Source organism: Chiloscyllium plagiosum, unplaced genomic scaffold (genome assembly GCF_037043375.1).
Source record: "Chiloscyllium plagiosum isolate Xiang-an unplaced genomic scaffold, Cpla_swu_hap1 HiC_scaffold_35, whole genome shotgun sequence".
In the NCBI taxonomy this organism is placed as follows: domain Eukaryota; kingdom Metazoa; phylum Chordata; class Chondrichthyes; order Orectolobiformes; family Hemiscylliidae; genus Chiloscyllium; species Chiloscyllium plagiosum.
This window is the reverse complement of record NW_028270173.1, coordinates 54,690,864-54,829,115: the sequence shown is the minus strand read 5'-3', so window position 1 is coordinate 54,829,115 and position 138,252 is coordinate 54,690,864. Positions and strand designations below refer to the sequence as shown.

Here is a 138,252-nt window from a genome sequence, read left to right as displayed (position 1 = left end):
GTGAATCTTCTTATCTGTATGTAACCAGAATGGAATGTGTTTTTTAGCCTTGCTCTGCTGTTCACATGAATGTTTATATCTGGAAAAGAGTATATCAGCTGGAAAAGTCTCCAGTTCGGTGAGTCTGCTCCGGGGTTACGTTTAACCGCCGAGCGTGGGTTGTTGGCAACCGCTCTACGAGAACTGACGGCTCCCAGTTCCGGTAACATGTAGAGTGAGTATAAGCCAGACCCAGGAGTCTGCTCCGGGGTTACGTTTAACCGCTGAGCGTGGGTTGTTGGCAACCGCTCTACGAGAATTGACGGCTCCCAGTTCCGGTAACATGTAGAGTGAGTATAAGCCAGACCCGGGAGTCTGCTCCGGGGTTACGTTTAACCGCCGAGCGTGGGTTGTTGGCAACCGCTCTACGAGAACTGACGGCTCCCAGTTCCGGTAACATGTAGAGTGAGTATAAGCCAGACCCGGGAGTCTGCTCCGGGGTTACGTTTAACCGCCGAGCGTGGGTTGTTGGCAACCGCTCTACGAGAACTGACGGCTCCCAGTTCCGGTAACATGTAGAGTGAGTATAAGCCAGACCCGTTGTAAGTATGAGACCTGGTTGTGGCGACGCTGCGGGGAATAAAATGCTCATATTCTAGCAGACTCGCCTCTTGGTCGTTTGTTCTGTGTCAGACTACTCTCCTACGAACCTGACCTTGAGAATTTTTTAAAACATTTTGGCGCTGCGAGCAGGGTCAATCGCAATTGAGGAGAGATTTTGATACAGAACAATGTTTTGGAAAAAGACTAAGAAACCAGAAGAACAAACTGTGGAGGTCCCGACCGTCCCGGGATGGCATGGATGTGGGCATGTACGTGGCAGTTTATTTGAGAAATGGTGGGGGGCGACCGGAGGAACCCCAGGGTCGCTGCTGTCCACCCTTGAGAGGATCCCAGTCCTGCCGAAGAACCCCTTGCCTGGGGTACAGCGGAGGATGTGGGCATGTCCAAAAAGCTGAAGCGGAGTTAACAGAATTGAATGGGATTGAACTGAACTGAACTGAGTGGAACTGAAGTGAATCAAATTGAACGGAACAAAATGGAACTGAGCTAAATTGAATTGAAATGGACGGAACTGAATTGAACACAATTGAATTGAACTGAACAGACCTGAACTGAGCTGAATTGAACTACACTGAATTGACTGAACTGAAATTAACTGAAACGAATTGAACTGAATTAAGCATAATGTAACACATGTATTGGGCCAAGCAGTGGAATGTGGTGAAAGGGTTAAAAATTATGTCCCAATACATGTGTGAATCTAACCGGAATGGAGGTGTTGCTTAGTCCCGTGTGAATCTTATTACACACCTCCCCGTGTGAATCTTCTTATCTGTATGTAACCAGAATGGAATGTGTTTTTTAGCCTTGCTCTGCTGTTCACATGAATGTTTATATCTGGAAAAGAGTATATCAGCTGGAAAAGTCTCCAGTTCGGTGAGTCTGCTCCGGGGTTACGTTTAACCGCCGAGCGTGGGTTGTTGGCAACCGCTCTACGAGAACTGACGGCTCCCAGTTCCGGTAACATGTAGAGTGAGTATAAGCCAGACCCAGGAGTCTGCTCCGGGGTTACGTTTAACCGCCGAGCGTGGGTTGTTGGCAACCGCTCTACGAGAATTGACGGCTCCCAGTTCCGGTAACATGTAGAGTGAGTATAAGCCAGACCCGGGAGTCTGCTCCGGGGTTACGTTTAACCGCCGAGCGTGGGTTGTTGGCAACCGCTCTACGAGAACTGACGGCTCCCAGTTCCGGTAACATGTAGAGTGAGTATAAGCCAGACCCGTTGTAAGTATGAGGCCTGGTTGTGGCGACGCTGCGGGGAATAAAATGCTCATATTCTAGCAGACTCGCCTCTTGGTCGTTTGTTCTGTGTCAGACTACTCTCCTACGAACCTGACCTTGAGAATTTTTTAAAACACCACCTCAGTGCTGTCCCTAGATTTCCACTGTCTTTCTCTCCCTTCCATGTCACCTTCTCCTGCTATTGCTGAAGGCATCTCACTGACATAACAATGTAGGAACACAAGAAGTGGGAATGGGACTGACCAATTGAACCCCTTGATTGAATATGACCAAGGCTGAACTTATCTTGACTTCAACTCCACTTTGCTGCCCACTCTCCATATCCCTTCAACCCATCACTAATTAAACATCTGTCTATCTCCTGCTCAACTTTAATCAATGTCCTGGCATCCACCACATCTGTCCACATTCAACAGAGATTTGCCTGCACTTCCACACACTACTGTGTCCGTTGCTCCCGATGCGGTCTCCTTTACATTGGGGAGACAGAATGCCAATTTGTGGAACGTTTCATGGAATATCTCTGGGATACCTGCACCAAACAACCCCTCCACCCTGTGGTCAACCACTTCAACTCCCCCTCCCACTCCCGCAAGGATTTGCAAGTCCTGGGTCTCCTCCACCACCAAATTCTGGCCACCCGACGCCTGGAGGCAGAATGCCTCATCTTCTGCCTTGGGACCCTCCAACCACACGGAATCAATGTTGATTTCACCAGTTTCCTTAATTCCCCTCCAATTCCAGATCCAACTTTCCAACTCGGCACCTCCCTCTTGAACTATCGTACCTGTCCATCTTCCTTCCCAACTATCCGTTCCACCCTCCACTCTGTCACCGTCACCCTCCCCTTCATCGACCTATTGCATTCCCAGCTGCCTTCCCTTCCACCCTCACCCACTCTCCCATTTATCTCTCAGACCCCTTGGGCACCCCCTCTCATTGCTGTTGAAGATCTTATGCTCGAAACGTTGACTCTCCTGCTCCTCGGATGCTGCCTGACCAGCTGTACTTTTCCATTACCACACTCTCGACTCTGATCTCCAGCATCTGCAGTCCTCACTTTTTCCTGCTGCCAGATCTGCTGAGTTTCTCCATCCAGACCCCGATGTTTGCAGCAGATTTCCAGCACACACTGTATTCGACATTACTTTTCCCAGGTCTCGGACCTCAGTGGTATTTCGAAACAGGGGCTCGGAAAAATTGCTTAAGTGAAGGAAAATGCAGAAGTGGCATTCATGGGGAGGTAATAAATGGCAGAGAGAAAATCGTACGTGTGGAGAGAATTGCAAGTAAGTGTAGGAATTATGTAGGATAGGGACAATCACTTGGCAGTTACTGCGGTATGGAACAATGTGAAAGGGGGGAAGTGATGATTGGAAGGGCTATCTGTGGGGTGAGTGAACGAAAGCTCAATAAACATGGGACTGCCCAGAGCAAAATGGCAGAAGTTCTCTCAAGGATTATCCCTCTGCTGGACAAATACAAAATCGTCTTCTCTGTGGATTGGAAACCAGGGGAGGGGTGGGGAGGTGGTGGGTGGGATAGAGAGAAAGAAAGAGAGAGACAGGATCCACCAATTTTGGCATCATCCGCAAACTTACTAACCATATCTCCTGAATTCACATCCACATCATTGATATAAATGATGAAAAACCATGACCTAAATGAGCAGTAGGGCAACATCTACAGGCTGAATGGTCTACTCCTGTTGCTACCTTGTGAGGGGAGCATTGTAACTGTGCAGGCAGCTGGGGTGAATATCTTCCTTCATGCTGGAAAACGGTCAGCTCCAGTCACTGTCAGCTCCACAGACCGCAGCAGATGGACCACTGCCTCCCTCTGCTGGAGTAGCCCCTACACTGCACATAACGGCCAGTTGAAGTTCCAGCACAAAAACAAGTGAAAAGCCCTTCCTCATGAAGAGTTTATGCCTGAAACGTCGACTCTCCTGCCCCTCGGATGCTGCCTGACTGGCTGTACTTTTCCAGCACCACACTCTTCAACTCTGACTCTCCAGCATCTGCAGTCCTCACATTCTCCTACGTTATTATCAGTACACCTCACAAACCTGCTCCTGTTGTGATTACCACCTCTCATCCCCAGGGAACACAGGGACAGCAGACCATTTAGCCCGCCATTTAATGTAGCCATGGCTGATTGAACAGTTCCCATTTACTCGCACTATCGCCATAGTCCCTTTTACCAACGATACCTAAAACTCTAAACTTTAAAGACAGCTAATTCCTGATTTCTTAGGATTCAAATTCCAGCATCTGTCGCAATGGGATTCGAACCTGCGCCTCAGAACATCTCCTGAGCTGTGGTTTGTACCAATATCCCATCGCCTCCCCAACAAGCCACGCTCTTTTTCCCTTTTATGTCACGAATGGATCAAACTTTCTGTCAAAATGATGGATGGAGACTGCTTCAAACGTTCCATTCTGTGGGGAATTCCCTACCTGCAACACGACGTGGAAACAAATCCTCCAAAGTTCCATGCTCATTCCCATGCAACAATTGTAAGTGTTTCCTCTGGAGTTATCCGAAAAACAGGAATGGTTTCTGCATGCCCACTTCTTCAAATTCCTTCCCAAAGTTAAAGATGCCCATTTGTTGTCCCCAACACTCCACAGTATAAAGTCCGAGATTGACATCATATCCTCGCTGTGGCAGCTCCTTAACCTGAATCAATGATATGGAAACATGGGTGGTACGGTGGCTCAGTGGTTAGCACTGCAGCCTCACGGCACCAGGATCCAGTTTCGGTTCCACCCTCGAGCAACTGTCTGTGTGGAGCTTGCACATTCTCCCCGTGTCCAATAGTGTGTAGGTTAGGGTGGATTGGCCATGGGAAATGCAGGGTTATAGGGTAGGGGGTGGGTCTGGTTGGGATGCTCCCTGGAGGGTCAGTATGGACTCGATGGGCCTAATGACCTGCTTCCACACTGTAGGGACTCGATGGTTTCTGTGCAATATTTCCCACATTTTCTCAAATGATGTCTATTTAATATGAAGATTGGGGATCCCCACTGGCAAAACACGCAATGCTGACACGAGAAACAGCACAAGTGGTTTGGATCTGGAATACATTGCTGCAGAGCACACAGGAGGCTCAATCAGTTGTGGCCTTCTGAGGAGAATTGATTAACTATCTGATTTAGAAATAGGGAAATCCTGTCTTACAGAGAGCTCTTCCTGGGATGTAAGCACTCTCTCGATTCTCTTATTCCCCAAGTGTCATCGATGCACATTGGCACATTTTGACCTGGCTACAGAATTGGCTATTTGCCAAGAAACACCGAGTGGATATAAGGGCTTCTTTTTCAGGTCGGTGACCTGTAACCAATGGGGTTCTCCAGAGGTCAGTGCTGGGACTACAAGTGTTTCTATTAACCACTTGGAGGAAGGAAGGGGATGTACCATCACCAAACTTACAGACAACATAAAAATGGGTGGAAAGGCAGACAGTTTATGGAGGGAACTGAAAGAACTTTGGATGCTGAAAATCATAAACAAAACACCAATTGCTGGTTTCATCCCACCATCAGACTGACCATGGACTACTCCTTAGTAGCTGTCTCATTCTTCGACACATGCATCTCCATCAAGGATGTGGACCTCAGTATTCCACTCTCCCCAAACCCACAGATAATCTCGTAATGCTACAATTCTCCAGCTTCCACCCACAACATATTAAAACAGCCATCCCCTATGGACAAGCCCTACACATTCACAGGATCTGTTCAGATGAGGAGGAACATGACGGACACCTGAAGGTGCTCAAGGATGTTCGTAAAAGAACAGGGTTCGATGATCAACTCATCGACTGCCAGCTCCGATGTGCCACAGCGAGAACCCGTAATGGCCTCCTCAGGAGACAGATACGAGCTGCAACCAACAGTATCCTTTGTTGTTCAGTACTTCCTGAAAAATGACACCATGTTCTTCACAGCTTGCAACATGTTATCGATGAGGATGAGCATCTCGCCAAGACCTTCCCTATGCCTCCAGTTCTCACCTTAAAACAACCACCAGACCTTAAACAGACTGCCCAGCCTTCAGGACAACATCGACCACAACACTGTACACCCCTATCATGGGAACCCTGCAGGACATATCAGAGTGTGGACACGGATACCACCATTACACGTGGGGACACCACCACCATGTACTGGCTGTATCCCAATCTTTGTCTCGGCCAGCGCTGTCTACCTCATACGCTGCAGGCAAGGATGCCCCGAGGTATGGTTCATTGGTGAGACCAAGCAGACGCTACAACAACAGATGACACCACACAGCAATCACCAGGCAGGGGTGTTCCCTCCCAGTTGGGGAACACTTCAGCAGTCAGGGAAATTTGGCCTCAGATCATCGGGTGACCATCCTCCAATGGGACTTTGGGATATACAACAACTCAGAATGGCCGAGCAGAGGCTGATAACCAAGTTCAGTATCCATGGGGATGGCCTCAACTGGGACCTTGGGTTCATGTCACACTACAGGTGACCCCACTACACTACACACTCTCCCTCACACACAAGCACACATACATACACACTCTTACATACTCACACAGTCACTCAGACCCTCTCTCAGACACACTCTCTCTCTCATACACACAAACATACACCTCCCACACTCACACATATTCACCAAGCTTTCACACATGCAAACACACTCTCTCACTTTCACTAACACTCACCTACTCACATGCACATACCAACTCTCTCTCTCTCTCTCTCTCTCAAACATATGCACACACATATTAGTCGATGGGGTGAAGTTATATCGGTAGTATTATATTTGCAGATACATTCTATTTTGCTCAAAAAATGCACAATCTGCAGGCAGTCAATACATGTATGTTTTGTAAATTTCATGTTGGAAATAGAATCAAAGCCCTTCTTCAGGAAAGGTTGGGACATAGACAGACTCTAACCTCACACCTTTAATGCATTGTCTGAGCTGAATTATCACCATTTGTTATGAAACCTGAAGTTATCTTTTTTTATAATCAATTATAATTGCAGAATTGCAGAAGTAACATTAATTTACCTATATCCCACAAATTTCCCCTTTTTCTTTCTTTACCATTTGTTATCTTCTGCATTTTTCTTTTAAGCATCGCCCCCGAAATTCGCAAGCATCATTCCGGAAATTTCATCCAACTTGGTCTCACTCATCTCCTCAATATTTAGTTGATAAAGTTCTTCTGTCTGATTTCCTTTTAGGGGAATCTGTTTCATCAAGGCTGTCTCAATCAGTCTTTGGGTGAGCCCTCGTGTACAGGGTACGATACAACAGCCAATGGCCACCAATACCCCAACTACTACTATCAGGAAAGTAAGGATGGAAACTACCACCCCCTTCCATTTTCCAAACCAGGATACAAGTCATCCCGTGAGAGATGTGTCTACTCCTGAATTCTCAGCCAGTTCCTCTGCTAAGGTAGTCAATCCCCTTAAGGCCCGAGTAATTGAACCATCAGATGCAGTGTTATCAGGAATAAAGGTACAACAGCTTCCTCCTAACATCACACACACTCCCTTTTTCTGCTAAAATCATATCAAGGCCATTCTGTTTTCCCATGCCATCTTACTTGTCGCATCAAGCTGTTCTGATATTCCTTTAACCGCATCTCTTGTATAATTTATAAATCACTGTTGATTATAGAAAATGTAATTTATCCAGTCTACATTTTTATTAATTGTTACCCACCAAAAGAGAGCTGACTCAAAGCCTGCTGCAATCTGGTTACGAGCCTTGAATTCATCAGGTACCCCCCTAGGGACTCCTACCGAATCGAGATAAATCCTGTCATCGAAAGAAGTGTCTAACAGTGATCTCTTATCCCTTCCCTTTTTCCCTATGATCTTTTCCTTCTCAAATGCCAGGGTAAATGGAATTGCCAATTGTACAATTGCACATATCCCTCTCCAATCCGGAGGGAGGGTGGGTCTCAATATTTTGCTTCCACAGTACCACCACAGATCCGCTCGGGGAACCTTTAGTGCTGAGTAGTTCCCTCCTTTCTCCGTTTTGGTAACATTTTTAATCTCTGTACACAATTTCAGCTCCCCCAAATCTGTAGACTGACTCGTCTACACACACATGACGTGTGATTTCCAACTGCGGCGGAAAATGTGGGGGGAGCTTGTACATCTTTCTTCTCCAAGGCAGGGAACATCAGAGATAGGGAGGTACAATTCCTATCATTCCATGCAGTCGCATCCTGGTACAGGGCTATCATACATTTCATGCCCTTCCTGTCTCGTTTCCACCCGAGCGGAAAGGGAACCACCTGGGCCACTGGCCGACCGGAGGCACTTGCATAGCAATTGCTTTTGTTCAGACTTTTTACAGTATACTTTCCCCATTCAACCCAGGCATTTGCATCCCCATACCCAGTCTCTATCTCGATGGTCTGCTTCAAATCCTTTACCTCTATAATTTTTACTACTTTAGGATCAGCGGGAGGGGTGAAAGGTTGTATCTAATTATCCAGTAATTCCGCCCGTTTTCCCTGTCCTATGCTAATTCGAAAACAACAGCCCACAGAATTCTTCCCGTGTGCTTTCATTTCGATCCCAAATGTTTCATTTAATTGTATCTCATCGGTGTGTGTCTCCCCCCCCCCCCAAATTGCTTCATGCCATGTGGTTTTCTTTATTGTCAGGTATATTGGGTTACACTTTTTATCGGGACAATCGCGAGCTGGTTGGAAGGGGGTCCGGTGTACTGTGACGAGACCATTATACCAAGTACCATCCCCAAGGCCATCCCCATAGGACTTAAGATGTATCTCTGAGCAGCAGTACTGTCTCTGATTATCTACATCCCCACAATTTACTCAGCTGCATGCATCAGCGTCTATTACTTGTGGATTATCAGACTCAGGAACCATTAATAATACATATGAAAAGGATATTTGACAAAATCTCAATACTAAGAGGGCTAACATCATAACTCTAAGCATTCCCAGTGCTTTAAACATCATGCTGAAGCACAAAATGACTTAATATGCAATCCTACAGAAATAATCCCCGCACTCGTGTCGCCACTGTATAATCAGTTACTCAAAGTCTCTTTAGTCTGAGTTTCAGCGGGTCTTGCGTTGATTCGGCTGTCCAGACTTCTTCCTCAATTGGAGATTCCACTGGCCCTTTGATCCGAGTGTAGTGAGTCCAGCCTTTCTCCGCCGTCCTTATTGCCATTTCGGAAGTCAAAAGAGCCTGGTACGCCCCTTCCCAGTCCGGCTGCAATTTAGTCTCTGTCCATGATTTTACTAAGACCCAATCTCCCGGCTGGATGGGATGAACGGTGAATTCAAGGGGTGGAGTCTGTGCCAATAAACCCTGTTTCCTGAGGAAAGACAAAGAGGAGGACAAGCCCAGTATATACTTCTTTAAGAACAAATCTTTAGTTTCGGGAATTGGCAATTCTCCATTCGTTCCCAAATAAGGTAATCCAAATAAGATTTCATAGGGGGATAGTCCCAAATCTTTCCTTGGGGCTGTTTGTACTCGCAAAAGAGCTATAGGTAAACATTTGGTCCAAGGGAGTCTGGTTTCTATTATCAATTTAGAGAGCTGTCGTTTGAGTGTTTGGTTCATTCTCTCAACTCTTCCTGATGATGGCGGGTGCCATGGAGTATGGAATTCCCAGGAGATTCCCAACCCTCTCATTGCCCCCTGTAACACTTTAGAGATAAAATGAGTTCCTTGGTCGGAATCTATACGGTGTACTAGCCCATATCGGGGAATTATGTGCTCCGATATTGTTTTAGACACCCCACTCGCAGTTGGCAGTAGCTAGGGGGTATGCCTCAACCCAACCAGATAGATGATCTACTATGACCAACATATATTTTAGTCTCCCTACCCTGGGTAACTCAGTATAATCTAACTTGTATATCTGGAAGGGTCTCAATCCCGGGTCTCTTCCTCCCGGGGTCTGTTTTCTCAAGACTTTCTTATTTACCTTTCTGCATATTATACATCCCTCACATATTTGTTTAGCAATGGTATATATCCCTTTACATCCATATTCCCTAAGAACTAAATCACACATTGCTTGTACTTCCCAGTGACTGCCTTGGTGTAGGACAGCCATAATCTCTCGCATCATCATTTTGTTTAACATTTCCCTTCCATCAGGTAACATCCAATGCCCATCTGCTGTTTTTGCCGCCCCTAAATCTTTCAATTCTTTTTTTTCTCTTTCAGTAAATATAGGAGCTTCCCGAGGACCTGGGACAGTAGGTATTAGGGAATGAATCACCACTTCTTGTGGGTTCAGGGCTGCTTCCCTAGCTACTTCATTGGCTAGTCTATTTCCCCTAACCTCTGGTTCATTTCCTTTCTGATGACCATTTACATGCACTACTGCTATTTCTCGGGGGAGTAATAGGGACTCCAAGACCCATTTAATCAATTCTTCATGTACTAATTCCTTCCCCCGGCTGTTGATCAGTCCTCTTTCCTGCCATATCTTTCCGAAAGTGTGCACAACACCAAAGGCATATTTAGAGTCAGTGTATACAGTTGCCTCTTTATTGTCTAATGCCCTAAGGGCTCTTTCCAATGCATAGAGTTTGCAGGTCTGAGCTGACCACCCATTTGGCAACCTTCCAGCCTCCACCACACTACCTTTCGTCCCATCTACGACTGCATGCCCATTATGTCGTCTCTCTTCAGTCACCCGGGATGATCCGTCTATAAAAAGTCTAGCCCCTGCATGAAATGGAACATCTCTCAGGTCCATGCGGACCTTAGTTTGGTATTCTATAATGTCAAGGCAGTTGTGCCCTGGATTCTGAGGAGAGTCTCCTTCCCCTTTCCAAAGAAAGGCAGCTGGATTTAAACAATTGTCCGTGACCAACACTAGATCATCTTTTTCTATTAATATTGCCTCATATTTCAAAATCCGCGAGTCTGTAAACCATCGCCCAGCTTTTTGGTTTAGGATCGTTCTCACTTGGTGTGGGGTGCTTACTATTAGGGCACCCCCAAATGTAAGCTTTCTGCTTTCCTCCACCAACAGTGCAGTGGCAGCCACAGCCTGCACACACTCAGGCCTCCCCCGGGATACTGGATCCAATAGCTTCGAAAGATATGCTACTGGCTGTTTCATCCCTCCCCACCTCTGGGTTAATACTCCCAAAGCCGCTCCCTTATCCACAGTAGCAAAGAGGTGGAAAGGTTTATCTAGGGAAGGTAAGGCTAACACGGGGGCATGGATCAGATCTCTTTTGAGTTTCTCAACTAGTTCTTTTTCCTCATCGTCCCAACTTAGACATTTTGGTTCCTCCTCCAATAGTTTGAGATATAATTTCCTAGTCTTCTGAGCATAGGAATCTATCCACAATCTGCAATATCCCGTTAGACCCAAACATTTACGTAACTCTCATTCAGTCCTGGGCAGCGACATCCCCACTATTCCCTCTATCCGCTCCGGGCTTATCTTTCGCTTTCCCTCACTAACTAAATGTCCCAAGTACTTCACTTCTTGCTCCACATATTGTAGTTTGTTTTTAGATACTCGCAGGCCCTGCTGACCCAGGAAATTCAATAATTTGTTAGTAGCTTCTACTACTCTTTCTCTTCTTTTTCCTGTTACTAAGAGGTCGTCTACATACTGCAACAGGGTAGTCCCCTTGGGGCTGCTAAATTTCTCTAATATTTGTTCTAACATCTGTCCAAATAAATTCGGGGATTCCGTAAACCCCTGGGGGAGCACAGTCCACCGGTATTGCTGTTTCCGTCAAGGGACAAGCCCAAAAGGCATCCTTTAAATCTATCACACTAAACCATTTGTGGTCATGAGGGATCTTACTCAATAACGTGTAGGGGTTTGGCACCACTGGGTGCCTGATCTGTACTATTCGATTTAATGTTTTCAAATCCTGCACCAATCGATAAGTTCCATCAGATTTCCGTACTGGTAGAATTGGGGTATTATAAGGAGACATACATGGCTCCAACAGTCCATCTCTAATCAGTCCCTCAATTACTGGCTGCAGTCCTCGTTTACCTTCTATGGAAATGGGATATTGTCGCTCACAGACAATGTCTCCTTTCCTTTTTAAATTTACTTCAAGGAGAGGGATCTGTAGTCCTCCACGATTCCCTTCCCGAGCCTCTCTCTCCATATCCTCTGTCAACATTGCCATTTGTACAACTAATTCTTTTTCCTGAATTCCAATCTCCAGTCCTAAGAGGATAATTAAGTCTCTACCTAGTAAGTTACTTCCTATATCGGGGATATACAACATTTCCCCTGTGACCCTGTCCTTAGGACCTTCTATCATCATAGGTTCAAATACTGGGACAGTAAATCCCTCCCCTTTCACCCCAGAAACAGTAATTGACCGTGTCGACATTTCTACGTTCATTGGTTTAAAATTCAGCGATGACCGTGCTGCCCCCGTATCTCCTAGGAAGACTACCTCTTCCCTATAGGGTCCCACCTTCAGGTTTATCAAGGGTTCCTGGTGGGCCCCCGAGGGCAGGAACCCCTGACACCCCTATTCTTCATCAAAATTAAAGATTGTAAGTTGCTTTTATTCGCGTTGACATCAAATTCGGACGAGTGTTTGAAAACAAAGTTGGAACTTTCCCTCCTCTTTTTCCGCGAATCAGGAGGCAGCCTGAAGGAAACAGGGGCGGTGCACGTCCTTTTAAGGGTTAGATGCAGATAAGCAGCGCAGGCACAGCCGTGGGTGGTATTTGAGTAAAACGGGAGTCCTGGAGACATTCGGTGATCCATTTGAAGAATGAAGCTGATCGACAGGCAGGGCAGGTTGAGGAAGTGAATGTTCGATGTTGCAAAAGTGAGTGAGTGTGAGAGTGAGAGGGAGCGGCTGTTGTGGGGTGTGAGCGAGTGTGAGTGCTCAGTTTTCAATGTGACCCACCTTCCAACCATTGCTTCGGCCTTTTGGCTCGGAATATGTGTAGTTCCTGAGGACCAGAGGAAGAGATTCTGCTTGAGTGCTGTCGGTTCGACGCAGCAGACGTGTGCTGGTGGGGGAGAAACCAAGGGGATCGTGTTGCGAGTCGTCGGAGCTGCTGGAGGCCATTGCTGGATTGTGATTGGATGTTGGAGGATAGTTTGTTTGTGCTGACCTGCTCTTGGTAGATTTTTTTTTAATTCCAAAAATATACTTTATTCATAAATAATTTGATGGTCTGCACAATTGGTCATGCCATACGTATGTAAACATTTCCATACAGAGATCAAAACTTATCATTTTTTGATCATATGCCCATATAATTAGCTGAGGCGTCAGCAGAGCCCAAATGACTGCATGGGTCCCCTGTTCTTCGTTAGGCAGGCAGTGGGTCCAGGACTATGTGTTGAGGGACGCGCTGAAGCTTGGGGCAGCTGCCGCCAAGGCGCGGTGGGGAAAGACCACCATGTAACATCTGCCTGCCTAAAGAAGAGCAGCTGGCCCATGCAGTCATTTGGGCTCTGCTGACGCCTCAGCTAAAAATGTAATCGTACAGACCTGTAAATAGGAATGATTACTCTGTTTCGGTATGCAAACAAATGGAATGTTGACATATGTATGGCATGTCCAGTTGTACAGACCATCAAAGTATTTTATGAATAAAGTATATTTTTGAAATAAAAAAAAGAAAGGCTGTCTGTGATCCTGAACAATGGAAACACCACAGACCCTGCTCAGTAGAAACTGTGGTCAACGAATTGTCTGTCTTTGCACTAATCCTGCTCCCCATTTGTCTCACTGTTATACTGCACCTCACCTCCAGTTAATTTATTTCAGGCTTGAAGATAATCTGCACACCAGACAGGAAACTGTTCAATCCCCACCCTCTTTAACTGGAAACGAAGATCACTCCACCTTCCCCAGAGAGCTCCAGGATGCTGATGTGCTTCTGTGTGCACTCACTCAGGAACTGAACACCAGTTCATTGTTGGCACCTTCTCTGTCGCATTGGAAACGATGACCCTTTCAAGAAGACAGATCCAAAGACACACAAACCTCTGTGTGAGGATAAAACCTCAGCTCATCTCTGTTTTAAATGATTGACCCTGTATCTTTAAACAGTAACAAGTCGGTAGAGATTTGCCCATCAGAGGAAACACTCTCTCCACATCTCCTTGCAAAGACCCCTCAGGAACTTTTATGGTTCAGTTGAGTGCCCTCTTCTAAAATACAGCAGATGCAACTATGGCCTGGTCACCATTTCAACATGAGACAATCCATAAATACCAAAAGAACTGTGGATGCTCGAATTCAGAAACAAAAAAAATTACTGGGAAAAGTTCAGCAGGTCTGGCAACATCTGTCTAGAGAAATCAGATTCAAGTTTCAGGGACAGTGACTGTCTTCAGATCTGATGGTAGCTGGGGAAAGCTTGGTTTCAGGCCATTCCATGTCTTAGTCTATTACACCTTCACTGAACTCCTTCCAACACATTTACATCATTCACTCAACAACACAACCAATACTCTACACAAAACTACTGGTGTAGTTCCTTCTAAATGCCTTATAAAACTAACGTGACTGTTACCCAGTTGTGGGGGAATCTCTGCAGTGGGTGGAGACACCAGCGGTTTCACAGAAGCGTCACCTTCTGGTTTAACTTCATTTGTTATGAAAGAAGAAAAGTATCAGACCCTCCTGTGTATTTGGTGATGGGTAATGATGCAGAGTTGTTTAGGGGGCTTAACGTGAAGGTGTTCCTCGGCATCAGTGACCAGAGTACAATAAAATTGACCCTGCAGTTTGAGAAGGAGATTGACTCAGGTGTAATTTTATTATGATTGAGTAAAGACAACTACAAAGACATGAGGGAGGAGCTGGCCACAGTTGATTGGAAGTGGAGACTTGCAGGAATGACAGTGGCGGGAGGTTCTGTGTGGAATATGAAAGGTACAGGAGACATTCATGCTAAGAAAAGGAGAAACATAATACAGGAAGAACGAGGTAACCATGGCTGACAAGAGAAGTCAGAGTCAGCTTAAATGTAAAAGAAAACACACAATGTGGTGAAGGAAAAACAAAGGATTGGGAAGACCTTCGAAACCTGCAAAGGACAACTAAAAAGTAGTAGGAGGGAGAGAAGATGAAATATGATGTTTGTCCAGCTGGTAATGAGAAAGATGATGGCAAGAGTTTTTTTAGGTCCATGAAGGATAAGGGAGAGGCAAGAGTCGACATTCGACCATTAGCAATGAGGCTGGAGAAGTAGCAATTGAGAACAAAGAAATGGTAGAAGAACTGAATCGATACATTGCTTCAGTCTTCATGGTGGAAGACCCCTGCAGCATTCCAGAACTTCAAGAGATCCAGGGAGCAGAGTAACAAGAAGATACTAGGGAAGCTCAAGGGTCTGAAGATGGAGAAACCTTCCAGACCAGATGGACTGTAGCCCAGAGTTTTGAAGAAGACAGCTGAGGATATTGTGGAAGCAGTAGCAGTGATCCTTTAGGACTCACTGGAGTCAGAGAGAGTCCTACAGGACTGGAAAAAGACCCATGTAACACCCTTTAAGAGGGAATAGAGGCATGTGGCCGCAAATTATAGGCTGGTTAGCCTGACTTCCATCATTGGTTCATTTAAGAGTCCATTTTTAAGAATGAGATATCAAAATACAGGGTACAATTGGGTTGAGTCAGCATATCTTCATCAAGGGGCATTCATGTCTGACAAATCTGTTTGAATTCTTTGAGGAGATAATGAGCAAGTTAGACAAAGGAGAGCCAGTGGATGTGATCTAAATGTACTTGTTAGAAATTGGTAAAAACTGCCTCAGACTTTCATCCTTAGTTGGAGTTGAAATCAGTCTCTGATTGTTTCAATGACGGAATGCCTTGTGTTAATAGGTATTTGGATGTGGAGTAAATCTACGATCAGAGGCAGATGAGGATTATTTACTGTGGGCAGTGATGTTTCCATTTGTAGATTGCAACAGTCTGACCTTCCACAGCAAGTGCTACTGTTATCTCAGAGATTCAGCTGTGGGGTTTCAAAACATTTTACTTTCATTTGTTCAGTTGCAGTTCTTCCCCACAATCAAACTGTTTCTGAGAATTGCTGAAGTTTTGTTTTTACTCACATCATGTTTCATTTAGGGAAATGGGAGGTGCTACATTTTCGAAAGGCCACTTAATGGTAAGCTCCTGGGGAGTGCTGCTGAGCAAAGTGACCTTGTTGTGCAGGTTCCTTGAAAATAGAGTCCCGAGTAGATAGGATAGTAAAGAAGGTGTTAGGTATGCTTTCCTTTATTGGTCAGAGCATTGAGTATATACGTTGGGCTGTCATGTTGTGGCTGTACAGGATATTGGTTCACCCACTTTTGGAATACTGCATTCAATTCCAGGCTCCCTGCTATGGGAAGGATCTTGTGAATCTTGTAAAGGTTCAGAAAAGATTTATAAGGATGTTGCCAGGGGTTTGATGGTTTGAGCATGAGGGAGAGGTTGAATAAGGTACGGCTGTTTTCCCTAGAGCATCATAAGCTGATGGGTGACCTTACAAATGCTCATAAAAACATGAGGGACAGGGTGAACAGTCAAAATCTTTTCCCTGGGGTGAAGGGAGTCCAAAACTAGAGGGTATAGGTTTAAGGTGAGAAGGGAAAGGCTTAACCTGGACCTAAGGGGCGAGGTGGTCACACTGAGCATGAAATCAGCTGCCAGAGGAAGTGTTGGATACTGGTACAATTACAGCATTTAAAAGGCATCTGGATGGGTGTAAGAATAGGAAGAGTTGGGTGGAATATGAATGAAATGCTGCCAGATGGTCGGCATGGACGAGTTGGACGGAAGGGTCTGTTTCCATGGAGTACAGCTCCATGACTCTGTGTCTCTGTCTCATAGTAGGGACCATGGTGATGATAATATCATTGAACTAATTCTGCTGAAATCCTGGATAATTCTCTGGGACATAGGTTCAATATACACATTTAATCAAAATTCAATTCAATTAAATAAAAACAGGCATTGAACCTCCGTGTCAGAATGGTGACCATGATTCTGAGCACTGACTGTGGGAAAATCATCTCTTTATTCACGAGCTTTCTTTAAGGAAGAAAATCTGCCATCCTCACATGGTCTGGCCTACATGGGACTCCCGAGCCACAGAGGTTGTTGACTTTGAAGTGTCCTCTGAGATGGTCACTCAGTTAAGGGCAATTATGGACAACAAATACGTGTCTTGCCTGTGACACTCATATCCAAGAGAACATCAAGATTCTCCGAATACTGTAATGAGTACGGTCCAAACATGCCCAAAATTTGATATAAGGAATGAAATTGGGCAATGCTGGGGGGGAATCAATTAATCAGTGGAAACAGAAACTGATGAGTTGGGGATGTTTGTGGAGTCTCCTTCTCTCATCTTCCAGAGTAAAGAAAACGTCATCTCAGGCTTCCATTGGAAATCCTGACACAACACCCACACTGGGGAATTCCCCGGGAAGGTTGAATTGCGATGGGCTGATTTACTCTGTAACTTCAAGCTGATCATGTGGCTGATCTCAAAGTGGAGCTGAGGCCTCAGTCTGATCAGCCATGTTCGTATCCAATAACAGGATGGTACCAGTGGCTGAATGGCCTCCTCCTGCTTCTCTCCTAGTCTGGGCCCAGCCTGGAATTCCTGATTGGAAAATCCCAGAGGAAATAGACAGTATCATTGGGTCAGTAAAAGCTTCCCAGAAAGTGGTGCCACTGCTTGGAAGATATGGTGCCTCCACAATCCCTGCCATTAAACACTCGCCCACAGCGACTGATCAGGACAACATTCAAGGGAGAAATAGGAAGATACCCACTGGAACTTCCTGAAAGTGGGAATGCACTGACTGTGTGGTAACTGCCCGTGTGGTAACTGCCCAGGAGACTGAATATCGGAGGGTCATTACCAACCATCTGGAACCTTCGATAAAGGTCTCTAACTCTCCGGGAGATGTGGGGACTCTAGAGGGTTCAGACTGACTTACCTTGACAGTGAGCCAGGAAAGGACAGAGCGAGTTAAACCAGCTCCAACTGCTGACTAGATACAAAACTGACTGTCACCAAACACTCACATAGAATTCCTATCACTAACACTGACCACACCCCTTCACTCTCACCCTCCCCATAACTGAACACTCTCCCAATTACTCACACCATCCCCTTGGAACTCACTGTGTCTAAATGCATGTCCCCAGGTGTCAGCAAATATGGCCTTTCCAGGATTTACCTTGTTCTAAATTTCCAAACTCTCAGAGACAGCTCCTGAGAGAAGGTAAGGCTGCAAAGCAATGTGGGTGTCAGTAAATACTGTCTTGGAGATATTCTACACAGCAGGCAGGAAACTGTTCAATCTCCACCCCCTTTAATCAGAATCTATGATCACTCCACACGCTAGCACAGATGTGAGTGTGCTCACTCAGAAACTCAGCACCAGGTCTTCATCACCTCCTTCTCTGCAGCTTTGAAATCAATGGGATTTTCACTCATCCCCTGGAAAATTTCTTCCATCTCTAAGAATCCTTGACTTATAAATATCCAAGGGTCTGTTTCCAGGAGAGTGCAGACCCTGTAAAATACACCTACAGCTGGTTTGGAACCGATAAATCACTTAGCAGCATCTAAATCAGAACCAATCAAAATGCACATCTGATTCAATGGTCACCCGGGTCTGATAGAATCTGATACTGGCCCCAACTGTATGAGTGATTGTAGATCCAGTCTTTAACAACACTTGCTCTGGAATCCAACCCTTAAGTTTGAATAAGACCCCAGCCAGGCTGAAAATCTATCCCGGGGAACCCTGGTGAATTGTGGGTGCATCTTTGGTTCCAGTCTCTTATGAGAAGCAGCTGGTTTACTTCCCAGTGGTTAAAGTAAAAGGATCAGGCCCAAGCCTGATGGACCAAAGCTGATTGAGAATGAGTCAATTTGATTGGCTGAACATTTTTTAATGAGAAAATGGTGCTTGAGTGAAATCCTAATTAAATACCCAGAAGGCTTTCAGGAAGGTCTGGGGACTGTCAAAGGAGCCAAGGCCACCTTGCATGTTGACTGAGAAGCAATCCCATGATTCTGCAAGGTCGATCCAGTGCCATTTGCTCCACATGCAAAAGTAGGAGCAGGAATCAGGCTGCGAGAAAGTGAAGGGTTCATCAAACCAGTGCAGTTTGCTGAAGGGGCAGCACTAATCGTACCGATTGTGAAGCCTAACTGGTTGGTTCACCTTTTTGGGGATTTCAAACAAATGGGAAACCACTTTTCGCAGCTGGATATATAACAAATCCCATGCACAGAAGACTTATATGCAAAACCAATGTGGGATGTCCTTCACAAAGACAGACATGAGCCATGTGTACCTGCAGTTGTGTTTAGACAAGAATTCCAAGAAATATGCTCCAATTAATCCTCATAAGGGTTTGCACCAATATATAATACTGTCTTTCGGGGTACCATCAGCCTGTGCCATTTTCCAGTGGACAATGGCAAATATTTTACAAGGTGTGCTCCACCTCACACCTATCTGCATTACCCGATAATAACCTGGGAAGAACTATAAAGAGCATTGAGAGAACTTGGACATGGTGCTTTAATGTTTCTCCAAGGGGACTGTGTACCTTACGAGGGAAACATATGTGTTCGAGGCACCCCAAGCGACATACCTGAGCTACAGAGCCAACAAGACCAGGTTACACCCAGTTGGAAGATAAAGTGAGGATGACCAAACGCTCCCCAGCTTCCATGTCTGTACTGGAGCTTGGGTCACTTCATTATTTAGCAATTGATTGCTGATTTGAATAACACTAATAATTCCTGTATTATATATTTCTTCATTCGATTTTTTTTCTTCAATCCTAGCTTTCTATAAAATTTGCAGAATTATTTTTCCTGGTTTGACTGCAATAGACAAATACCAAAGCTATGTTTCTGTGAGAAATATGGAATGCTCTTTTTTCAGCTATACTTCCATTGAATTATTTAAATTATTCTTTCACTTCACCTGAGCATTTGCACCCTATTTCAAACCAAAACTAAAACTGAGCTCAAAAACAAACTGCCTCTGGCTGGTGTGTGTCGCTGGCATAATCATTTCCCGACTTAATGCAATGTGAATTCTGAGGCTGGGACTCAGCGTGTGTACACACACATACGTGCTCAAATACACCATGCTCCTCTTCCTCCTCCGACCACAAAGCACTGTGCACACAATGGGCTGGATGAGGATGAAAACCCAGCGTAAAGCCCCCTGTTTCCGACCCCTGCTTTTCTCTGCACTCTGCAGAGGCCAGCTCAGAGTGTACACCATCACAGGCAATGTTAAGTCAGTGTTAGTGAAGCCCAGTTCCTTCACTCAGACCAATCGCCTCTCCTCCCCTGATGTCCCAGATGTGGGATCTAGTCTGTCCACTTCTCACTTTGTTTCTTAAATAAAAAGACAAAGATTTTAATAGTTATCTCAAATGCAGGTCTCTTGTTTTTTTCTTAATGTTTCATCTTTTCCAGGTCATCAATTTGTTGCTGTAACATTTTTGCTCAGCAAGCTGCTGGGTTTCTTCATGCCGAACTTTATTTGAAATAAATTGTTTATTGCTCATCCAGCCAAGATCTGAAGCTGCTGCCCACGGGGAGTAAAAGGTTCTCAAAAGGCCTGATTGCTTTTTGGAGGGTGGAAAAGGTCATTTTGCCCCAGTGGAAATGAGAAGTGTTGACAATGCTCTGCATATCTACTACAATCTCTGCAGGGAGAAACACCAGTCCGTGACCCTTTTTCAGAACAAGAGGATGTCCTGGGCCTCAAATGTTGGCTCAGTTTCTCTCTCTACAGAGAAACTGTAGAGTTAAAAATCACACAACACCAGGTTATTTGGAGGCACAGTTGGATGGAAATGTGGTGTTGTGTGACTTCTAACTTTGTACAAACCAGTCCAACACCAACACCTCCAAATCATCTGTCCGCAGATGCTGTCTGAACTGCCGAAAATTCTCAGCATTTTCTGTTCATATTCCAGATTTCCAGCATCTGCAATACTGAGCTGAACTATTATATGCTCCAGTAGCATTTATAAATTTGGTTAGTTCAAGTTAAAAATGGGAAAATATTTCTCACTCAACGCAGAGTGCAATCTTTCTGTTAACAAAACCCTCTTTGGTCAAGGAAAGTAGCACATTGTTGCCAGGGAAGTTGCCAAGTTCCACTCCTTTCGATATGACAGTGGGATATTGTGTAAGAGCAAGTTCAAAGAAGCAGAGCTGGTTGCCTAAACAAATGGACAAGTTCTGTCTGTCTGACAAAGCAGTGGTTGCAAAGTGGGCCATGCTTAAATCTGAGCTTTCAAAGTGTTTTAAAAATCGAGGAATGAAATGCAAGAGGCAAAAGTTTTGCGAAATGCAAGTAAAACATTGCAACTCCAACTCTTTAACTGTGGATGAATATTCTGAGTTCCGAAAGGATTTGAAGGAAGGATTAAAGAGTGGGATGAGGGTGTTGGATGTAAGGAGCTCACAAATAGGGCATCACCAAGGTGTTTGATCCCTCTCCCTGGACATGGAGCCTGGATTTCATAGCTGGGATTGAATTTGGTTTTTGTGAGCCACAGAATAAGAGGGGACAATGAAAGTGGAATTTCTGACAAATCTGACCTTATCAAATGTCTGGTTTGTCCTCTTGATCATTACAGTCAGAATCACCTTTGCTGTGTTTGCATGTTGGTTCACCAGGTCGGTGACATAATTCCAGAAATGCACATTGAAATACTCTGCAATGAATTGGAGATGTTCTGATGGGTTTTACAGTCACAAGAACCTATTGAAACTCTGTTGACCATTGCAAAATTTCAAACCATAGGAAAATCTTTAATACCTGAGACTATTATGTACAGCAAAGTGAGTAAGTTTAGTATCTGTAAAGGAAACAATTAAAGGAGCTGGTTGATAAATATTAAAATAAGCATTACAACAATGTACTGGGTTCCATCAATCATAAAAATGCAAAAAACACCTGGAATATCACCTCTGCAAGAAATTACTCTGAAAATCACTTTAATGCTGAAAGATGCAATTAAAGAGACAGACTAATAAACATTTACCCCAAAAACCACCTGATCAAAGTGAGGCTCATCCACACATTGACTCTCTCCAATAATCCACCAATTTATCACACTCTTAGAATCCTGTCTGACATTTGAGGCAGAATCAGATTCAACTGGGTCAGGATTAACTGCTGCAGCCTCTCTGAGCAGGGAGTAAACACAGAATCAGTGTCACTCAGACACTCGATGGAGTCAATATGCACACTGGGGAGAGGCTGGGACACAATCCAGGGATTGGATTGTTCAACAGAAGATCACTGACCAGAATAGGAACCTGGGATATAGCTGGAATGTTATTAACCTGGAACAGTGACTGGAATATACCCGATCAATTATTAACCTGGAACAATACCTGGGACACATCCAGTACATCACTGACCTGAAATAGTAACCTGGTACACATCGAGACTATCACTAATTTGGAACATTAGCCTGACATACACCTGATCTATCACTGATCCAGAAAGTAACCTGAGACCCTGGATTACTTGTCAATAACATTACTTTACCCCATTGTCCCCCGTACCTCTGGTGTGGAACAGGAACCTCGGTTAATCTTGATATTGCACCCAGGATTGTACTTTTCTGATTTGAACCATTTCTCATTCGCTTTGTGTTCTCTGATCTCTTTAGGCATCCTACTATTGGGAGACCTGGAGCGTCAGGTTGGCTGTATAACAGGCGGCTGATCAAACATCCCCCATTTCAAACTCTCACCAAGAGATCACATTCACCCCAGAAACACACACACACTTTCACACACACAAACACACACATTCTCTCACACACAGCCACATACTCTCACACTCACGCGCACACACACTCTTACACACACACAGCCACACACTCTCACACACGCACACACAAACACACACACTCTCTCACACACACACACACAGCCACACACTCTCACACTCATGCACACACACAAAACCTCACACTCTCACACTGACGCACACACACTCTCTCACACACACTCACACACACAGCCACACATTCTCACACTCTCACACTCTTGCACACACACAGCCACACACTCACGTGCGCACACACACACAAACACACACACACAAAACCACACTCACACTAACACACACACGCGCACACACACACGCACACACTCTCACACTCACACACACACTCTCATGTACACAGGCACACACACATACACACACACACTCATGCACACACACACACACTCACACATGCACACATACAGCCACACACTCACACATGCACACACACAGCCACACGCATACACACGCACACCCACACTCACACACACAGCTGCACTCACTCACTCACATACACACACAGAGCCACACACATGCTCTCTCTCTCTCACACACACAGTGCCCCCCACACACACACAGCCCGACGCACGCACACATATCCATACACACACACATACCCATGCACGCACGCACACGTGCGCACACACACACATGCACACACACACACACACACACGCATACACAATTTTTTGGCAAGTTCCACCTTTGCCCTGTACAGGACAATGTTGGAGAGATTATCTGGGGAACGGGGTTCAGGTCCACCCCTGCGTAGAACTCCAGGGAAGTTGTGTGGGGAGAGAGAGGGAGGGAGAGAGAGAGAGAGGGCAGGCGGTCAGTCATTTGGAGACTGCGCCTGGGCTCCCATCGATGTCCAGGACTGTTCTTGGCAGCGTTTCAGTAGGCCGAGTTCATTTTTAATCATTGTAAACAGAAGACAAGATCAGGGTTGAAACACTTCTTTGATGTAAGGTTTCTTTCGGGACCTTGAGATCTTCTTCGGATAATCTGAAATGTGGATAATTGATATTCGCATGATTGAGGTTCCTCCGTAGAAGATTACCCAGGCGTGCCCTATTCACAAAAAGCAGGACAAGTCTAACGTGGCCAAATGCTGACCCATCAGTCTACACTTCATCATCAGCAAAGTGATAGAAGGAATGCTATTGAGTGAATTCCTCACTGATGTTTGGTTTGGGTTCCACGAGTGACATTCAGTCCCCGATCTCATTACAGCCTTGGTTCAAGCATGGATAATAGATTGGAACTCAGGAGGTGAGCACGACTACACTTGATATCAAGACAGCAAGAGCAAACTTGGAGTCAATAGGAATCAGGGAAATCTCTCCACTGATTGGAGTAATATCTACCCTGGGTCTACAGCTCCAGCCAGCAGCTTCATTAATGACTGTCCTCCCGCCAAAAGGTCAGGGCTGGGAATGGTCACTGACAAGTGACCAATGTTCAGCACCATTCACAACATCTCAGGTACTGACACAGACCATATACAGCAAGACCTACGTGGGAGCCTGGTTGAGAAGGTAAGGTATGATAAGAATAACAATAATAAGGTTGAAGATCTGAGATGCCTCAAGAGGGGCCTCTTGGTTCGAGATCGGTCAAAAGAATCGACAAATGCGGTCTATTCAAAAAGCAAGGGTCATTAGTTTATTGAATTAAGGTACCCTGACGTAATTCTGTCCAGCAACACAGAGATTGAAGCTTCTGTGTTCCTTGGTGAAGCTGCACAATTACATTTGAAAATTACACATTATTTTTTTAAATAATAGTACAGCATAAATCACAAAAAAGACCAATCACATATCATGAGGTGACATGATTTACAGCAAGTTAATCCAATGATATTTCCTGGGAAAGAGTTCTTCGTTACAAAAATGTCCAATCAACTGTGATATGGTGATGTGATTGAAGACAGGCTAATCCAATGGTATTTTCTTTAAGAAGGAGATCTTATTTATGTAAATTGTCATGCCATGTATCAGTTCAAGGTTAGTTAATTGTGTCATTATTGTTCTTATGAAAACTCTATTGTCCTCTTATCTTTGAACTGCAACATAATTCTGCAAATCAGCAGTATGTTCAGCAGTATGGTTCACAGGCCATTTTATAGTATTCTTTTAAATCAAGAAACCATTTTGATGTGATAAAAATCTACATATTTTTGTTGCTTAAATGCAAATTTTAGATCCTCAGGGTAAGGGAAGCTACAGGGCAAATTGGAGCCAAAAGTGGACTTGGCTTTGTGACAGGAAGTAAATGATTGGTAAAAAAGTTTGATGATTGGATTTGTGTATGAAGCTTGTGTTCAGCAGTGCACTGCAGGGTTCAGTGCTGGCCCTTTGCTACACATAGCGTACATTAATGATTTGCAAATGTATACGTACGTTACTTCACATGTCAATGTGAGACACCCAACCTCCAGTCAGTGACTGTAAACTACAGCTTTGTACAGGCAGTTAAGTGTTAGCGAAAATTACACCAAACTTTATTAAATCATTTGTTTTATTGATAAGGTCAGAAGTCACATGACACTAGGTTGTAATCCAACAGGTTTACTTGAATCGCAAGGTTTTGGAGAGCTACTCCTTCATCAGATCAAGGCAGGTGACGTTTTATTCATAAACAGATGATAGCTGATTAAACTTTTACAGTTTCAAAGCAAATCACTTGATGAAATACAATTCTCCATGGAATATGGAAACACTTGTTGAAAATCTTGTTGACAGTCATGTACACTTTTTTTGTAGAGGAAATTCAGAATAAAACCTTAGAATTAAGTATTGGCTATTATTGAATGCAAGCAACAGCATCTGAAATAATTATTTGAAGAAAAAAATTCTGAATCAATGAAATGGTACCACATAATTATAACAAAAGTTGACCACAAATGTAACTGTCATGTTTAACTCATCTGCCTCTTGCTGAAGCAGTCCTTGTGTTCATTCTTGGTCCATTACAGGAAAAGGGCAAACAACTAATTTGCTCGAAACCAACAAGTGTCGAAGTGTTCCAGGCTGCATGAAAGAACCATCTCACGTGCTAGAGAACCAAGCTAAATGGCACATATTACACAGAAAAAATCCCATCTTTGCAAGTTTAAGAGTTGATTGTTTCGAACATTTGAGAAACAAACAAAACCAGAATACATTGTTTGGTGGCAGTGAGTATCTATGACCAAGCCGAAACCACTTTAAATTAACAATACCACTGGTTTGGAAAATCAACCCACATTCGTGCCAGAAGGAAAGCATCTTGAATTGTACAGAAATGAAAAAACAGAAACATGGGCTGACAGAATGATGAATGTACTGCTGGAGCTCACAATTAATTAGGAAGCTGATTATATCTTAGAGGCATTCGAAACATTTAAACCAAAGCACAAACTGCCATTCAGTGGCTTCCTGAAAGGCACTAGCAACAGTGAGAGAGCCGAGATGCTTCCTTGACTTGATTCAATACACAAGCACCTTCATATTAAATGTGTCAGAACACACAGCAAACCTGTGGGAGGTGTTGTATGCTAAATGTCAGAGCTGCCTGACAGAAGTGCAAAGAAATTTCAGAAGGTAATATGCAAGTAGTTCTGTCTATTATACAACAACAGAAAGAAAACTGTCCCTCTCCAAATAGATGCTTATACCAAGGAGATAGGGAGAGATACAAGGGGGAAAGACAACAGCATTGACATCCAAAGCTCCATCCTCAGATACTCCAAAAGAAAGGAACACTTTCATGGGCCTAAGAATTTCCATGTTGATGTCCCTGTCAGGAAGGTCATCGTGGAGAGTGATGAATGAAGCAAACCCACAAAAAAGCAGCTGCAAGATGCCTGATGTTATTCTTGAGGTCTCAGAGTGACAATTCCAATCTGAAAGACAAGGCCAGGAATAGAAATGGAGCTGGCACATACCTGGTTCTCAGTTGTTGCTACAGGTGAAAGATGGACTAGAAAATCAATGTGGAAAGACTCATCACTTTGTGAAGGTGACGCTGCCCTGAACCTGAATCAGATTAGAATCAGATTAGAGATGAGATCGACAAAGTCAAGGAGTTACAGATGGTTCGTGAGCAAGAGATCCAGAGATCACCTGGTCAGGTCCAGCAATCACAGCCAGCAGTACAGCTGCAGCATGGTGACTCAGTGGTTAGCACTGCTGCTTCACAGCGCCACGGTCTCACGTTCGATTCCAGCCTCAGGCAACTGCATGGAGCTTGCACATTCTCCCGGTGTCTGCGTGGGTTTCCTCTGGGTGCTCCAGTTTCCTCCCATAATCCAAAGATGTGCATGTTAGGCGAATTGGCCATGCTAAATTGTCCATAATGTTCAGGGATCTAGAGGGTAGGTACATTAATCAGGGGTAAATGTAGGGGAATGAGTCTGGGTGGGTTACTCTCTGGAGGGTCAGTATCGACTTGTGGGCTGAAGGGCCTGCTTCCACACTCCAGGGATTTTAATTCTTAAAAAAATGACAGCTCAGTGAAAAATGGGGTTCCCACTGACTGGATCCAGAATAATTGCGCCCAACACAATACATGAAGATCACTTGGAATGGAGAAGTGGAAGCTCAGAGTCATAAAGTTGTGTACTGGACAGGCATCTACAAAGACATTGAAAATATAGTGTCTCCATGCAATGTATACCAGGACGAGAAAAACAGCCAATAGAAAGAGAGGATGATAGCTGCTGACGTACCATCCAGATCATGGCACGTTTGTTCACACACAATCAAGAATCAGAGCTCATTATTCAGGATGGCTACTTCAAGTTTAACCCTTTGATGGAATAGGTATAAGACTCACAGCAATGATCTCAGTAAAACAATTTTAGGGGCTTGCTGAGCAAGGGATCGCTGAAAGATTAATATCAGAGAATGATATCCAATTCCCAATCACAAAGTTGAAGGATTTCACTGAATAGTATGGGTTCAACATCATTTCCTTCACATCAAGATGTGCCCAGATCATCAACAGAATCCCCTGTGAAATGCTGAGACAAAGGGAGACCCAAACTTGACCTTATGCTCACTTTGATCCACACCCCTCAAAACTTACATAGAGCCAAGGGGAGGTGATGGCCCATTGGTATTATCACTAGACTGTTAATCTGACAACCCAGGCAATGCTGTGGGGACCCAGGTTCAAATCCCATCTTGGCAGTTGGTGGGATTTGAAATCAATAAATATTTGAAATTAAGAGTCTAATGATGACCATGAATCAATTGTCAATTGGCAGAAAAACATCTGGTTCGCTAATGTCTTTACAGAAGGAATCTGCCATCCTTGCCTGGTCTGGCCTCCATTTGACCCTGGACCCACACCAATATGGTTGACTCCTAATGCTCTCTGGGCAATTAGGGCTGGGCAATAAATGTAGACCTAGCTAGAGACATCCTCATCCTGTGATTGAAAATAAGCCAACTGTGGAGTTGTTGAATGGAAGATGGTGTAAGATCACTCTTTAATCTAACTACATTCTCCAGGTGACCAGGAGGAAGATGGACAACAATTCACTGGAGTAGAAGAAAGAGGAGGTTTACATTTAAACAAATATGCTCAAACTGAGCTGCGCTGTTTCTGGAAAAACTATACTTATACAGGGACCAGTCACAAATGCCTGGAGTTAAGCAAAACTGTCACTAATGCTGAGGTAGCAAGGTCATGCAAAATGTTGAGTGAAATTAGTGAGCAAATAAGAAAAGACTGAGTCCATATTCAACCTCCACCAGAGCTGGGAACATGGAAAAGACCATCAACAATCCCAGAAATGTCACTATCCAGGGAGTGAAGATGAACAGGATCACCAGAAAGAACATAGCATTAGCAATAGTGAGCACAATTCTGAACAACATGGAAACTTGGAGCAGGACGTGTCCATTCTGCCCTTCCAGCCTGCTGTACTATTCAATATTATCATGGCTGAACATTTATTGCAATGTCGCATTCCCACTTTTTCCTTTCGGTGCCTTTAAAAAGTGGGAATGTATCTCCATGCACAATAATACCTGGGCAACATCCCAGCATCTCATCACTGAGAGCAACAAAAGCCAAATCTCCAAGTTGGAGACACAATGAGGTACCTCAGCGATACCATTCATTTCCAAATATCAACTGACAGTCTTCCTTCGTTTGGAAATGGTAATGACTGGAATTGGTCACACTGGGACTCCTGTTGTGAGCAGAGATTCCAGGAGCTGATCTTTGACTGAATTTAACTAAATTGTTGAAACTGAGGTGAAATGGAATATCTTGTTTTTAATCTTTCAGACACTCAGCATCATGGATTAGGTCCTCATTGAGGGTACTGGTCATCTGTGACTGTCACTGGGGTTGGGATGTTGTTATGAGCCCACAGGAAGCAGTTTGGCCTCGACTGTGTCTTTATTCAATTGACTGTAAGGTGGATCCTACGATAAGAGCCTCATGGTAGAGGTCACATGACAATGGAAAGCCTGGAGGTACATGATCACAGCATTACTTCTGTACTTCCCAAAGAGATGCTCACTCTAACATCTTTGCTGAAATTGGAAAGAATCGAATCAAAATCTGCAGTAAGTAGCTGGAAGTAGATGGATTGTGGGTAGATAGATTGCAGGTAGCTGCCTGCATCTGACAAATAAAAATCCTCTTAATGCAGTGATGTAAATGTGAAGCAGAGCACATTCTCTGCCTCTGGATCCAACACTGCTCATTTCAAATCAATCCTTGATCAAAAGATGGGATGAATATGTTTTATCCTCATGCCCTGCTGTAGTCCCAGTCTACCAGTTGCATCCTTTTGGATGAGACCAGCTTGATCAGTAGTGCTGCTGCCCAGTCAGTCTTGGTAGTGTACATTGAAATGTCCCACCCAAAATACGTTAAATGCCCCTGCCATACTCAATGTTTTCACCAAATGCTGTTCATTAACTGGCGGGGGGGATGGGGGGGGGGGGAGGGTGTGGGGGATGAGGGGGGAAGGATGGTGCATGGTAGGGCCACTAGACCACCCACCCACCAAGATGAACCCAATGCAAACCTACAACTACAGCTGTCAACAGGTAACCACATTCCAGCCACAGGTTTCAGACTCCAAGCAGTCAAAACCCACAGGGGAATTCAAGATTTTGAATGGACTTACAATAGACATTGAGAGGTTGTTTCAACTGGATGGGAAATCTAGAACATGGGGAGAGAGTTTCTGGAACAGAGAACAATCATTTAGGACAGCAATGATTGTTAATTTGTTCACTGAAAGCGTTCGGCATCTTTGAAATTCTTGACCACCGAGGTCTGTGGATGAGACATCACTGAATACATTTAAGATTGACATACAGATATTTGAGTTCCTCTGAGAATTGCATGATCTGGGGAGTGAACAGGAAAGTTTAATTAAAGCTGATCACATTGAATGGCATTGTTGGTTTGATAGGCTTTATATTCTTCTCCTAATGTTATTTCTCATTTTTCAATGTCAATAACTGAAGCATTTTCAAACCACCATTGCCTGTTACAATATTACCAGAGATCTGCCAAAGAACATCTCACTTTCCAAACAGGAGAAAGCACAGAACACAATATGAAGTGAATCAATAACTGCTTCTGGTTTGGTTACAGCTGGATGGAATTGGGTAAGTCAGTGAAGAGGAATTAGGAATATTTTATTGGAGAGGAATTCTTTTGTTCACAGAGGGAACAACTGAAACAACTGAATGACATCATTTACTAATTAGACATTTCATTACTGACATCATTTATTCCAGCCCGAGATGTGAATTATTTTAAAGATGGGAACCAATTGAACATGCCAGAAATCTTCCCATTCAATCTTTCCCAAAGTCCTTTCTTTGCGGCTTTGCCTTTGTATTCGGTTGGTAACAGCTCCTCGTTCCTGGCTATTTTTGCCATGATCTCAGCCTGTTGTTTGACTGTATTCAGTGACTGGATCCTCTCCCTGAACCCAGGCTTTGCCTCCTCTTTCTCAGATTGAATCAGCAGATCAATATATTCTGGGGTTGACAATGGGTTTGGTCTGAGAGCTATTTCCTCAAGTCTTAAAATGCACTGAGACGATGTTTCAATCAACTCCAACACTACATCCTGCACATCCTCTAACTCCTGCTGAAGTTTCTTCATGATTTTCTGTTGTGTCATCTTTTCACCAGATGCTTTCTCATACTTTTCCTTCAGCTCTGCGTATGTTTTTTTCTCCTTTTTGGTTTCATATTTAAATCTGTACTTTTGGTTGAAATGAACAGACCAGATACATTTACCTGGACAGACTGTGCAGTATCCATGCTTGTTCATTGCTGCACATCCTATTTTACCATCATCATTAGGAATGGCACAGGGATAGTGACAGGTGATGAAGCATTTCTGACAGTTGGTTATGTAATTACCGCTCCCACTGATATCGATCTTCACTGGAACTGTGCTTTCTACCTCATACTCAAAATCTTTATTGGCTTCCAGATCGAGCTGATGTTGGTTCAAAGCTTGTTGTGTCTTCCTGATCTCCTCCAGTTTGGTCAAACCCATTTGGATTTGTGGCTGTAATCCCTCTATCGCAGCCTCCAGCTGCTGACGCTCCCTCAGGACCTCCTTTGTCAAACGTAAGCTCTTTGTTTCCATTTTGCTCAGAGCTGAAAAGAATTTCCTCATACTGTTTGATCCCATCTTCCAGAACATTGCATCAAAGGTATCGCTATCTTCCTCCTCCTCACTGCTATCATCAGGGCCCCTCTTGTTGACAGAGTTACCAGGAGTTGGTCTTTGAGCAAATATGGCTGAATTGTTGAACTTGAAGTGAACTGGGAAACCTTTTTTATCTTTGGGACACGGTACCTCAGCAACATTGATGGCCTCCAGAACAGGGGGAACCTGCCCATCAGCGAATGTCACCAGGATTCGGATGTTCTCTGCAATATCTTTACCAAAAATGGAAAGAATTGAATCAAAGACATATTTCTGTGTCGGGGTCAGACGAGCCAAAGAGGCCTGAGCAACAAAACACACGGCATCGATCTGATCGACACCACCTGGGGAAGTGAAGAACTCTCGGATCTGATCAGTGAGCAATTTATCTCGGGTTATCCCCCTGGTGTCTCCGAATCCTGGAGTGTCGATGATAGTGAGAGAGTAATCAATCTGGAATCCTGCTCGATAGTGCAGTTCATAGGCAGTGATTGATGATGTCTGACTTTCAGCCTGGGATCTTCCTGTCCCTTCATTGATTAATTTGTATCTGAAGTTGTCCTCCCATCCCACACCCAGGATGTAGTTGACCATCCCATTGATGAGGGTTGTTTTTCCTGCTCCTGTTGCTCCAAGAACCATGATTGTCCTCACACTGTGTTTTCCAGTGGGTTTTCCAAAGGAGCATTTTATATGGTGTCCAGCCTCATCAAATACCTTCTTCTGTAAGGGCAGTGTGTAAATGGGAGGGTTCCCCCTGGCTGTTAATGTACATTCTCTGAGAAGTTTCACAGCCAGTCTCTTTGGCTGATTCTCTGTTTGTATTAAACCCTCCTCACTTGGTTCACTCGAACCTCCTTCTCCACAATCATTCTCTGTGTTGGAGGGAACTGCCTTTCCTTCTCTCAATCCTGTCCTGTCCTGACCATTATCAATGTTAGCTCCACTCTCAATCCCTGCAGAAAGAACAAGTCAGAATATATTAATATGGACATGAACATGGTGAATGAGAAAGGAGAAAAATGCAGATCAGCTAAGATAGTTTCCATGTGTTATATTTATGCTTTACCTGTCCCAACATTCATCAATGACAAAAACACTTGGAGCGGATCACATTGATTTTACAGAGATTAATAAAGTATCATATGGTGTGGATCATATGATCTAATAGTGTTTATTGATCTACTGTTAGTTGGATTGTTACCTGAGATCAGACAGTCAGATCGGTCATCACCCAATCGGAAAGCACAGTCCCGAGCTGCCTGTCGTTTCCCCTCTGTATGTCTGTGACTCATTGTTCCACACGATCCAATCCAGTCTCACCGGTAATTGAAGATCACAGCTTGATATCTGTCACACAGAGTCATAAAAACTCAAACCAGAGCTTAGACTTTCACAAACCATTGAGAACATACTGTACAGGTGCATAACAGCCTGATGTGGGACTGCACTACCCAGGACTGCAGGAAACTACTGAGGGTGGTATACCCACTCCAGACCATCATGGAAGCCAACCTTCCATCCATGGACAACATTTACACAGCTCACTGTCGTGGAAAGGCTGTCAACCATCATCAAAAGGTCAAGATTAGAGTAATGCTGGTCAGCAGGTCAGGCAGCATCCGAGGAGCAGGAAAATCAATGTTCCGGGCAAAAGCCTTTCATTCCTAGTGAGGGGATTTTGCCCGAAATGTCGATTTTCCTGCTCCTCGGATGCTGCCTGACCTGCGGTGTTTTTCCAACACCATGCTGATCTTGACTCTAATCTCCAGCATCTGCAGTACTCACTTTCGCCTACATCATCAAAGACCACTCCCCCCTTCCACCCTGGCAATGCTCTCCTACAACCTCTTCCATTTGGCAGAACATGCAGAAGCCTGAACCATGCACCAGCAGGTTCAAGAACAGCTTCTTCCCAGCCGTTATCAGACCGATGAATGGATGCCTTCGCCTCCAATAATCCTGACCTTGCTCACGTCACTCTCACTTCGGGCACGTCCTGTGTAATGTAACCTGTACACCTCGATCTCAGTCTTTTTTCATCTATTCATCCTTGCTTACTGTGATCTGCTGGTAATGCTCATTCCTGATGAAGGACTTATGCCCGAAATGTCAATTCTCCTGCTCCTCAGATGCTGCCTGACCTGCTGTACTTTTCCAGCACTACACTCTCGACTCTAATCTCCAACATCTGCAATCCTCACTTTCTCCTTGTGTTGCTCCTAAACGAAGTTTTTCACTCTGCCTTGGTACAGAGACAATCAATTGATCAGTCAATCAAACCAGGAGCAACATGCCATATGGCCCATGTCCTGTCCCTGAGTCAGATTGCCAATCACGTTCAGACCCAAGACTGTAATAGCAAAGGACAGGATGCTAAGTTGTTTAAAATGAAATGAAAAGAAGCAGCTCCTTGAACAGAGCAAGATTAATGTCATACCAAGACAGAGACTGCAGCATGAAAGATAAAGGACAGATTCACAACCAAGTCATCATGGTATCAACACCACACATGGTGCAAACTGTTGCTGCTGGGAGAATATGAAATATGTTGTATCCATTGACAGTCTGTGCAGGATCAATTGATTGTCTGTGTTGTATCCACCTTCATATTGACGATACCCTCCATCATGTAATATGGCACAGCAACATGGAATGGAATAGTCTTCTGGCAAATCTGACAACTTAAACCTGGGCTCCCTGAGGAGGTGTGAGCCAATAGCAGCAGCTGAACCATACACAACCACAATCTGTGAGCTCATGGCCCCCCTGAACCAGAGTAATAACCCTGGTGTACTGAGCAATGTAGGAGGGCTTGCCATGAGCAACACCAGGAATACACAGATGGGAGGTGTCAACCTGGGGAGGCAATGATACAGGAGAACTGACATGCTAAACAGCTTGAGACAGAGCTAAGTGATCCCATAACCAACAGATCAAATCTAAACTCCCATCACATCCAGTTGTAAATGCTGGTGGACAAACAGAAAACCAACAGTCAGAGGAGGAGGAGGCAGAAATACCCAGACCCTGACTGAATGGTCACCCACAGGCCCTGGTTAATGCTCAGGGACACAGATCAGAATTTCAGCATTGCAGCTGGCAGAATTCCAATGTAATTCAGAAACCAGGAATGATTAGTGAATGGAATACGAGGCCACTCAGCCCTTTGCACTTGCTCCACCATTCAATAAGATCAGGGTTGGTCTGATTTTAACCTCCGCTCGACATTCCTGCATATCCCCAATAATCTTTCATCCCCATCATCATCAGGCACCTATCTCGCTTTGCATGCAAAATATTTCAAGGTTCTGCATCCACTGCTGTTTGAGGAAGGGAGTTACAAACACTCACGCCCCTCTGAAGGAAATAAGTGCTTTGTTTTAAACAATGACACCCAGTTCTCGATTCTCCCACAAGAGAAAACATCCTTTCAACGTCCCTCCAGTCAAATTCCTGCTGTATTTGCATTTTCATTACATTATTTCTGACTCTTCTAGACTTCCAAGGGTTAGGATTAGCCTGTCTAGCCTTTCCCATAAGGCAATCCACTCATTCCAGGTATTGGTCTGGTAAACCTTCTCTAAGCTGCTTCCAACATTAACATGAATGGCAAGTACAGTGATCAGCATTGTACACAGTACTCGAGATACAGTCTTACCATTGCCCTGTATAACTGAAGCACAGCCTCCCAACTCCTCACAATCAACTGCAACATTCTAATAGTTTTCCTGATTACTTGTTGTTCCTGCACATTAACATACGGGGATTCATGCAAAGTTAAAAACCACACAACACTAGGTTATAGTCAGAGTTTGCAGTAGAGTAATGTGCTGCGGTGCCTATCCTTGATCAAGATGCATGTATCCAAAAAGAGACAGTTGCTAACGAGTAATCCATGGTGAGTTTGATGGTGATATGAAACTCATTGGGAACACTGTGTAGTTGTTTCAGTGATTCCTTGTCATGGGTCCAGAGGAAGAAAATGTATCTGGTGTATAGTGTTGGTTGAACGTCCTGCATAGAGAAGAATTCTTGTTTGAACCTGTGCATGAAATGTTTGGCATATTGGGTGCAAACTTGGTCCCCATGGCTGTTCCATGTGTCTGGATGAAGAACTGGTTGTTGAAGATGAAAATGTGGTCAAGGATGAAGCAGATGAGTTGTAAGACGGTGCTAGGAGATTGGCAGTTGTTGGCGTTGAGCACTGAGGCTGTTGCCCTGATGTTGTTATTGTGGTGGATGCTGGTGTAGGTGCTAAAGATTGTGACAAGGAATGAACCCAGTTCGACTGATCCGTGGGTGCTGAGTTTCTGTAAGGAATCTGGAGTTTCATGACAGAAGTTGGAGGTCCCCTGTACAATGGGTTTCAAGATGCCTTTGACATAGCCAGAGAAGTTCTCACACAGGGTCCCATTGCCTGATACGATGGGGCATCCTGGTGTATTGGCTTTGTGTATGTTCGGAAGGCAGTAGAAGTTGCCTTCACGTGAAGTACGTGACATGAGGGTCCATATGAAACTCTGAAAGACTGAGTGACACAGTGGCACAGTGGATAGCACTGCTCTCACAGCACCAGAGACCTGGGTTCAGTTCCTGCCTCAGGTAGCTGTCTGTGTGGAGTTTGCACATTCTCCCTGTGTCTATGTGGGTTTCCTCTGGGTGCTCCGGTTTCCTCCCACAGTCCAAAAAATGTCCAGGCCAGGTGAATTGGCTATGTGAAATTTCCAGTAGTATTAGATGTAGGGGAATGGATCTGGGTGGGTTGCTCTTTGGAGGGTCAGTGTAGGCTAGGGCTGAAGGGCCTGTTTCCACACTGTAAGTAATCTAATCAAAGTTTTGATAAATGTGTTCTTCACCCAGACCCACAGAACAGGCATGGGGACCCCAATATCCAACATTTTCATGCAGAGGTTCAAACAAGTCTTCTTCTCTATGCAGGACCTCCAACCAACACTATACACCAGTTACATTGACAACGTTTTCTTCCTCTGGACCCATGGCAAGGAATCACTGAAACAACTACACAGTGATATCACCGAGTATCATATCACCATCAAACTCACCATGGACTATTCGTTAGCATCTGTCTCTTTTTGGACACATGTATCTTGATCAAGGATAGACACCGCAGCACCTCAATCTACCACAAACCCATGGATACCCTCGCAATGGTACTCTAATTTTCCTCGCTTCTATCCGAAGCATATTAAGATAGCCACCCACTGCAGACACATCCTACGCATACACATGATCTCATTAGATTCAGGATAGGTTCCTTTCAATTATAAAATGACAAACACAACTCCTTTACACAATAAAGGAGGGAGCCAGAATTTAGAAAACTGAACAAATTACAGTGAACTTAACATCCGTCATAGGGACAATGTTCAAAGTTATGATTAAAGGTGGGTACTTTGGATACATTCGAAGTAATCAGGCAGAGCAAGTATAGTTGTGTCAAAAGGAAATCATGTTTAACAACTTTATTGGAGTTACCTGGTGATATAACTTGTGCTGGAGAAGAACAGAAACAAGTAGATGTATTGTATTTAAATTTCCAGACGCAGTTAATAAAGCGTCACATCAAAGATTAGGGTAGAATATAAAATCTTATGATGTCAGGGGTAACATAATGGCACATATTGCAGATTGGCTGGCTCTGATATTGGTTGGGTCGGTTTAGGTGATGGTGAACTGGTGGCATAGGGACAGTAGTGTTGATGGTACCATCATTGATGGTAATGGGCTGGCTCAGGACTGACCGATTAACTCTCTTCAAGCTATGTCTTTCCTTTTGTCCTTGATTTGTAAATTATTCAAAATGGCACATTATCCCAGTGACAAATGAAAGTTTTACACTGTATTTTATTGTATTCTGTGACAATAAAATCAAAATAACTCAAATAAACAGAAATCCTGACGTAACACCCACAATGGGGAATTTCCCGGGAATTTCCATGGGCTGATTTACCCGGTAACTTCAATCTGATCATGTAGCTGATCTCAAAGTGAAGCTGAGGCCTCAGTCAGATCAGCCATGTTCGTATCCAATAACAGAATGGCTTCAGGGGCTGAATGGCCTCTTCCTGCACCTCCTTCTCTCCTAGTCTGGACCCAGCCCGGAATTCCTGTTTGGAAAAACCCAGAAGAAATAGATAGGATATTTGGGTCAGTAAAAGCTTCCCAGGAAGTGGTGCCACTGCCTGGAAGATCTGGTGCCTCCATAATCCCTGCCATTAGACACTCGCCCACAGCGACTGATCAGGACAACATTCAAGGGAGAAATGGGAAGATACCCACTGGAACTTCCTGAACGTGGGAATGCACTGACTGTGTGGTAACTGCCCAGGAGACTGAATGACAGGGGGTCATTACCCACCATCTGGAACTTTCGGTAAAGGTCTCTAACTCTCCGGGAGATGTGGGGACTCTAGAGGGTTCAGACTGACTTACCTTGACAGTGAGCCAGGAAAGGACAGAGCGAGTTAAACCAGCTCCAACTGCTGACTGTCACCAAACACTCACATAGAAACCCTATCAATAACACTGACCACACCCCATCACTCTCACTGAACTCCTTCCCCATAACTGATCTCACCATCCTCCTGTAACTGACTGCATTTAAATGCAGTAACTTTGATCTTTATGGGATTTGAAATATTCTAACATTGTCTGACATAAGTGTGATTCATTCACCCACACCACAAATGAGACATACTCATGGAACTATTGTCACACTAACACAGCCATTGTCACACTCACACACATTCTTACTGTATCACAAGAACACACCAGGCTCTCTCACACTTACACATACAAACAGATTAATTCACTTTCAACAGGATCCCTTGACATTAGATTATTTCACTGAACTGTAAAAGAAGTGCCTGCTTTCTCACTTGTGGGGGAATCACTGCAGTGAGTGAGGCAGCAGTGGAGTTACTGAGTCTCCTAGTCCCGTTGGTCAGGGAAGGGTAGGGGACTGATCCAACATTATCTGTGTGTCTCAACACATCAGCAACCTCAAGACGGATGTTGCTGTTACAGTCTAACCAGTGTAACTCAAAGAGAGAAAGAACCCAGAAAAATAGGTCATATTTGGAATTGAGCTAGTCATTCCCAATTCTCCAGATGGAGCGATAAGGGATAAGCCAGACCAATATATTGTTTGCTGGATATTCCATCGGGTTGTCTCACACACATTTGTATAAAAGCACAGTTCAGGGGTAGATGCTTCACAGTCAGACACTCATTTTCCACTCACACCCACCCAAATGGAATCTCACACACATGCAGCTGCTATTACACTGACATAACATTGATCACATTCAGCCACCCTCTCACTGTCTCACAGTAATGTAGGAGACAGCCCTCACACTCATATACACAAACAGCTAAACTCACACTCACAGGTTCCCTCCCACATGAATCTATTTCACTGACTTGTACATGAAGTGTCTGTGATCCAGCTGTGGGGGAGATCACTATCGGGACTGGAGGGAGCAGGGTTTTCACTGAGATCTCGGCTTCTGTAACAACGGCACTTGTTAGAAAGCAGAATCACTGCTGAAGACCCTTGGCCTTGTTGGGGGTTAAAGCCAGTGTCCGATTGTTTCAGTGACGAAAGATCATGTGTCAACAGATATTGGGATGTGGAGTAAAGCTGCGATCAGATGTAGACAAGGATTATTTACTGTAGGCACTGATGTTTCCTTACCAGATTGTCACAATCTGAACATATACACAGAATGCTGCTGCTATCTCAGAGATTCAGCTGTGGGGTTGCAAAACATTTTACTTTCACTTTTGTTCATTCGCAGTTTTTCCTGACAATGAAACCATTTCCAAGAAATGCGAAAAGTTTTGTTTTTACTCACATCTCGCAATGGAGAGAGTGGCCCAATATTATTGGATTAATTATCCACAGGCCCAGACTAATACTCTGGGACATAGGATCATAACTGACAGCATTTATCTGATGGCATTAAAGTGAATGAATTAAATCTAGGAACTGAAGTCTGTTGTCAGAATAGTGACCATGGCTATGAAGACCGATTATGGGAAAAATTCATCTTCAATCATTAGTGGTCTTTGAGGAGGGAAATCAGCTATTCTCTCCTGGTTTGGCCCAGATGTGACTGCAGACCCACAGACGCTGCTGACTCCTAACTGTCCTCTGGAATAGACACTCAATTAAGGACAATTATGTTTGGGCAACAAATACATACCTTGCCTGGAACAGTCAAATCAATGCAAACTTAACTGTTTCACTGAACACGGCGATGGGAAAGGGCCACACATGTCAAAGTGTGATATAAGGAATTAAATTGATTGTCTATCCAGTGTTGCCCAGGGCATTAGAAACAGCATCTGCTGTGCTGGGGCCTGCCGTTATTAAGGATCAGGATAATTGTGGAGTATCCTCCTGCAGTGAGTTGTTGGATTTTCCTGCCACATTCAGGATTGGATGTAACAGGACAGCAGAGTTTTGATCTGATCCATTGGTTGTGGAATTGCTCAGCGTTGTTTATTAGATGCTGCTTCCCTGCTTACAATACACTCGTCCCAGTTTGTAGTTTCACTAACAGCATGCTGTGTGGTGCTGCCAACATGCTGAATGGGATAGAGTGAGGATAGAGCTACCCACTGAAGACAGGGCATCCAGAACAAACTGTGGGCCGTGAGCAGCAGCAAAATCAGACTCTGCAACTTTGTGCCTGACATATCCCACACTCCACTATGACCATCGAGCCAGTGCATCAACACTCTCCAATAGGATGGCACAGCGACATGAGTAAAATGATGGGTCAGGGACAGCAGTAACAGGATAGTGCAGGGACAGCAGTAACAGGATGGGCCAGGGACAGCAGTAACAGGATGGGCCAGGGACAGCAGTAACAGGATGGCGCAGGGACAGCAGTAACAGGATGGGCCAGGGACAGCAGTAACAGGATGATGCAGGGACAGCAGTAACAGGATGGTTCAGGGGCAGCAGTAACAGGACGGTGCAGGGACAGCAGTAACAGGATGGGACAGGGACAACAGTAACAGGATGGGTCAGATACAGCAGTAACAGGATGGGCCAGGGACAGCAGTAACAGGATGGTTCAGTGGCAGCAGTAACAGGACGGTGCAGGGGCAGCAGTAACAGGATGGGACAGGGACAGCAGTAACAGGATGGGTCAGGGACAGCAGTAAAAGGATGGGCCAGGGACAGCAGTAACAGGATGGGTCAGGGACAGCAGTAACAAGATGGTGCAGGGACAGCAGTAAAAGGATGGGCCAGGGACAGCAGCAACAGGAAGGGACAGCGACAGCGGTAACAGGATGGTCAGGGACAGCAGTAACAGGACGGTGCAGGGGCAGCAGTAACAGGATGGGACAGGGACAGCAGTAACAGGATGGGTCAGGGACAGCAGTAAAAGGATGGGACAGGGACAGCAGTAACAGGATGGTCAGGGACAGCAGTAACAGGATGGGTCAGATACAGCAGTAACAGGATGGTCAGGGACAGCAGTAAAAGAATGGGCCAGGGACAGCAGTAACAGGATGGGTCAGGGACAGCAGTAACAGGATGGTGGAGGGACAGCAGTAAAAGGATGGGCCAGGGACAGCAGTAACAGGATGGGACAGGGACAGCAGTAACAGGATGGTCAGGGACAGCAGTAACAGGATGGGCCAGGGACAGCAGTAACAGGATGGTGCAGGGGCAGCAGTAACAGGATGGGCCAGGGACAGCAGTAACAGGATGGGACAGGGACAGTGGTAACAGGATGGGACAGGGACAGCCGTAACAGGATGGTCAGGGACAGCAGTAACAGGATGGGACAGGGACAGCGGTAACAGGATGGTCCGGGACAGCAGTAACAGGATGGTGCAGGGACAGCAGTAACAGGATGGTGCAGGGACAGTGGTAACAGGGTGGGTCAGGGACAGCAGTAACAGGATGGGACAGTGACAGCCGTAACAGGATGGTCAGGGACAGCAGTAACAGGATGGGACAGGGACAGCGGTAACAGGATGGTCAGGGACAGCAGTAACAGGATGGGACAGGGAGAGCAGTAACAGGATGGTCAGGGACAGCAGTAACAGGATGGGACAGGGACAGCAGTAACAGGATGGTCAGGGACAGCAGTAACAGGATGGTGCAGGGACAGCAGTAACAGGATGGTGCAGGGACAGTGGTAACAGGGTGGGTCAGGGACAGCAGTAACAGGATGGGTCAGGGACAGCAGTAACAGGATGGTGCAGGGACAGGGACAGCAGTAACAGGATGGGACAGTGACAGCCGTAACAGGATGGTCAGGGACAGCAGTAACAGGATGGGACAGGGACAGCGGTAACAGGATGGTCAGGGACAGCAGTAACAGGATGGGACAGGGACAGCAGTAACAGGATGGTCAGGGACAGCGGTAACAGGATGGGACAGGGACAGCAGTAACAGGATGGTCAGGGACAGCAGTAACAGGATGGTGCAGGGACAGCAGTAACAGGATGGTGCAGGGACAGTGGTAACAGGGTGGGTCAGGGACAGCAGTAACAGGATGGGTCAGGGACAGCAGTAACAGGATGGTGCAGGGACAGCAGTAACAGGATGGTCAGGGACAGCAGTAACAGGATGGTGCAGGGACAGCAGTAACAGGATGGTGCAGGGGCAGCAGTAACAGGATGGGTCAGGGACAGCAGTAACAGGATGGTGCAGGGACAGCAGGAAGAGGATGGGCCAGGGACAGCAGTAACAGGATGGGACAGGGACAGCGGTAACAAGATGGTCAGGGACAGCAGTTACAGGATGGTGCAGGGACAGCTGTAACAGGATGGGCCAGGGACAGCAGTTAAAGGATGGCGCAGGGACAGCAGTGACAGGATGGGCCAGGGACAGCAGTAACAGGATGATGCAGGGACAGCAGTAACAGGATGGTTCAGGGGCAGCAGGAACAGGACGGTGCAGGGGCAGCAGTAACAGGATGGGCCAGGGACAGCAGTAACAGGATGGGCCAGGGACAGCAGTAACAGGATGGCGCAGGGACAGCAGTAACAGGATGGGCCAGGGACAGCAGTAACAGGATGATGCAGGGACAGCAGTAACAGGATGGTTCAGGGGCAGCAGTAACAGGACGGTGCAGGGACAGCAGTAAAAGGATGGGACAGGGACAACAGTAACAGGATGGGTCAGATACAGCAGTAACAGGATGGGCCAGGGACAGCAGTAACAGGATGGTTCAGTGGCAGCAGTAACAGGACGGTGCAGGGGCAGCAGTAACAGGATGGGACAGGGACAGCAGTAACAGGATGGGTCAGGGACAGCAGTAAAAGGATGGGCCAGGGACAGCAGTAACAGGATGGGTCAGGGACAGCAGTAACAAGATGGTGCAGGGACAGCAGTAAAAGGATGGGCCAGGGACAGAAGCAACAGGAAGGGACAGCGACAGCGGTAACAGGATGGTAAGGGACAGCAGTACCAGGACGGTGCAGGGGCAGCAGTAACAGGATGGGACAGGGACAGCAGTAACAGGATGGGTCAGGGACAGCAGTAACAGGATGGTGCAGGGACAGCAGTAAAAGGATGGGCCAGGGACAGCAGTAACAGGATGGGACAGCGACAGCGGTAATAGGATGGTCAGGGACAGCAGTAACAGAATGGGCCAGGGACAGCAGTAACAGGATGGGTCAGGGACAGCAGTAACAGGATGGTCAGGGACAGCAGTAAAAGGATGGGCCAGGGACAGCAGTAACAGGATGGGACAGCGACAGCGGTAACAGGATGGTCAGGGACAGCAGTAACAGGGTGGTGCAGGGACAGCAGTAACAGGATGGGCCAGGGACAGCAGTAACAGGATGGGACAGGGACAGTGGTAACAGGATGGGACAGGGACAGCCGTAACAGGATGGTCAGGGACAGCAGTAACAGGATGGGACAGGGACAGCGGTAACAGGATGGTCCGGGACAGCAGTAACAGGATGGTGCAGGGACAGCAGTAACAGGATGGTGCAGGGACAGCAGTAAAAGGATGGGCCAGGGACAGCAGTAACAGGATGGGACAGCGACAGCGGTAACAGGATGGTCAGGGACAGCAGTAACAGGGTGGTGCAGGGACAGCAGTAACAGGATGGTGCAGGGACAGCAGTAACAGGATGGTGCAGGGGCAGCAGTAACAGGATGGGTCAGGGACAGCAGTAACAGGATGGTGCAGGGACAGTGGTAACAGGGTGGGTCAGGGACAGCAGTAACAGGGTGGGTCAGGGACAGCAGTAACAGGATGGTGCAGGGACAGCAGGAAGAGGATGGGCCAGGGACAGCAGTAACAGGATGGGACAGGGACAGCGGTAACAGGATGGTCAGGGACAGCAGTTACAGGATGGTGCAGGGACAGCAGTAACAGGATGGTGCAGGGACAGTGGTAACAGGGTGGGTCAGGGACAGCAGTAACAGGGTGGGTCAGGGACAGCAGTAACAGGATGGTGCAGGGACAGCTGTAACAGGATGGGCCAGGGACAGCAGTAACAGGATGGCGCAGGGACAGCAGTAACAGGATGGGCCAGGGACAGCAGTAACAGGATGATGCAGGGACAGCAGTAACAGGATGGTTCAGGGGCAGCAGGAACAGGACGGTGCAGGGGCAGCAGTAACAGGATGGGACAGGGACAACAGTAACAGGGTGGGTCAGATACAGCAGTAACAGGATGGGCCAGGGACAGCAGTAACAGGATGGTGCAGGGACAGCAGTAAAAGGATGGGCCAGGGACAGCAGTAACAGGATGGGGCAGCGACAGCGGTAACAGGATGGCGCAGGGGCAGCAGTAACAGGATGGGCCAGGGACAGCAGTAACAGGATGGGACAGGGTCAGTGGTAACAGGATGGGACAGGGACAGTAGTAACAGGATGGGACAGGGCCAGCAGTAACAGGATGGTCAGGGACAGCAGTAACAGGATGGGCCAGGGACAGCAGTAACAGGATGGTCAGGGACAGCAGTAACAGGATGGTGCAGGGACAGCAGTAACAGAATGGGCCAGGGACAGCGGGAACAGGATGGTCAGGGACAGCAGTAACAGGATGGGACAGGGACAGCAGTAACAGGATGGTCAGGGACAGCAGTAACAGGATGGGCCAGGGACAGCAGTAACAGGATGGTCAGGGACAGCAGTAACAGGATGGTGCAGGGACAGCAGTAACAGAAGGGGTCAGGAGCAGCAGTAACAGGATGGTCAGGGACAGCAGTAACAGGATGGTGCAGGGACAGCAGTAACAGGATGGTCAGGGACAGAAGTAAAAGGATGGGCCAGGGACAGCAGTAACAGGATGGGTCAGGGACAGCAGTAACAGGATGGTGCAGGGACAGCAGTAAAAGGATGGGCCAGGGACAGCAGGAACAGGATGGTCAGGGACAGCAGTAACAGGGTGGTGCAGGGACAGCAGTAACGGGATGGGCCAGGGACAGCAGTAACAGGATGGGACAGGGACAGCCGTAACAGGATGGTCAGGGACAGCAGTAACAGGATGGGACAGGGACAGCGGTAACAGGATGGTCAGGGACAGCAGTAACAGGATGGTGCAGGGACAGAAGAAAAAGGATGGGCCAGGGACAGCAGTAACAGGATGGGACAGCGACAGCCGTAACAGGATGGTCAGGGACAGCAGTAAAAGGGTGTGCCAGGGACAGCAGTAACAGGATGGGCCAGGGACAGCAGTAACAGGATGGTGCAGGGACAGCAGTAAAAGGATGGGCCAGGGACAGCAGTAACAGGATGGGACAGCGACAGCGGTAACAGGATGGTCAGGGACAGCAGTAACAGGATGGTGCAGGGACAGCAGTAACAGGATGGTGCAGGGGCAGCAGTAACAGGATGGGACAGGGACAGCCGTAACTGGATGGGACAGGGACAGCGGTAACAGGATGGTCAGGGACAGCAGTAACAGGATGGTGCAGGGACAGCAGTAACAGGATGGTGCAGGGATAGTGGTGACAGGGTGGGTCAGGGACAGCAGTAACAGGGTGGGTCAGGGACAGCAGTAACAGGATGGTGCAGGGACAGCTGTAACAGGATGGCCAGGGACAGCAGTAACAGGATGGGACAGGGACAGCAGTAACAGGATGATGCAGGGACAGCAGTAACAGGATGGTTCAGGGGCAGCAGTAACAGGACGGTGGAGGGGCAGCAGTAACAGTATGGGACAGGGACAACAGTAACAGGATGGGTCAGATACAGCAGTAACAGGATGGGCCAGGGACAGCAGTAACAGGATGATTCAGGGGCAGCAGTAACAGGACGGTGCAGGGGCAGCAGTAACAGGATGGGACAGGGACAGCAGTAACAGGATGGGTCAGATACAGCAGTAACAGGATGGGTCAGGGACAGCAGTAAAAGCATGGGCCAGGGACAGCAGTAAAAGGATGGGTCAGGGACAACAGTAACAGGATGGTGCAGGGACAGCAGTAACAGGATGGTGCAGGGACAGCAGTAACAGGATGGTGCAGGGACAGCAGTAACAGGACGGTGCCGGGGCAGCAGTAACAGGATGGTGCAGGGACAGCAGTAACAGGATGGTGCAGGGACAGCAGTAAAAGGATGGGCCAGGGACAGCAGTAACAGGATGGTGCAGGGACAGCAGTAAAAGGATGGGCCAGGGACAGCAGTAACAGGATGGGACAGCGACAGCGGTAACAGGATGGCCCGGGACAGCAGTAACAGAATGGGACAGCGACAGCGGTAACAGGATGGTCAGGGACAGCAGTAACAGGATGGGACAGGGACAGCAGTAACAGGGTGGCGCAGGGACAGCAGTAACAGGATGGTGCAGGGACAGCAGTAAAAGGATGGGCCAGGGACAGAGTAACAGGATGGGACAGCGACAGCGGTAACAGGATGGCCAGGGACAGCAGTAACAGGATGGGACAGCGACAGCAGTAAGAGGATGGGCCAGGGACAGCAGTAACAGGATGGGACAGCGACAGCAGTAACAGGATGGCGCAGGGACAGCAGTAACAGGATGGCGCAGGGACAGCAGTAACAGGATGGTCAGGGACAGCAGTAACAGGGTGGGTCAGGGACAGCAGTAACAGGGTCGGTCAGGGACAGCAGTAACAGGATGGTGCAGGGACAGCTGTCACAGGATGGGCCAGGGACAGCAGTAACAGGGTGGTGCAGGGACAGCAGTAACAGGATGGGCCAGGGACAGCAGTAACAGGATGGTGCAGGGGCAGCAGTAACAGGATGGGCCAGGGACAGCAGTAACAGGATGGGACAGGGACAGTGGTAACAGGATGGTTCAGGGGCAGCAGTAACAGGACGGTGAAGGGGTAGCAGTAACAGGATGGGACAGGGACAACAGTAACAGGATGGGTCAGATACAGCAGTAACAGGATGGGCCAGGGACAGCAGTAACAGGATGATTCAGGGGCAGCAGTAACAGGACGGTGCAGGGGCAGCAGGAACAGGATGGGACAGGGACAGCAGTGACAGGATGGTGCAGGGACAGCAGTAAAAGGATGGGCCAGGGACAGCAGTAACAGGATGATTCAGGGGCAGCAGTAACAGGACGGTGCAGGGGCAGCAGTAACAGGATGGGACAGAGACAGCAGTAACAGGATGGTGCAGGGAGAGGAGTAACAGGATGGGTCAGGGCCAGCAGAAACAGGATGGGACAGAGACAGCGGTAACAGGATGGTGCAGGGACAGCAGTAACAGGATGTTGCAGGGACAGTAGTAACAGCATGGGTCAGAGACAGCAGTAACAGGATGGTGTAGGGACAGGAGTAACAGCATGGGACAGGGACAGCAGTAACAGGATGGTCAGGGACAGCAGTAACAGGATGGGACAGCGACAGCGGTAACAGGATGGTCAGGGACAGCAGTAACAGGGTGGTGCAGGGACAGCAGTAACAGGATGGGCCAGGGACAGCAGTAACAGGATGGTGCAGGGGCAGCAGTAACAGGATGGGCCAGGGACAGCAGTAACAGGATGGGACAGGGACAGTGGTAACAGGATGGGACAGGGACAGCCGTAACAGGATGGTCAGGGACAGCAGTAACAGGATGGGACAGGGACTGCGGTAACAGGATGGTCAGGGACAGCAGTAACAGGATGGTGCAGGGACAGCAGTAACAGGATGGTGCAGGGACAGTGGTAACAGGGTGGGTCAGGGACAGCAGTAACAGGATGGGACAGTGACAGCCGTAACAGGATGGTCAGGGACAGCAGTAACAGAACGGGACCGGGACAGCGGTAACAGGATGGTCAGGGACAGCAGTAACAGGATGGGGCAGGGACAGCAGTAACAGGATGGTCAGGGACAGTGGTAACAGGATGGTGCAGGGTCAGCAGGAACAGGATGGCGCAGGGACAGCAGTAACAGGATGGGTCAGGGACAACAGTAACAGAATGGGTCAGGGACAGCAGTAACAGGATGGGTCAGGGACAGCAGTAACAGGATGGTGAAGGGACAGCAGTAACAGGATGGTGCAGGGACAGTGGTAACAGGGTGGGTCAGGGACAGCAGTAACAGGATGGGTCAGGGACAGCAGTAACAGGATGGTGCAGGGACAGCAGTAACAGGATGGTCAGGGACAGCAGTAACAGGATGGTGCAGGGTCAGCAGGAACAGGATGGCGCAGGGACAGCAGTAACAGGATGGGTCAGGGACAACAGTAACAGAATGGGTCAGGGACAGCAGTAACAGGATGGGTCAGGGACAGCAGTAACAGGATGGTGCAGGGACAGCAGTAACAGGATGGCGCAGGGACAGCAGTAACAGGATGGGTCAGGGACAGCAGTAACAGGATGGTGCAGGGACAGCAGTAACAGGAGGGGTCAGGAGCAGCAGTAACAGGATGGGTCAGGGACAGCAGTAACAGGATGGTGCAGGGACAGCAGTAACAGGATGGTCAGGGACAGAAGTAAAAGGATGGGACAGCGACAGCGGTAACAGGATGGTCAGGGACAGCAGTAAAAGGATGGGCCAGGGACAGCAGTAACAGGATGGGTCAGGGACAGCAGTAACAGGATGGGACAGGGACAGCAGTAAAAGGATGGGCCAGGGACAGCAGTAACAGGATGGGACAGGGACAGCGGTAACAGGATGGGACAGGGACAACAGTAACAGGATGGGTCATATACAGCAGTAACAGGATGGGCCAGTGACAGCAGTAACAGGATGATTCAGGTGCAGCAGTAACAGGACGGTGCAGGGGCAGCAGTAACAGGATGGGACAGGGACAGCAGTAACAGGATGGGTCAGATATAGCAGTAACAGGATGGTCAGGGACAGCAGTAACAGGATGGTGCAGGGACAGCAGTAAAAGGATGGGCCAGGGACAGCAGTAACAGGATGGGACAGCGACAGCGGTAACAGGATGGTCAGGGACAGCAGTAAAAGGGTGTGCCAGGGACAGCAGTAACAGGATGGGTCAGGGACAGCAGTAACAGGATGGTGCAGGGACAGCAGTAACAGGATGGTGCAGGGACAGCAGTAACAGGATGGTGCAGGGGCAGCAGTAACAGGATGGGACAGGGACAGCCGTAACTGGATGGTCAGGGACAGCAGTAACAGGATGGGTCAGGGACAGCAATAACAGGATGGGACAGGGACAGCGGTAACAGGATGGTCAGGGACAGCAGTAACAGGATGGTGCAGGGACAGCAGTAACAGGATGGTGCAGGGACAGTGGTAACAGGGTGGGTCAGGGACAGCAGTAACAGGATGGGTCAAGGACACGAGTAACAGGATGGGCCAGGGACAGCAGTAACAGGATGATGCAGGGACAGCAGTAACAGGATGGTTCAGGGACATCTGTAACAGGATGGTGCAGGGACAGCAGTAACAGGATGGCGCAGGGACAGCAGTAACAGGATGGGCCAGGGACAGCAGTAACAGGATGATGCAGGGACAGCAGTAACAGGATGGTTCAGGGGCAGCAGTAACAGGACGGTGCAGGGGCAGCAGTAACAGGATGGGACAGGGACAACAGTAACAGGATGGGTCATATACAGCAGTAACAGGATGGGCCAGTGACAGCAGGAACAGGATGATTCAGGGGCAGCAGTAACAGGACGGTGCAGGGGCAGCAGTAACAGGATGGGACAGGGACAGCAGTAACAGGATGGGTCAGATATAGCAGTAACAGGATGGGTCAGGGACAGCAGTAACAGGATGGGTCAGGGACAGCAGTAACAGAATGGGTCAGGGACAGCAGTAACAGGATGGTGCAGGGACAGCAGTAAAAGGATGGGCCAGGGACAGCAGTAAAAGGATGGGTCAGGGACAGCAGTAACAGGATGGGTCAAGGACAGGAGTAACAGGGTGGGTCAGGGACAGCAGTAACAGGATGGTTCAGGGACAGCTGTATCAGGATGGTGCAGGGACAGCTGTAACAGGATGGGCCAGGGACAGCAGTAACAGAATGGCGCAGGGACAGCAGTAACAGGATGGGCCAGGGACAGCAGTAACAGGATGATGCAGGGACAGCAGTAACAGGATGGTTCAGGGGCAGCAGTTACAGGACGGTGCAGGGGCAGCAGTAACAGGATGGGACAGGGACAACAGTAACAGGATGGGTCAGATACAGCAGTAACAGGATGGGTCAGGGACAGCAGTCACAGGATGATTCAGGGGCAGCAGTAACAGGACAGTGCAGGGGCAGCAGTAACAGGATGGGACAGGGTCAGCAGTAACAGGATGGGTCAGATATAGCAGTAACAGGATGGGTCAGGGACAGCAGTAAAAGGATGGGCCAGGGACAGCAGAAACAGGATGGGTCAGGGACAGCAGTAACAGGATGGTCAGGGACAGCAGTAACAGGATGGTGCAGGGACAGCAGTAACAGGATGGGTCAGGGACAGCAGTAACAGGATGGTGCAGGGGCAGCAGTAACAGGACGGTGCCGGGGCAGCAGTAACAGGATGGGACAGGGACAGCAGTAAAAGGATGGGCCAGGGACAGCAGTAACAGGATGGGTCAGGGACAGCAGTAACAGGATGGGTCAGGGACAGCAGTAACAGGATGGTGCAGGGACAGCAGTAACAGGATGGGTCAGGGACAGCAGTAACAGGATGGTGCAGGGGCAGCAGTAACAGGACGGTGCCGGGGCAGCAGTAACAGGATGGTCAGGGACAGCAGTAAAAGGATTGGCCAGGGACAGCAGTAACAGGATGGGTCAGGGACAGCAGTAACAGGATGGTGCAGGGACAGCAGTAAAAGGATGGGCCAGGGACAGCAGTAACAGGATGGGACAGCGACAGCAGTAACAGGATAGTCAGGGACAGCAGTAACAGGATGGTGCAGGGACAGCAGTAACAGGATGGGACAGGGACAGCAGTAACAGGATGGGTCAGATATAGCAGTAACAGGATGGTCAGGGACAGCAGTAACAGGATGGTGCAGGGACAGCAGTAAAAGGATGGGCCAGGGACAGCAGTAACAGGATGGGACAGCGACAGCAGTAACAGGATGGTGCAGGGACAGCAGTAAAAGGATGGGCCAGGGACAGCAGTAACAGGATGGGACAGCGACAGTGGTAACAGGATGGTCAGGGACAGCAGTAACAGGATGGTGCAGGGACAGCAGTAACAGGATGGTGCAGGGGCAGCAGTAACAGGATGGGACAGGGACAGCCGTAACTGGATGGTCAGGGACAGCAGTAACAGGATGGGTCAGGGACAGCAGTAAGAGGATGGGCCAGGGACAGCAGTAAGAGGATGGGACAGGGACAGCGGTAACAGGATGGTCAGGGACAGCAGTAACAGGATGGTGCAGGGACAGCAGTAACAGGATGGTGCAGGGACTGTGGTAACAGGGTGGGTCAGGGACAGCAGTAACAGGATGGGTCAAGGACACGAGTAACAGGATGGGCCAGGGACAGCAGTAACAGGATGATGCAGGGACAGCAGTAACAGGATGGTTCAGGGACATCTGTAACAGGATGGTGCAGGGACAGCTGTAACGGGATGGGCCAGGGACAGCAGTAACAGGATGGCGCAGGGACAGCAGTTACAGGATGGGCCAGGGACAGCAGTAACAGGATGATGCAGGGACCGCAGGAACAGGATGGTTCAGGGGCAGCAGTAACAGGACGGTGCAGGGGCAGCAGTAACAGGATGGGACAGGGACAACAGTAACAGGATGGGTCATATACAGCAGTAACAGGATGGGCCAGTGACAGCAGTAACAGGATGATTCAGGGGCAGCAGTAACAGGACGGTGCAGGGGCAGCAGTAACAGGATGGGACAGGGACAGCAGTAACAGGATGGGTCAGATACAGCAGTAACAGGATGGTGCAGGGACAGCAGTAACAGGATGGGTCAGGGACAGCAGTAACAGGATGGTGCAGGGACAGCAGTAAAAGGATGGGCCAGGGACAGCAGTAAAAGGATGGGTCAGGGACAGCAGTAACAGGATGGGTCAAGGACAGGAGTAACAGGATGGGCCAGGGACAACAGTAACAGGATGATGCAGGGACAGCAGTAACAGGATGGTTCAGGGACAGCTGTAACAGGATGGGCCAGGGACAGCAGTAACAGAATGGCGCAGGGACAGCAGTAACAGGATGGGCCAGGGACAGCAGTAACAGGATGATTCAGGGGCAGCAGTAACAGGACAGTGCAGGGGCAGCAGTAACAGGATGGGACAGGGACAGCAGTAACAGGATGGGTCAGATATAGCAGTAACAGGATGGGTCAGGGACAGCAGTAAAAGGATGGGCCAGGGACAGCAGTAACAGGATGGGTCAGGGACAGCAGTAACAGGATGGTGCAGGGACAGCAGTAAAAGGATGGGCCAGGGACAGCAGTAAAAGGATGGGTCAGGGACAGCAGTAACAGGATGGTGCAGGGACAGCAGTAACAGGATGGTCAGGGACAGCAGTAACAGGATGGTGCAGGGACAGCAGTAACAGGATGGGTCAGGGACAGCAGTAACAGGATGGTGCAGGGGCAGCAGTAACAGGACGGTGCCGGGGCAGCAGTAACAGGATGGGACAGGGACAGCAGTAAAAGGATGGGACAGGGACAGCAGTAACAGGATGGGTCAGGGACAGCAGTAACAGGATGGTCAGGGACAGCAGTAAAAGAATGGGCCAGAGACAGCAGTAACAGGATGGGTCAGGGACAGCAGTAACAGGATGGTGCAGGGACAGCAGTAAAAGGATGGGCCAGGGACAGCAGTAACAGGATGGGACAGCGACAGCAGTAACAGGATGGTGCAGGTTCAGCAGTAACAGGATGGTTCAGGGGCAGCAGTTACAGGATGGGACAGGGACAGCAGTAACAGGATGGTCAGGGACAGCAGTAACAGGATGGTGCAGGGACAGCAGTAACAGGATGGGCCAGGGACAGCAGTAACAGGATGGGACAGGGACAGCCGTAACAGGATGGTCAGGGACATCAGTAACAGGATGGGACAGGGACAGCGGTAACAGGATGGTCAGGGACAGCAGTAACAGGATGGTGCAGGGACAGAAGTAACAGGATGGTGCAGGGACAGTGGTAACAGGGTGGGTCAGGGACAGCAGTAACAGGGTGGGTCAGGGACAGCAGTAACAGGATGGGACAGGGACAGCAGTAACAGGATGGTGCAGGGACAGCAGTAACAGGATGGTGCAGGGACAGTGGAAACAGGATGGGTCAGGGACAGCAGTAACAGGATGGGTTAGGGACAGCAGTACCAGGATGGGTCAGGGACAGCAGTAACACAATGGGTCAGGGACAGCAGTAACAGGATGGGTCAGGGACAGCAGTAACAGGATGGAGCAGGGACAGCAGTAACAGGATGGCGCAGGGACAGCAGTAACAGGATGGTGCAGGGACAGCAGTAACAGGATGGTGCAGGGAAAGCAGTAACAGGAGGGGTCAGGAGCAGCAGTAACAGGATGGGTCAGGGACAGAAGTAAAAGGATGGGCCAGGGACAGCAGTAACAGGATTGGACAGCGACAGCGGTAACAGGATGGTCAGGGACTGCAGTAAAAGGGTGGGCCAGGGACAGCAGTAACAGGATGGGTCAGGGACAGCAGTAACAGAATGGTGCAGGGACAGCAGTAAAAGGATGGGCCAGGGACAGCAGAAACAGGATGGGACAGCGACAGCGGTAACAGGATGGTCAGGGACAGCAGTAAAAGGGTGGGCCAGGGACAGCAGTAACAGGATGGGTCAGGGACAGCAGTAACAGAATGGTGCAGGGACAGAAGTAAAAGGATGGGCCAGGGACAGCAGTAACAGGATGGGTCAGGGACAGCAGTAACAGGATGGAGCAGGGACAGCAGTAACAGGATGGCGCAGGGACAGCAGTAACAGGATGGTGCAGGGACAGCAGTAACAGGATGGTGCAGGGAAAGCAGTAACAGGAGGGGTCAGGAGCAGCAGTAACAGGATGGGTCAGGGACAGAAGTAAAAGGATGGGCCAGGGACAGCAGTAACAGGATGGGACAGCGACAGCGGTAACAGTATGGTCAGGGACAGCAGTAAAAGGGTGGGCCAGGGACAGCAGTAACAGGATGGGTCAGGGACAGCAGTAACAGAATGGTGCAGGGACAGCAGTAAAAGGATGGGCCAGGGACAGCAGAAACAGGATGGGACAGCGACAGCGGTAACAGGATGGTCAGGGACAACAGTAACAGGATGGTGCAGGGACAGCAGTAACAGGATGGGCCAGGGACAGCAGTAACAGGATGGTGCAAGGTCAGTAGTAACAGCATGGGTCAGGGACAGCAGTAACAGGATGGTGCAGGGACAGTAGTAACAGCATGGGACAGGGACAGCAGTAACAGGATGGTCAGGGACAGCAGTAACAGGATGGTGCAGGGACAGCAGTAACAGGATGGGTCAGGGACAGCAGTTACAGGATGGTACAGGGACAGCAGTAACAGGATGGCGCTGGGACAGCAGTAACAGGATGGTGCAGGGACAGCAGTAACAGAATGGGTCAGCGACAGCAGTAACAGGATGGGTCAGGGACAGCAGTAACAGGATGGCGCAGGGACAGCAGTAACAGGATGGGTCAGGGCCAGCAATAACAGGATGGTTCAGGGACAGCAGTAACAGGATGGTGCAGGGACAGCAATAACAGGATGGTGCAGGGACAGGAGTAACAGGATGGGTCAGGGCCAGCAGAAACAGGATGGGTCAAGGACAGGAGTAACAGGATGGGCCAGGGACAGCAGTAACAGGATGATGCAGGGACAGCAGTAACAGGATGGTTCAGGGACAGCTGTAACAGGATGGTGCAGGGACAGCTGTAACAGGATGGGCCAGGGACAGCAGTAACAGGATGGCGCAGGGACAGCAGTAACAGGATGGGCCAGGGACAGCAGTAACAGGATGGGTCAGGGACAGCAGTAACAGGATGGTTCAGGGGCAGAAGTAACAGGACGGTGCAGGGGCAGCAGTAACACAATGGCGCAGGGACAGCAGTAACAGGATGGGTCAGGGACTGCAGTAACAGGATGGTGCAGGGACAGTAGTAACAGGAGGGCTCAGGAGCAGCAGTAACAGGATGGATCAGGGACAGCAGTAACAGGATGGGTCAGGGACAGCAGTAAAAGGATGGGCCAGGGACAGCAGTAACATGATGGGACAGCGACAGCGGTAACAGGATGGTCAGGGACAGCAGTAACAGGATGGGCCAGGGACAGCAGTAACAGGATGGTGCAGGGGCAGCAGTAACAGGATGGGACAGGGACAGCCGTAACAGGATGGGCCAGTGCCAGCAGTAACTGGATGGTGCAGGGACATCAGTAACAGGATGGGTAAGGGACAGCAGTAACAGGGGGGGTCAGGAGCAGCAGTAACAGGATGGGTCAGGGACAGCAGTAACAGGATGGGTCATGGACAGCAGTAAAAGGATGGGCCAGGGACAGCAGTAACAGGATGGGACAGCGACAGCGGTAACAGGATGGTCAGGGACAGCAGTAAAAGGATGGGCCAGGGACAGCAGTAACACGATGGGAAAGTGACAGCGGTAACAGGATGGTCAGGGACAGCGGTAACAGGATGGTCAGGGACAGCAGTAACAGGATGGTGCAGGGACAGCAGTAACAGGATGGTGCAGGGACAGTGGTAACAGGGTGGGTCAGGGACAGCAGTAACAGGATGGTGCAGGGACAGCAGTAACAGGATGGGTCAGGGACAGCAGTAACAGGATGGGTCAGGGACAGCAGTAACAGGATGGTGCAGGGACAGCAGTAACAGGATGGGTCAGGGACAGCAGTAACAGGATGGGTCAGGGACAGCAGTAACAGGATGGTGCAGGGGCAGCAGTAACAGGATGGTGCAGGGACAGCAGTAACAGGATGGTGCAGGGGCAGCAGTAACAGGATGGTGCAGGGACAGCAGTAACAGGATGGGTCAGGGACAGCAGTAACAGGATGGGTCAGGGACAGCAGTAACAGGATGGTGCAGGGGCAGCAGTAACAGGATGGGTCAGGGACAGCAGTAACAGAATGGGTCAGGGACAGCAGTAACAGGATGGGTCAGGGACAGCAGTAACAGGATGGTGCAGGGACAGCAGTAACAGGATGGGTCAGGGACAGCAGTAACAGGATGGTGCAGGGACAGCAGTAACAGGAGGGGTCAGGAGCAGCAGTAACAGGATGGGTCAGGGACAGCAGTAACAGGATGGGTCAGGGACAGAAGTAAAAGGATGGGCCAGGGACAGCAGTAACAGGATGGGACAGCGACAGCGGTATCAGGATGGTCAGGGACAGCAGTAAAAGAGTGTGCCAGGGACAGCAGTAACAGGATGGGTCAGGGACAGCAGTAACAGGATGGTGCAGGGACAGCAGTAAAAGGATGGGCCAGGGACAGCAGTAACAGGATGGGACAGCGACAGTGGTAACAGGATGGTCAGGGACAGCAGTAACAGGATGGTGCAGGGACAGCAGTAACTGGATGGGGCAGGGACAGCAGTAACAGGATGGTGCAGGGGCAGCAGTAACAGGATGGGCCAGGGACAGCAGTAACAGGATGGTGCAGAGGCAGCAGTAACAGGATGGGACAGGGACAGCCGTAACAGGATGGTCAGGGACAGCAGTAACAGGATGGCTCACGGACAGCAGTAACAGGATGGTGCAGGGGCAGCAGGAACAGGATGGGTCAGGGACAGCAGTAAGAGGATGGGCCAGGGACAGCAGTAACAGGATGGGACAGGGACAGCAGTAACAGGATGGGTCAGGGACAGCAGTAACAGGATGGGTCAGGGACAGCAGTAAGAGGATGGGCCAGGGACAGCAGTAACAGGATGGGACAGCGACAGCGGTAACAGGATGGTCAGGGACAGCAGTAACAGGATGGTTCAGGGGCAGTAGTAACAGGATGGGCCAGGGACAGTGGTAACAGCGTGGGTCAGGGACAGCGGTAACACGATGGTCAGGGACAGCAGTAACAGGATGGTGCAGGGACAGTGGTAACAGGGTGGGTCAGGGACAGCAGTAACAGGGTGGGTCAGGGACAGCAGTAATAGGATGGGACAGGGACAGCAGTAACAGGATGGTGCAGGGACAGCTGTAAGTGGATGGGCCAGGGACAGCAGTAACAGGATGGTGCAGAGGCAGCAGTAACAGGACGGTGCAGGGGCAGCAGTAACAGGATGGGACAGGGACAGCAGTAACAGGATGGGTCAGATACAGCTGTAACAGGATGGGTCAGCGACAGCAGTAAAAGGATGGGCCAGGGACAGAGTAACAGGATGGGACAGCGACAGCGGTAACAGGATGGTCAGGGACAGCAGTAAAAGGATGGGCCAGGGACAGCAGTAACAGGATGGTGCAGGGACAGCAGTAACAGGATGATTCAGGGACAGTAGTAATAGGACGATGCAGGGGCAGCAGTAACAGGACGTTGCAGGGGCAGCAGTAACAGAATGGTCAGGGGCAGCAGTAACCGGATGGTGCAGGGACAGCAGTAACAGGAGGGGTCAGGAGCAGCAGTAACAGGATGGGTCAGGGACAGCAGTAACAGGATGGGTCAGGGACAGCAGTAACAGGATGGGACAGCGACAGCAGTAACAGGATGGGACAGGGACAGCAGGAACAGGATGGGACAGATACAGCAGTAACAGGATGGGTCGGGGACAGCAGTAAAAGGATGGGCCAGGGACAGCAGTAACAGGATGGGACAGCGACAGCGGTAACAGGATGGTCAGGGACAGCAGTAACTGGATGGGCCAGGGACAGCAGTAACAGGATGGGTCAGGGACAGCAGTAACAGGATGGGACAGGGACAGTTGTAACAGGATGGGTCAGGGACAGCAGTAACAGGATGGTGCAGGGACAGCAGTAAAAGGATGGGCCAGGGACAGCAGTAACAGGATGGGACAGCGACAGCTTTAACAGGATGGTCAGGGACAGCACTAACAGGGTGATGCAGGGACAGCAGTAACAGGATGGGCCAGGGACAGCAGTAACAGGATTGTGCAGGGGCAGCAGTAACAGGATGGGCCAGGGACAGCAGTAACTGAATGGTGCAGGGACAGCAGTAACAGGATGGTGCAGGGACAGCAGTAACAGGATGGGTCATGGGCCGCAGTAACAGGATGGGACAGGGACAGCAGTAACAGGATGGGCCAGGGACAGCAGTAACTGGATGGTGCAGGGACAGCAGTAACAGGATGGTGCAGGGACAGCAGTAACAGGAGGGGTCAGGAGCAGCAGTAACAGGATGGGTCATGGACAGCAGTAAAAGGATGGGCCAGGGACAGCAGTAACAGGATGGGAGAGCGACAGCGGTAACAGGATGGTCAGGGACAGCAGTAACAGGATGGGACAGGGACAGCGGTAACAGGATGGGACAGGGACAGCGGTAACAGGATGGTCAGGGATAGCAGTAACAGGATGGTGCAGGGACAGCAGTAACAGGATGGTGCAGGGACAGTGGTAACAGGGTGGGTCAGGGACAGCAGTAACAGGGTGGGTCAGGGACAGCAGTAACAGGATGGGACAGGGACAGCAGTAACAGGATGGTGCAGGGACAGCAGTAACAGGATGGTGCAGGGACAGTGGTAACAGGGTTGGTCAGGGACAGCAGTAACAGGATGGGTCAGGGACAGCAGTAACAGAATGGGTCAGGGACAGCAGTAACAGGATGGAGCAGGGACAGCAGTAACAGGATGGTGCAGGGACAGCAGTAACAGGATGGCGCAGGGACAGCAGTAACAGGATGGGTCAGGGACAGCAGTAACAGGATGGGTCAGGGACAGCAGTAATAGGATGGGTCAGGGACAGAAGTAAAAGGATGGGCCAGGGACAGCAGTAACAGGATGGGACAGCGACAGCGGTAACAGGATGGTCAGGGACAGCAGTAAAAGGGTGTGCCAAGGACAGCAGTAACAGGATGGGTCAGGGACAGCAGTAACAGGATGGTGCAGGGACAGCAGTAAAAGGATGGGCCAGGGACAGCAGTAACAGGATGGGACAGCGACAGTGGTAACATGATGGTCAGGGACAGCAGTAACAGGATGGTGCAGGGACAGCAGTAACTGGATGGGCCAGGGACAGCAGTAACAGGATGGGACAGGGACAGCGGTAACAGGATGGTCAGGGACAGCAGTAACAGGATGGGACAGGGACAGCGGTAATAGGATGGTGCAGGGACAGCAGTAACAGGATGGTGCAGGGACAGCTGTAACTGGATGGGCCAGGGACAGCAGTAACAGGATGGTGCAGGGACAGCTGTAACAGGATGGGCCAGGGACTGTAGTAACAGGATGATGCAGAGACAGCAGTAACAGGATGGTTCAGGGGCAGCAGTAACAGGATGGGACAGGGACAACAGTAACAGGATGGGTCAGATACAGCAGTAACAGGATGGGCCAGGGACAGCAGTAACAGGATGGTTCAGGGGCAGCAGTAAAAGGACGGTGCAGGGGCACAGTAACAGGATGGGACAGGGACAGCAGTAACAGGATGGTTCAGATACAGCAGTAACAGGATGGGTCAGGGACAGCAGTAAAAGGATGGGCCAGGGACAGCAGTAACAGGATGGGTCAGGGACTGCAGTAACAAGATGGTGCAGGGACAGCAGTAAAAGGATGGGCCAGGGACAGCAGTAACAGGATGGGACAGTGACAGCGGTAACAGGATGGTCAGGGACAGCAGTAACAGGATGGTGCAGGGACAGCAGTAACAGGATGGTCAGGGACAACAGTAACAGGATGGTGCAGGGGCAGCAGTAACAGGGTGGTGCAGGGGCAGCAGTAACAGGATGGGTCAGATACAGCAGTAACAGGATGGTCAGGGACAGCAGTAAAAGGATGGGCCAGGGACAGCAGTAACAGGGTGGGTCAGGGACAGCAGTAACAGGGTGGTGCAGGGACAGTGGTAACAGGGTGGGTCAGGGACAGCAGTAACAGGATGGGTCAGGGACAGCAGTAACAGAATGGGTCAGGGACAGCAGTAACAGGATGGGCCAGGGACAGCAGTAACAGGATGGTTCAGGGGCAGCGGTAAAAGGACGGTGCAGGGGCACAGTAACAGGATGGGACAGGGACAGCAGTAACAGGATGGGACTGGGACAGCGGTAACAGGATGGTCAGGGACAGCAGTAACAGGAGGGGACAGGGACAGCGGTAACAGGATGGTCAGGGACAGCAGTAACAGGATGGTGCAGGGACAGCAGTAACAGTATGGTGCAGGGACAGTGGTAACAGGGTGGGTCAGGGACAGCAGTAACAGGGTGGGTCAGGGACAGCAGTAACAGGATGGGACAGGGACAGCAGTAACAGGATGGTGCAGGGACAGCTGTAACTGGATGGGCCAGGGACAGCAGTAACAGGATGGTGCAGGGACAGCTGTAACAGGATGGGCCAGGGACTGTAGTAACAGGATGATGCAGAGACAGCAGTAACAGGATGGTTCAGGGGCAGCAGTAACAGGACGGTGCAGGGGCAGCAGTAACAGGATGGGACAGGGACAACAGTAACAGGATGGGTCAGATACAGCAGAAACAGGATGGGCCAGGGACAGCAGTAACAGGATGGTTCAGGGGCAGCAGTAAAAGGACGGTGCAGGGGCACAGTAACAGGATGGGACAGGGACAGCAGTAACAGGATGGTTCAGATACAGCAGTAACAGGATGGGTCAGGGACAGCAGTAAAAGGATGGGCCAGGGACAGCAGTAACAGGATGGGTCAGGGACTGCAGTAACAAGATGGTGCAGGGACAGCAGTAAAAGGATGGGCCAGGGACAGCAGTAACAGGATGGGACAGTGACAGCGGTAACAGGATGGTCAGGGACAGCAGTAACAGGATGGTGCAGGGACAGCAGTAACAGGATGGTCAGGGACAACAGTAACAGGATGGTGCAGGGGCAGCAGTAACAGGGTGGTGCAGGGGCAGCAGTAACAGGATGGGTCAGAAACAGCAGTAACAGGATGGTCAGGGACAGCAGTAAAAGGATGGGCCAGGGACAGCAGTAACAGGGTGGGTCAGGGACAGCAGTAACAGGATGGTGCAGGGACAGTGGTAACAGGGTGGGTCAGGGACAGCAGTAACAGGATGGTGCAGGGACAGCAGTAACAGGATGTGCAGGGACAGCAGTAACAGGATGGTGCAGGGACAGTGGTAACAGGGTGGGTCAGGGACAGCAGTAACAGGATGGTGCAGGGACAGCAGTAACAGGATGGTGCAGGGACAGTGGTAACAGGGTGGGTCAGGGACAGCAGTAACAGGATGGGTCAGGGACAGCAGTAACAGGATGGGTCAGGGACAGCAGTAACAGGATGGGTCAGGGACAGCAGTAACAGGATGGTGCAGGGACAGCAGTAACAGGATGGTCAGGGACAGCAGTAACAGAATGGGTCAGGGACAGCAGTAACAGGATGGGTCAGGGACAGCAGTAACAGGATGGTGCAGGGACAGCAGTAACAGGATGGCGCAGGGACAGCAGTAACAGGATGGGTCAGGGACAGCAGTAACAGGATGGTGTAGGGACAGCAGTAACAGGAGGGGTCAGGAGCAGCAGTAACAGGATGGGTCAGGGACAGCAGTAAGAGGATGGTGCAGGGACAGCGGTAACAGGATGGGTCAGGGATAGCTGTAACAGGATGGGTCAGGGACAGGAGTAACAGGATGGGTCAGGGCCAGCAATAACAGGATGGGCCGGGACAGCAGTAACAGGATGCGTCAGGTACAGCAGTAAAAGGATGGGTCAGGTACCGGAGTAACAGGATGGGTCAGGGCCAGCAATAACAGGATGGGCCAGGGACAGCAGTAACAGGATGGGTCAGGGACAGCAGTAACAAGATGGTGCAGGGACAGCAGTAAAAGCACGGGCCAGGGACAGCAGTAACAGGATGGAACAGCGACAGCGGTAACAGGATGGGACAGGGACAGCAGTAACAGGATGGTGCAGGGACAGCAGTAACAGGATGGTGCAAGGACAGCAGTAACAGGATGGTCAGGGACAGCAGTAACAGGTTGGGTCAGGGACAGCAGTAACAGGATGGTGCAGGGACAGCAGTAACAGGATGGGACAGCGACAGCGTTAACAGGATGGTCAGGGACAGCAGTAAAAGGATGGGCCAGGGACAGCAGTAACAGGATGGGTCAGGGACAGCAGTAACAGGATGGCTCAGGGACAGCAGTAACAGGATGGGCCAGGGACAGCAGTAACAGGATGGGCCAGGGAGAGCAGTAACAGGATGGTGCAGGGGCAGCAGTAACAGGATGGTCAGGGACAGCCGTAACAGGATGGTCAGGGACAGAAGTAACAGGATGGGTCAGGGACAGCAGTAACAGGATGGGACAGGGAAGCGGTAACAGGATGGCGCAGGGACAGCAGTAACAGGATGGGCCAGGGACAGCAGTAACAGGATGGCGCAGGGACAGCAGTAACAGGATGGGCCAGGGACAGCAGTAACAGGAGGGTGCAGGGGCAGCAGTAACAGGATGGGCCAGGGACAGCAGTAACAGGATGGTCAGGGACAGCAGTAACAGGATGATGCAGGGACAGCAGTAACAGGATGGTGCAGGGACAGTGGTAACAGGGTGGGTCAGGGACAGCAGTAACAGGGTGGGACAGGGACAGCAGTAACAGGATGGGACAGGGACAGCAGTAACAGGATGGGTCAGGGACAGCAGTAACAGGATGGGTCAGGGACAGCAGTAACAGGATGTTGCAGGGACAGTGGTAACAGGCTGGGTCAGGGACAGCAGTAACAGGATGGGTCAAGGACAGCAGTAACAGGATGGTGCAGGGACAGCAGTAACAGGATGGCGCAGGGACAGCAGTAACAGGATGGGTCAGGAACAGCAGTAACAGGATGGTGCAGGGACAGCAGTAACAGGAGGGGTCAGGAGCAGCAGTAACAGGATGGGTCAGGGACAGCAGTAACAGGATAGGTCAGGGAAAGAAGTAAATGATGGGCCAGGGACAGCAGTAACAGGATGGGACAGCGACAGCGGTAACAGGATGGTCAGGGACAGCAGTAATTGGGTGGGCCTGGGACAGCAGTAACAGGATGGTGCAGGGACAGCAGTAACAGGATGGGTCAGGGACAGCAGTAACAGGATGGGTCAGGGACAGCAGTAACAGGATGGTGCAGGGACAGCAGTAACAGGATGGGTCAGGGGCAGCGGTAACAGGATGGTGCAGGGGCAGCAGTAACAGGATGGGCCAGGGACAGCAGTAACTGGATGCTTCAGGGGCCGCAGTAACAAGAGGGGACAGGGACATCCGTAACAGGATGGTCAGGGACAGCAGTAACAGGATGGGTCAGGGACAGCAGGAAGAGGATGGGTCAGGGACAGCAGTAACAGGATGGGACAGCGACAGCGGTAACAGGATGGTCAGGGACAGCAGTAACATGATGGTGCAGGGACAGCAGTAACAGGATGGTGCAGGGACAATGGTAACAGGGTGGGTCAGGGACAGCAGTAACAGGGTGGGTCAGGGACAGCAGTAACAGGGTGGGTCAGGGACAGCAGTAACAGGATGGTTCAGGGGCAGCAGTAACAGGACGGTGCAGGGGCAGCAGTAACAGGATGGGACAGGGACAACAGTAACAGGATGGTGCAGGGATAGCAGTAACAGGATGGTGCAGGGACAGCAGTAACAGGATGGTGCAGGGACAGCAGTAACAGGGTGGGTCAGGGACAGCAGTAACAGGATGGTGCAGGGACAGCAGTAACAGGATGTGCAGGGACAGCAGTAACAGGATGGTGCAGGGACAGTGGTAACAGGGTGGGTCAGGGACAGCAGTAACAGGATGGGTCAGGGACAGCAGTAACAGGATGGGTCAGGGACAGCAGTAACAGGATGGTGCAGGGACAGCAGTAACAGGATGGCGCAGGGACAGCAGTAACAGGATGGGTCAGGGACAGCAGTAACAGGATTGTGTTGGGACAGCAGTAACAGGAGGGGTCAGGAGCAGCAGTAACAGGATGGGTCAGGGACAGCAGTAACAGGATGGGTCAGGGACAGCAGTAACAGGATGGGTCAGGGACAGCAGTAACAGGATGGTGCAGGGACAGCAGTAACAGGATGGCGCAGGGACAGCAGTAACAGGATGGGTCAGGGACAGCAGTAACAGGATTGTGTTGGGACAGCAGTAACAGGAGGGGTCAGGAGCAGCAGTAACAGGATGGGTCAGGGACAGCAGTAAGAGGATGGTGCAGGGACAGCGGTAACAGGATGGGTCAGGGATAGCTGTAACAGGATGGGTCAGGGACAGGAGTAACAGGATGGGTCAGGGCCAGCAATAACAGGATGGGCCGGGACAGCAGTAACAGGATGCGTCAGGGACAGCAGTAACAGGATGGGTCAGGGACAGGAGTAACAGGATGGGTCAGGGCCAGCAATAACAGGATGGGCCAGGGACAGCAGTAACAGGATGGTGCAGGGGCAGCAGTAACAGGACGGTGCAGGGATAGCAGTAACAGGATGGGACGGGGACAGCAGTAACAGGATGGGTCAGATACAGCAGTAACAGGATGGGTCAGGGACAGCAGTAAAAGGATGGGCCAGGGACAGCAGTAACAGGATGGGTCAGGGACAGCAGTAACAAGATGGTGCAGGGACAGCAGTAAAAGCACGGGCCAGGGACAGCAGTAACAGGATGGAACAGCGACAGCGGTAACAGGATGGTCAGGGACAGCAGTAACAGGATGGTGCCGGGACAGCAGTAACAGGACGGTGCATGGGCAGCAGTAACAGGATGGGACAGGAACAGCAGTAACAGGATGCGTCAGATACAGCAGTATCAGAATGGGTCAAGGACAGCAGTAACAGGATGGGACAGCGACAGCTGTAACAGGATGGTCAGGGACAGCACTAACAGGGTGATGCAGGGACAGCAGTAACAGGATGGGACAGGGACAGCAGTAACAGGATGGTGCAGGGGCAGCAGTAACAGGATGGTGCAGGGATAGCAGTAACAGGAGGGGTCAGGAGCAGCAGTAACAGGATGGGCCAGGGACAGCAGTAACAGGATGGTGCAGGGACAGCAGTAACAGGATGGGCCAGGGACAGCAGTAACAGGAGGGGTCAGGAGCAGCAGTAACAGGATGGGTCAGGGACAGCAGTAACAGGATGGGTCATGGACAGCAGTAAAAGGATGGGCCAGGGACAGCAGTAACAGGATGGGACAGCGACAGCGGTAACAGGATGGTCAGGGACAGCAGTAACAGGATGGGACAGGGACAGCGGTAACAGGATGGTCAGGGACAGCAGTAACAGGGTGGGTCAGGGACAGCAGTAACAGGATGGGACAGGGACAGCAGTAACAGGATGGTGCAGGGACAGCAGTAACAGGATGGTGCAGGGACAGTGGTAACAGGGTGGGTCAGGGACAGCAGTAACAGGATGGGTCAGGGACAGCAGTAGCAGGATGGGTCAGGGACAGCAGTAACAGGATGGGTCAGGGACAGCAGTAACAGAATGGGTCAGGGACAGCAGTAACAGGATGGGTCAGGGACAGCAGTAACAGGATGGTGCAGGTACAGCAGTAACAGGATGGCGCAGGGACAGCAGTAACAGGATGGGTCAGGGACAGCAGTAACAGGATGGTGCAGGGACAGCAGTAACAGGAGGGGTCAGGAGCAGCAGTAACAGGATGGGTCAGGGACAGCAGTAACAGGATGGGTCAGGGACAGAAGTAAAAGGATGGGCCAGGGACAGCAGTAACAGGATGGGACAGCGACAGCGGTAACAGGATGGTCAGGGACAGCAGTAAAAGGATGGGCCAGGGACAGCAGTAACAGGATGGGTCAGGGACAGCAGTAACAGGATGGTGCAGGGACAGCAGTAAAAGGATGGGCCAGGGACAGCAGTAACAGGATGGGACAGCGACAGTGGTAACAGGATGGTCAGGGACAGCAGTAAAAGGATGGGCCAGGGACAGCAGTAACAGGATAGGTCAGGGACAGCAGTAACAGGATGGGACAGGGACAGCAGTAAAAGGATGGGCCAGGGACATCAGTAACAGGATGGGACAGCGACAGCGGGAACAGGATGGTCAGGGACTGCAGTAACAGGATGGTGCAGGGACAGCAGGAACAGGATGGGCCAGGGACAGCAGTAACAGGATGGTGCAGGGGCAGCAGTAACAGGATGGGCCAGGGACAGCAGTAACAGGATGGTGCAGGGGCAGCAGTAACAGGACGGTGCAGGGGCAGCAGTAACAGGATGGGACGGGGACAGCAGTAACAGGATGGGTGAGATACAGCAGTAACAGGATGGGTCAGGGACAGCAGTAACAGGATGGTGCAGGGGCAGCAGTAACAGGATGGGCCAGGGACAGCAGTAACAGAATGGTTCAGGGGCAGTAGTAACAGGACAGTGCAGGGGCAGCAGTAACAGGATGGGACAGATACAGCAGTAACAGGATGGGTCAGGGACAGCAGTAAAAGGATGGGCCAGGGACAGCAGTAACAGGATGGGACAGCGACAGTCGTAACAGGATGGTGCAGGGACAGCAGTGACAGGATGGTGCAGGGACAGCAGTAAAATGATGGTCAGGGACAGCAGTAACAGGATGGTGCAGGGACAGCAGTAATAGGATGGGTCAGGGACAGCAGTAATAGGACGGTGCATGGGCAGCAGTAACAGGACGGTGCAGGGGCAGCAGTAACAGAATGGTCAGGGGCAGCAGTAACAGGATGGTGCAGGGACAGCAGTAACAAATGGGTCAGGGACAGCAGTAACAAGATGGTGCAGGGACAGCAGTAACAAATGGGTCAGGGACAGCAGTAAAAGGATGGGCTAGGGACAGCAGTAACAGGATGGGACAGCGACAGTGGTAACAGGATGGTCAGGGACAGCAGTAACAGGATGGTGCAGGGACAGCAGTAAAAGGATGGTCAGGGACAGCAGTAACAGGTTGGTGCAGGGACAGCAGTAATAGGACGGTGCAGGGGCAGCAGTAACAGGACGGTGCAGGGGCAGCAGTAACAGAATGGTCAGGGGCAGCAGTAACAGGATGGTGCAGGGACAGCAGTAACAGGAGGGGTCAGGAGCAGCAGTAACAGGATGGGTCAGGGACAGCAGTAACAGGATGGGTCAGGGACAGCAGTACGGGGATGGGCCAGGGACAGCAGTAACAGGATGGGACAGCGACAGCAGTAACAGGATGGGACAGGGACAGCAGTAACAGGATGGGTCAGATACAGCAGTAACAGGATGGGTCAGGGACAGCAGTAAAAGGATGGGCCAGGGAAAGCAGTAACAGGATGGGACAACGACAGCGGTAACAGGATGGTCAGGGACAGCAGTCACAGGATGGGCCAGAAACAGCAGTAACAGGATGGTGCAGGGGCAGCAGTAAAAGAATGGGACAGGGACAGCAGTAACAGGATGGGCCAGGGACAGCAGTAACAGGATGGTGCAGGGACAGCAGTAACAGGATGGGCCAGGGACAGCAGTAACAGGATGGGTCAGGGACAGCAGTAACAGGATGGGTCAGGGACAGCAGTAAAAGAATGGGACAGGGACAGCAGTAACAGGATGGGACAGGGACAGCAGTAACAGGATGGGTCAGATACATCAGTAACAGGATGGTGCAGGGACAGCAGTAACAGGATGGGCCAGGGACAGCAGTAACAGGATGGTGCATGGGCAGCAGTAACAGGATGGTGCAGGGTTAGCAGTAACAGGAGGGGTCAGGAGCAGCAGTAACAGGATGGGCCAGGGACAGCAGTAACAGGATGGTGCAGGGGCAGCAGTTACACGATGGGACAGGGACAGCCGTAACAGGATGGGCCAGGGACAGCAGTAACTGGATGGTGCAGGGACAGCAGTAACAGGATGGTGCAGGGACGGCAGTAACAGGAGGGGTCAGGAGCAGCAGTAACAGGATGGGTCAGGGACAGCAGTAACAGGATGGGTCATGGACAGCAGTAAAAGGATGGGCCAGGGACAGCAGTTACAGGATGGGACAGCGACAGCGGTAACAGGATGGTCAGGGACAGCAGTAACAGGATAGTGCAGGGACAGCAGTAACAGGATGGTGCAGGGACAGTGGTAACAGGGTGGGTCAGGGACAGCAGTAACAGGGTTGGTCAGGGACAGCAGTAACAGGATGGGACAGGGACAGCAGTAACAGGATGGTGCAGGGACAGCAGTAACAGGATGGTGCAGGGACAGTGGTAACAGGATGGGTCAGGGACAGCAGTAACAGGATGGGTCAGGGACAGCAGTATCAGGATGGGTCAGGGACAGCAGTAACAGGATGGGTCAGGGACAGCAGTAACAGAATGGGTCAGGGACAGCAGTAACAGGATGGGTCAGGGACAGCAGTAACAGGATGGTGCAGGGACAGCAGTAACAGGATGGCGCAGGGACAGCAGTAACAGGATGGGTCAGGGACAGCAGTAACAGGATGGTGCAGGGACAGCAGTAACAGGAGGGGTCAGGAGCAGCAGTAACAGGATGGGTCAGGGACAGCAGTAACAGGATGGGTCAGGGACAGAAGTAAAAGGATGGGCCAGCGACAGCAGTAACAGGATGGGACAGCGACAGCGGTAACAGGATGGTCAGGGACAGCAGTAACAGGATGGGCCAGGGACAGCAGTAACAGGATGGGTCAGGGACAGCAGTAACAGGATGGTGCAGGGACAGCACTAATAGGATGGTCAGGGACAGCAGTAACAGGATGGGCCAGGGACAGCAGTAACAGGATGGTGCAAGGGCAGCAGTAACAGGATGGGCCAGGGACAGCAGTAACAGGATGGTGCAGGGGCAGCAGTAACAGGATGGGACAGGGACAGCAGTAACAGGATGGTCAGGGACAGCAGTAACAGGATGGGTCACGGACAGCAGTAAGAGGATGGGCCAGGGACAGCAGTAACAGGATGGGACAGCGACAGCGGTAACAGGATGGTCAGCGACAGCAGTAACAGGATGGGACAGGGACAGCGGTAACAGGATGGTCAGGGACAGCAGTAACAGGATGGTGCAGGGACAGCAGTAACAGGATGGTGCAGGCACAGTGGTAACAGGGTGGGTCAGGGACAGCAGTAACAGGGTGGGTCAGGGACAGCAGTAACAGGATGGGACAGGGACAGCAGTAACAGGATGGTGCAGGGACAGCCGTAACTGGATGGTGCAGGGACAGCCGTAACAGGATGGGCCAGGGACAGCAGTAACAGGATGGTGCAGGGACAGCAGTAACAGGATGGTGCAGGGACAGCAGTAACAGGAGGGGTCAGGAGCAGCAGTAACAGGATGGGTCAGGGACAGCAGTAACAGGATGGGTCATGGACAGCAGTAAAAGGATGGGCCAGGGACAGCAGTAACAGGTTGGGACAGCGACAGCGGTAACAGGATGGTCAGGGACAGCAGTAACAGGATGGGTCAGGGACAGCAGTAACAGGATGGTGCAGGGACAGCAGTAAAAGGATGGGCCAGGGACAGCAGTAACAGGATGGGACAGCGACAGTGGTAACAGGATGGTCAGGGACAGCAGTAACAGGATGGTGCAGGGACAGCAGTAACTGGTTGGGCCAGGGACAGCAGTAACAGGATGGTGCAAGGGCAGCAGTAACAGGATGGGCCAGGGACAGCAGTAACAGGATGGTGCAGGGGCAGCAGTAACAGGATGGGACAGGGACAGCAGTAACAAGATGGTCAGGGACAGCAGTAACAGGATGGGCCAGGGACAGCAGTAACAGGATGGTGCATGGGCAGCAGTAACAGGATGGTGCAGGGTTAGCAGTAACAGGAGGGGTTAGGAGCAGCAGTAACAGGATGGGCCAGGGACAGCAGTAACAGGATGGTGCAGGGGCAGCAGTTACAGGATGGGACAGGGACAGCCGTAACAGGATGGGCCAGGGACAGCAGTAACTGGATGGTGCAGGGACAGCAGTAACAGGATGGTGCAGGGACGGCAGTAACAGGAGGGGTCAGGAGCAGCAGTAACAGGATGGGTCAGGGACAGCAGTAACAGGATGGGTCATGGACAGCAGTAAAAGGATGGGCCAGGGACTGCAGTAAAAGAATGGGACAGGGACAGCAGTAACAGGATGGGACAGGGACAGCAGTAACAGGATGGGTCAGATACAGAAGTAACAGGATGGTGCAGGGACAGCAGTAACAGGATGGGCCAGGGACAGCAGTAACAGGATGGTGCATGGGCAGCAGTAACAGGATGGTGCAGGGTTAGCAGTAACAGGAGGGGTTAGGAGCAGCAGTAACAGGATGGGCCAGGGACAGCAGTAACAGGATGGTGCAGGGGCAGCAGTTACAGGATGGGACAGGGACAGCCGTAACAGGATGGGCCAGGGACAGCAGTAACTGGATGGTGCAGGGACAGCAGTAACAGGATGGGCCAGGGACAGCAGTAACAGGATGGCGCAGGGACAGCAGTAACAGGATGGTCAGGGACAGCAGTAACAGGATGGTGCAGGGACGGCAGTAACAGGAGGGGTCAGGAGCAGCAGTAACAGGATGGGTCAGGGACAGCAGTAACAGGATGGGACAGCGACAGCGGTAACAGGATGGTCAGGGATAGCAGTAACAGGATGGGACAGGGACAGCGGTAACAGGATGGGACAGGGACAGCGGTAACAGGATGGTCAGGGACAGCAGTAACAGGATTGTGCAGGGACAGCAGTCACAGGATGGTGCAGGGACAGCAGTAACAGGATGGTGCAGGGACAGCAGTAACAGGATGGTGCAGGGACAGCAGTAACAGGATGGTGCAGGGACAGTGGTAACAGGATGGGTCAGGGACAGCAGTAACAGGATGGGTCAGGGACAGCAGTATCAGGATGGGTCAGGGACAGCAGTAACAGGATGGGTCAGGGACAGCAGTAACAGAATGGGTCAGGGACAGCAGTAACAGGATGGGTCAGGGACAGCGGTAACAGGATGGTGCAGGGACAGCAGTAACAGGATGGCGCAGGGACAGCAGTAACAGAATGGGTCAGGGACAGCAGTAACAGGATGGGTCAGGGACAGCAGAACAGGAGGGGTCAGGAGCAGCAGTAACAGGATGGGTCAGGGACAGCAGTAACAGGATGGGTCAGGGACAGAAGTAAAAGGATGGGCCACGTTCAGCAGTAACAGGATGGGACAGCAACAGCGGTAACAGGATGGTCAGGGACAGCAGTAAAAGGGTGTGCCAGGGACAGCAGTAACAGGATGGGTCAGGGACAGCAGTAACAGGATGGTGCAGGGACAGCAGTAAAAGGATGGGCCAGGGACAGCAGTAACAGGATGGGACAGCGACAGTGGTAACAGGATGGTCAGGGACAGCAGTAACAGGATGGTGCAGGGACAGCAGTAACTGGATGGGCCAGGGACAGCAGTAACAGGATGGTGCAAGGGAAGCAGTAACAGGATGGGCCAGGGACAGCAGTAACAGGATGGTGCAGGGGCAGCAGTAACAGGATGGGACAGGGACAGGAGTAACAAGATGGTCAGGGACAGCAGTAACAGGATGGGTCACGGACAGCAGTAAGAGGATGGGCCAGGGACAGCAGTAACAGGATGGGACAGCGACAGCGGTGACAGGATGGTCAGGGACAGCAGTAACAGGATGGGACAGGGACAGCGGTAACAGGATGGTCAGGGACAGCAGTAACAGGATGGTGCAGGGACAGCAGTAACAGGATGGTGCAGGGACAGTGGTAACAGGGTGGGTCAGGGACAGCAGTAACAGGGTGGGTCAGGGACAGCAGTAACAGGATGGGACAGGGACAGCAGTAACAGGATGGTGCAGGCACAGCTGTAACTGGATGGGCCAGGGACAGCAGTAACAGGATGGTGCAGGGACAGCTGTAACAGCATGGGCCAGGGTCAGCAGTAACAGGATGATGCAGGGACAGCAGTAACAGGATGGTGCAGGGACAGCAGTAACAGGACGGTGCAGGGGCAGCAGTAACAGGATGGGACAGGGACAACAGTAACAGGATGGGTCAGATACAGCAGTAACAGGATGGGCCAGGGACAGCAGTAACAGGATGGTGCAGGGGCAGCAGTAAAAGGACGGTGCAGGGGCACAGTAACAGGATGGGCCAGGGACAGCAGTAACAGGATGGTGCAGGGACAGCAGTAACAGGATGGGCCAGGGACAGCAGTAACAGGATGGGTCAGGGACAGCAGTAACAGGATGGGTCAGGGACAGCAGTAAAAGAATGGGACAGGGACAGCAGTAACAGGATGGGACAGGGACAGCAGTAACAGGATGGGTCAGATACATCAGTAACAGGATGGTGCAGGGACAGCAGTAACAGGATGGGCCAGGGACAGCAGTAACAGGATGGTGCATGGGCAGCAGTAACAGGATGGTGCAGGGTTAGCAGTAACAGGAGGGGTCAGGAGCAGCAGTAACAGGATGGGCCAGGGACAGCAGTAACAGGATGGTGCAGGGGCAGCAGTTACACGATGGGACAGGGACAGCCGTAACAGGATGGGCCAGGGACAGCAGTAACTGGATGGTGCAGGGACAGCAGTAACAGGATGGTGCAGGGACGGCAGTAACAGGAGGGGTCAGGAGCAGCAGTAACAGGATGGGTCAGGGACAGCAGTAACAGGATGGGTCATGGACAGAAGTAAAAGGATGGGCCAGGGACAGCAGTTACAGGATGGGACAGCGACAGCGGTAACAGGATGGTCAGGGACAGCAGTAACAGGATAGTGCAGGGACAGCAGTAACAGGATGGTGCAGGGACAGTGGTAACAGGGTGGGTCAGGGACAGCAGTAACAGGGTTGGTCAGGGACAGCAGTAACAGGATGGGACAGGGACAGCAGTAACAGGATGGTGCAGGGACAGCAGTAACAGGATGGTGCAGGGACAGTGGTAACAGGATGGGTCAGGGACAGCAGTAACAGGATGGGTCAGGGACAGCAGTATCAGGATGGGTCAGGGACAGCAGTAACAGGATGGGTCAGGGACAGCAGTAACAGAATGGGTCAGGGACAGCAGTAACAGGATGGGTCAGGGACAGCAGTAACAGGATGGTGCAGGGACAGCAGTAACAGGATGGTCAGGGACAGCAGTAACAGGATGGGTCAGGGACAGCAGTAACAGGATGGTGCAGGGACAGCAGTAACAGGAGGGGTCAGGAGCAGCAGTAACAGGATGGGTCAGGGACAGCAGTAACAGGATGGGTCAGGGACAGAAGTAAAAGGATGGGCCAGCGACAGCAGTAACAGGATGGGACAGCGACAGCGGTAACAGGATGGTCAGGGACAGCAGTAACAGGATGGGCCAGGGACAGCAGTAACAGGATGGGTCAGGGACAGCAGTAACAGGATGGTGCAGGGACAGCACTAATAGGATGGTCAGGGACAGCAGTAACAGGATGGGCCAGGGACAGCAGTAACAGGATGGTGCAAGGGCAGCAGTAACAGGATGGGCCAGGGACAGCAGTAACAGGATGGTGCAGGGGCAGCAGTAACAGGATGGGACAGGGACAGCAGTAACAGGATGGTCAGGGACAGCAGTAACAGGATGGGTCACGGACAGCAGTAAGAGGATGGGCCAGGGACAGCAGTAACAGGATGGGACAGCGACAGCAGTAACAGGATGGTCAGCGACAGCAGTAACAGGATGGTGTAGGGAGAGCGGTAACAGGATGGTCAGGGACAGCAGTAACAGGATGGTGCAGGGACAGCAGTAACAGGATGGTGCAGGGACAGTGGTAACAGGGTGGGTCAGGGACAGCAGTAACAGGGTGGGTCAGGGACAGCAGTAACAGGATGGGACAGGGACAGCAGTAACAGGATGGTGCAGGGACTGCCGTAACTGGATGGTGCAGGGGCAGCAGTAACAGGATGGGACAGGGACAGCCGTAACAGGATGGGCCAGGGACAGCAGTAACAGGATGGTGCAGGGACAGCAGTAACAGGATGGTGCAGGGACAGCAGTAACAGGAGGGGTCAGGAGCAGCAGTAACAGGATGGGTCAGGGACAGCAGTAACAGGATGGGTCATGGACAGCAGTAAAAGGATGGGCCAGGGACAGCAGTAACAGGTTGGGACAGCGACAGCGGTAACAGGATGGTCAGGGACAGCAGTAACAGGATGGGTCAGGGACAGCAGTAACAGGATGGTGCAGGGACAGCAGTAAAAGGATGGGCCAGGGACAGCAGTAACAGGATGGGACAGCGACAGTGGTAACAGGATGGTCAGGGACAGCAGTAACAGGATGGTGCAGGGACAGCAGTAACTGGTTGGGCCAGGGACAGCAGTAACAGGATGGTGCAAGGGCAGCAGTAACAGGATGGGCCAGGGACAGCAGTAACAGGATGGTGCAGGGGCAGCAGTAACAGGATGGTGCAGGGTTAGCAGTAACAGGATGGGTCATGGACAGCAGTAAAAGGATGGGCCAGGGACTGCAGTAAAAGAATGGGACAGGGACAGCAGTAACAGGATGGGACAGGGACAGCAGTAACAGGATGGGTCAGATACAGAAGTAACAGGATGGTGCAGGGACAGCAGTAACAGGATGGGCCAGGGACAGCAGTAACAGGATGGTGCATGGGCAGCAGTAACAGGATGGTGCAGGGTTAGCAGTAACAGGAGGGGTTAGGAGCAGCAGTAACAGGATGGGCCAGGGACAGCAGTAACAGGATGGTGCAGGGGCAGCAGTTACAGGATGGGACAGGGACAGCCGTAACAGGATGGGCCAGGGACAGCAGTAACTGGATGGTGCAGGGACAGCAGTAACAGGATGGGCCAGGGACAGCAGTAACAGGATGGCGCAGGGACAGCAGTAACAGGATGGTCAGGGACAGCAGTAACAGGATGGTGCAGGGACGGCAGTAACAGGAGGGGTCAGGAGCAGCAGTAACAGGATGGGTCAGGGACAGCAGTAACAGGATGGGACAGCGACAGCGGTAACAGGATGGTCAGGGATAGCAGTAACAGGATGGGACAGGGACAGCGGTAACAGGATGGGACAGGGACAGCGGTAACAGGATGGTCAGGGACAGCAGTAACAGGATTGTGCAGGGACAGCAGTCACAGGATGGTGCAGGGACAGCAGTAACAGGATGGTGCAGGGACAGCAGTAACAGGATGGTGCAGGGACAGTGGTAACAGGGTGAGTCAGGGACAGCAGTAACAGGGTGGGTCAGGGACAGCAGTAACAGGATGGGACAGGGACAGCAGTAACTGGATGGTGCAGGGACAGCAGTAACAGGATGGTGCAGGGACGGCAGTAACAGGAGGGGTCAGGAGCAGCAGTAACAGGATGGGTCAGGGACAGCAGTAACAGGATGGGTCATGGACAGCAGTAAAAGGATGGGCCAGGGACAGCAGTTACAGGATGGGACAGCGACAGCGGTAACAGGATGGTCAGGGACAGCAGTAACAGGATAGTGCAGGGACAGCAGTAACAGGATGGTGCAGGGACAGTGGTAACAGGGTGGGTCAGGGACAGCAGTAACAGGGTTGGTCAGGGACAGCAGTAACAGGATGGGACAGGGACAGCAGTAACAGGATGGTGCAGGGACAGCAGTAACAGGATGGTGCAGGGACAGTGGTAACAGGATGGGTCAGGGACAGCAGTAACAGGATGGGTCAGGGACAGCAGTATCAGGATGGGTCAGGGACAGCAGTAACAGGATGGGTCAGGGACAGCAGTAACAGAATGGGTCAGGGACAGCAGTAACAGGATGGGTCAGGGACAGCAGTAACAGGATGGTGCAGGGACAGCAGTAACAGGATGGCGCAGGGACAGCAGTAACAGGATGGGTCAGGGACAGCAGTAACAGGATGGTGCAGGGACAGCAGTAACAGGAGGGGTCAGGAGCAGCAGTAACAGGATGGGTCAGGGACAGCAGTAACAGGATGGGTCAGGGACAGAAGTAAAAGGATGGGCCAGCGACAGCAGTAACAGGATGGGACAGCGACAGCGGTAACAGGATGGTCAGGGACAGCAGTAACAGGATGGGCCAGGGACAGCAGTAACAGGATGGATCAGGGACAGCAGTAACAGGATGGTGCAGGGACAGCACTAATAGGATGGTCAGGGACAGCAGTAACAGGATGGGCCAGGGACAGCAGTAACAGGATGGTGCAAGGGCAGCAGTAACAGGATGGGCCAGGGACAGCAGTAACAGGATGGTGCAGGGGCAGCAGTAACAGGATGGGACAGGGACAGCAGTAACAGGATGGTCAGGGACAGCAGTAACAGGATGGGTCACGGACAGCAGTAAGAGGATGGGCCAGGGACAGCAGTAACAGGATGGGACAGCGACAGCGGTAACAGGATGGTCAGCGACAGCAGTAACAGGATGGGACAGGGACAGCGGTAACAGGATGGTCAGGGACAGCAGTAACAGGATGGTGCAGGGACAGCAGTAACAGGATGGTGCAGGCACAGTGGTAACAGGGTGGGTCAGGGACAGCAGTAACAGGGTGGGTCAGGGACAGCAGTAACAGGATGGGACAGGGACAGCAGTAACAGGATGGTGCAGGGACAGCCGTAACTGGATGGTGCAGGGACAGCCGTAACAGGATGGGCCAGGGACAGCAGTAACAGGATGGTGCAGGGACAGCAGTAACAGGATGGTGCAGGGACAGCAGTAACAGGAGGGGTCAGGAGCAGCAGTAACAGGATGGGTCAGGGACAGCAGTAACAGGATGGGTCATGGACAGCAGTAAAAGGATGGGCCAGGGACAGCAGTAACAGGTTGGGACAGCGACAGCGGTAACAGGATGGTCAGGGACAGCAGTAACAGGATGGGTCAGGGACAGCAGTAACAGGATGGTGCAGGGACAGCAGTAAAAGGATGGGCCAGGGACAGCAGTAACAGGATGGGACAGCGACAGTGGTAACAGGATGGTCAGGGACAGCAGTAACAGGATGGTGCAGGGACAGCAGTAACTGGTTGGGCCAGGGACAGCAGTAACAGGATGGTGCAAGGGCAGCAGTAACAGGATGGGCCAGGGACAGCAGTAACAGGATGGTGCAGGGGCAGCAGTAACAGGATGGGACAGGGACAGCAGTAACAAGATGGTCAGGGACAGCAGTAACAGGATGGGCCAGGGACAGCAGTAACAGGATGGTGCATGGGCAGCAGTAACAGGATGGTGCAGGGTTAGCAGTAACAGGAGGGGTTAGGAGCAGCAGTAACAGGATGGGCCAGGGACAGCAGTAACAGGATGGTGCAGGGGCAGCAGTTACAGGATGGGACAGGGACAGCCGTAACAGGATGGGCCAGGGACAGCAGTAACTGGATGGTGCAGGGACAGCAGTAACAGGATGGTGCAGGGACGGCAGTAACAGGAGGGGTCAGGAGCAGCAGTAACAGGATGGGTCAGGGACAGCAGTAACAGGATGGGTCATGGACAGCAGTAAAAGGATGGGCCAGGGACTGCAGTAAAAGAATGGGACAGGGACAGCAGTAACAGGATGGGACAGGGACAGCAGTAACAGGATGGGTCAGATACAGAAGTAACAGGATGGTGCAGGGACAGCAGTAACAGGATGGGCCAGGGACAGCAGTAACAGGATGGTGCATGGGCAGCAGTAACAGGATGGTGCAGGGTTAGCAGTAACAGGAGGGGTTAGGAGCAGCAGTAACAGGATGGGCCAGGGACAGCAGTAACAGGATGGTGCAGGGGCAGCAGTTACAGGATGGGACAGGGACAGCCGTAACAGGATGGGCCAGGGACAGCAGTAACTGGATGGTGCAGGGACAGCAGTAACAGGATGGGCCAGGGACAGCAGTAACAGGATGGCGCAGGGACAGCAGTAACAGGATGGTCAGGGACAGCAGTAACAGGATGGTGCAGGGACGGCAGTAACAGGAGGGGTCAGGAGCAGCAGTAACAGGATGGGTCAGGGACAGCAGTAACAGGATGGGACAGCGACAGCGGTAACAGGATGGTCAGGGATAGCAGTAACAGGATGGGACAGGGACAGCGGTAACAGGATGGGACAGGGACAGCGGTAACAGGATGGTCAGGGACAGCAGTAACAGGATTGTGCAGGGACAGCAGTCACAGGATGGTGCAGGGACAGCAGTAACAGGATGGTGCAGGGACAGCAGTAACAGGATGGTGCAGGGACAGCAGTAACAGGATGGTGCAGGGACAGTGGTAACAGGATGGGTCAGGGACAGCAGTAACAGGATGGGTCAGGGACAGCAGTATCAGGATGGGTCAGGGACAGCAGTAACAGGATGGGTCAGGGACAGCAGTAACAGAATGGGTCAGGGACAGCAGTAACAGGATGGGTCAGGGACAGCGGTAACAGGATGGTGCAGGGACAGCAGTAACAGGATGGCGCAGGGACAGCAGTAACAGAATGGGTCAGGGACAGCAGTAACAGGATGGGTCAGGGACAGCAGAACAGGAGGGGTCAGGAGCAGCAGTAACAGGATGGGTCAGGGACAGCAGTAACAGGATGGGTCAGGGACAGAAGTAAAAGGATGGGCCAAGTTCAGCAGTAACAGGATGGGACAGCAACAGCGGTAACAGGATGGTCAGGGACAGCAGTAAAAGGGTGTGCCAGGGACAGCAGTAACAGGATGGGTCAGGGACAGCAGTAACAGGATGGTGCAAAGACAGCAGTAAAAGGATGGGCCAGGGACAGCAGTAACAGGATGGGACAGCGACAGTGGTAACAGGATGGTCAGGGACAGCAGTAACAGGATGGTGCAGGGACAGCAGTAACTGGATGGGCCAGGGACAGCAGTAACAGGATGGTGCAAGGGAAGCAGTAACAGGATGGGCCAGGGACAGCAGTAACAGGATGGTGCAGGGGCAGCAGTAACAGGATGGGACAGGGACAGGAGTAACAAGATGGTCAGGGACAGCAGTAACAGGATGGGTCACGGACAGCAGTAAGAGGATGGGCCAGGGACAGCAGTAACAGGATGGGACAGCGACAGCGGTGACAGGATGGTCAGGGACAGCAGTAACAGGATGGGACAGGGACAGCGGTAACAGGATGGTCAGGGACAGCAGTAACAGGATGGTGCAGGGACAGCAGTAACAGGATGGTGCAGGGACAGTGGTAACAGGGTGGGTCAGGGACAGCAGTAACAGGGTGGGTCAGGGACAGCAGTAACAGGATGGGACAGGGACAGCAGTAACAGGATGGTGCAGGCACAGCTGTAACTGGATGGGCCAGGGACAGCAGTAACAGGATGGTGCAGGGACAGCTGTAACAGCATGGGCCAGGGTCAGCAGTAACAGGATGATGCAGGGACAGCAGTAACAGGATGGTGCAGGGACAGCAGTAACAGGACGGTGCAGGGGCAGCAGTAACAGGATGGGACAGGGACAACAGTAACAGGATGGGTCAGATACAGCAGTAACAGGATGGGCCAGGGACAGCAGTAACAGGATGGTGCAGGGGCAGCAGTAAAAGGACGGTGCAGGGGCACAGTAACAGGATGGGCCAGGGACAGCAGTAACAGGATGGTGCAGGGACAGCAGTAACAGGATGGGCCAGGGACAGCAGTAACAGGATGGGTCAGGGACAGCAGTAACAGGATGGGTCAGGGACAGCAGTAAAAGAATGGGACAGGGACAGCAGTAACAGGATGGGACAGGGACAGCAGTAACAGGATGGGTCAGATACATCAGTAACAGGATGGTGCAGGGACAGCAGTAACAGGATGGGCCAGGGACAGCAGTAACAGGATGGTGCATGGGCAGCAGTAACAGGATGGTGCAGGGTTAGCAGTAACAGGAGGGGTCAGGAGCAGCAGTAACAGGATGGGCCAGGGACAGCAGTAACAGGATGGTGCAGGGGCAGCAGTTACACGATGGGACAGGGACAGCCGTAACAGGATGGGCCAGGGACAGCAGTAACTGGATGGTGCAGGGACAGCAGTAACAGGATGGTGCAGGGACGGCAGTAACAGGAGGGGTCAGGAGCAGCAGTAACAGGATGGGTCAGGGACAGCAGTAACAGGATGGGTCATGGACAGAAGTAAAAGGATGGGCCAGGGACAGCAGTTACAGGATGGGACAGCGACAGCGGTAACAGGATGGTCAGGGACAGCAGTAACAGGATAGTGCAGGGACAGCAGTAACAGGATGGTGCAGGGACAGTGGTAACAGGGTGGGTCAGGGACAGCAGTAACAGGGTTGGTCAGGGACAGCAGTAACAGGATGGGACAGGGACAGCAGTAACAGGATGGTGCAGGGACAGCAGTAACAGGATGGTGCAGGGACAGTGGTAACAGGATGGGTCAGGGACAGCAGTAACAGGATGGGTCAGGGACAGCAGTATCAGGATGGGTCAGGGACAGCAGTAACAGGATGGGTCAGGGACAGCAGTAACAGAATGGGTCAGGGACAGCAGTAACAGGATGGGTCAGGGACAGCAGTAACAGGATGGTGCAGGGACAGCAGTAACAGGATGGTCAGGGACAGCAGTAACAGGATGGGTCAGGGACAGCAGTAACAGGATGGTGCAGGGACAGCAGTAACAGGAGGGGTCAGGAGCAGCAGTAACAGGATGGGTCAGGGACAGCAGTAACAGGATGGGTCAGGGACAGAAGTAAAAGGATGGGCCAGCGACAGCAGTAACAGGATGGGACAGCGACAGCGGTAACAGGATGGTCAGGGACAGCAGTAACAGGATGGGCCAGGGACAGCAGTAACAGGATGGGTCAGGGACAGCAGTAACAGGATGGTGCAGGGACAGCACTAATAGGATGGTCAGGGACAGCAGTAACAGGATGGGCCAGGGACAGCAGTAACAGGATGGTGCAAGGGCAGCAGTAACAGGATGGGCCAGGGACAGCAGTAACAGGATGGTGCAGGGGCAGCAGTAACAGGATGGGACAGGGACAGCAGTAACAGGATGGTCAGGGACAGCAGTAACAGGATGGGTCACGGACAGCAGTAAGAGGATGGGCCAGGGACAGCAGTAACAGGATGGGACAGCGACAGCAGTAACAGGATGGTCAGCGACAGCAGTAACAGGATGGTGTAGGGACAGCGGTAACAGGATGGTCAGGGACAGCAGTAACAGGATGGTGCAGGGACAGCAGTAACAGGATGGTGCAGGGACAGTGGTAACAGGGTGGGTCAGGGACAGCAGTAACAGGGTGGGTCAGGGACAGCAGTAACAGGATGGGACAGGGACAGCAGTAACAGGATGGTGCAGGGACTGCCGTAACTGGATGGTGCAGGGGCAGCAGTAACAGGATGGGACAGGGACAGCCGTAACAGGATGGGCCAGGGACAGCAGTAACAGGATGGTGCAGGGACAGCAGTAACAGGATGGTGCAGGGACAGCAGTAACAGGAGGGGTCAGGAGCAGCAGTAACAGGATGGGTCAGGGACAGCAGTAACAGGATGGGTCATGGACAGCAGTAAAAGGATGGGCCAGGGACAGCAGTAACAGGATGGGACAGCGACAGCGGTAACAGGATGGTCAGGGACAGCAGTAACAGGATGGGTCAGGGACAGCAGTAACAGGATGGTGCAGGGACAGCAGTAAAAGGATGGGCCAGGGACAGCAGTAACAGGATGGGACAGCGACAGTGGTAACAGGATGGTCAGGGACAGCAGTAACAGGATGGTGCAGGGACAGCAGTAACTGGTTGGGCCAGGGACAGCAGTAACAGGATGGTGCAAGGGCAGCAGTCACAGGATGGGCCAGGGACAGCAGTAACAGGATGGTGCAGGGGCAGCAGTAACAGGATGGTGCAGGGTTAGCAGTAACAGGATGGGTCATGGACAGCAGTAAAAGGATGGGCCAGGGACTGCAGTAAAAGAATGGGACAGGGACAGCAGTAACAGGATGGGACAGGGACAGCAGTAACAGGATGGGTCAGATACAGAAGTAACAGGATGGTGCAGGGACAGCAGTAACAGGATGGGCCAGGGACAGCAGTAACAGGATGGTGCATGGGCAGCAGTAACAGGATGGTGCAGGGTTAGCAGTAACAGGAGGGGTTAGGAGCAGCAGTAACAGGATGGGCCAGGGACAGCAGTAACAGGATGGGCCAGGGACAGCAGTAACTGGATGGTGCAGGGACAGCAGTAACAGGATGGGCCAGGGACAGCAGTAACAGGATGGCGCAGGGACAGCAGTAACAGGATGGTCAGGGACAGCAGTAACAGGATGGTGCAGGGACGGCAGTAACAGGAGGGGTCAGGAGCAGCAGTAACAGGATGGGTCAGGGACAGCAGTAACAGGATGGGACAGCGACAGCGGTAACAGGATGGTCAGGGATAGCAGTAACAGGATGGGACAGGGACAGCGGTAACAGGATGGGACAGGGACAGCGGTAACAGGATGGTCAGGGACAGCAGTAACAGGATTGTGCAGGGACAGCAGTCACAGGATGGTGCAGGGACAGCAGTAACAGGATGGTGCAGGGACAGCAGTAACAGGATGGTGCAGGGACAGTGGTAACAGGGTGAGTCAGGGACAGCAGTAACAGGGTGGGTCAGGGACAGCAGTAACAGGATGGGACAGGGACAGCAGTAACAGGATGGTGCAGGGACAGCAGTAACAGGATGGTGCAGGGACAGTGGTAACAGGATGGGTCAGGGACAGCAGTAACAGGATGGGTCAGGGACAGCAGTATCAGGATGGGTCAGGGACAGCAGTAACAGGATGGGTCAGGGACAGCAGTAACAGAATGGGTCAGGGACAGCAGTAACAGGATGGGTCAGGGACAGCGGTAACAGGATGGTGCAGGGACAGCAGTAACAGGATGGCGCAGGGACAGCAGTAACAGAATGGGTCAGGGACAGCAGTAACAGGATGGGTCAGGGACAGCAGAACAGGAGGGGTCAGGAGCAGCAGTAACAGGATGGGTCAGGGACAGCAGTAACAGGATGGGTCAGGGACAGAAGTAAAAGGATGGGCCACGTTCAGCAGTAACAGGATGGGACAGCAACAGCGGTAACAGGATGGTCAGGGACAGCAGTAAAAGGGTGTGCCAGGGACAGCAGTAACAGGATGGGTCAGGGACAGCAGTAACAGGATGGTGCAAAGACAGCAGTAAAAGGATGGGCCAGGGACAGCAGTAACAGGATGGGACAGCGACAGTGGTAACAGGATGGTCAGGGACAGCAGTAACAGGATGGTGCAGGGACAGCAGTAACTGGATGGGCCAGGGACAGCAGTAACAGGATGGTGAAAGGGAAGCAGTAACAGGATGGGCCAGGGACAGCAGTAACAGGATGGTGCAGGGGCAGCAGTAAAAGGATGGGACAGGGACAGGAGTAACAAGATGGTCAGGGACAGCAGTAACAGGATGGGTCACGGACAGCAGTAAGAGGATGGGCCAGGGACAGCAGTAACAGGATGGGACAGCGACAGCGGTGACAGGATGGTCAGGGACAGCAGTAACAGGATGGGACAGGGACAGCGGTAACAGGATGGTCAGGGACAGCAGTAACAGGATGGTGCAGGGACAGCAGTAACAGGATGGTGCAGGGACAGTGGTAACAGGGTGGGTCAGGGACAGCAGTAACAGGGTGGGTCAGGGACAGCAGTAACAAGATGGGACAGGGACAGCAGTAACAGGATGGTGCAGGCACAGCTGTAACTGGATGGGCCAGGGACAGCAGTAACAGGATGGTGCAGGGACAGCTGTAACAGCATGGGCCAGGGTCAGCAGTAACAGGATGATGCAGGGACAGCAGTAACAGGATGGTGCAGGGACAGCAGTAACAGGACGGTGCAGGGGCAGCAGTAACAGGATGGGACAGGGACAACAGTAACAGGATGGGTCAGATACAGCAGTAACAGGATGGGCCAGGGACAGCAGTAACAGGATGGTTCAGGGGCAGCAGTAAAAGGACGGTGCAGGGGCACAGTAACAGGATGGGACAGGGACAGCAGTAACAGGATGGTTCAGATACAGCAGTAACAGGATGGGTCAGGGACAGCAGTAAAAGGATGGGCCAGGGACAGCAGTAACAGGATGGGTCAGGGACAGCACTAACAAGATGGTGCAGGGACAGCAGTAAAAGGATGGGCCAGAGACAGCAGTAACAGGATGGGACAGCGACAGCGGTAACAGGATGGTCAGGGACAGCAGTAACAGGATGGTGCAGGGGCAGCAGAAACAGGATGGGTCAGATACAGCAGTAACAGGATGGGTCAGGGACAGCAGTAAAAGGATGGGACAGCGACAGCGGTAACAGGATGGTGCAGGGACAGCAGTAAAAGGATGGGCCAGGGACAGCAGTAATAGGATGGGTCAGGGACAGCAGTAACAGGATGGGACAGGGACAGCAGTAAAAGGATGGGCCAGGGACAGCAGTAACAGGATGGGCCAGGGACAGCAGTAACAGGAGGGTGCAGGGGCAGCAGTAACAGAATGGGCCAGGGACAGCAGTAACAGGATGGTGCAGGGACAGCAGTAACAGAATGGGCCAGGGACAGCAGTAACAGGATGGTGCAGGGACAGCAGGAACAGGAGGGTGCAGGGGCAGCAGGAACAGAATGGGCCAGGGACAGCAGTAACAGGAGGGTGCAGGGGCAGCAGTAACAGAATGGGCCAGGGACAGCAGTAACAGGATGGTGCAGGGACAGCAGTAACAGGATGGTGCAGGGACAGCAGTAACAGGGTGGGTCAGGGACAGCAGTAACAGGATGGGACAGGGACAGCAGTAACAGGATGGTGCAGGGACAGCAGTAACAGGATGGTGCAGGGACAGTGGTAACAGGGTGGGTCAGGGACAGCAGTAACAGGATGGGTCAAGGACAGCAGTAACAGGATGGTGCAGGGACAGCAGTAACAGGATGGCGCAGGGACAGCAGTAACAGGATGGGTCAGGGACAGCAGTAACAGGATGGTGCAGGGACAGCAGTAACAGGAGGGGTCAGGAGCAGCAGTAACAGGATGGGTCAGGGACAGCAGTAACAGGATAGGTCAGGGACAGAAGTAAAAGGATGGGCCAGGGACAGCAGTAACAGGATGGGACAGCGACAGCGGTAACAGGATGGTCAGGGACAGCAGGAACAGGATGGGCCAGGGACAGCAGTAACAGGATGGTGCAGGGACAGCAGTAACAGGATGGGTCAGGGACAGCAGTAACAGGATGGGTCAGGGACAGCAGTAACAGGATGGTGCAGGGACAGCAGTAACAAGATGGGACAGGGACAGCCGTAACAGGATGGTCAGGGACAGCAGTAACAGGATGGGTCAGGGACAGCAGTCAGAGGATGGGTCAGGGACAGCAGTAACAGGATGGGACAGCGACAGCGGTAACAGGATGGTCAGGGACAGCAGTAACAGGATGGTGCAGGGACAGCAGTAACAGGATGGTGCAGGGACAGTGGTAACAGGGTGGGTCAGGGACAGCAGTAACAGGGTGGGTCAGGGACAGCAGTAACAGGGTGGGTCAGGGACAGCGGTAACAGGATGGTTCAGGGACAGCGGTAACAGAATGGGTCAGGGACAACAGTAACAGGATGGGTCAGATACAGCAGTAACAGGATGGGTCAGGGACAGCAGTAACAGGATGGTGCAGGGACAGCAGTAACAGGATGGTGCAGGGACAGCGGTAACAGGATGGTGCAGGGACAGTGGTAACAGGGTGGGTCAGGGACAGCAGTAACAGGATGGTGCAGGGACAGCGGTAACAGGATGGTGCAGGGACAGTGGTAACAGGGTGGGTCAGGGACAGCAGTAACAGGATGGTGCAGGGACAGCAGTAACAGAATGGGTCAGGGACAGCAGTAACAGGATGGGTCAGGGACAGCAGTAACAGGATGGTGCAGGGACAGCAGTAACAGATTGCGCAGGGACAGCAGTAACAGGAGGGGTCAGGAGCAGCAGTAACAGGATGGGTCAGGGACAGCAGTAAGAGGATGGTACAGGGACAGCGGTAACAGGATGGGTCAGAGATAGCTGTAACAGGATGGGTCAGGGACAGGAGTAACAGGATGGGTCAGGGCCAGCAATAACAGGATGGGCCGGGACAGCAGTAACAGGATGGGTCAGATACAGCAGTAACAGGATGGGCCAGGGACAGCAGTAAAAGGATGGGTCAGGGACAGCAGTAACAAGATGGTGCAGGGACAGCAGTAAAAGCACGGGCCAGGGACAGCAGTAACAGGATGGATCAGCGACAGCGGTAACAGGATGGTCAGGGACAGCAGTAACAGGATGGTGCAAGGACAGCAGTAACAGGATGGTCAGGGACAGCAGTAACAGGTTGGGTCAGGGACAGCAGTAACAGGATGTGCAGGGGCAGCAGTAACAGGACGGTGCAGGGGCAGCAGTAACAGGATGGGACAGGGACAGTAGTAACAGGATGGGTCAGATACAGCAGTAACAGGATGGGTCAGGGCCAGCAGTAACAGGATGGGACAGCGACAGCTGTAACAGGATGGTCAGGGACAGCACTAACAGGGTGATGCAGGGACAGCAGTAACAGGATGGGCCAGGGACAGCAGTAACAGGATGGTGCAGGGGCAGCAGTAACAGGATGGTGCAGGGATAGCAGTAACAGGAGGGGTCAGGAGCAGCAGTAACAGGATGGGCCAGGGACAGCAGTAACTGGATGGTGCAGGGACAGCAGTAACAGGATGGTGCAGGGACAGCAGTAACAGGATGGGCCAGAGACAGCAGTAACAGGATGGGACAGCGACAGCGGTAACAGGATGGTGCAGGGACAGCCGTAACTGGATGGTGCAGGGGCAGCAGTAACAGGATGGGACAGGGACAGCCGTAACAGGATGGGCCAGGGACAGCAGTAACAGGATGGTGCAGGGACAGCAGTAACAGGATGGTGCAGGGACAGCAGTAACAGGAGGGGTCAGGAGCAGCAGTAACAGGATGGGTCAGGGACAGCAGTAACAGGATGGGTCATGGACAGCAGTAAAAGGATGGGCCAGGAACAGCAGTAACAGGTTGGGACAGCGACAGCGGTAACAGGATGGTCAGGGACAGCAGTAACAGGATGGGTCAGGGACAGCAGTAACAGGATGGTGCAGGGACAGCAGTAAAAGGATGGGCCAGGGACAGCAGTAACAGGATGGGACAGCGACAGTGGTAACAGGATGGTCAGGGACAGCAGTAACAGGATGGTGCAGGGACAGCAGTAACAGGATGGTGCAGGGACAGCAGTAACAGGAGGGGTCAGGAGCAGCAGTAACAGGATGGGTCAGGGACAGCAGTAACAGGATGGGTCATGGACAGCAGTAAAAGGATGGGCCAGGGACAGCAGTAACAGGTTGGGACAGCGACAGCGGTAACAGGATGGTCAGGGACAGCAGTAACAGGATGGGTCAGGGACAGCAGTAACAGGATGGTGCAGGGACAGCAGTAAAAGGATGGGCCAGGGACAGCAGTAACAGGATGGGACAGCGACAGTGGTAACAGGATGGTCAGGGACAGCAGTAACAGGATGGTGCAGGGACAGCAGTAACTGGTTGGGCCAGGGACAGCAGTAACAGGATGGTGCAAGGGCAGCAGTCACAGGATGGGCCAGGGACAGCAGTAACAGGATGGTGCAGGGGCAGCAGTAACAGGATGGTGCAGGGTTAGCAGTAACAGGATGGGTCATGGACAGCAGTAAAAGGATGGGCCAGGGACTGCAGTAAAAGAATGGGACAGGGACAGCAGTAACAGGATGGGACAGGGACAGCAGTAACAGGATGGGTCAGATACAGAAGTAACAGGATGGTGCAGGGACAGCAGTAACAGGATGGGCCAGGGACAGCAGTAACAGGATGGTGCATGGGCAGCAGTAACAGGATGGTGCAGGGTTAGCAGTAACAGGAGGGGTTAGGAGCAGCAGTAACAGGATGGGCCAGGGACAGCAGTAACAGGATGGGCCAGGGACAGCAGTAACTGGATGGTGCAGGGACAGCAGTAACAGGATGGGCCAGGGACAGCAGTAACAGGATGGCGCAGGGACAGCAGTAACAGGATGGTCAGGGACAGCAGTAACAGGATGGTGCAGGGACGGCAGTAACAGGAGGGGTCAGGAGCAGCAGTAACAGGATGGGTCAGGGACAGCAGTAACAGGATGGGACAGCGACAGCGGTAACAGGATGGTCAGGGATAGCAGTAACAGGATGGGACAGGGACAGCGGTAACAGGATGGGACAGGGACAGCGGTAACAGGATGGTCAGGGACAGCAGTAACAGGATTGTGCAGGGACAGCAGTCACAGGATGGTGCAGGGACAGCAGTAACAGGATGGTGCAGGGACAGCAGTAACAGGATGGTGCAGGGACAGTGGTAACAGGGTGAGTCAGGGACAGCAGTAACAGGGTGGGTCAGGGACAGCAGTAACAGGATGGGACAGGGACAGCAGTAACAGGATGGTGCAGGGACAGCAGTAACAGGATGGTGCAGGGACAGTGGTAACAGGATGGGTCAGGGACAGCAGTAACAGGATGGGTCAGGGACAGCAGTATCAGGATGGGTCAGGGACAGCAGTAACAGGATGGGTCAGGGACAGCAGTAACAGAATGGGTCAGGGACAGCAGTAACAGGATGGGTCAGGGACAGCGGTAACAGGATGGTGCAGGGACAGCAGTAACAGGATGGCGCAGGGACAGCAGTAACAGAATGGGTCAGGGACAGCAGTAACAGGATGGGTCAGGGACAGCAGAACAGGAGGGGTCAGGAGCAGCAGTAACAGGATGGGTCAGGGACAGCAGTAACAGGATGGGTCAGGGACAGAAGTAAAAGGATGGGCCACGTTCAGCAGTAACAGGATGGGACAGCAACAGCGGTAACAGGATGGTCAGGGACAGCAGTAAAAGGGTGTGCCAGGGACAGCAGTAACAGGATGGGTCAGGGACAGCAGTAACAGGATGGTGCAAAGACAGCAGTAAAAGGATGGGCCAGGGACAGCAGTAACAGGATGGGACAGCGACAGTGGTAACAGGATGGTCAGGGACAGCAGTAACAGGATGGTGCAGGGACAGCAGTAACTGGATGGGCCAGGGACAGCAGTAACAGGATGGTGAAAGGGAAGCAGTAACAGGATGGGCCAGGGACAGCAGTAACAGGATGGTGCAGGGGCAGCAGTAAAAGGATGGGACAGGGACAGGAGTAACAAGATGGTCAGGGACAGCAGTAACAGGATGGGTCACGGACAGCAGTAAGAGGATGGGCCAGGGACAGCAGTAACAGGATGGGACAGCGACAGCGGTGACAGGATGGTGCAGGGACAGCAGTAACAGGATGGGACAGGGACAGCGGTAACAGGATGGTCAGGGACAGCAGTAACAGGATGGTGCAGGGACAGCAGTAACAGGATGGTGCAGGGACAGTGGTAACAGGGTGGGTCAGGGACAGCAGTAACAGGGTGGGTCAGGGACAGCAGTAACAAGATGGGACAGGGACAGCAGTAACAGGATGGTGCAGGCACAGCTGTAACTGGATGGGCCAGGGACAGCAGTAACAGGATGGTGCAGGGACAGCTGTAACAGCATGGGCCAGGGTCAGCAGTAACAGGATGATGCAGGGACAGCAGTAACAGGATGGTGCAGGGACAGCAGTAACAGGACGGTGCAGGGGCAGCAGTAACAGGATGGGACAGGGACAACAGTAACAGGATGGGTCAGATACAGCAGTAACAGGATGGGCCAGGGACAGCAGTAACAGGATGGTTCAGGGGCAGCAGTAAAAGGACGGTGCAGGGGCACAGTAACAGGATGGGACAGGGACAGCAGTAACAGGATGGTTCAGATACAGCAGTAACAGGATGGGTCAGGGACAGCAGTAAAAGGATGGGCCAGGGACAGCAGTAACAGGATGGGTCAGGGACAGCACTAACAAGATGGTGCAGGGACAGCAGTAAAAGGATGGGCCAGAGACAGCAGTAACAGGATGGGACAGCGACAGCGGTAACAGGATGGTCAGGGACAGCAGTAACAGGATGGTGCAGGGACAGCAGTAACAGGATGGTCAGGGACAGCAGTAACAGGATGGTGCAGAGGCAGCAGAAACAGGATGGGACAGGGACAGCAGTAACAGGATGGGTCAGATACAGCAGTAACAGGATGGGTCAGGGACAGCAGTAAAAGGATGGGCCAGGGACAGCAGTAACAGGATGGGACAGCGACAGCGGTAACAGGATGGTGCAGGGACAGCAGTAAAAGGATGGGCCAGGGACAGCAGTAATAGGATGGGTCAGGGACAGCAGTAACAGGATGGGACAGGGACAGCAGTAAAAGGATGGGCCAGGGACAGCAGTAACAGGATGGGCCAGGGACAGCAGTAACAGGAGGGTGCAGGGGCAGCAGTAACAGAATGGGCCAGGGACAGCAGTAACAGGATGGTGCAGGGACAGCAGTAACAGAATGGGCCAGGGACAGCAGTAACAGGATGGTGCAGGGACAGCAGGAACAGGAGGGTGCAGGGGCAGCAGGAACAGAATGGGCCAGGGACAGCAGTAACAGGAGGGTGCAGGGGCAGCAGTAACAGAATGGGCCAGGGACAGCAGTAACAGGATGGTGCAGGGACAGCAGTAACAGGATGGTGCAGGGACAGCAGTAACAGGGTGGGTCAGGGACAGCAGTAACAGGATGGGACAGGGACAGCAGTAACAGGATGGTGCAGGGACAGCAGTAACAGGATGGTGCAGGGACAGTGGTAACAGGGTGGGTCAGGGACAGCAGTAACAGGATGGGTCAAGGACAGCAGTAACAGGATGGTGCAGGGACAGCAGTAACAGGATGGCGCAGGGACAGCAGTAACAGGATGGGTCAGGGACAGCAGTAACAGGATGGTGCAGGGACAGCAGTAACAGGAGGGGTCAGGAGCAGCAGTAACAGGATGGGTCAGGGACAGCAGTAACAGGATAGGTCAGGGACAGAAGTAAAAGGATGGGCCAGGGACAGCAGTAACAGGATGGGACAGCGACAGCGGTAACAGGATGGTCAGGGACAGCAGGAACAGGATGGGCCAGGGACAGCAGTAACAGGATGGTGCAGGGACAGCAGTAACAGGATGGGTCAGGGACAGCAGTAACAGGATGGGTCAGGGACAGCAGTAACAGGATGGTGCAGGGACAGCAGTAACAAGATGGGACAGGGACAGCCGTAACAGGATGGTCAGGGACAGCAGTAACAGGATGGGTCAGGGACAGCAGTCAGAGGATGGGTCAGGGACAGCAGTAACAGGATGGGACAGCGACAGCGGTAACAGGATGGTCAGGGACAGCAGTAACAGGATGGTGCAGGGACAGCAGTAACAGGATGGTGCAGGGACAGTGGTAACAGGGTGGGTCAGGGACAGCAGTAACAGGGTGGGTCAGGGACAGCAGTAACAGGGTGGGTCAGGGACAGCGGTAACAGGATGGTTCAGGGACAGCGGTAACAGAATGGGTCAGGGACAACAGTAACAGGATGGGTCAGATACAGCAGTAACAGGATGGGTCAGGGACAGCAGTAACAGGATGGTGCAGGGACAGCAGTAACAGGATGGTGCAGGGACAGCGGTAACAGGATGGTGCAGGGACAGTGGTAACAGGGTGGGTCAGGGACAGCAGTAACAGGATGGTGCAGGGACAGCGGTAACAGGATGGTGCAGGGACAGTGGTAACAGGGTGGGTCAGGGACAGCAGTAACAGGATGGTGCAGGGACAGCAGTAACAGAATGGGTCAGGGACAGCAGTAACAGGATGGGTCAGGGACAGCAGTAACAGGATGGTGCAGGGACAGCAGTAACAGATTGCGCAGGGACAGCAGTAACAGGAGGGGTCAGGAGCAGCAGTAACAGGATGGGTCAGGGACAGCAGTAAGAGGATGGTACAGGGACAGCGGTAACAGGATGGGTCAGAGATAGCTGTAACAGGATGGGTCAGGGACAGGAGTAACAGGATGGGTCAGGGCCAGCAATAACAGGATGGGCCGGGACAGCAGTAACAGGATGGGTCAGATACAGCAGTAACAGGATGGGCCAGGGACAGCAGTAAAAGGATGGGTCAGGGACAGCAGTAACAAGATGGTGCAGGGACAGCAGTAAAAGCACGGGCCAGGGACAGCAGTAACAGGATGGATCAGCGACAGCGGTAACAGGATGGTCAGGGACAGCAGTAACAGGATGGTGCAAGGACAGCAGTAACAGGATGGTCAGGGACAGCAGTAACAGGTTGGGTCAGGGACAGCAGTAACAGGATGTGCAGGGGCAGCAGTAACAGGACGGTGCAGGGGCAGCAGTAACAGGATGGGACAGGGACAGTAGTAACAGGATGGGTCAGATACAGCAGTAACAGGATGGGTCAGGGCCAGCAGTAACAGGATGGGACAGCGACAGCTGTAACAGGATGGTCAGGGACAGCACTAACAGGGTGATGCAGGGACAGCAGTAACAGGATGGGCCAGGGACAGCAGTAACAGGATGGTGCAGGGGCAGCAGTAACAGGATGGTGCAGGGATAGCAGTAACAGGAGGGGTCAGGAGCAGCAGTAACAGGATGGGCCAGGGACAGCAGTAACTGGATGGTGCAGGGACAGCAGTAACAGGATGGTGCAGGGACAGCAGTAACAGGATGGGCCAGAGACAGCAGTAACAGGATGGGACAGCGACAGCGGTAACAGGATGGTGCAGGGACAGCCGTAACTGGATGGTGCAGGGGCAGCAGTAACAGGATGGGACAGGGACAGCCGTAACAGGATGGGCCAGGGACAGCAGTAACAGGATGGTGCAGGGACAGCAGTAACAGGATGGTGCAGGGACAGCAGTAACAGGAGGGGTCAGGAGCAGCAGTAACAGGATGGGTCAGGGACAGCAGTAACAGGATGGGTCATGGACAGCAGTAAAAGGATGGGCCAGGAACAGCAGTAACAGGTTGGGACAGCGACAGCGGTAACAGGATGGTCAGGGACAGCAGTAACAGGATGGGTCAGGGACAGCAGTAACAGGATGGTGCAGGGACAGCAGTAAAAGGATGGGCCAGGGACAGCAGTAACAGGATGGGACAGCGACAGTGGTAACAGGATGGTCAGGGACAGCAGTAACAGGATGGTGCAGGGACAGCAGTAACTGGTTGGGCCAGGGACAGCAGTAACAGGATGGTGCAAGGGCAGCAGTAACAGGATGGGCCAGGGACAGCAGTAACAGGATGGTGCAGGGGCAGCAGTAACAGGATGGGACAGGGACAGCAGTAACAAGATGGTCAGGGACAGCAGTAACAGGATGGGCCAGGGACAGCAGTAACAGGATGGTGCATGGGCAGCAGTAACAGGATGGTGCAGGGTTAGCAGTAACAGGAGGGGTTAGGAGCAGCAGTAACAGGATGGGCCAGGGACAGCAGTAACAGGATGGTGCAGGGGCAGCAGTTACAGGATGGGCCAGGGACAGCAGTAATAGGATGGTGCAGGGGCAGCAGTAACAGGATGGTGCAGGGACGGCAGTAACAGGATGGTGCAGGGACGGCAGTAACAGGATGGTGCAGGGACGGCAGTAACAGGAGGGGTCAGGAGCAGCAGTAACAGGATGGGTCAGGGACAGCAGTAACAGGATGGGTCATGGACAGCAGTAAAAGGATGGGCGAGGGACTGCAGTAAAAGAATGGGACAGGGACAGCAGTAACAGGATGGGACAGGGACAGCAGTAACAGGATGGGTCAGATACAGAAGTAACAGGATGGTGCAGGGACAGCAGTAACAGGATGGGCCAGGGACAGCAGTAACTGGATGGTGCAGGGACAGCAGTAACAGGATGGTGCAGGGACGGCAGTAACAGGAGGGGTCAGGAGCAGCAGTAACAGGATGGGTCAGGGACAGCAGTAACAGGATGGGTCATGGACAGCAGTAAAAGGATGGGCCAGGGACTGCAGTAAAAGAATGGGACAGGGACAGCAGTAACAGGATGGGACAGGGACAGCAGTAACAGGATGGGTCAGATACAGAAGTAACAGGATGGTGCAGGGACAGCAGTAACAGGATGGGCCAGGGACAGCAGTAACAGGATGGTGCATGGGCAGCAGTAACAGGATGGTGCAGGGTTAGCAGTAACAGGAGGGGTTAGGAGCAGCAGTAACAGGATGGGCCAGGGACAGCAGTAACAGGATGGTGCAGGGGCAGCAGTTACAGGATGGGACAGGGACAGCCGTAACAGGATGGGCCAGGGACAGCAGTAACTGGATGGTGCAGGGACAGCAGTAACAGGATGGGCCAGGGACAGCAGTAACAGGATGGCGCAGGGACAGCAGTAACAGGATGGTCAGGGACAGCAGTAACAGGATGGTGCAGGGACGGCAGTAACAGGAGGGGTCAGGAGCAGCAGTAACAGGATGGGTCAGGGACAGCAGTAACAGGATGGGACAGCGACAGCGGTAACAGGATGGTCAGGGATAGCAGTAACAGGATGGGACAGGGACAGCGGTAACAGGATGGGACAGCGACAGCGGTAACAGGATGGCGCAGGGACAGCAGTAACAGGATTGTGCAGGGACAGCAGTCACAGGATGGTGCAGGGACAGCAGTAACAGGATGGTGCAGGGACAGCAGTAACAGGATGGTGCAGGGACAGTGGTAACAGGGTGAGTCAGGGACAGCAGTAACAGGGTGGGTCAGGGACAGCAGTAACAGGATGGGACAGGGACAGCAGTAACAGGATGGTGCAGGGACAGCAGTAACAGGATGGTGCAGGGACAGTGGTAACAGGATGGGTCAGGGACAGCAGTAACAGGATGGGTCAGGGACAGCAGTATCAGGATGGGTCAGGGACAGCAGTAACAGGATGGGTCAGGGACAGCAGTAACAGAATGGGTCAGGGACAGCAGTAACAGGATGGGTCAGGGACAGCGGTAACAGGATGGTGCAGGGACAGCAGTAACAGGATGGCGCAGGGACAGCAGTAACAGAATGGGTCAGGGACAGCAGTAACATGATGGGTCAGGGACAGCAGTAACAGGAGGGGTCAGGAGCAGCAGTAACAGGATGGGTCAGGGACAGCAGTAACAGGATGGGTCAGGGACAGAAGTAAAAGGATGGGCCACGTTCAGCAGTAACAGGATGGGACAGCAACAGCGGTAACAGGATGGTCAGGGACAGCATAAAAGGGTGTGCCAGGGACAGCAGTAACAGGATGGGTCAGGGACAGCAGTAACAGGATGGTGCAAAGACAGCAGTAAAAGGATGGGCCAGGGACAGCAGTAACAGGATGGGACAGCGACAGTGGTAACAGGATGGTCAGGGACAGCAGTAACAGGATGGTGCAGGGACAGCAGTAACTGGATGGGCCAGGGACAGCAGTAACAGGATGGTGCAAGGGAAGCAGTAACAGGATGGGCCAGGGACAGCAGTAACAGGATGGTGCAGGGGCAGCAGTAACAGGATGGGACAGGGACAGGAGTAACAAGATGGTCAGGGACAGCAGTAACAGGATGGGTCACGGACAGCAGTAAGAGGATGGGCCAGGGACAGCAGTAACAGGATGGGACAGCGACAGCGGTGACAGGATGGTCAGGGACAGCAGTAACAGGATGGGACAGGGACAGCGGTAACAGGATGGTCAGGGACAGCAGTAACAGGATGGTGCAGGGACAGCAGTAACAGGATGGTGCAGGGACAGTGGTAACAGGGTGGGTCAGGGACAGCAGTAACAGGGTGGGTCAGGGACAGCAGTAACAGGATGGGACAGGGACAGCAGTAACAGGATGGTGCAGGGACAGCTGTAACTGGATGGGCCAGGGACAGCAGTAACAGGATGGTGCAGGGACAGCTGTAACAGCATGGGCCAGGGACAGCAGTAACAGGATGATGCAGGGGCAGCAGTAACAGGATGGTGCAGGGACAGCAGTAACAGGACGGTGCAGGGGCAGCAGTAACAGGATGGGACAGGGACAACAGTAACAGGATGGGTCAGATACAGCAGTAACAGGATGGGCCAGGGACAGCAGTAACAGGATGGTTCAGGGGCAGCAGTAAAAGGACGGTGCAGGGGCACAGTAACAGGATGGGACAGGGACAGCAGTAACAGGATGGTTCAGATACAGCAGTAACAGGATGGGTCAGGGACAGCAGTAAAAGGATGGGCCAGGGACAGCAGTAACAGGATGGGTCAGGGACAGCACTAACAAGATGGTGCAGGGACAGCAGTAAAAGGATGGGCCAGAGACAGCAGTAACAGGATGGGACAGCGACAGCGGTAACAGGATGGTCAGGGACAGCAGTAACAGGATGGTCAGGGACAGCAGTAACAGGATGGGCCAGGGACAGCAGTAACAGGATGGTGCAGGGACAGCAGTAACAGGATGGTCAGGGACAGCAGTAACAGGATGGTGCAGAGGCAGCAGTAACAGGGTGGTGCAGGGGCAGCAGAAACAGGATGGGACAGGGACAGCAGTAACAGGATGGGTCAGGGACAGCAGTAACAGGATGGTGCAGAGGCAGCAGTAACAGGATGGTGCAGAGGCAGCAGTAACAGGGTGGTGCAGGGACAGCAGTAACAGGATGGGTCAGATACAGCAGTAACAGGATGGGTCAGGGACAGCAGTAAAAGGATGGGCCAGGGACAGCAGTAACAGGATGGGACAGCGACAGCGGTAACAGGATGGTGCAGGGACAGCAGTAAAAGGATGGGCCAGGGACAGCAGTAACAGGATGGGTCAGGGACAGCAGTAAAAGGATGGGCCAGGGACAGCAGTAACAGGATGGGACAGCGACAGCGGTAACAGGATGGTGCAGGGACAGCAGTAAAAGGATGGGCCAGGGACAGCAGTAACTGGATGGGTCAGATACAGCAGTAACAGGATGGGTCAGGGACAGCAGTAAAAGGATGGGCCAGGGACAGCAGTAACAGGATGGGACAGCGACAGCGGTAACAGGATGGTGCAGGGACAGCAGTAAAAGGATGGGCCAGGGACAGCAGTAACAGGATGGGTCAGGGACAGCAGTAACAGGATGGGACAGGGACAGCAGTAAAAGGATGGGCCAGGGACAGCAGTAACAGGATGGGCCAGGGACAGCAGTAACAGGAGGGTGCAGGGGCAGCAGTAACAGAATGGGCCAGGGACAGCAGTAACAGGATGGTGCAGGGACAGCAGTAACAGAATGGGCCAGGGACAGCAGTAACAGGATGGTGCAGGGACAGCAGGAACAGGAGGGTGCAGGGGCAGCAGGAACAGAATGGGCCAGGGACAGCAGTAACAGGAGGGTGCAGGGGCAGCAGTAACAGAATGGGCCAGGGACAGCAGTAACAGGATGGTGCAGGGACAGCAGTAACAGGATGGTGCAGGGACAGCAGTAACAGGATGGTGCAGGGACAGTGGTAACAGGGTGGGTCAGGGACAGCAGTAACAGGATGGGTCAAGGACAGCAGTAACAGGATGGTGCAGGGACAGCAGTAACAGGATGGCGCAGGGACAGCAGTAACAGGATGGGTCAAGGACAGCAGTAACAGGATGGTGCAGGGACAGCAGTAACAGGAGGGGTCAGGAGCAGCAGTAACAGGATGGGTCAGGGACAGCAGTAACAGGATAGGTCAGGGACAGAAGTAAAAGGATGGGCCAGGGACAGCAGTAACAGGATGGGACAGCGACAGCGGTAACAGGATGGTCAGGGACAGCAGGAACAGGATGGGCCAGGGACAGCAGTAACAGGATGGTGCAGGGACAGCAGTAACAGGATGGGTCAGGGACAGCAGTAACAGGATGGGTCAGGGACAGCAGTAACAGGATGGTGCAGGGACAGCAGTAACAAGATGGGACAGGGACAGCCGTAACAGGATGGTTAGGGACAGCAGTAACAGGATGGGTCAGGGACAGCAGTCAGAGGATGGGTCAGGGACAGCAGTAACAGGATGGGTCAGGGACAGCAGGAACAGGATGGGCCAGGGACAGCAGTAACAGGATGGGACAGCGACAGCGGTAACAGGATGGTCAGGGACAGCAGTAACAGGATGGTGCAGGGACAGCAGTAACAGGATGGTGCAGGGACAGTGGTAACAGGGTGGGTCAGGGACAGCAGTAACAGGGTGGGTCAGGGACAGCAGTAACAGGGTGGGTCAGGGACAGCGGTAACAGGATGGTTCAGGGGCAGCAGTAAAAGGACGGTGCAGGGGCAGCAGTAACAGGATGGGATAGGGACAACAGTAACAGGATGGGTCAGATACAGCAGTAACAGGATGGGTCAGGGACAGCAGTAACAGGATGGTGCAGGGACAGCAGTAACAGGATGGTGCAGGGACAGCGGTAACAGGATGGTGCAGGGACAGTGGTAACAGGGTGGGTCAGGGACAGCAGTAACAGGATGGTGCAGGGACAGCGGTAACAGGATGGGCCAGGGACAGCAGTAACAGGATGGTGCAGGGACAGCGGTAACAGGATGGTGCAGGGACAGTGGTAACAGGGTGGGTCAGGGACAGCAGTAACAGGATGGTGCAGGGACAGCGGTAACAGGATGGTGCAGGGACAGTGGTAACAGGGTGGGTCAGGGACAGCAGTAACAGGATGGTGCAGGGACAGCAGTAACAGAATGGGTCAGGGACAGCAGTAACAGGATGGGTCAGGGACAGCAGTAACAGGATGGTGCAGGGACAGCAGTAACAGATTGCGCAGGGACAGCAGTAACAGGAGGGGTCAGGAGCAGCAGTAACAGGATGGGTCAGGGACAGCAGTAAGAGGATGGTACAGGGACAGCGGTAACAGGATGGGTCAGAGATAGCTGTAACAGGATGGGTCAGGGACAGGAGTAACAGGATGGGTCAGGGCCAGCAATAACAGGATGGGCCGGGACAGCAGTAACAGGATGGGTCAGATACAGCAGTAACAGGATGGGCCAGGGACAGCAGTAAAAGAATGGGTCAGGGACAGCAGTAACAAGATGGTGCAGGGACAGCAGTAAAAGCACGGGCCAGGGACAGCAGTAACAGGATGGATCAGCGACAGCGGTAACAGGATGGTCAGGGACAGCAGTAACAGGATGGGTCAGGGACAGCAGTAACAGGATGTGCAGGGGCAGCAGTAACAGGACGGTGCAGGGGCAGCAGTAACAGGATGGGACAGGGACAGTAGTAACAGGATGGGTCAGATACAGCAGTAACAGGATGGGTCAGGGCCAGCAGTAACAGGATGGGACAGCGACAGCCGTAACAGGATGGTCAGGGACAGCACTAACAGGGTGATGCAGGGACAGCAGTAACAGGATGGGCCAGGGACAGCAGTAACAGGATGGTGCAGGGGCAGCAGTAACAGGATGGTGCAGGGATAGCAGTAACAGGAGGGGTCAGGAGCAGCAGTAACAGGATGGGCCAGGGACAGCAGTAACTGGATGGTGCAGGGACAGCAGTAACAGGATGGTGCAGGGACAGCAGTAACAGGAGGGGTCAGGAGCAGCAGTAACAGGATGGGTCAGGGACAGCAGTAACAGGATGGGCCATGGACAGCAGTAAAAGGATGGGCCAGGGACAGCAGTAACAGGATGGGACAGCGACAGCGGTAACTGGATGGTCAGGGACAGCAGTAACAGGATGGGCCAGGGACAGCAGTAACAGGATGGCGCAGGGACAGCAGTAACAGGATGGGTCAGGGACAGCAGTAACAGGATGGTGCAGGGACAGCAGTAACAGGAGGGGTCAGGAGCAGCAGTAACAGGATGGGTCAGGGACAGCAGTAACAGGATGGGTCAGGGACAGAAGTAAAAGGATGGGCCAGGGACAGCAGTAACAGGATGGGTCAGGGACAGCAGTAACAGGATGGGTCAGGGACAGAAGTAAAAGGATGGGCCAGGGACAGCAGTAACAGGATGGATCAGCGACAGCGGTAACAGGATGGTCAGGGACAGCAGTAACAGGATGGTGCAAGGACAGCAGTAACAGGATGGTCAGGGACAGCAGTAACAGGTTGGGTCAGGGACAGCAGTAACAGGATGGTGCAGGGGCAGCAGTAATAGGACGGTGCAGGGGCAGCAGTAACAGGATGGGACAGGGATAGTAGTAACAGGATGGGTCAGATACAGCAGTAACAGGATGGTCAGGGACAGCAGTAACAGGATGGGACAGCGACAGCTGTAACAGGATGGTCAGGGACAGCAGTAACAGGATGGTTCAGGGGCAGCAGTAACAGGACGGTGCAGGGGCAGCAGTAACAGGATGGGACTGGGACAGCAGTAACAGGACGGTGCAGGGGCAGCAGTAACAGGATGGGTCAGGGATGCAATAAAAGGATGGTCCAGGGACAGCAGTAACAGGATGGGACAGCGACAGCGGTAACAGGATGGTCAGGGACAGCAGTGAAAGGATGGGCCAGGAACAGCAGTAACAGGATGGGTCAGGGACAGCAGTAACAGGATGGGTCAGGGACAGCAGTAAAAGGATGGGCCAGGGACAGCAGTAACAGGATGGGACAGCGACAGCAGTAACAGGATGGTCAGGGACAGCAGTAACAGGGTGGTGCAGGGACAGCAGTAACAGGATGGGCCAGGGACAGCAGTAACAGGGTGGGTCAGGGACAGCAGTAACAGGATGGGTCAGGGATAGCAGTAACAGGAGGGGTCAGGGACAGCAGTAACAGGATGGTGCAGGGACAGTGGTAACAGGGTGGGTCAGGGACAGAAGTAACAGGATGGGTCAGGGACAGCAGTAACAGGATGGGACAGCGACAGCAGTAACAGGATGGTCAGGGACAGCAGTAACAGGGTGGTGCAGGGACAGCAGTAACAGGATGGGACGGGGATAGCAGTAACAGGATGGGTCAGGGACAGCAGTAACAGGAGGGGTCAGGGACAGCAGTAACAGGATGGTGCAGGGACAGCAGTAACAGGATGGGTCAGGGACAGCAGTAACAGGATGGTGCAGGGACAGCAGTAACAGGATGGGTCAGGGACAGCAGTATCAGGATGGGTCAGGGACAACAGTAACAGGATGGTCAGGGACAGCAGTAACAGGATGGTGCAGGGACAGCAGTAACAGGATGGGTCAGGGACAGCAGTAACAGGAGGGGTCAGGGACAGCAGTAACAGGATGGTGCAGGGACAGCAGTAACAGGATGGCGCAGGGACAGCAGTAACAGGATGGGTCAGGGACAGCAGTAACAGGATGGTGCAGGGACAGCAGTAACAGGAGGGGTCAGGAGCAGCAGTAACAGGATGGGCCAGGGACAGCAGTAACAGTATGGGACAGCGACAGCGGTAACAGGATGGTCAGGGACAGCAGTAACAGGATGGGACAGCGACAGCGGTAACAGGATGGTCAGGGACAGCGGTAACAGGATGGGTCAGGGACAGCAGTAACAGGATGGGACAGGGACAGCAGTAACAGGATGGTGCAGGGACAGCAGTAACAGGATGGGCCAGGGTCAGCAGTAACAGGATGGTGCAGGGGCATCAGTAACAGGATGGGCCAGGGACAGCAGTAACAGGATGGTTCAGGGGCAGCAGTAACAAGATGGGACAGGGACAGCCGTAACAGGATGGTCAGGGACAGCTGTAACAGGATGGATCAGGGACAGCAGTAAGAGGATGGGTCAGGGACAGCAGTAACAGGATGGGACAGGGACAGCGGTAACAGGATGGGACAGGGACAGCAGTAACAGGATGGTGCAGGGACAGCAGTAACAGGATGGTGCAGGGACAGTGGTAACAGGGTGGGTCAGGGACAGCAGTAACAGGGTGGGTCAGGGACAGCAGTAACAGGGTAGGTCGGGGCAGCGGTAACAGGATGGTTCAGGGGCAGCAGTAACAGGACGGTGCAGGGGCAGCAGTAACAGGATGGGTCAGATACAGCAGTAACAGGATGGGTCAGGGACAGCAGTAACAGGATGGTGCAGGGACAGCAGTAACAGGATGGTGCAGGGACAGTGGTAACAGGGTGGGTCAGGGACAGCAGTAACAGGATCGTGCAGGGACAGCAGTAACAGGATGGTGCAGGGACCGTGGTAACAGGGTGGGTCAGGGACAGCAGTAACAGGATGGGTCAGGGACAGCAGTAACAGGATGGTGCAGGGACAGCAGTAACAGGATGGTGCAGGGACAGTGGTAACAGGGTGGGTCAGGGACAGCAGTAACAGGATGGTGCAGGGACAGTGGTAACAGGGTGGGTCAGGGACTGCAGTAACAGGATGGGTCAGGGACAGCAGTAACAGGATGGGTCAGGGACAGCAGTAACAGGATGGTGCAGGGACAGCAGTAACAGGATGGTCAGGGACAGCAGTAACAGAATGGGTCAGGGACAGCAGTAACAGGACGGTGTAGGGACAGCAGTAACAGGAGGGGTCAGGAGCAGCAGTAACAGGATCGGTCAGGGACAGCAGTAACAGGATGGTGCAGGGACAGCGGTAACAGGATGGGTCAGGGATAGCAGTAACAGGATGGTGCAGGGAAAGCAGTAACAGGATGCGTCAGGGACAGCAGTAACAGGATGGGTCAGGGACAGGAGTAACAGGATGGGTCAGGCCAGCAATAACAGGATGGGCCAGGGACAGCAGTAACAGGATGGTGCAGGGGCAGCAGTAACAGGACGGTGCAGGGGTAGCAGTAACAGGATGGGACGGGGACTGCAGTAACAGGATGGGTCAGATACAGCAGTAACAGGATGGGTCAGGGACAGCAGTAAAAGGATGGGCCAGGGACAGCAGTAACAGGATGGGACAGCGACACCAGTAACAGGATGGTGCAGGGACAGCAGTAACAAGATGGTGCAGGGACAGCAGTAAAAGCACGGGCCAGGGACAGCAGTAACAGGATGGGACAGCGACAGCGGTAACAGGATGGTCAGGGACAGCAGTAACAGGATGGTGCAGGGACAGCAGTAACAGGATGGTCAGGGACAGCAGTAACAGGTTGGGTCAGGGACAGCAGTAACAGGATGGTGCAGGGGCAGCAGTAACAGGATGGTGCAGGGACAGTGGTAACAGGATGGCTCAGGGACAGCAGTAACAGGGTGGGTCAGGACAGCAGTAACAGGATGGTGCTGGGACAGCAGTAACAGGAGGGGTCAGGAGCAGCAGTAACAGGATGGGACAGCGACAGCGGTAACAGGATGGGCCAGGGACAGCAGTAACAGGATGGGACAGCGACAGCGGTAACAGGATGGTCAGGGACAGCAGTAAATGGGTGGGCCTGGGACAGCAGTAACAGGATGGGACAGGGACAGCAGTAACAGGATGGTGCAGGGACAGCAGTAACAGGATGGGCCAGGGGCAGCAGTAACAGGATGGTGCAGGGGCAGCAGTAACAGGATGGGCCAGGGACAGCAGTAACAGGATGGTTCAGGGGCAGCAGTAACAAGATGGGACAGGGACAGCCATAACAGGATGGTCAGGGACAGCAGTAACAGGATGGGTCAGGGACAGCAGCAAGAGGATGGGTCAGGGACAGCAGTAACAGGATGGCGCAGGGACAGCAGTAACAGGATGGGTCAGGGACAGCAGTAACAGGATGGTGTAGGGACAGCAGTAACAGGAGGGGTCAGGAGCAGCAGTAACAGGATGGGTCAGGGACAGCAGTAACAGGATGGTGCAGGGACAGCGGTAACAGGATGGGTCAGGGATAGCAGTAACAGGATGGGTCAGAGACAGCAGTAACAGAATGGGTCAGGGACAGCAGTAACAGGATGGGTCAGGGACAGCAGTAACAGGATGGTGCAGGGACAGCAGTAACAGGATGGGTCAGGGACAGCAGTAACAGGATGGGTCAGGGACAGCAGTAACAGGATGGTCAGGGACAGCAGTAACAGGATGGTGCAGGGACAGCAGTAACAGGATGGGTCAGGGACAGCAGTAACAGGAGGGGTCAGGGACAGCAGTAACAGGATGGTGCAGGGACAGCAGTAACAGGATGGCGCAGGGACAGCAGTAACAGGATGGGTCAGGGACAGCAGTAACAGGATGGTGCAGGGACAGCAGTAACAGGAGGGGTCAGGAGCAGCAGTAACAGGATGGGCCAGGGACAGCAGTAACAGTATGGGACAGCGACAGCGGTAACAGGATGGTCAGGGACAGCAGTAACAGGATGGGACAGCGACAGCGGTAACAGGATGGTCAGGGACAGCGGTAACAGGATGGGTCAGGGACAGCAGTAACAGGATGGGACAGGGACAGCAGTAACAGGATGGTGCAGGGACAGCAGTAACAGGATGGGCCAGGGTCAGCAGTAACAGGATGGTGCAGGGGCATCAGTAACAGGATGGGCCAGGGACAGCAGTAACAGGATGGTTCAGGGGCAGCAGTAACAAGATGGGACAGGGACAGCCGTAACAGGATGGTCAGGGACAGCTGTAACAGGATGGATCAGGGACAGCAGTAAGAGGATGGGTCAGGGACAGCAGTAACAGGATGGGACAGGGACAGCGGTAACAGGATGGGACAGGGACAGCAGTAACAGGATGGTGCAGGGACAGCAGTAACAGGATGGTGCAGGGACAGTGGTAACAGGGTGGGTCAGGGACAGCAGTAACAGGGTGGGTCAGGGACAGCAGTAACAGGGTAGGTCGGGGCAGCGGTAACAGGATGGTTCAGGGGCAGCAGTAACAGGACGGTGCAGGGGCAGCAGTAACAGGATGGGTCAGATACAGCAGTAACAGGATGGGTCAGGGACAGCAGTAACAGGATGGTGCAGGGACAGCAGTAACAGGATGGTGCAGGGACAGTGGTAACAGGGTGGGTCAGGGACAGCAGTAACAGGATCGTGCAGGGACAGCAGTAACAGGATGGTGCAGGGACCGTGGTAACAGGGTGGGTCAGGGACAGCAGTAACAGGATGGGTCAGGGACAGCAGTAACAGGATGGTGCAGGGACAGCAGTAACAGGATGGTGCAGGGACAGTGGTAACAGGGTGGGTCAGGGACAGCAGTAACAGGATGGTGCAGGGACAGTGGTAACAGGGTGGGTCAGGGACTGCAGTAACAGGATGGGTCAGGGACAGCAGTAACAGGATGGGTCAGGGACAGCAGTAACAGGATGGTGCAGGGACAGCAGTAACAGGATGGTCAGGGACAGCAGTAACAGAATGGGTCAGGGACAGCAGTAACAGGACGGTGTAGGGACAGCAGTAACAGGAGGGGTCAGGAGCAGCAGTAACAGGATGGCGCAGGGACAGCAGTAACAGGATGGGTCAGGGACAGCAGTAACAGGATGGTGCAGGGACAGCAGTAACAGGAGGGGTCAGGAGCAGCAGTAACAGGATGGGCCAGGGACAGCAGTAACAGTATGGGACAGCGACAGCGGTAACAGGATGGTCAGGGACAGCAGTAACAGGATGGGACAGCGACAGCGGTAACAGGATGGTCAGGGACAGCGGTAACAGGATGGGTCAGGGACAGCAGTAACAGGATGGGACAGGGACAGCAGTAACAGGATGGTGCAGGGACAGCAGTAACAGGATGGGCCAGGGTCAGCAGTAACAGGATGGTGCAGGGGCATCAGTAACAGGATGGGCCAGGGACAGCAGTAACAGGATGGTTCAGGGGCAGCAGTAACAAGATGGGACAGGGACAGCAGTAACAGGATGGGACAGGGACAGCAGTAACAGGATGGTGCAGGGACAGCAGTAACAGGATGGGCCAGGGGCAGCAGTAACAGGATGGTGCAGGGGCAGCAGTAACAGGATGGGCCAGGGACAGCAGTAACAGGATGGTTCAGGGGCAGCAGTAACAAGATGGGACAGGGACAGCCATAACAGGATGGTCAGGGACAGCAGTAACAGGATGGGTCAGGGACAGCAGCAAGAGGATGGGTCAGGGACAGCAGTAACAGGATGGCGCAGGGACAGCAGTAACAGGATGGGTCAGGGACAGCAGTAACAGGATGGTGTAGGGACAGCAGTAACAGGAGGGGTCAGGAGCAGCAGTAACAGGATGGGTCAGGGACAGCAGTAACAGGATGGTCAGGGACAGCTGTAACAGGATGGGACAGGGACAGCGGTAACAGGATGGGACAGGGACAGCAGTAACAGGATGGTGCAGGGACAGCAGTAACAGGATGGTGCAGGGACAGTGGTAACAGGGTGGGTCAGGGACAGCAGTAACAGGGAGGGTCAGGGACAGCAGTAACAGGGTAGGTCGGGGCAGCGGTAACAGGATGGTTCAGGGGCAGCAGTAACAGGACGGTGCAGGGGCAGCAGTAACAGGATGGGTCAGATACAGCAGTAACAGGATGGGTCAGGGACAGCAGTAACAGGATGGTGCAGGGACAGCAGTAACAGGATGGTGCAGGGACAGTGGTAACAGGGTGGGTCAGGGACAGCAGTAACAGGATCGTGCAGGGACAGCAGTAACAGGATGGTGCAGGGACCGTGGTAACAGGGTGGGTCAGGGACAGCAGTAACAGGATGGGTCAGGGACAGCAGTAACAGGATGGTGCAGGGACAGCAGTAACAGGATGGTGCAGGGACAGTGGTAACAGGGTGGGTCAGGGACAGCAGTAACAGGATGGTGCAGGGACAGTGGTAACAGGGTGGGTCAGGGACTGCAGTAACAGGATGGGTCAGGGACAGCAGTAACAGGATGGGTCAGGGACAGCAGTAACAGGATGGTGCAGGGACAGCAGTAACAGGATGGTCAGGGACAGCAGTAACAGAATGGGTCAGGGACAGCAGTAACAGGACGGTGTAGGGACAGCAGTAACAGGAGGGGTCAGGAGCAGCAGTAACAGGATCGGTCAGGGACAGCAGTAACAGGATGGTGCAGGGACAGCGGTAACAGGATGGGTCAGGGATAGCAGTAACAGGATGGTGCAGGGAAAGCAGTAACAGGATGCGTCAGGGACAGCAGTAACAGGATGGGTCAGGGATAGGAGTAACAGGATGGGTCAGGCCAGCAATAACAGGATGGGCCAGGGACAGCAGTAACAGGATGGTGCAGGGGCAGCAGTAACAGGACGGTGCAGGGGTAGCAGTAACAGGATGGGACGGGGACAGCAGTAACAGGATGGGTCAGATACAGCAGTAACAGGATGGGTCAGGGACAGCAGTAAAAGGATGGGTCAGATACAGCAGTAACAGGATGGTCAGGGACAGCAGTAACAGGATGGTGCAGGGACAGCAGTAACAAGATGGTGCAGGGACAGCAGTAAAAGCACGGGCCAGGGACAGCAGTAACAGGATGGGACAGCGACAGCGGTAACAGGATGGTCAGGGACAGCAGTAACAGGATGGTTCAGGGACAGCAGTAACAGGATGGTCAGGGACAGCAGTAACAGGTTGGGTCAGGGACAGCAGTAACAGGATGGTGCAGGGGCAGCAGTAACAGGATGGTGCAGGGACAGTGGTAACAGGATGGCTCAGGGACAGCAGTAACAGGGTGGGTCAGGACAGCAGTAACAGGATGGTGCTGGGACAGCAGTAACAGGAGGGGTCAGGAGCAGCAGTAACAGGATGGGACGGCGACAGCGGTAACAGGATGGGCCAGGGACAGCAGTAACAGGATGGGACAGCGACAGCGGTAACAGGATGGTCAGGGACAGCAGTAAATGGGTGGGCCTGGGACAGCAGTAACAGGATGGGACAGGGACAGCAGTAACAGGATGGTGCAGGGACAGCAGTAACAGGATGGGCCAGGGGCAGCAGTAACAGGATGGTGCAGGGGCAGCAGTAACAGGATGGGCCAGGGACAGCAGTAACAGGATGGTTCAGGGGCAGCAGTAACAAGATGGGACAGGGACAGCCGTAACAGGATGGTCAGGGACAGCAGTAACAGGATGGGTCAGGGACAGCAGCAAGAGGATGGGTCAGGGACAGCAGTAACAGGATGGCGCAGGGACAGCAGTAACAGGATGGGTCAAGGACAGCAGTAACAGGATGGTGTAGGGACAGCAGTAACAGGAGGGGTCAGGAGCAGCAGTAACAGGATGGGTCAGGGACAGCAGTAACAGGATGGTGCAGGGACAGCGGTAACAGGATGGGTCAGGGATAGCAGTAACAGGATGGGTCAGAGACAGCAGTAACAGAATGGGTCAGGGACAGCAGTAACAGGATGGGTCAGGGACAGCAGTAACAGGATGGTGCAGGGACAGCATTAACAGGATGGCGCAGGGACAGCAGTAACAGGATGGGTCAGGGACAGCAGTAACAGGAGGGGTCAGGAGCAGCAGTAACAGGATGGGTCAGGGACAGCAGTAACAGGATGGTGCAGGGACAGCAGTAACAGGATGGGTCAGGGACAGCAGTAACCGGATGGGTCAGGGACAGGAGTAACAGGATGGGTCAGGGCCAGCAATAACAGGATGGTGCAGGGACAGCGGTAACAGGATGGTGCAGGGACAGCAATAACAGGATGGGTCAGGGACAGCAGTAACAGGATGGTGCAGGGACAGCAGTAACAGGATGGTGCAGGGACAGCAGTAACAGGATGGGTCAGGGACAGCAGTAACAGGATGGGTCAGGGACAGGAGTAACAGGATGGGTCAGGGCCAGCAATAACAGGATGGTGCAGGGACAGCAGTAACAGAATGGGCCAGGGACAGCAGTAACAGGATGGTGCAGGGACAGGAGTAACAGGATGGGTCAGGGCCAGCAGAAACAGGATGGGTCAGGGACAGCAGTAACAGGATGGTGCAGGGACAGCAGTGACAGGATGGTGCATGGACAGCAGTAACAGGATGGGCCAGGGACAGCAGTAACAGGATGGGCCAGGGACAGCAGTAACAGGATGGGTCAGGGACAGGAGGAACAGGATGGTTCAGGGGCAGCAGTAACAAGATGGGACAGGGACAGCCGTAACAGGATGGTCAGGGACAGCAGTAACAGGATGGGTCAGGGACAGCAGCAAGAGGATGGGTCAGGGACAGCAGTAACAGGATGGCGCAGGGACAGCAGTAACAGGATGGGTCAAGGACAGCAGTAACAGGATGGTGTAGGGACAGCAGTAACAGGAGGGGTCAGGAGCAGCAGTAACAGGATGGGTCAGGGACAGCAGTAACAGGATGGTGCAGGGACAGCGGTAACAGGATGGGTCAGGGACAGCAGTAACAGGATGGGTCAGAGACAGCAGTAACAGAATGGGTCAGGGACAGCAGTAACAGGATGGGTCAGGGACAGCAGTAACAGGATGGTGCAGGGACAGCATTAACAGGATGGCGCAGGGACAGCAGTAACAGGATGGGTCAGGGACAGCAGTAACAGGAGGGGTCAGGAGCAGCAGTAACAGGATGGGTCAGGGACAGCAGTAACAGGATGGTGCAGGGACAGCAGTAACAGGATGGGTCAGGGACAGCAGTAACCGGATGGGTCAGGGACAGGAGTAACAGGATGGGTCAGGGCCAGCAATAACAGGATGGTGCAGGGACAGCGGTAACAGGATGGTGCAGGGACAGCAATAACAGGATGGGTCAGGGACAGCAGTAACAGGATGGTGCAGGGACAGCAGTAACAGGATGGTGCAGGGACAGCAGTAACAGGATGGGTCAGGGACAGCAGTAACAGGATGGGTCAGGGACACGAGTAACAGGATGGGTCAGGGCCAGCAATAACAGGATGGTGCAGGGACAGCAGTAACAGAATGGGCCAGGGACAGCAGTAACAGGATGGTGCAGGGACAGGAGTAACAGGATGGGTCAGGGCCAGCAGAAACAGGATGGGTCAGGGACAGCAGTAACAGGATGGTGCAGGGACAGCAGTGACAGGATTGTGCATGGACAGCAGTAACAGGATGGGCCAGGGACAGCAGTAACAGGATGGGCCAGGGACAGCAGTAACAGGATGGGTCAGGGACAGGAGTAACAGGATGGGTCAGGGCCAGCAATAACAGGATGGTGCAGGGACAGCAGTAACTGGATGGGTCAGGGACAGCAGTAACAGGATGGGTCAGGGACAGCAGTCACAGGATGTTGCAGGGACAGTAGTAACAGCATGGGTCAGGGACAGCAGTAACAGGATGGTGCAGGGACAGTAGTAACAGCATGGGTCAGGGACACCAGTAACAGGATGGGTCAGGGACAGTTGTAACAGGATAGATCAGGGACAGCAGTAACAGGATGTTGCAGGGACAGCGGTAACAGGATGGGTCAGGGACAGCAGCAACAGGATGGAGCAGGGACAGCAGTAACAGGATGGGTCAGGGACAGCAGTAACAGGATGGGTCAGGGACAGCAGTAACAGGATGGTCAGGGACAGCAGTAACAGGATGGTGCAGGGACAGCAGTAACAGGATGGGTCAGGGACAGCAGTAACAGGATGGTGCAGGGACAGCAGTAACAGGATGGGTCAGGAACAGCAGTAACAGGATGGTGCAGGGACAGCAGTAACAGGATGGGTCAGGAACAGTAATAACTGGATGCATCAGGGCATGTGATACCCTTCCTCATTGAAAAAAACCCCACTTTTTTCTACTTTCTGCTTCCGATTGACCAACCAATCTCCTATCTCAGCCTTTGTTACTCCTGACTACACAAAAAAAAACCTTACCTCCAAGGAGTGATCCCACATTCTAGACTCTCCCTAAAGAGGATACACTCTCTCCATATCAACCTGTCGGGATCCCTCCAGATCTTGTGTTTCAATCAAGTCACTGCTACAGACAGATCTAAACTCCAGCATTTACAAATATAACGTGTCAAACTTTCCTCATCAGGTGACCTGGCCATTCCAGATACTACTCTTTAAACCTTCCCTGAACAGCTTCCAGTTTCTTTCCATTCTTTCGTAAATGACAAGACCAATACTGTACACAGAACTGCAGGTGTGGTCACACCAGTGCGCTTTATAACCAAAGCACAACTTTCTAATTTCTGAACACATTTTGAACACATATCAAATTTTTAAAAATGATTCATTCACGGGATGAGGGCATTGCTGGCGAGGTCAGCAATTATAGCCCATCTCTAATTGCCCAGAGGGCATTAAGAGTCAACCACATTGCTGTGGGCCTGAAGTCATTTGTAGACCAGACCAGGTAAGGATGGCAATTCCCTTCCTTAAGGGACATGAGCAAACCAGATTTTTTTTTCTGACAATTGACAATGAATGTATGGTCTCTTAATTCCAGATTTGAATGGAATTCATGTTCTACTGTTTGCTAAGCAGGTGCCAAGGTCATTACCTGGGTCTCTGGATTAATAGTCAAATAATAATACCGCAGGGCCTTCACCCTCCCTAAAGTACAGTACAGTATCATCTTTTGTAGTCAGACATGTTTCTAAAAACACAAATGTGGCGAATTCACAGACATTTTAAATACTTATGGAATTACTGTAATGCTAACACAACCATTGTCACACCTATCCACAACCTTGTTGTCTCATAATAATACTCCAGCCCTTATACTCAGACACACGAATAGATAATCTCACATTCTACAGGTTTCCTTGAAATGAAATTGTTTTCCAGTTGTAGGGGAATCACTGCAATGTGTGGAGACACCAGTGGTTTCAGTAAGGTCTCTTCTCCTGCATTGACAGCACCTGTTATGTGAAAAGAAAACTATCAGAATTTCCTGACTCTGAATGTTTTCACAATAGAGTTGGAATACATTATAAAATCCAACAGCACCAGAAAGGTGATACTCTGATTTGGAACAGTGAAAGTAGAAAAATATAGAACACATTAAAAGTCACAGCCCAAGCAGAAGACTGAAGTCTGTCAATCCCATTGGACAGTGAAGAGCAGTGGATTGATCCAATGTACTTGATATCACAGTACAACAACCCCAAGACAGAAATTGATGTTACAGTATAACGAGTGTAACTCAAGCAAGGAATCAATCAGTAAAAAGACAGTCACAAAGGAAATGAGCTGGATGTACTAACCTTTACTTGGAGGTATACGAGATAAGTCTGACCAGTCTGTCTCATTGACCAGTTTTACTGTTTTTTGCCCCTTGTGATTATCTCGATCACACGTGCTTATACACATGCTCAAAATATTTTACATTCACACACCTCCAAATAGTATTTCACACTATCCGGCCACCCTCTCACTGTCTCACAGTAATGTAGAAGACCATCCTCACACTCATATATACAAACAGCTAAACTCACACTTGCAGGTTCTTTCCCACATGAATCTATTTCACTGACCTGTACATAAACTGTCTGTGTTCCAGCTGTGGGGGAGTCACTATCGGGACTGGATGGACCAGAGTTTTCACAAAGATCTCACATACAGGAACAACGGCACTTGCTGGAAAACAGAAACACTGTCGAAGACTCTCATCCGTCGTGGGAGATGAAGTTAGTTTCTGATTGTTTCAGTGGCTGAAAGTCTTATGTTAACAGGTATTTATATCTGGAATAAATCTGCAGTCCAATATAGATAAGGATTAGTTACTGTGGGCACTGATGCTTTCTTTGCCAGATCATAAAATTCCGACCTTTGTAGAAGTCAGCATTGGGGTTTCAAACCGTTTCACTTTCACTTGTTCAGTTGCAGTTCTCCACAATGAAACTGTTTCCGGGAAATGCTGTAAGTTTCGTTTTTACTCAAATTTCACATTGGAGAAACATGGTCTACTGCACTGTCCTTCATCTACTTCCTTGATCACCCGTTCAAAAACTCAATCAAACTTGTGAGACATGATTTCTTATGCACAAAGCCATGCTGACTATCCCAAATAAGTCCTTGCCTCTCCAAATGCCTGTAGATCCTGACTCTTAGAATTCCATCTAACATTTTACTGCCACAGATGTTAGGCTCACCAATCTGTAGTTTCCAGGCATTTCCCTATGGTTTTTCTTAAATAATGGCACAAAATTAGCCAAACTCTTATCGTCAAGCACTTCCCCTGTGGCTGTCAATGAGACAAATATCTCTGCTAAGGGCCCCACAATTTCCTCGCTCGCTTCCCACAAAGTCCTCAGATACACTTTAGCAGCTCCTGGGAAGTTATCTACCTTAATGTATTTTAAGAACCTCCTCTTCTGTAATGTGGATTCTCTTCAAGGCATCACTGTTTAATCCCCCAAGTTCTCTCGCATCCAAGTCTTTCTTGATGGGAAATACTGAGGAGAAATATTCATTTCTGGTCTCACCCATCTCTTGTGGCTCCACACATAGATGACCTTGTTAATCTTTAAGAGGTCCTATTCTCTCCCTAGTTACTATATTGTCCTCATGTACTTGTAGAGTCCCTTTGGATTCTCTCTTCTCTTATCTGCCAAAGGCCTCTCATGTCTCCTTTTAACCATCCTGATTTCTCTCTTAAGTGTACTCTGACACCCTCTAAACTCCTCAAGGAAATAAGTTGATCTCAGTTGCTTATAACTGTCATATTCCTCCTCCCTTTTCTTGACAAGGATCTCAATAACTCTAGTCATCCAGTGTTCCCTACTCCTGCCAGCCTTACCCTTCAACTCTCCCAGGAACATGCTAGCCCTGTATTCTCCTTTTGAGAGCCTCCCACTAACCAGTCCCTTTGCCTGCGAACAGCCTCCCTCAATCAACTTTTGGAAGTTCCTGTCTAAGACCATCAAAGTTGGCCCAGTTTAGAACTTTAACTTGTGGACCAGACCTATTCTTTTGCAGAACTGTTTTAAAACTAATGGAGTTATGGTCATTGGTCCCAAGGTGCTTCCCCACTAACACTTCAGTCATTTGCCCTGCATAATTTCCCAAAAGGAGGTCAAGTTTTGCCCCTTCTCTAGTAGGGCCATCTGCATACAATATGAGAAAGTCTTCCTGAATGAACTCAACAAATTTCTCTCCATCCAAGTCTTTAAAACTATGACAGTCCCAGTCAATGATGCAAAAGTTAAAATTCCCATCGATTACAACCTTATTACTCTTGCAGCTATCACCAGACCCCTTACATATTTACTCCTCAATCTTCTGCTGACCTTTGGAAAGGGTACAGTACAATGCCATGAAAGTGATCTCCACATTTTTATTTGTCAGGTCTACACATATAAACTCAGAGGATGAACCCTCAAGAATGTCATCTGTCTGCATTGTTGTGCTGATCTCCTGAATCACAAGTGCAATTCCTCATCCTTTCTTGCCTCTCCTCTAACCTTGCTATAATGTCTGTACCATGGAACATTGAGCTGTCAGTCATGCCCTCCCTCAGCCATGTTTCTGTAGTGGCGAAAATATCTGTCCCATGATCCATCCTTGCCCTGAGTTAATTTGTCTTACCTTTTAGGCCTCCGGCATTACAATAAATGCGATTTAACCTCGACTTCTCTTGCTTCCTGGCAGGCTTGATTAAAAAGCTTCCTGATTCCTACCCATTAATTAAAACTGTGTCACTGATGTCTGCACAGAATAGCTCATTATAATTACAATACTTCTGAATAAAAAGTTTATTACAAATTATGAGTCCCATCAGACCTTCCATTCTCTGCTGAGTGTTGTGTATTCAGCAAAGGTCTCAGTTTTAACCCTCTGAGTCCCTACCTTAATGAATTTCAGACACGAGCATGTTATTAAATTCCTCATCTGTCATCTTCACCTTCATGCCCATTTCTTTGGACAAGAGTCCTATCCCCATCACACAGATCCTTTCACTCATCTCCAATACTTTCCCTTCCTAAATCCCTCTGTCTTGCCTATTACCTACACTTGTTCATAAAGAACTGTTGATGTGACATTGTGTGCTGCAATTTTTCAGCCCCTTTGCTCATTCCAACCTCTCTCCCTCTGAACTGATGGCACTCCATGCTCTCAGATCCAGCCCTGACTTTGTATTCAAGGCTGCTAACAAGGGTGGTGCTGTTGTTGCCTGGCACATGGATCTCGACATTATGAAGCTCCCTCTGAATGCCCCCTGGACCATGACCCCGACATGGAACACCAGGCCACCATCTCCACAATAGTTGGGCAGCACAGTGGCCAAGTGGTTAGCACTGCTACCTCACAATGCTAGCGGCCCGGCTTCAGTTACACACTCAGGTGACTGTCTGTGTGGAGATTGCACAATCTCCCTGAGTCTATGTGGGTTTCCTCTGGGTACTCCGGTTTCTCCCATAGTGCATAATCTGTCCTCAAAATGTAAGGTTAGTTGGATTGGCCATGGGAAAGGCAGAGTTACAGGGATGTGGCAAGCAGGTTGGTCTAGGTTGGGTGCTCTTCAGAGGTTAAGTGTGGACTCGATGGGCTGAATGGCCTGCTTCCATAACGATTTTATAATTCAGTCACTAATCTCATTTCATCTGGTGATCACCTCCCACAACTACCTCCAAAGTCATTGTCTCCCAACTCTGCACACCTCGCTTCTATCTCCTTTACAAAATCCTTGGACAGAACTGCTCTGGCAGACCCATAGTTAATACCTGCTCCTGTCCCATTGAACTCATCTCTTCAGACATCGATTTGAGTTTTTTCCTTCCCTTGTCCAGATCCTGCCCACTTATATCCCCGATTTTCCGCAGACTTTACCTCAGTTTTGGAATTTCCAGTTCATGGGATACAGCAACCCCTTTCCACGCCGATCCCCCATCAAGGATGGTCTCAGGGATCTCCGCCTCTTCCTGGAAAAAAGGCCAGTACTGTCCCCATCCACCACCACTCCCCTCTGCCTGGCCCAGCTTGTTCTCACCCTGGGCAACTTCTCCTTTTACTTCTCTCACTTTTTCAGGGAAGAGGTGTACCCATTAGGGCCCCTGTTATATCTGTATCCTTATGGAGTATGAGGAATGTTCCTTGTTCAGTCCTATTCCAGGCCCCACCCACAACTCTTTCTCCGTTATATCAGTAATGTTATTGGTGCTGCTTCTTGCTCTCATCTGAAATTGGAAATGTTCATCTATTTCCACCATGTCCTCACCTTCCCCTGGTCTTTCACTGACTCCTCCTTTTCCTTCTTTCCACATCTCTGTTTCCATGTTTGGTGATAAGTTGGACACCAATATCCACCTCAAACCACATTTACTTTGAGTAGACATCCTCACATCCTGCTTCTTGTAACGACTCTGTTCCATTCTCCCAGTTCCTCTGTCGATGCCAGCTTTGATAAGGTGGCCTCCAAAATATCCACCTCCTTCCTGAACTGAGCACTGATTCCTCAGCACCATGGTTGAGAGGACCCTCAGCCAAGTCTGACCCACACTTTGGCCCTCACCCAGTCTCTTCTGACGAACAACAGCAATAAGAATCCCCTTGTTGTCACCTCGCATCCCACCAGCATCCACATCCAAAGGATCATTAGCTGCTATTTCCATCAGTACCAGTAAGATGCTGCCACCAGATGCATATTGCCCTCCTCTCTGTCATCTGCCTTCCCCAAGGCCCATTCCCTCCAGGACACCCTGGCTCATTCCACCTTCGCTCTCAACACTGGCCATCCACAGACCCATGGAACCTTCTCCTGTCACTGCAGAAGGTGTAACACCTGTCCCTTTACTTCCTCCCTTCTCACTCTCCAAGGCCCGAAACACATCTTCAAGGTGAAGTAGCGATTTACCTGCACTGGATTCAAACTAGCCGAGTATATATGCTGTTCACAATGTGGTCTCCACTGCACTGAGGAAATAAAGCATGGAGTGGGAAAGGAAGTTCAGCCTGGGTGCTTGCTTTGCAGAACACCTACACTCTGTCTGCAAAATAAGAGCCTGAGCTTCCAATTGTCTGCCATTACAACACCCCGCCATGTTCCCTGGCCAACATCTGTCTCAGGTTTGCTGCAGTGCTCCAGTGAAGCTCAGTGCAAGCTGGAAGAACAACGCTGCCTTATCCACTTAGGGACCTGCAGCCTTCTGGACTCAATACTGAGTTCAACAATTTTCAGGCTTTAGCTTCTCCGATGTCTTCCCCCAGCCCCAGGCCAGGGAGAACATACCAGGCCTTGTTATCACATGGTCTGCTATTACACACAACCTGTTTTTAACCACTAACAGTCCCTCTTTATAGATATTCAGTTTCCTAAGCTGACTGCTATACAGTCCTTTGGCTGTCCAACTGTTTCTCTCTTTAGGCTCTATCTCCACCTGATTTTAATCCTGACCTTCTCCCCCACCCAATCTTCTGCATAAAAACCAACATTTTCCGCACTACCATTAGTTCAGAGGAAGGGTTCCTGGTCCTGAAACATTAGCTCTGATGACCCTCCCAGATGCTGCCAGACTTGCTGACCTTTGCCAGCAATCTCTGGTTTTTGTTTCTGATTTCCTGCATCCACGTTACTTTCGGTTTTTGTTCTTTCAGCTGGAGATTCTCTTTCCTTTTTCAGACCAATAATACTGACAGGAGCAGCTGCTGTTTTGTTTGTTTCCAGGTTCCTAATTCAAACCCCTGGAACTGTCAGACTGGCCAAAATCCAATCCCTTTATCACAGGTTAGTTTTATTGACCAGTTTGTGGAATGAAACTGATAATGTCACAAATTGAACTCACAATATTTACTGGAAATTATTGTGTTTGTGACTGATCTGATTCCCATTCAAAAGAGTGTCCTGTATCGGTGTTAATTATTGATTATTTCAAAATAGAATCTGAGCTGTAAAGACAGACCATGTACCCGATTTGGGTCACCCACCTCCAGGCTCCTTCACCTGGCAGAGATCATTGTGTGTGAACTAGTTCCCTTTTCATTCATCTCACTTTCTCCAAGTGAAAGGTTTGGCCACAACTGGCTGGCTCCTTGTGGGTGATGTGAAACATTCCCTTTTCACAGTCCGATTCGAGTCCCCACCCAATTTCTTTCTTTGATACGTTGAAGATATATTTGATGTTGCTTCCTGCTTTTGCCTGAAGTTAGAAAAATTCATTACTTTTGTAACTGATTCCATCATTCTCTCACTCTGACCACACACATCTCTGACTCTTCCCTTCCCTTGCTGGACTTCCATGTTTCTATTTCTGAAGTGAAACTGTCCATCTATATCCATAACAAGCCCACCCACTCCCATAATTACCTCGACTGCATTTCCCCGAACACTGCTTCCTGCAAGGATTCCATTCCATTCCATTCTCCATCTCCACTGCATCTGTTCTGTTGATGCCACATCCCACAGAGGTGCCTCTGTCATTTAGTTCTTTTTCCTCAACCATGAATTTTCCTCCAAGCTTGTGGTTGACAGGGGCCTCAGTCACGTATGATCCATTTTCTGAATTTCTGCACTTATCCCATCGCTCCACCCCTCCCAGGATAACAGCATGCCTACCCTTGTTCTCATGTTCCATCCCTACACAACCTCACATTCCAAAGGGTGATATTGGACTTGAAATATTAAGACCTGCTGCCAGACATGCTGAGTTTTCCCTGAACTTCCTGTTTTTATTTAAATTCTGTGACCAATTGTGGTTTGTCACACCTCCTTGTAGGCTGTTCAACTTTCCTTCAAATCTGTAAAGGATGTGCCACTAAGGGACAGTGGGCACGTGTCTGCAGGAAATTTGGTGCCAAAAGTCAAGCCAAACCCAGAACAAAATTGAAGAAGGTGAGGACGGCAGATGCTGGAGATCAGAGTCGAGAGTGTGGTGCTGGAAAAGCACAGCAGATACGGCAGCATTTATGGAGAGAAATCAGAGTTAATGTTTCAGGTCAAGTGGCCCTTCCTCAGAAAGTGATGGTAGTGAGGAAAATGTGGGATTTTATTCACGGGTAGGGTGGGGAAGGATGTAAGGAGTAAACAAGAGGTGGAAATAGAGCCCAAACAGACAGAAGAGCAGTTGGACAGACAAAGCAGTTGGCAACAATCTGGTGACGAGGGTGAATAGCTGTTAATGGAGACAGTTAGCTGGTTAACAATAGGTTGTGTGTAATAGCAGAACAGTGTGATAACAAGACCTGATGTGTGAGGATCGGCGTAAGGACATGGCAGAGATCAATCCCAGAAATTTTTCAACTCAATATTAAGACCAGAATGTGCAGAGGGGTCATATAGAAAATGAGGCGTTATGTTTCCAGCTCAGACTGAGCTTTGCTGGATCACTGCGGCAGCCTGAGACAGAGACGTTGGCCAGGGAACAGGGTGGCGTGTTAATGTGGCAGGATAGTCAGGGCCATCACTGTGAACAGAATGCAAGTATTCTGTGAAGCGGTCACCAGGCTATGCTTCATTCCCCCAGTGTAGGGGAGAGACCAAATACTGAGCAGGGAATGCAGTAGACGAGGCTGTGGGAAGTGAATTGAAAGTGTTGCTGCTTCATCAGGAAGCTATGCAGAACACCGAGTGTGAGACAGCTAGCAGGCCATAGTTATGCTGCAGAACACCGAGTGTGGGACAGCTAGCAGGCCATAGTTATACTGCAGAACACCGAGTGTGAGACAGCTAGCAGGCCATAGTTATACTGCAGAACACCGAGTGTGAGACAGCTCGCAGGCGAAAGTTATACTGCAGAACACCGAGTGTGAGACAGCGAGCAGGCTATAGTTATTCTGCAGAACACCGTGTGTGAGACAGCTAGCAGGACATAGTTATACTGCAGAACACCGAGTGTGAGACAGCTAGCAGGCCATAGTTATACTGCAGAACACCGAGTGTGAGACAGCTCGCAGGCTATAGTTATACTGCAGAACACCGAGTGTGAGACAGCTAGCAGGCTATAGTTATACTGCAGAACACCGAGTGTGAGACAGCTAGCAGGCCATAGTTATACTGCAGAACACCGAGTGTGAGACAGCTAGCAGGCCATAGTTATACTGCAGAACACCGAATGTGAGACAGCTAGCAGGCCATAGTTATACTGCAGAACACCGAGTGTGAGACAGCTCGCAGGCTATAGTTATACTGCAGAACACCGAGTGTGAGACAGCTAGCAGGCCATAGTTATACTGCAGAACACCGAGTGTGAGTCAGCTAGCAGGCCATAGTTATACTGCAGAACACCGTGTGTGAGACAGCTAGCAGGCCATAGTTATACTGCAGAACACCGTGTGTCAGACAGCTAGCAGGCCATAGTTATACTGCAGAACACCGAGTGTGGGACAGCTAGCAGGCCATAGTTATACTACAGAACACCGAGTGTGGGACAGCTAGCAGGACTAGTTATACTGCAGAACACCGAGTGTGAGACAGCTAGCAGGCCATAGTTATACTGCAGAACACCGAGTGTGAGACAGCTAGCAGGCCATAGTTATACTACAGAACACCAAATGTGGGACAGCTAGCAGGCCATAGTTATACTGCAGAACACCGAGTGTGAGACAGCTGGCAGGCTATAGTTATGCTGCAGAACACCGAGTGTGAGACAGCTAGCAGGGCCATAATTCTACTGCAGAACACCGAGCGCGAGACAGCTAGCAGGCCATAGTTATACTGCTGAACACTGAGTGTGAGACAGCTAGCAGACCATAGTTATACTGCAGAACACCGAGTGTGAGACAGCTAGCAGACCATAGTTATACTGCTGAAAACCGAGCGTGAGAGAGCTCGCATGCCATAGTCATACTGCAGAACACCGAGTGTGAGACAGCTAGCGGGCCATAGTTATACTGCAGAACTCTGAGTGTGAGACAGCTAGCAGGCCATAGTTACAGTGCTCAACACCAAGTGTGAGACAGCTAGCAGGTTGTAGTTATACTACTGAAAAACGAGTGTGAGACAGCTAGCAGGCTGCAGTTATACTGCAGAACACCGAGCGCGAGACAGCTGGCAGGCCATAGTTATACTGCAGAACACCGTGTGTGAGACAGCTAGCAGGCTATAGTTATACTGCAGAACACCAAGTGTGAGACAGCTAGCAGGCTATAGTTATACTGCAGAACACCGAGTGTGAGACAGCTAGCAGGCCAGACTTATACTGCTGAACACTAAGTGTGACACAGCTAGCAGGCTGTAGTTATACTGCAGAACACCGAGTGTAAGACAGATAGCAGGCCAGAGTTTTCCTGCTGAACAGTGAGTGTGAGACAGCTAGCAGGCTATAGTTATGCTGCAGAACACCGAGTGTGAGACAGCTCGCAGGCGAAAGCTATACTGCAGAACACCGAGTATGAGACAGCTTGCAGGATAAAGTTATACTGCAGTATACTGAGTGTGAGACAGCTAGTAGGCCATAGTTATTCTGTAGAACACTGAGTGTGAGACAGCTGGCAGGCTATATTCATAATGCAGAACACCGAATCGAAGACAGCTAGCAGGCTGTAGTTATACTACAGAACACCGAGTGTGAGACAACTAGCAGGCCATAGTTATACTGCAGAACACCGAGTGTGAGACAGCTCGCAGGCCATAGTTATACTGCAGAACACCGAGTGTCAGACAGCTAGCAGGATAAATTTATACTGCAGAACACCGAGTGTGAGACAGCTGGCAGGTTGTAGTTATAATGCAGAACACCGAGTGTCAGACAGCTAGCAGGATAAATTTGTACTGCAGAACACTGAGTGTGAGACAGCTAGCAGGATAAATTTGTACTGCAGAACACTGAGTGTGAGACAGCTGGCAGGCTATATTTATACTGCAGAACACCGAATCGAACACTGCTAGCAGTCTGTAGTTATACTGCAGAACACCGAGCGTGAGACAGCTGAAAGGCTCTAGTTATTCTGCAGATCACCGAGTGTGAGACAGCTAGCAGGCCATAGTTACAGTGCTGAACACCGAGTGTGAGACAGCTAGCAGGCGAAAGTTATACTGCAGAATACTGAGCGTGAGACAGCTGGCAATCTATAGTTATATGGCAGAGCTGAAAATGTGTTGCTGGAAAAGCGCAGCAGGTCAGGCAGCATCTAGGGAACAGGAGAATCGACGTTTCGGGCATAAGCCCTTCTTCAGTAATGAGGAAAGTTTGTCCAGCAGGCTAAGATAAAAGGTAGGGAGGAGGGACTTGGGGGAGGGGCGTCGGAAATGTGATAGGTGGAAAGAGGTCAAGGTGAGGGTGATAGGTCAGACTGGGGTGGGGGCGGAGAGGTCGGGAAGAAGATTGCAGGTTAGGAAGGAGGTGCTGAATTCGATGGATCTGACTGAGACAAGGTGGGGGAGGGGAAATGAGGAAATTGGTGAAATCTGAGTTCATCCCTTGTGGTTGGAGGGTTCCTAGGTGGAAGATGAGGCGTTCTTCCTCCAACCGTCGTGTTTTTGTGGTCTGGCGATGGAGAAGTCCACAGACCTGCATATCCTTGGTGGAGTGGGAGGGGGAGTTAAAATGTTGAGCCACAGGGTGGTTGGGTTGGTTGGTCCTGGTGTCCCAGAGGTGTTCTCTGAAACGCTCTGCAAGTAGGCGGCCTGTCTCCCCAATATAGAGGAGGCCACATCGGGTTCAGAGGATGCAATGGATGATGTGTGTGGAGGTGCAGGTGAATCTGTGGCGGATATGGAAGTTTCCTTTGGGGCCTTGGAGGGAAGTGAGGGGGGAGGTGTGGGCGCAAGTCTTGCACCTCCAGCAGTTGCAGGGGAAGGTGCCGGGAGTGGAGGTTGGGTTGGTGGGGGGTGTGGATCTGACGAGGGAGTCACGAAGGGAGTGGTCTTTCCGGAATGCTCATAGGGGAGGGGAGGGAAATATATCCTTGGTGGTGGGGTCCGTTTGGAGGTGGCGGAAATGACAGCGGATGATGCGCTGTACATGGAGATTGGTGGGGTGGTAGGTGAGGACCAGTGGGGTTCTGTCCTGGTGGCGGTTGGAGGGGCGGGGCTCAAGAGCAGAGGAGTGGGAAGTGGAAGAGATGCGGTGGAGGGCATCGTCGACCACGTCGGGAGGGAAATTGCGGTCCTTGAAGCAGGAGGCCATCTGGGTTGTACGTTTTTGGAACTGGTACTCCTGGGAGCAGATGCGGTGGAGACAAAGGAATTGGGAGAATGGGATGGCGTTTTTACAGGGGGCAGGGTGGGAGGAGGTGTAGTCCAGGTAGCTGTGGGAGTCGGTCGGTTTGTAGTAGATGTCCGTATTGATTCGGTCGCCTGAGGTAGAAATAGAAAGGTCGAGGAAGGGGAGGGAGGAATCTGAGACTGTCCAGGTGAATTTGAGGTCGGGGTGGAAGGTGTTGGTGAAGTGGATGAACTGTTCAACCTCCTCGTGGGAGCACGAGGCGGCGCCAATACAGTCATCAATGTAGCGGAGGAAAAGGTGGGGTTGGGGCCAGTGTAGTTGCGGAAGATGGATTGTTCCACATACCCTACGAAGAGGCAGGCATAGCTGGGGCCCATGCGGGTGCCCATGGCTACTCCTTTTGTTTGGAGAAAGTGGGAGGATTGGAAAGAGAAGTTGTTCAGGGTGAGGACCAGTTCAGTCAGTCGAAGGAGGGTGTCAGTGGAAGGGTACTGGTCGGTACGGCGGGAAAGAAAGAAGCAGAGGGCTTTGAGTCCTTCGTGATGGGGGATGGAGGTGTACAGGGACTGGATGTCCATGGTGAAGCGAAAATCATGGAGGAGGTGGAGGGCATGGGTGGTGTCCCGAACGTAGGTGGGGAGTTCTTGGACTAAGGGGGACAGGACGGTGTCAAAGTATGCGGAGATGAGTTCGGTGGGGCAGGAGCAGGCTGAGACAATGGGTCGGCCGGGGCAGTCAGGTTTGTGGATTTTGGGCAGGAGGTAGAAGCGGGAGGTGCGGGGTTGTGGGACTATGAGGTTGGAGGCGGTGGATGGGAGGTCCCCTGAGGTGATGAGGTTATGGATGGTCTGGGAGATGATGGTTTGGTGGTGGGGGGTGGGGTCATGGTCAAGGGGACGGTAGGAGGAGGTATCTGCGAGCTGGCGTTTGGCCTCAGCGGTGTAAAGGTCAGTGCGCCAAACTACTACTGCGCCTCCCTTGTCTGCTGGTTTGATGGTGAGGTTGTGGTTGGAACGGAGTGAGTGGAGGGCTGCGCGTTCCGAGGGTGAGAGGTTGGAGTGGGTGAGAGGGGTGGGGGAGTTCAGGTGGCGGTTAATATCGCGGCGGCAGTTGGCTATGAAGAGGTCGAGGGCAGGTAGGAGGCCAGCACGGGGTGTCCAGGTGGATGGGGTGTGTTGGAGGTGGGAGAAGGGGTCGTCAGAGGTTGGGCGGGAGTCTTGATTGAAGAAGAAGGCACGGAGGCGAAGGCGGCGGAAGAATTGTTCGGTGTCACGCCGTGTATTGAACTCGTTAATCCGAGAGCGTAGGGGAATGAAGGTGAGGCCTCTGCTGAGGACTGATCTTTCATCCTCAGAGAGGGGTAGGTCTGGAGGGATAGTGAAAACACGGCAGGGCTGGGAGCTAGGACCTGGTGTGGGGCTGGAACTGGGTGTGGGGGCGGGGTTAGGTCTGGGGGCGGGGACGGAGATCGGTGTGGGGGCGGGGTTAGGCGTGGTGACGGAATCGGCGGGGGGCGGGGTTAGGTGTGGTGACGGAGATCGGCGGGGGTCGGGGTTAGGCGTGGTGACAGAGATTGGCGGGGGGCGGGGTTAGGCGTGGTGACAGAGATTGGCGGGGGGCGGGGTTAGGCGTGGTGACAGAGATTGGCGGGGGTCGGGGTTAGGCGTGGTGACAGAGATTGGCGGGGGTCGGGGTTAGGCGTGGTGACGGAGATCGGCGGGGGGCGGGGTTAGGCGTGGTGACAGAGATTGGCGGGGGGCGGGGTTAGGCGTGGTGACAGAGATTGGCGGGGGGCGGGGTTAGGCGTGGTGACAGAGATTGGCGGGGGTCGGGGTTAGGCGTGGTGACGGAGATCGGCGGGGGGCGGGGTTAGGCGTGGTGACAGAGATTGGCGGGGGGCGGGGTTAGGCGTGGTGACGGTGATTGGCGGGGGGCGGGGTTAGGCGTGGTGACAGAGATTGGCGGGGGGCGGGGTTAGGCGTGGTGACGGAGATCGGCGGGGGGCGGGGTTAGTCATGGTGACGGAATCGGGGAGGGGGCGGGGTTAGGCATGGTGACGGAGCTCGGCGTGGGGCGGGGTTAGTCATGGTGACGGAGATCGGCGGGGGGCGGGGTTAGTCATGGTGACGGAGATCGGCGGGGGGCGGGGTTAGTCATGGTGACGGAATCGGCGAGGGGGCGGGGTTAGGCATGGTGACGGAGCTCGGCGTGGGGGCGGAGACCCATGCGGGGCTGTGGTCGTGTAGGTCAGTGACGTCACTGGGGGCGGAAGTGGCTGCGGCGACCGCAGAGACAGAGGTATTCCCCAGAGCCGCGGAGGTCGCGAATCTGTCGGCGATTGTCTTCATGGCGATCGCGGAGGCGGTTGTCTGGGCGGCGGTCGCGAAGAACAGTAGAGGTCCTTTGCAGGTCTGTGAGAGTGTTGTCCTGAGCTGGGGTAGGTCCAGCAGCAAAGATGCCAGTTCGGAAGCACACACCTCCTTCTGGAATGTGCCTGTGCAGAGGAAGTCTGGAGAGGAATGCAGTGGTGTTTGTCGAGGTTCGTCCCGAGCAGCGCCGTGACGCGGGACTCCGTGCTCTACGGCCTGTTCCCCGGGACACACACCGAGACGAACATCAACTGTGCCTGGAGGATCATCAACTCGGTGAAGGACACTCTCTGGGTGGTCCGGAACCTGTTGATCTTCCAGCTGAAGGAGTTGACCCCAACTGAGTGTTGCAGACTGGCACAATCCAAGGTCCAGGACTACGTGTTGAGGGACGCGCTGAAGCCAAAGCGCGGTGGGGAAAGACCACCGTGTAACATCTGCCTGCCTAAGCACAGGGGTCCGACGCAGCAAGGGGGCTCCGCAGACCCCCCAACTAAATATGTAATGGTACAGACCTGTATATATGAATGATTACTCTGTCTCTGTATACCAAGAAATGGGAATGTTTATATATGTCTGGCATGACCAATTGTACAGATCATCAAAATATTTATGAATAAAGTATATTTTTGAAATAAAAACAGGATAATTCTTCAGGCCCTGGAGTGGGGATGTGCTGGGAGATTATTTCTGTTGAATGGACAGCCTCACAGTAAAGGAGTGTCCATTTAGGACGGGGAGAAGGACAATGTTCTCTCACTCAGAGTGGGGTGTGTCTTTGGAATTCCCTGCCCTGAGGGTCTGTGGATGTTTAGTCATTGAGTAGATTCAGGACCAGGCTATTGGATCCGAATTAAATGGAGGGAGCAGATCAGCCAGGTTGTTATTGAATGAGCAAAGAGCATGAAGGGCCGAATGTACTCCCAGCTATTCGAGTTCTGTCTGTACAGGGATGGAGAGACACACTGTGGGAATGGAATTGCTCTTAATCGGTGACCATTGGGATGGTTTCAGCGATGGGAATTTGGAAGATGAACGAACTGTTCTCTGTGTGTCTGACTGTATGTGTGTGTGAGAGAGAGACTGTATATGTGTGTGTGACTGTGTCTGTGTGTGTGTCTGTCTGTGTGTGTCTATCTGTGTATGTGCGAGTGTGTGTCTGTGTGTGTGAGAGACTGTATGTGTGTGTGTGTGCGTGTCTATCTGTGTGTGTCTGTGTCTATCTGTGTATGTGCGAGTGTGTGTCTGTGTGTCTATCTGTGTATGTGCGAGTATATGTGTGTCTATCTGTGTATGTGCGAGTGTGTGTCTGTGTGTGTATGTCTGTGTCTGTGCGAGTGTGTGTGTGTCTGTATATGTGGGAGTGTGTGTGTGTGTGTGTCTATCTGTGTATGTGGGAGTGTGTGTGTGTCTATTTGTGTATGTGCGAGTGTGTGTCTGTGTGTGTCTATCTGTGTATGTGTCTGTAAGTGTGTGTGCGAGTGTGTGTCTTTGTGTGTGTGTGTGTGGGTGAGGTACTGACCGTCCTTTTTCAGGTCGGAGGGTGTGTGCTGGTGATGCACTGGCTAAAGTGGAGCTCTTCCTGTTCTTTACCACCCTGCTGCAGAAGTTCCACTTCCAGGCCCCACCAGGCGTGACCGACCTGGACACCAGCCCGAGAATCGGCTTCGTGACCAACCCGAAACCCCACCGGGTTTGTGCTATGTCTCGCTGATGGGACCCAGCGACAGGCCCAGTCGGTCTTTCACTGCTGGGTTTATAAAGGTGGGAGCTGCAGCACAAAGTGTGAGGCAGCACCAGAACCGGATTACCCTGTCTCTATGTGACGTGGCACACAATCATTTACTCTTCGTACAAATCTATATCGTCCCACCTTCACTTCTGTAACGATAACATTTCCAGGGAATTGACTGAAAATGTCCTCCCATTACAAAAGGAGGCAGAAATTTCATTGAGAGTTTGAATTCTGTTTGCAAATTAACTCTGATCCCATTCCAAATCTGATTCATTTTGAGAGAATCCTTGCTTTTTGGAGCATTATGTTCATTGAGGTATTTGAACTGTTGCATTGCAATGACTGACTGGTTAAACCATGTTCCCTATTCTTGCAATAATTCACATTTCTCTCTGGTTTGTTTGTTTGGTAGGTCTCACACAGCCTAGTCAGACTGGTCAATCTAGTTCCATAGAAACCTAATTGTGTGAAAACTGTCAGAGTAATGTGCAATACAAAGACCTAATACTGGCACTCTAACTCAAGTTATGCAAAATGTTGTTTATTGTTAGAAAATATAACTCAAAGTGCAGAAGTAAGTGGCATGCTCTTAGATGTCCTAATTACATGTTAATCTCCGGTGCAGGCTCATTGCTGACTGACTGTCGCAGTTTGTAGAGATCAAGTGTAGATTTGCTCAGATTAAACACAATGTTGGTGAAAGGTGGGATCACTTCTTTTCATGCCTGCTGTCCTTGAGAACTGTCCTGAAGAAATGAAAGGAATTAAGTTTGACTTGCACAGGGCACAGAATGTGTGTTGGAAATAAAAATGTTGGCATATTTTAAATATGTGTTTTTAAAGCAACTGTTTGAGAAAACAATGACTGAAGAGTTGCAGATAATCTGGAGCTGGAGGGGAGTGGGGGAGGGAGGTACAGATGCAGCCTTTGCTGGCTACAAGAAGTTGACTGGTCTATGGATGAGTGACCAATAGCCGATGACAGCGTATCAGAGAATTGTCCATTTATTAATAAAACTTGTATGAAGATCTTGTGAAATTGATCCACACTGGTTTATTTCATGCTATTGTGGGAAGAGAAATTAACCACACGTACACAGAATGGGTACTCTGTACAGATGAGCCTCAGCTCTGTTCCCTGAAGTACAGGCATATTCCGTTCTTTATAGGGTCACAAGAGACTGATGTTAATTACAGGACAATACCGTTCTGATTATAGTTGATAGTTTGAGATTGTTGAATCAATGCTGCGTGTCCAGCAGTATCTGTCAGGTAAACAATGCCCACAGGAGGTTAGCTAATCTAAAGGCATTGAAACAGTAATGGGTAGCATCCTGTTCACAATAGTTCCATAGGACAGTGGTCATCCATATGGAATACCCTGGTGCCATTTAGTCTGTGGGGGCATTGTGTTGGCTGGACTCCTGGGGAGACAGAGAGAGCCTTTGTGGATTCTGGAGGTGCAGTGCCATTGTGAGGTCGAGAATCCCATTAGCGTGTTGTTTAGAAAACATATTCCTTCGATTAGGTAATGGCTCAGGTATTGGCTCTTTTACTGTTAGTTCCTGAGTGTAGCTAATTTTGAGGTACCAGTGGCATTGTGGGTAGGCCCTCTTTCGCTGGAGCCAAACATGTTTTCTGTAAGGAAGTGGTCAGTAGGCAAAATGGTATTCCCTTCTCCCACACAGAGACTGTTCTGCCTGGCAACAACTGAGTGATTGGTTCTCAGGTCTCTGGAAAGCCTGAAGCTGGGAACAAATTTCAAAGAGAAAGAGGGGAGTACAGTACTTCCTCAGCTCAGGAGCAGTCTCTCTGTTCACTGCAGTCAAAGCACACTGTAAACCTGATGAAAAGCAGTTTGAGTATCAAGGGTTATGGGAGAAAATGGGAGAATGGTGTTGCGAACTTTATCAGACATGACTGAATGGTGGAGCAGACTTGTTGAGCTGAATGGCCTAATTTCTGCACCATGACTTATGGTCTTATCTTTCCTGTACCAATAGTTGTCGCTCTCCATCGTGGGAAAAAACCTGGTCATCAGGTGTGAGGCACTGTCATTGCTGTTATACGTGGCACAGGGTCTGGCCTATTCCCAGAACCTGTGCCGCTGCAGTCACCCGGACCATCTTCCAGTTTATATGGAGGTCAAAGATGGACCGGGTCCGAAGGGACTCACTGTATAAAGATCTGGGCAACGGGGGAAAAAATACACCCAATGCCACCCTCACCCTGATGGCCACCTTTGTGTGTGGCTGCATCAAGCTGTGCGTGGATCCCCGGTACGCAAACACCAAGTGTCACTACGTACTGAGGTTCTACCTGTCCCCGGTGTTGTGAAGGATGGGCCTGGCCTCGCTGCCGCGGAACGCTCCGAGTAGTTGGACCGTTCCGTATCACCTGTCCTTCGTGGAGAAGTTTATGAAGAAAAACACCTTTGACCACAAGTCCATCAGGAAGTGGTCAGCACGTAGTGTCCTTGAGACCCTTCGGGAAAAGGAGAGGGCGGATCCTGTCGAGCGGTTCCCTGAGCAGACTGTCAAAGCCATTTGGCAGAATGCCTCATCGCCAGAACTTTCCAACAAGCACCAAGACATGGCTTGGCTGGTGGTGAGAAGGGCTCTGCCTGTGAGATCCTTTATGCACGCCCGGACTCTCAGCCGCACCGCACGCTGCCCTCGAAGCGGCTGCGGGGGGGACGAGACTGTCACACACCTCCTTCTGGAATGTGCCTACGCAGAAGAAGTCTGGACAGGAATGCAGTGGTGTTTGTCGAGGTTCGTCCCGAGCAGCGCCGTGACACGGGACTCCGTGCTCTCCGGTCTGTTCCCTGGGACGCACACCGACTGGAGGATCATCAACTCGGTGAAGGACGCTCTCTGGGTGGTCCGAAACCTGCTGATCTTCCAGCTGAAGGAGTTGACCCCGACTGAGTGTTGCAGACTGGCACATTCCATGGTCCAGGACTACGTGTTGAGGGACACGCTGAAGCCTGGGGCAGCTGCCGCCAAGGCGCGGTGGGGAAAGACCACTGTGTAAAGTCTGCCTGCCTAACGAAGAACAGGGGGCCCATGCAGTCATTTGGGCTCTGCTGACGCCTCAGCTAATTATATGGGCATATGATGGAAAAATGTACAGACCTGTGAAAAAATGATAAATTCTGATCTCTGTGTGTACATGTTTACATATGTATGGCATGACCAACTGTACAGACCATCAAATTATTTTATGAATAAAGTATATTTTTGAAATAAAAAAAAAGTTGTGGTTTGTAACTGATAAGTCAGAGGCATTTTTTATGTGATACCAGCCATCCGCTGCCTCTGCAAGTATTCAGAGTAAGGAGCACTGCAACGTGCTGGCCAGCAGAAAGACTTATACACTTAAGGGTAGAGTCCTAGGGAGTATTGCTGATCAAAGAGACCTTGGTCTGCAGGTTCATAGCTCTTTGAAAGTGAAGTCACAGGTAAATAGGATAGTGAAGAAGGCGTTTGGTATGCTTTATTTTATTGGTCAGAGTATTGAGTACAGGAGTTGGGAGGTCATGTTGTGGCTGTACAGGACATTGGTTAGGCCACTGTTGGAATATCACAAGCAATTCTGGTCTCCTTCCAATTATTGGAAAGATGTTGTGAAACTTGAAAGGGTTCAGAAATGATTTACAAGAATGTTGCCAGGGTTGGAGATTTTGAGCTGTAGGGAGAGGTTGAACAGGCTTGGGGCTGTTTTCCCTGGAGCGTCGGAGGTTGAGGGGTGACCTTGTAGATGTTTACAAAATCAAGATGGGCATGGATAGGATAAATAGACAAAGTCTTTTCCCTGGGGAAGGTGAGTCCAGAACTAGAGGGCTCACCTACCTCTCTCTACAGCTCAAAATCTCCAACCCTGGCAACATCCTTGTAAATCATTTCAACAACAGAATCTGGGAATGAACACTATTGAACTGTCTTTCCAGTCTTTCCTGTGATCATAATCTGTTTTACCCCGTCATTTGACTGTGGGTGTATGTGTGTGACAGGGGAGTTTCGAAGGGGATTAGAAGTTGGTAATTATATGCCGGTGGTTTCTAACTGATTACCTGAAGTTAAAAATTGCACAATACCAGGTTATAGTCCAAAAGGCTTAGTTGGAAGTAAGCTAGTGTTTCCAGATAAACTTGTTGGACTCTTACCAAGTGTTGTGTGGTTTCTAACTTGGTCCACCCCAGTCCAACACGGCTCCTCCACATCATGGTTACCTGAAGTTAGAGACTAATTTCTTGTAATAAACATCGATTCTTGTTCAATGCAGAAACCTGGTCTGTGATTTCTATCAGAAAGTCGGGGAAACTGGGGAATACTCCTTGACTACCAGCTACCCCAGTGATTCAGAACAAGATGTAATGAGTATGAGGTCATCGAGTCTCAGAGATGGACAGCATGGAAACAGACCCTTCAGTCCAACTCCTCCATGCTGACCAGATATCCTAAATTAATCAACTCCCTTTTGTCAGCATTTGACCCAGATCCCTCTGAACCCTTTCAAGTTTCACAACATCCTTCCTACAGCAGGGAGACCAGAACTGAACGCAATATTCCAAAAGGGCCCTAACCAAGGTCCTGTACAACTACAACATGACCTCCAACTCCTATACTGAAGTGAACTGTTAATCTGCGACAGCCCATTTTGCTCTCTGTAATAATTGAGGAATCACAGCTGAAAAGGAAAATAGTTTCTTGTTGGACACCAAAACAGAGCCACTACTTGTTTTGTATATGGGCTAGTCCCAGCCTGGGGCAGACAGTTCTGCAGACCCATCCCTGAGTCTGCTTTGTAAAGGGCTCCGTTGATGCATTCCAACTGTATCACCCAATGCCTGTCACTGCCCAGAGTGTGGGGCCCGGACTGGTGGTTGGTCGCTTGCTGTTCTGAGTCAGAGCGTGGAGATGGGCAGTTTGTACTTTTTCTCTGTTGCACAGGCTCATGTATACAACACTGAGAGGTCACATGATAGAGAATTCATCGTGCCTTTTGGAACACCTATGTATCCCTGGGTCTGTCACTTAAACAGATCTCTGCTTGCAACTTGCAGCGTCCCTGGGAATGGAGCAGACCAGGATTAATCTTTGTGCATTTAGGGAAGAGATAGAATCCGCACAAGTGTGGAAACAGGCCATTGGGCCCAACAGATCCACACCAACCTTCCCAAAGGGCATCCCACCCACACCCATCCTTGACCCTATCCCAGCCCTCCTCATGGCTAATGCACCTAGCCTGCACGTGGGCCGTTCCACCCTAACCTGCACATCCCAGGACACTATGGGGCAAGTTACTGTGGCCAATCCACCCTAACCTGCACATCCCAGGACACTATGGGGCATGTTACTGTGGCCAATCCACCCTAACCTGCACATCCCAGGACACTATGGGGCAAGTTCCTGTGGCCAATCCACCTTAACCTGCACATCCCAGGACACTATGGGGCAAGTTCCTGTGGCCAATCCACCCTAACCTGCACATCCCAGGACACTATGGGGCATGTTACTGTGGCCAATCCACCCTAACCTGCACATCCCAGGACACTATGGGGCAAGTTACTGTGGCCAATCCACCCTAACCTGCACATCCCAGGACACTATGGGGCATGTTACTGTGGCCAATCTATCCTGACCTGCACATCCCAGGACACTATGGGGCATGTTACTGTGGCCAATCCACCCTAACCTGCACATCCCAGGACACTATGGGGCATGTTACTGTGGCCAATCCATCCTGACCTGCACATCTTTGGATGGTGGGAGGAAACCTGAGCACCCGGAGGAAACCCACGCAGACACTCGGACAATGTGGAAACTCCACACAGACACTGGGCAAATGTGCAAATACCACACAGACACGGGGAGAATGTGCAAATACCACACAGACACGGGGAGAATGTGCAAACTCCACACAGACACGGGGAGAATGTGCAAACTCAACACAGACACTGGGAGAATGTGCAAACTCCACACAGACACGGGGAGAATGTGCAAACTCCACACAGACATGGGAAGAATGTGCAAACTCCACGCAGACACGGGGAGAATGTGCAAACTCCACACAGACACTGGGAGAATGTGCAAACTCCACACAGACACGGGGAGAATGTGCAAACTCCACACAGACACGGGGAGAATGTGCAAACTCCACACAGACACGGGGAGAATGTGCAAACTCCACACAGACACGGGGAGAATGTGCAAACTCCACACAGACACGGGGAGAATGTGCAAACTCCACACAGACACGGGGAAAATGTGCAAACTCCACACAAACACTGGGAGAATGTGCAAACTCCACACAGACACGGGGAGAATGTGCAAACTCCACACAGACACGGGGAGAATGTGCAAACTCCACACAGACACGGGGAGAATGTGCAAACTCCACACAGACACGGGGAGAATGTGCAAACTCCACACAGACACGGGGAGAATGTGCAAACTCAACACAGACACTGGGAGAATGTGCAAACTCCACGCAGACACGGGGAGAATGTGCAAACTCCACACAGACACGGGGAGAATGTGCAAACTCCACATGGAAAGTTGCTTGCGGATGGGATTGAATCAGGGTCACTAGCACAGTGAGACATTGGTGCTAACCACTGAGTAACCGTGCCACCCCACTCTCTCTCTCTCTCTCTCTCTCTCTCTCTCTCTCTCCCTTCCATGTCACCTTCTACTGCTATTGCTGAAGCATCTCACTTACATAAAAATGTCGGAACTCAAGAGGTGGGAGCGGAACTGACCAGTTGAACCCCTTGAGCCTGCTCCACCATTTAATATGACGAAAGCTAATCTCATCTCAGCTTCAACCCCACTTTCCTTCTCACTCTCCATATCCCTTCAATCCATCGCTAATTAAAAATCTGTCTATCTCCTCCTTAACTTTACTCAATGTCCTGGCATCCACCACCCTCTGGGCTAATCAATTCACAACACTTCCTCCTCATTACTCTTTTAAATTGGATACCTCTTAGTCTGAATTTTATTTAATTCTCTCATGGGATATGGGCATCGCTGTCTGGGCCCAGCAGTCACTGCCCGTCCCTAGTTGCCCCCTTCTGAAGATGGTGGTGAGCTGCCTTCTTGAATCACTGCTGCCCACCTGCTGGGGGGAGGGAATTCCAGGATTTTGACCCAGTGACAGTGAAGGAACGGCGATATATCTCCACAGTGTGGGAACAGGCCATTCAGCCCAACAGGTCTACACCAACCCTCCGAACAGCATCCTACCTAGACCCACGAGGATAACATGGTGGCTCAGTGGTTAGCACTGCTGCCTCACAACACCAGGGACCCAGGTTCAATTCCAGCTGTGGGCGACTGTCTGTGTGTAGTTTGCACATTCTCTCTGTGTCTCGTGATTTCCTCCAGGTGCTCCGGTTTCCTCCCACAGTCCAAAGATGTGCAGGTCAGGTTAATTGGCCATTCTAAATTGCTCATAGTGTTAGGTGCATTAGTCAGAGGGAAATGGGTCTGGCTGGGTTACTCTTTTGAGGGTCGGTGTGGACTTGTTGTGCCAAGTACATTTAAGTCATCATTGGACAAGCATATGGACGCACATGGAATAGTGTAGGTTAGATGGGCTTCAGAATGGTATGACAGGTCAACGCAACATCGAGGGCCGAAGGCCCTATACTGTGCTGTAATGTTCTATGTTCTATCTTGTAGATAGTACACACTACTGCTACTGAGCATCGGTGGTGGAGGGAGTGGATGCTTGTGGATGTGGTGCCAAACAAGCGAAGGCTGCTTTGTCCTGGATGGTGTCAAGCTTCTTGAGTGTTGTTGGAGCTGCACCCATCCAGGCAAGTGGGGAGTATTCCATCACACTCCTGACTTGCACTTTGTAGGTGGTGGACAGGCTTTGGGGACTCAAGAGATGCGTTACTCGCCAGAATATTCCTAGCCTCTGACCTGTTCCTGTAGCCGCTGTGTTTATGTGGTAAGCCCAGTTGAGTGTCTGGTCAATGATAACCCCCAGGATGTTGATAGTGGGGGATTCAGTGAGGGTGACACCATTGAATGTGAAGGGGCGTGGTTAGATTGTCTCGCATTGGTGATGGTCATAGTCTGGCATTTGTGTGGTGTGAATGTTACTTGTCACTTCTCAGCCCAAATCTTGTAAACCAGGGGAGGGAGGGAGAGAAAGTTACCCTGTACCATCAATTTTGGCATCATCTGCAAACTTACTAACCATATCTCCTGTATTCACATCCACATCATTGAGAGAAATGATGTCAAGCCATGACCTAAATGAGCGGTGGGGCAGCATCTACAGGCTGAATGGTCTACTCCTGTTGCTACCTTGTGAGGGGAGCATTGTAACTGTGCAGGCAGCTGGGGTGAATATCTTCCTTAATGCTGGAAAACGGTCAGCTCCAGTCACAGTCAGCGCCACAGACCGCAGCAGATGGACCACTGCCTCCCTCTGCTGGAGTGACCCCTGCACTGCACATAACGGCCAGTTGAAGTTCCAGCTCAAAAACAAGTGAAAAGCCCTTCCTCAAGAAGGGCTTATGCCTGAAACGTGGACTCTCCTGCCCCTCGGATGCTGCCTGACTGGCTGTACTTTTCCAGCATCACACTCTTCAACTCTGACTCTCCAGCATCTGCAGTCCTCACATTCTCCTACGTTATTATCTGAACATCTCACAAACCTGATTCTGTTGTGATTACCTCCTCTCATCCCCAGGAACACAGGGACAGCAGACCATTTAGCCCGCCATTTAATGTAGCCATGGCTGATTGAACAGTTCCCATTTACTCGCACTCTCGCCATAATCCCTTTAACAATGATACTTCAAAATCTAACCTTTAAGGACATCCAATTCCTGATTTATTTTTAGGATTCGAATTCCAGCATCTGTCACAAGGGGATTGGAACCTGCACCTCAGAACATCTCCTGAGCTGTGGTTAGTACCAATATCCCATCGCCTCCCCAACAAGCCACGCTCTTTTTCCCTTTTCCGTCACGAATGCATCAAACTTTCTGTGAGAAGGATGGATGGAGACTGCTTCAAACGCTCCATTCTGTGGGGAATTCCCTCCCTGCAACACGACGTGGGAACAAATCCTCCAAAGTTCCATGCTCTTTCCCAAGCAATAATTGTCAGGGTTTCCTTTGGGGTTGTCCGACCCCAACACTCCACAGTATAAACTCCGAGCTTGACATCATTTCCTGGCTGTGGCAGCTCCTTAACCTGAATCAATGATATAGAAACCCGGGTGGTACAGTGGCTCAGTAGTTAGCACTGCAGCCTCACAGCGCCAGGAATCCAGGTTCGGTTCCACCCTCCAGCAACTGTCTGTGTGCAGCTTGCACCTTCGCCCTGTGTCTGTGTGGGTTTCCTCCACAGTCTGAACACGTGCAGGTTAGGGTGCATAGTGTAGGTAGGGGGTGGGTTTGGTTAGGATGCTCTCATCGATGCACATTGGCGCATTTTGACCTGGCTACAGAATTGACTATTGGGCAAGAAACAACGAGTGGAGTTAAGGGCTTCTTTTTCAGGCTGGTGAAAAACGACACCATGTTCTTCACAGCTTGCAACACGTTATCACCAAGACCTTCCCTACGCCTCCACTTTTCATCTTTAGACAACTGCCAAACCTTAAACAGACCATTATTCACAGCAAACTGCCCAGCCTGCAGGATAACATCGACCACAACACTGTACAGCCCTATCATGGCAACCCTGCAACACATGTCAGAGTGTCGACACGGATACCACCATTATACGTGGGGACACCACGCACCGTGTACGCAGCAGGTCTGGCTGTATCCCAATCTTTGTCTCGGCCAGCGCTGTCTACCTCATACACTGCAGGCAAGGATGCCCCGAGGCCTGGCTCATTGGTGAGACCAAGCAGACGCTACAACAACAGATGACACCGCACAACAATCACCAGGCAGGGGTGTTCCCTCCCAGAATTCAGCAGTCAGGGAAATTTGGCCTCAGATCCTCCAAGGAGGACTTTGGGATCTACAACAAATCAGAGTGGCCTCGCAGAGGCTGATAACTAAGTTCGGTACCCATGGGAATGGATTTAACCTGGACTACAGGTGACCCCACTACACCATACACACTCGCTCACACATACACAAACACTCTTACTTACTCACACAGTCATGCAGATCCTCTCTTATACACAAGCTCTCTTTCATACACACAAACATACACCTCCCATACTCACACCCTCTCAGTTATACTCCATCACATCCACATACACACTTTCACCAAGCTTTCACACATGCAAACACACACTCTCTCACTTTCACTCACACTCACCCACTCACACGCACATACCCTCGCTCTCTCTCTCTCTCTGAAAGACGTGCACACACATATTAGTCGATGGGGTGAATTTGTATTGGCAGAATTATATTTGCAGATACATTCTATTTTGCTCACAAAATGCTTAATCTGCAGGCAGTCAATATATGTAACATTTTGTAAATTCCACTTTGGAATTAGAACCAGTCTGACTCAAAATTGGGATATCTGGGAGAAAGTGAGGACTGCAGATGCTGGAGGTCAGAGTCGAGAGTGTGGTGCTGGAAAAGCACAGCAAGTCAGGCAGCATCCGAGGAGCAGGAGAATCGACATTTCGGGCATAAGCCCTTCTTCAGGAAAGGTTGGGATACAGACAGACTCTAACCTCACACCTTTCATGCATTGTCTGAGCTGAGTTGTCACTATTTGTTATGGAACCTTAAGTTATCTTGAAAAGGTGACTTAAAAGAAGTTCTGGGGTTTACGTATTAATGAATCAAAATATTCTAAATGATGAAAGACTTAACAACAATCCAGGTTTGTTCAATATATCATTTCAGTTGCATGACACTGTAATCTTTCACGATAAATTATGTGTCTTGGTCCTATTCTCCACAGCAACCTGATGATGGAGCAGCACTCTGAAAGCTAGTGATCCAAATAAACCTCTTGGACCAGAACCTGGGCTTGTGTGATTTTTAACTTTGTTCATCCCAGCCCAAGACCTCCTCCTCCACATCATGCGCTCTGCTAATCTAGCAGCATCAACTGTTAATTGCAGGATAAGGCGAGTTCAGGCACTTTGCCCAGTCACCAGCCTCAGTCACATAGTGTCTGGAAAGTGTTGGTTAGTTGCTGATAAGAAAGTGTCTGTATACAAGAGGTTCTTGTAAAGGAAGAGCTGGGAAAGACTTCACTGTTAGGTATTTGTGCAGCTGTAAGTTCAAGCACCTCACTGAGCCAGGGAACGTATGACAGACAGACACTAACATAAGATTCAAAATGGTTTCCAGGCTTTTAGTATGTGACAAAATGATTGCTTTGGTTATGACAAATCTCCCAGCCCCTGACTGAGTGTTGCAGACTGGCACATTCCAAGGTCCAGGACGATGTGCTGAGTGACCCAAGCTGAAGCCAAGAGGATGGGCATTTAATCCAGTGAAATCAACGACGGAATCTGTTCTCTGAATGTGAATGGCACCATCAGCTGTGAATGTAACAAAGATTTGTGTGAACAAAGCATACAAAATAGAAAAAAAAAGTTTTGCGCTCAAAACAACAGCACCCTGTGCTGAACAAGAGCATCATAACCTAATAAGGCAGCCGGATGCAATTCTGTCCAGCAACACAGAGGTTAAAGCTCAAACTTTGTGTTTCCCAAATATGGGGGTGATTGTTCCCGGACGAAGCAGACGGCGCGGAAGTTCACTGGGAGGGGAAAGGACCGTGGGACTGCCAGAGATCCGCCGCTACCAGAACCCCACCGAGCTGCTGAGCCGCAAGCTGCCCTTCCAGCGCCCGCTACGGGACATCGCCCAGGGCTTCAAGACCCACCTGCTAGTCTCAGCTGGGATCCACCCTGTATGGATTACCTTCATTCTTTCCCTCTACTTCTACCCTATCTTCAGCCATTCTCTTCCATCTTACTTCCCTTTTTTTGAAAGGTTA

The 138,252-nt window shown here is 51.3% G+C and overlaps 1 protein-coding gene across 2 annotated transcripts; it reads right to left on the bottom strand.

Moving 5' to 3' along the window:
• Nucleotides 1-24,332: 24,332 nt before the first annotated feature.
• On the bottom strand, nucleotides 24,333-111,943 carry LOC148140938 (uncharacterized). Of its 2 annotated transcripts, XM_087979693.1 has the most exons (4): nucleotides 111,620-111,943; nucleotides 110,894-111,004; nucleotides 32,599-32,744; nucleotides 24,333-32,350 (listed from the first exon to the last, which is right to left on the bottom strand). In XM_087979693.1, the coding sequence occupies exons 3-4, from the start codon at nucleotides 32,687-32,689 to the stop codon at nucleotides 30,477-30,479; spliced, it is 1,965 nt and encodes a 654-aa protein (XP_087835819.1). In that variant the 5' UTR covers nucleotides 32,690-32,744; nucleotides 110,894-111,004; nucleotides 111,620-111,943; the 3' UTR covers nucleotides 24,333-30,476. The 2 variants fall into 2 exon arrangements, with proteins under 2 accessions (XP_087835819.1, XP_087835820.1); XM_087979694.1 differs by lacking the exons at nucleotides 110,894-111,004; nucleotides 111,620-111,943 and adding an exon at nucleotides 36,894-36,993.
• Nucleotides 111,944-138,252: the final 26,309 nt, after the last annotated feature.

Excerpts from the sequence above, each read along its gene's own strand:
- LOC148140938 (XM_087979693.1), bottom strand. The coding sequence starts at position 32,689 with ATGAGTCACAGACATACAGAGGGGAAACGACAGGCAGCTCGGGACTGT. Across the intron at positions 32,351-32,598 it reads ATCTGACTGTCTGATCTCAG|GGATTGAGAGTGGAGCTAAC; the intron begins GTAACAATCCAA and ends TTCTTTCTGCAG.